The sequence below is a fragment of the Thunnus maccoyii genome, chromosome 14 (genome assembly GCF_910596095.1).
Source record: "Thunnus maccoyii chromosome 14, fThuMac1.1, whole genome shotgun sequence".
NCBI lineage: Eukaryota > Metazoa > Chordata > Actinopteri > Scombriformes > Scombridae > Thunnus > Thunnus maccoyii.
The window spans coordinates 6,578,340-6,687,106 of NC_056546.1; the positions used below are offsets into that span (position 1 = coordinate 6,578,340).

Below are 108,767 nucleotides of genomic sequence, written 5' to 3' on the forward strand. Positions count from 1 at the left end.
CTATGTAGAAAGAAAGATATACACTATATAAACCCAAGTCTGACAGAGGGATAAATCATTTGTATCTTTGCAAAAATGCAAAAAAATAACATGTTTCTTGAAGCAAGAATGATTGGAAAGTTTGTGATACCACATGTCACACTGAAGCAACACCCAGGGAAGACATTGGTCTTGTGTTTACAGATCTGTTAGCAATGGACACTACTTTCCTGTAGCACGTGTGTATGAACACCAAAGCTGTCCACATCATCCAGCCCTCTAATCAATGTATTCTGCTCCTCATAATCACAACAACACATTAACAAAATAAAGAAAATGAAGGAATGAACAAAGACATGAAAAAGCAGTAGATTCTCTAGTGTCCACTGTATTAACATGCAGAGGTTCTAGTTGTTTTCCATATTTAAGCCAAGCTAGTTGCATCTTTTTTAAAATGATGTATTTTGTGATTGAAGGGATGACACGAGTATCCCAGGACAATTCACAGCTAAGAACATGTGGTTTTGTATGTGCCTTATCCAATAAATCAAGAAAGGAAACCTATGGAAGCAGTTCAGACACATTTGTAAGCATTAATGCCAAAGAATAAATACAGATGTTAATACAGGAGTACTTCCATGCCAGATAGTAGGCAGTCAATTTTGAATGAATTCCAACTAACAAGTAATTTGTTAAAATTAATTCAAAATCAACCCATATAACATAATGTGTCAGAGACAGGCAATTCGCTGTGACTGTCATAACTATTTACGACCAGCGATAAACATCCGTCAGCGGTCAGAGAGAGTGTCTTAATGTTCAGTATGGTCTTTATATTTTCCTGTGTGGTGTCATACAGCTGCACTATGGGTCTTGACGTAGCACTGTGTCAGACAAAGTTGTGGAGTTGACATTGTTCCTCTCGTTTGATGCCTCCACTGCAACTCTTGTGTGGTAAACTAGCTGCCGAGTCCTCAGATTTGTTGCCGTTGTAGAGTGAGTCAGCTGCTTCTTACAGAGTTGGCAAACAGCCTGATCTTTGTTGGTAATTTTGCCATCTGTGGTGTCGCCCCCAAAATACTTCCACAACCTGCTTCTCAGATGCTTTGGTGTTATTTGATCAGCATGGCTTTGCCTGCTACTGTCCTTCTCCATTTTTATCTGTTAGCTTAGTTTACTGGCAGGTCAAAGAGCGTGCAATAGGTCAAGTTGAGAGTGAATTTTAAGGACGCCCTCTGCTCGGTCACAAAGCAAACTACCTCAAACGGTCTGTTGCACTGATAGACTGTAAGTTTTGTATTTGAACAGGTCATTACAGTTCGAATATTTAATTTTAACCAGGTATATATCTGATGTGAATACATCAATTCTAGTGAACTGTGAATGTTGTAGTCATAATTCAGTGACGCTGTCTTCCAACACAGAGAAGTGAGAGGTCAGAAACAGCAGAATAGTATTTTTGGAAAGACAGAAACTCAAAATTTTGCTCGAAGACACTACAGCATGCTGACTGCTTTTGATGACAGCGGTCTCCAGTTGATCAGTAGTCTTTCTCTGCTCATTTCACTCCCTGCCACGCACAATTTCCTCCTGCTCTCAGCATAAGTCCACTCTGCTGAAGTGTCCTTCAGCAAGACATTGTTCGCTCTCAGATTTCTCCTGGCTTCATAGATGCTGCTCCGTGTCCGACCATAGCTTAAATCTTTGTTCTCTATTGTACTATACTTTGAACATTCAATAGTAATAAAGACATCCACATATTTTCCTTTCTTTACAAATAACTATCCTCTTGGGGCAGTGCTGATATTACACAAAATCATTTGTTACACAAAGCCGCATTTACTTTAAAGACTATAACAGGAGGAAATTGATTTTTTGTGCTTGGTAAGGACACTTTCAATTCTCCTGATGATGTCTCACAACAAAGACCTTTTACAAAACTCCTTGAAATAGATTTAATTCTGAAAGTCTCTGGCTACACTCGGCCTGAAGGCTTGTTCTGGTTTAGGATCTATCTGGCGCCTGTCCCTTTCTTCCTCTCTCTTCCTACTTTCCCTGTCTGTTATTAACTTTCCATATTCATAGGATTATCGATTCCAGACATATATGACCAATCTACATCACTTTAATTTATCATCAAGTGCCTCAAACTGTGACAATGTTCATTCAACATATGTTGAACATATTTCCGTCTGGTCTTTTCAGATTCCAACCACTGGAATGTGAGCTCTTCACCAGACATCTTTCAGCCAGCTGGAGATTTCTGCTCCTTCTAATCATCTAAGCATTCAGAGTTTATCTCAGAGCATCTTGCAAGGGTGAAATATTACACAAACCTCGAGGCCAGTGCTCCAGTCTGGGTTTATTCAACAGCTGTGGGAACATCAACACCTCTTGAGAAAACGGTACATTTAACAAATATATGTATCTCTGTGTTATATTCCCCCAAAACAACAAACAAATTAGGAATCGGGGGTTTTAAATTAGTCCTTGGACAACATCCAGCCCTAAAATTGGCCTGAATTATAGCTTCAGGGGAAACACAGTACCTAAGGCCAGTTTTTGTATTTGCACTATAGCCAAAACATACAGACCAAGATAATAAGAGCAATTTGGAAAACCCAAGTAAGTAAGTTCAGTTAAGTAACTAAGTTGTCACAAACCTCAAGGCATATTCTGGCGTTATGACTTTACATATTGCAAAACTGTGTGACTGTATCGTATAACATTCAAACAAGAATTATGTGCAGCCCCAGTAAAAGTTAAAAAAAAAAAAAAATTACTTTGTTCCTTTTCTTGACAGTTAGCTGTATTTCTAAAGGATAAAAGTCAGTTCAGACTAGCAAAGGCTCATATTGCCAGTCTACTCTGTGAAGATCTGGACTTTTTTCATTACATTGTGGGATTTTTAAAGGCACTATATAGTGTATAGATTTACAAACTCAAAGAACAAAGAATTTATACACTCAAATAAAAAGACAGACCGTATCAAAAACAACCAAACTATAAAAAGTAGCTTTTGACAGAGTAAACTCTCCTTTTCCTTGTTGTTTGACCATTAAAACCCCCCTCCAGCGTATTTTGGCATATTTTTTGGCGTATTTCATAGTCATTTCCTGATTGATTAGCCACAATGTTCACCAATATTTTTGGACAAATAACTTAATTTTGTGCGCAAAGTTCAAAAAGCTGTTTGCTAAAACGGAACGATGACGTATGAAATATATAACGACGTATATAATAGAACACAGGTCATCCTCATAAAATCCCTTTGTTTTTGTGAGCATCACATAAGCTACTCATACACTAACAGGTGCCTGTGTTTCAAATTAAACACTTGCTGCAGACGTGCTGCAATAAACGGATTAATTCTTAAAATATAAATAATTTATTTCAGTTAGGGATGTCAACAGTCAGAGAATATTTTTGACCGGTTACACATGTCGGTCTACAGGTGAATTTGCACATACACTCCGCTAATGGCTAGACAATCGCATGTTCACAACATCAGAGATTCTTTTTTAATGGATGGAAGTAGCGGCGTAAAACCGACTCCTACATGGAGTGTTGAATTATGGTTTGTGTGTAGCCTTAATGTTGCTAGGCTAGCAAGTGTGTTAAAGTCTATTTACAGTGAGTATGTTAGAGTCAGTCAGCCCTAACAGTGTTTCGTTAGTCCAGTGTAACCTGCAGGAGATTCTCAAGGGTCGTGTAACATGTTTTTCTGCCACAAGGAAATAAAAGTCCAAAAGAAAAGAAACAAGAGTCCAAATCGTCTTCCAACATCTCTACTGCAGAAACGGAATATGTCGAGCCGCCAAATACCACTGTGACAGATGATAAGGAGCTCAAAGAGACAAACAGACAGTCATATAAATATTAACAGCTGGAGAAAATAATTTTTGGCCGCTTCCGAGAGCCTGGAAGGAGAGTGTGAGTATGTAACTATACTATGATGTAAGTTAGATTCAAGAAGTTCAAACATTATTTTTCCAAAACGGGGGGGGGGGGGCCTTATATTCAGGCCAATAAGGTACTAGCACTATGTTGGACCACATTAAGAAGAAGCACTCGGCTGCCATGTCAAAGGATGGCTAGCAGTTGCAGCCAAAGATCATTTCACTGACAGTCAGGGGGAGAAAGTGTGATGTGCGCCGATCCGAGGCTATCACCCAGTTGGTGTGCCGAATGATTATTTCATCTTTATTTAGTCGGGCAGTCTCATTGAGATTAAGATCTCTTTTCCAAGAGAGAAATGAGAAAAACATTCATAAGACAAGAACACAATCAGCAGACAGAAACAACACAACTACACAATAAAGAAGGAATTAATAAAAACAGTTATAAGAATCATAAAAACATCAGATAATAAGGTTTTAAAATGTCCAGTCCTGCCAACATTAATGCGTACCTGAGGGATATCTAAGGTTAAGTCGTTACTGGATCGTGTACTCTAGTTACTAGATTTAAATGAGAGAAGAGATGTGAGGTAGTTCAGAAGCTTCAACAGTAGAGCTTAATAGAAGAATGACATGAGATGGTTTTTGATAAAGCGTAATGCACTGTGATACACAGAGTTTAACTGCTGAAATGTTGATGGGCAGCATGACAATACCATTGTTTCCCCTATATTCATTCTGCAGCTGCACACCACCGCTGCTGCAGAATGAATATGCGTGGCTGAGCAAGTGGCAGAAAAGTGGCGGTGAATGTGAGCAGAGCAGAGGAAAAGATTAGCAGTAAGTTGTCACAGTATAGGCTATAGAGTCTCAGTTAATAAATGCTGCAGCTTCTCAAGACCAAGAAAACTCTTGTCTGTTGTTTTCCCAACTGCTGGAAAAGTAAAGGGGGTTAGTCCTGAAGTTAGCAACAATGAGTTAGCCTAACCTTATCAGGCTCACTTAAGGTGGACTGACTTTAAGGTGAACCAGCTATTCTCATGTTAGTGTCAGTCTCAGCTGCTCTTAAACAGAGAAAAGAGACATGCCTGGCTGCTGAATCTTTTTGCTCAACTGCCCCCCCACCCAAAGCAGTCAACCTAGGGGAAACACTGAAAACAGAATATCTCCATAGTCAAGGACAGACATGAAGTTTGACTGCACAATAGTTTTACAGCTGGAAGAAGACAGACATCCTTTAATTCTATACAAGAGGCCTAGTTTGATTCTTAATTTTTGAGTCAAATGTTGAATATGAAGCTCCAAAACACTACAGATTTCCAAAAGAATGGATGTTATTGGTGTTATTTTAGGAATTAAATATTTTTTTCTGGCCTCGCGGGGGTTCTCGTTGACCTTGCAGCCTGCCAGGCCTGTACAATTATAGGGGATACACTGAATCTTGAATAATAGTCTGCTGTCAAGCCAAAGTCCTAAGTATCTGTATGACTCAGCAAAAGTAATATGGGTGCCATTTAAAGTTTTAATCGCAGGATAGTCACTGGTGGAGGTGGAGAATACTATGTACTTGGTCTTTTTCAGCATTTAAATCTAGTCTGATTAAGGAGTGATAATTGGAAATCATCAAGGGCAGACTGAAGACGAGTCAGGGTCTAGGCTGGGGTGGAGCCTGGGGTATATAAAATTGTATCATCTGCAAAAAAGTGGACACTGAAGTATTGATTAGGGAGAATTGTGTTATTTATGTATAATGTAACCACATTTAACTGTGATTAATTTGGCAGAGCTGTCTCAGAGCTATGCGAGCAGTGATGTGACTGGCTGAGAGAGTATTTAATAATCACCACACCTGCTGATCTATGCTCACCTTCACTCAGCCCTTTCGCATGTTGCGCTGCTGCACATACATGAACCAAAACAGCAGGTGCGCATGGAGACGTCCACATAGTCCGTGCACCTGAAGACCTACCACGCTGGACTTGGCATTTATTATTCAAATGTTAACTGAGGGTGCAAAATATTGAACTGAGGGTTCACTGCATGCTTTTGCACCCTTGTAGAACCCGGCCTGGCCACTGAGGAGGAAAGTTTACAGACATTTATTGTAAAATAAGCAATGATCCATCAATAAAGAAGCCATCGTCTGATTTCACCTATAGTCTATATAGCTAATGCTGTAGTAAGTTAACAGTTTAGGCTATAATATCACTACCATTCTAACACATTGCCAGCGTGCTAGAATGGCAATCTGGACTATTAACCACACTCCCATTCTCTGTTTGAGAAAGAGCATTAACAGGAAGTAACTCTGGTTGGAGTGGGGCTTTTAAATCAAAGCAGTTCATCTCAGGACCACTCTTTGTGTAGTTTATACATCCAAATAAAATGTCTAAAAGTAGGTTTTCTTTAACTCTGCATAGAACAGCTTTGCTCTGACCCTCACAGAATGTACATGAGTTCACTAGCCTGACAACTTCCTCTCACAGCAAGAGTAAATTAATCCCTTGTGATACAATAACACTAACTTTTCAACTTCTCCCCAACCGACCGGCTGTGTCTGATTCTCTAATTCAATAAGCCTCCAGTCACATATTAAATTATGTCTGTTTTTTTGCAAGTTGGATTTAAAATGTGTCAGGTAAACACACACACATAAATCTGAAAACTGTCCCTCCACTAAATCAAAACACATAATTGCTGAATATCCAAGCTGTTGTCACTGGTTTGTTGCCAAGAAAACTTCCCTCTTCAACTGGATAACCTTTTCATCAACAAGGAAATGAATTTTCATTCTTAGAGATATCTGCCATTTCAAAGGGGCTGACATTTACTGTGAAGAAATTGATGTTTTTAAAAGTTCTTGATTGACAACACCTTTATGCACTGGATTACCTTCACAATATCTTAGACATACGGATGAACTTTGGCTAACAATTGTAGGCCACAGTGGGTTTGTATAAATGGAGAGAATTAAATTGAGATATCAGTTGTCTGTAAGACACTGACAAGTGGCTTTCATTACTCACTACTCATTACTCAACTTTCACATTCCATTCAAAGTGCAGAGCCCCAATTCTTAAACATATATAAGCCAGGAAAGAGGAGAAAAAAAACATCTGTGTGTTTCTCCTGAACAGGAACAGAGACGGAGAGACAGGCAGAAAAACAAGGCGAGACAGGTGAGAACAGTGAGACGGACAGAAAGGCAGAGAGAGAGAAACCCTAATATACAAACTGGCAGAGAGAAGCATACCTAGAGTGCCAGACAGGCAGAAGAATAGGCAAACAGACTAAAACACGCAGACACACACGCAGACACACAACCATATTTACACATCCAGCCAGTGTGGGCCATAATGTCATCAAGCCCTGTGCCTTGTGATGTGGTTTCTCAGTCTTGTACTGCCATCTAGTGGAGAGGATAGTTGATTCATTCAGGTTTGTGTTTATTTTATTCAAATAATTGCTGTGTGACTTACTACACACTAACCACATTATAAAATGTCAATGTCCTGTAATCTTTTAATCTTGTGAGCACAAGTTTAACCCTAATAAAGAACAAGTGACACATTGGTAAGCACTGTAAACAAGGAAAAGATGATTCTTATGACCAGCAGAAGGACCAGATTCCTAAGTCAGAAGGGCAGTGGGGTTTTTTTTGTTTTTTTTTGTTTTGTTTTTTACAGCTAAACGCAGATAAAACTGAGGTCCTTATCATTGCTTCCTATGTTGCTCAGTGTACTGGGTCCCTTTCTTCAGCTAATCTTACAAATCTTGGTGTTATATTTGATCACTTCGATCAACATATCAAATCATTTAACCTGTATATGTTTCTTTCATTTAAGAAACATTGTCAAACTCAGGTCTGTTGTATCACAACCTGAGCTAGAAATGGTTATTCACACTTTTGTATCATCCTGACAAGACTACTGCAATTCACCTGCCTCAGGAACTCATCCCTGGACCATCTACAAATGGTCCAGAACGCTGCTGCAAGGCTGTTGACCAGGCCCAGCAGGACAACTTACCAGTAGGTCACTTAGGTCTTCTGACCAGGACTTACTGGTTGTCCCTCGCTCTCAACTAAAAACAAAAAGTGACTGCAACTTTGAAGTTGTGGCTCCACCACTGTGGAACGCTCTTCCTATAGACATACAATCTGTGGTCTTGTCTCGTGCTGTCTAGTGTTTGTAATTCTGTGTGTTTTAAAGGTCTTTCTGTTGCTTATATTTTATTGTTTACTTTACTCCTTTTTATGGTCTTATTTTCAATATATTGTGCAAAATAAATAAACTTTACTGACACTATTTTCAGTTAAATGCCAAGGACAAAAACTTAGAGAAAGTTCAACAGACCTAGGGGGAAAGGAAGTCCACCCACACCAAGTGTTGTGTCATTAGTCATGATCTTTCATGGCTTTCTGGCCTGGGGTTTAGAAACAGGCAAATTCCCAGTTTCCCTTGAATGCAGCAGAATATAAGGGCATATTACTGCTCTCATTGGTTTCACTCTATTAACCAGAAAAGAAAATCAACCCGCAGGCCCAGTCTGTCATAATATTTGTTGCTGGTTTGATGCTCTGGGCTGAGCTTCCTAAATTGCTTCCTGCCATCCAGTGGATGAAAAGCAATATAACAACCTCAACCTAGTTACCATCATGTGACAGTTCCGAGTTCAAAGCTGCCCTTTTATTATTATTGACAGAATTGAAAAAAAAAATTGCAATATTGGAGTTTTTCATAATCAAAGTGTAATTTTCAGTTTGATTTAATTTGAATGTAATTAACCTTACTTGGCTTGCCGAATTTGATCTAGGATCGCTGGTTAGACCAACCGACAAATTCACTATTAACCCCTTGACTGTTCTTTTGATGAACCAAAATAAAATCAGGGATGCACTAATGATTGCTTTCATAATCAATTAATCTGTCAATTATTTTCTTGATTAGTTGTTTCATCTATAAAATGTCAGAAAACGGTGAAAAATGACAGTCACACATCCTTAAATATGTTGTTTTGTCCCAGCCAACAGTACACAAACCAAAGATATTCAGTTTATTATCATAGAGGACTAAAGAAACCGGAAAATATTCACAGTTGAGAAGTTGGAATCATAGAATTTGAGAATTTTCTTCTTAAAAAATGCCCAAAACAATGAATCAATTATTAAAATAGTTGGTGATTAATTTAATAGTTGGCAACTACTCAATTATTCTATTTATTGTTGCAGCTTCATATAAAATATCAAAGACGATGACAAATGTGCATCACAAGCTATGAGAGCCAGAAGTATTGTAAGAATTTGTGCTTTGGAAAAGTTATTTCTCAACTGCATAGCCACACCAACAGCTAAAGTTTACAATTTGTAATCATATAATTGAGAAAAGCAGCATTTGTGGAGCTAACACCATGAAAAATTTACCATTTAACATTAATGTAAATCACTTAGCAAAATTGGAATAATGCTAAGTTTAGCTACATAAAATAGCACCTTAAGACACAGCGAAACTTTAAACCTTTGTTGTCTTTTGGAGATGTATTACTGTTCAGTTGGTCAGTCTGACACCCATACTGGTGAGTTTCCTGTCATGGCATGCATGTTGGCAGGTGGTGGGTGTGGGTGCATGTGTGTGTGTGCGTGTGTGTGTTACGGGGTAGCAGCAGCATTTGTGGACATGCTTCTCATTCCATCAGTGACAGCTCTCAGCTGTCCTCCTGTCTGCCTCCCTGTCTCTGTGTCTCCTCATGTCCCCTCATGTCTGTCTGTCTGTCCGTCCGTCTCCTTCCTTTCCCCTGCAATGTCTGTCTTTTTGTGTCTCGCTGTCCTCTGCTTCTCTGTCTCCCTCATATTAGATGCTATGCTGGAATCATTCCCGTAAGAAAAGCTGAACATCCACATGTATGAGAAATGATGACAGTGTTGATTTGTGTTTATTACACATACACACACACACACACACACACACACACTAACTCCCAGCTGTCTCCAGTGCCTTGAAGTCTGCTGAGAGGTTGGGATGTTGTTGGGTGGGGGAGGGGGAACGGAGTTTGCCATGAGAAACCAGAGCTCAGAGTTCACTTGCCAATCCAGCGACCCACAACACATTTTAACTCCAAACTGACTGCTACAGCTTTAGTGCATATGGCTGCTTCTGTGTAACATCGTTGATAGGTTAGCTTGCAACTTGCTAACTGGCTGACAAAACATTATTAAACTGATGCTGTAGATTTCAGGGCTTTTGTACAAACGTCTGGTGGAGATATGAACCTTCCAAAGGTCCAGATCTTGCTGGCATGGACTCTCTGTGTATTTGCTGGTGAGTCCTCTTGTGTGTGCATGTGTGTGTGAGCCTTAATATTTCAACCCTCTTGGTTATGTTTTTGGTCCAGCTGTTACAGTGAAGGTCCTGAAAATTTCTTGGCAAACAGGTAAATATAGTCTCGTTCCCTTGGACCAAAGATAGATACAACTAACTAAAGCTAAAACATGTTTTTAAGCTATTTATTTCCACTATTTAGAAGACAACTCACAGCTGTCCTTTTATGAAAACTGTTAGTATGTTACATTTTCAGTGAAGCTTGTATGTGTCAAATTTAAGACAAATTTAAGCAAAATGCTTTTCTATGTTGCTAAATTCATGTTCTCTGTAGAGTACTCATCTCTCCAGAGACTGTACTAATGTATCAAGTGGCCATGCTCAGAAACAAGAGAAAGCTTCCTGAAACATGGCCTGCAACCAAAAAATGCACACTAGGGTTAGGCAATATGAATAAAATCCTCTATCAAGGTACATGTAATTTTATATATTTTTGTATAGAAATAGTTTATGGATAAAATGACGAATCAAAGTACTTCATTACATTGATGCAAATTTGTAAAAATCCAATACTGCCATAAACCAGACCTGCTCTTTGATTTGCAACATTTCCCACATTGGCCTAATACAACCAGAGATATTAAAGGGGTAGCTAGCACAGTATAAAAGATATTAGCAGTGGGGGGAAAGAAGAATCATGATTCTTGTCTGATATGATTCTGAATCATATACAATATATACCATCATATTAGCCACAACGTTTCCTCACATCATTAAACAACAGTTTACAACTGGATCTTTGAAATTCAGCCTGTTGCCAAGTGTGCTAGCATTTGTCCTTCAGGTACCCTAAAAGAGGCAGCTCAGCATTGTTAGCATCCCTCACTGCATTCATATTTAAGGCATTTACTGTAGCTGATGTCCTCTCAGGACACTCTCCCAGAGTGATTTATAATCAGTGAAAAGTTATGGATTAGAGTCTTTATCCAAGGACACCAGGACAGGACACATGCTTGTTGATGCACATTCTGTCTCTTGGAGGAATTCATTCTGTGACCTTACAAATACTGGACAGTCTAACAACTAGGGTGGGTGAAAAAATGGATTCACATAAGTATCTCGATCAGAATCTCCTACGATTCTGATCGATTCCTTATAGTTCATCTTCAAAAACAGCAACAGTTGCAAGCAGTTTTTGATTTAATGACAAAATAATTACCTTTGCAAGACGAATGTGAAGTATATTGTGAACTTTCTACACCATCACTCAGAGACTAACGTTAGCAGAGTGGAGCAGCGATCAGCAGTAACAAACAAGATCAGCTGAACAACACACACTGCAGCACTTAAACAACTTCAACCAACTCTGGTGCAAAGAAAATAACTTGGCACTCAGTCTGTTTGACCTCAAAAACCCTGCACCCACTCAGTGTCTTAACAATGTCAACGATGTCTTTCCCTGGAACTAAAGGTGCAGCAGAGAGGCTGCTCTCTACTGCTGGAGACATGAAGTTAATAATAACACAGCGGAGCACTCTGCCTCCCCCTCATTTTGTTATTCTCATACAGGCAGGAGGCTGTAAGATGCTTTCAAATTGTACACGAAGGACGACCCACTGATGATCCTGAGCAGTAGCAGCCTGAAACCCGCCGTCACTAACTCATAAGGGGAAGATCTAAACTAAAAATCTAATGTTAAAGATCAAAGTAAGCACTCTACAGATAGAGAGTCATCTGCGAATATCTTACCTTGTATAATATCCAGTGTAACCGGTAACACCATTGTTGTCACGGGTTTATTAACCGGTGGGAAAATTTCCTCACTGTGGCATCCCTACTAACAACCATGCCTAGTCTGCCTCCCCTAAACATGGAGCACTTTGCAGATGTGTCATGTATATTTCTGTGTTTCATAATCTTCTTTTTGATGATTTTCTATATCATTTAAACAAATGTTTTGCTCATGATGTTAACTGTATGCTTAACCTTGTCCACTGATCCCTACAAATTATTACACTACACGTTCATTAAATGCTCATACCCATGTATTCTATGGACTGCTGTGAAACGAAGCCAGTAATTATAACACAATGTGACCAGTTTATCCGGTAAGCCGTGAAAAGCAAATGAGGAGACCATGACTTAAATTACTAAAAACATCTACTTAACATCAAATTACATGATCCACTCATACCTCTGTGAAGCACTGGGGGTTTCGGCAGTATCTCAAAGAGAAAATATGATTAAAGATCAATTATAAATAAAATTAGGCAGAAGGAAAAAGAGCAGGAACATTTCCCAGTGTTCTCTGTATTGATCATACAGTCATACACTTGAGATTTAAAGTAAAACTTAGGAAGCTTATATTTACAAAGATATTATATACACACATAAGCAAGATTAATAACTGAAATGGCTTAAATACAGTTCAGGATGCAGAGTTGGAATGAACTCACCCTCATATACAGTATCATGCAGTTTAATCTAAAATGGCAAGGAAAGACTTTTGTTTACATTAAGTCAGTACTTTATGAATACAATATATTTTATGCTCCACACAGCAGCCAATAATTTGTTTTCATTTAAATGGTTTATCAGTAGCATACCTGATTTTACCTGATTTTTGATTATCATGCACTGAATCAATCTCTTTTTTCTGTCTATACGAGCATTCAGTCTTCAGAGAGATTCAGATAATCTATTATTTTATTATTGTATTTTACTTTTATTTATCCATTCAGTGATTTGGGCACTGGCACATTTTATGAAACACCAATGACAAATTGATTTGATGGCCAGATAGAGCTGGTGTGTCAGGATGAATGGATGCAGCCTGTAAGCCACCAGTGGGACATTATCTGCATCACTGCAGATGTGCAATAAAAAAATGCTGCTAAGTAAATCATCTGAAGGGCTTTATTCCCGGATGCTACATGTCCACTTTGAAAAATATTTACTAGCTGGAGCTTATGTGTCAGAATACCAAACAGATTATTCCAGTCTCAAAACATGATTGTTTTGTATCAGGTTAAATCAATAAAGATCTTCAGATGACATAACTTTAAAAGTAAACCATACTGTGGCCTTTCATGCTACTGTTTTGTAAGAGTAAGCGCCACAAATTAGTAATTGTGGTAGTAATGTGGTCAGGGCAGCTTATCTTGTCATTGCACCGACATTTATCTGGAGTCTAAAAAGCAAAAGTAAGAGTGCAGTTTAAAATTAGTAAACTGAATCAAACACTCTTCTGAAAATACATTTTAGTATCACAGCAATTGCATCTGTGCAGCCTGTTTCTCTATGAAGGCCTATAAAGGAATATGGTGAATATTTATGATCCTATAAAGTCACTCACTAGTGTTTTATAATAACCATCATCATCATCCTCATTCTGTTTATGTGCTGTATGTATAAAATCAATCTGTTGTACAAATGAGGCCATTCGAAGTGCTTCACAAACAAGAAAGAATTAACGGCTGCCGAGAAAAGGTGCGATATGAAATGGCGTAATGAAATCGACATCTTCAGTTCCCTTTAGTCTCTGGAACAACCAGAATAAAACAACTCAAAGCATGTGAAAAGATCCTAGATCTGGCTGCACTGGTTTAATTTCATTTTAGGTTGTGTTTACTTGAACATTATTATCATTATTATTATTATTATTATTATTATTATTATTATCAGAAACGCAAAAACCAAAGATATTCAGTTTACTGTCACAGAAGACCAAAGAAACCAGAAAATATTCACATTTGAAAACCTGGAATCAGAGAATTTGGAAATGTTCTTCTTAACTAATTGATTAATCGACTAATCTTTGCAGCTCTACATATTGTACATAAGAACTTCCTCAACGAAGAGAAAGAGTTCATTTATCCACTGAAAATAACCTTCATAGAAAAGAATGCAATATAACCAGAGATATGTTATAATGGTGTGGTTCACTTTCCAGCCTGTTGAAGGAGAATAATTATACGCACATCACGTAGCTGCCAGGCTATCAGACAACAGCATCAATGACAAAAGCTAACGCCTGCACACTTATTCCAAGCCACAAAAGTGTAATAATGACAACCTTTCAATCCTACTTGGATCTTCGTCAGATCAGAATATTTAAATAATGGAAACCACAACCATATAGACTGACAAGCTCTATGATGGCAGGTGTGGTTAACCATCCAAACCACCAAGGGTAATACATCCAAACACAATTAACAATTCAATAAAGTACATATCACTTTCCCTGCCTGTCAAGTGACATTTGGTCAAAAGCTAGCTTCATGCTCACTACATCATCACGGACTCAAACGCAACTCTGCAACTCAAAATAGTCTCCACACCTACTCTTTTGTTACTTTTCAGCTAGAAAGTGGCAGAAAATTGAAAGAACCTTAGCTGCTTTATTTTGCCGTGACAGTTCAGTATTGTGCGGAAATAGGAGTTAAGAGTAGGCAATGACTGACAGCTCCAAGTGGCTCGTCTGTCCCGCCTCCCTTCTATTTTTGTCTGTGGCCAGATCAAAGCGTGCTAGCAGGACAACAGACAGGGAGCAGGCAGACAGCGACAGTCAGACAGAGACAACGGCAGACAGCCAGGGAAACGAACATCAGCACTGTACACAACAACACCAAGAGAAAGATCCCAAAAGAAGCTTTGAAAGGAAACCAAAAGACAACAAACAGCTTGTGGGAGTATGTGTGTGTGTGTGTGTGTGTGTGTGAGAGAGAGAGTGTGCGCTCTGCTCTTCCTGGTTAAATGAAACAAGATCTTGAGAGCCTGCTCAGTTCGGGCTGCGTGTGGATAGCCAGCAGATTCCAGAAATAACATGCAACGGATGTAACGGGTCACAACACAGTTAGCAGCACTGTGCTAATCTGCTGGGTCATATTAAAACAAAAGTGCATGACATGTTTACTGTGATTACATGAACAAAGATGATGCAATAGGTCACCTGTAGTACGAAGTTTAGTGGCACATAGGCCACACAACAAAGATGACGAAAGCTTAAGTTTTCACTGTCATAGTACATCAAACTTTAAATGATGTTTCACAAGATTACTGTAGATAACAAAATGTGTCTTCAAATCCCAATAAATATGGCCTTGTAACATCTAGTGCAGCCCACACAAGTATCCCTTCCAGAGTTTCAGCCTGTTTGATCATAACCATGCTAATAAAACAACAGTGCATTCATTCACACATTAATGCAGGCCACTAGGATAACCTTTTAATTACATATCGAGTCCTGCAACGCAGAACCAAGTGGCAACTTCCAGGGCTCAAAAATGAAGCCAATGTGGAAGTGCCAAAAACTGCAGTTCCTTGAATGACCACTTGAGGTTGGCTCTAAAAGCGAATCAATCTCCATAGATCCCCATGTTAAAATGCCCAACTTTACAGAAGAAATAAACATGTTTACAGCCTGGTACAAAAAACAGTTTTAGCTAATTTCTCCTTTCATGACAACTGTGCAGGGGTGAATTTTGACATCATGGTGGCTACGTCCATATTTTTTACAGTGTATGTGCAGAACAAACGTTGTGATATAATGCAGAACATACATACATTTCCAAAAATTAGTCATGTTTGCCAAATGAGCGTTAACATAAAGTTGGCGTAGCAATGTTAGCCCTCACGTATAGTTGAAAAAAATGACATCTATCCACAGACACAATCCTAAAACAAGCAGTTAAGCATTTAAAAGCAGTATATAAACATTTCATAAATGTGTATAACACACTATAACATAGTTATTAGCTGATGTAAGAACATTTTGAAGTGGTTATTTGTCAACAATTATAACATCTCCTATGAAGATAATATTGATATATATTACAACTATGTTTTAGTATATTGTCATTTATTATCTGTTCATACACCAGCCTTCACTTATAGGACACCACAGGAGCAGTGAAGCTGGTCTAGGCTGTTAGTGGGCCGCAGTATATTTTCACTGCATGTCTCATAGGCATAGATTAATTTATGGGCTCACTAAGGCATGGTCTAAGAGCAACTGTGAGTCTGTTGGCTGGAAACACCCACCTTGTATGAAGAGGTGTTAAATGCAGGTTAAATGTTCTGAACTCTAACTGATCCAGACTTAATGTCAAGTGAGTTGGCCAGGGCTCGTTTTCCCAAAGACCCTCTGAGCACTCAGATTAGCCTTGCTCCAAGGACTTATACAGAAACAGACTTGATTGCAGACAGCTCATGGGACACTCGGTGCGGAGACTTTTTACCAATGTGGAATTCCAGTCACTTGACTGCTGTTGCTGTTGATCCGTCTGTATCAGCCTGTTGCCCCCTGTCTGTCATCTGATAATGTCTCTCTCTTCCTGTCTTTCTACCTTCCTATCCATTCACTCTCTCTTTCACATTGAAAGGTTTCATGTTGCCGGTAAGCTCGGGAAATGTTTGGTGTGTGAATCACAGTTAAATGCAATCTGCTGGCTTCCCTGTCACGTCGGTTGTGATTTCAATTCCGGTATGAAAATATTTGTGGGCACATGGTCATCAGCTGGCTATGACAATATGTCATACTCACTGTGTACCTCAGCCAGAGAGCCCAGAATAACATTTGCAATGAATGTGTGAACCAGAGTTTGTGTACAGCATAAATATCACATTGCTGGGATTAGTTTAAGTTTAATTTGAAGTATTTAAAGTTTAATTCCAAACTTCCACAGTTAGAAACTGTCTTTCCTCAAAAAAAAAAAGAAACCTATTGGCACATAAAAAAAAGATCTGTAGATGACGTAGAAAATGACTGATGAACACACGATGAAGTGTAAAAATATTTTCGGTTCATTATGAAACTGGCAGGCTGCCACCGTCTGGGTAATTAATAGGAAACACTGCACTGCCTGACTGATCTCTGACCTCCATGTACGATGTGTTCAGAAGATGAGACTCATCAAATAACGGTAAAGGCTGACTTAATATTTTTTAGATCATTTTAATGGCATTTATGTCTTTATTAGACAGTGGGCAGTGAAGAGGCAGACAGGGAACATGGGGAGGGAGAGATGGGTATGACATGCAATAAAGGTCCATGGCTGGAATTAAACCAGGGACGTTTCAGCTATGTTGCATGCATGGTAACTATTCAGCTATGCCTGACTTAATTTTTGTGTATGTCTGTGTGTTCTAGGTCCAGTATTCTGCTCAGAAGATGAGACTCGTCTGGTGAAAAACCTGTTTACTGGTTACAACAAGGTGGTTCGCCCAGTAAACCACTTCAGTGAAGCTGTAGTGGTCACCGTGGGACTGCAGTTAATACAGCTTATCAGTGTGGTAAGGAAGAGGGAGAGAGGTACTAACTGAACATTTAGGAATCAGATTTGATGGTGTTTTGACCATTAAAGCATTCATATTCAATTCTAGAAAGAAAACAATATGTGACAGATCTCACCTTTCATTTATATTCAGATTATTCAGAGACCTGCTGCCAGCATTTCAAAACTGTAATATGGCCAATTTTACTTTGCGTGATACTGCAATTTTGTACTGGAACAAGAAGAAATTACATGGTTGATTCTGCATTTTAGCATCTCAAACAATTCAAGTAATTAAAGTGACATGACATTATGCTTGCAAAAATTTTCACTTGATGCTTTCAGGCTTCCTCCAAAGACTTAGCAGTCTTGTTTGTGAAAACCATTTGTGACTCAGTTTCTGTGTTTTACATAAACAAGTAAATGAATGACTGTCATCACTGCAACTTTGCAGCTCTTTCTTGTCTTTGCACTAAGAATGCACTACCATCTGTAATTCAAGACTCACTAGGCAGACTTGTAATCATTGTACTCTACTGTCTCTATGAATGTATAAGGATAGTCTATGCGTTTGCTTTGAACCGCTTCTTCCTCGTAAGTATCTACTGTGGAGAGCATCACTGCTGCAACTCAGAGTAACAAGAGCTATTAACTTTTGCTGGAGTCATTTTCATAAGCAATATTACTTCTCCTGGCATGATATTTAAATCGAGCAAAAAATACTGCTTCAGTTATTAATATTGTAGTAATTTCAAGCCCTGTGTGCACTGCAGGGTTTTAAACCATTGCTTTCAAAACAAAAACACAAATCTCAATAATTTACTAACTTACAGAAATGTTCTCATTGTATTACATGGCCAAACACAGGGCATCCTGTTAACAACATGTCAAAAGTGAAAAATGGGATCAATCGAATTCATTTATGGCAAATAACATCATCAAAATATAAGAAAACAGTTCCTTTGATGAGAGAAAAAGTCACAGCAACCTATGGATCGCAAAAAGTAGAGCTATGCCTCTGTCTGAGGTAACTCACTGGAATAAACAAGGCAGGTCTGAAAACCCAGTCAGTCAAAAAGGTGAAGATGAAATCGTATGCAAAGGCCTAGTGATGTGAAATAAGCAACAACAGAAACTGTTATGTAACACCTCTAGCATTTCTTTCCAGCTACATAATCTCCAATACCCTCAAGAAGCAAGGTTGACTGTCACATACAGAAGCTGAAAGAACTTTTACACCATGTGAAGTCATGGCAGCCAAAATAATGCAAACATAATGCAATGAATTTGCAAGGTTTATGTGTACTGCACAGACCAAGACTGCTAACATGCACACATCCAGCCGTACTCTATTAATGAGAACACTATGCACCTAAGTTAGATGACTAGATCAGCTCAAAGTTATGCCCTAATTTAATAGGCTCGGCGACCTGCCATCCATAACAGGGTCACAACAAGCATAAAGCTGGTGGCAACAAAACACAAGCACCAAGTTAGTTTCACCAGTCTGTGAAGGGCTGATATCCGTCGTTGAGACAAGTCCTTCATCACCATTTATTTACATACTGCTTTTTAAAAATTTAAAAGGCTCTCATATTCTTCTGTCTTCAGGTTGCAGTATCCAGCTCTCCCACAAGCTGTGGCTAGTGGACAATTAACTGTCAGTGTCTCCAAAGCACACTTTCTTGCTGCTAGCAAAACCTGTCAGTTTCCAACAAATGGACATTTAACATTAGCTAGCATGAACTAGTTTTAACGGTAACGTTAAGCTAATAGCAATGTGGCTGTCTTCATCTCCAAAACATTTGTTTTTGCCTTTAAAATTTGGTGTTAATTTAATTAAATTTTACAACAACAAAGCTAGCCCATCGTCCTCTGTAGCGAGACAACAAAGGAAAAATGACATTAATGACCAAAAGTCACCTGTAGCTTGACTGTTAATATTTAACTGTGGGTGTAAAGAGCGCATGCACAACCACTGAGAGTTCAAGTTGAAGTGGAGGGAAAATTTAGCACCTGATTTTTTTTTTAAATCTATCCTTTTTTATCTTTTTTATCAGTCTAAAATAATTAAAATGACACGGAGAGCCCATAAAAGCATAAAATAAATTGTTATAAGCAAGCATACAAATTCTATTTAGTCATAAAAACTTAAAAATAATACTTGCTACTACATGGCTGTTTTCTGACTGTTTTCTGTCATTTTTCTGCATCTCTCTCAGGATGAAGTTAACCAGATTGTGACCAGTAATGTCCGTCTCAAACAGGTAAATATGACCACAGTTCATTACAACAAAATAATGCTTTAGCTGGTGAATTTATCACACAAATTATCTCACAAATGAGTGATCTTTATTATTTTTTTCATAAGGAGGAGGCTGTTGATAAGATCTATGAATATAAATAAGGAATGATTTGTGGCAGGGTGGCTGCGGGAGCTAACAAGATTTGTATTTGTTCTGCTGTTTTGTAAATTACTACTTGTATTTTCACAATGTAGGAAGTGAATATGTTTTTTTTTTTCAAATAATGCTCAAATGGGAATAAAACTATAATGAGCTTTGTCAGTACATTAGTGGATAAAATGGTAAAAGGTTTTTGCGTTTCCACCCCAGCAATGGGTAGATGTGAACCTGAAGTGGAATCCAGATGATTACGGAGGAATCAAGAAGATCAGAATCCCTTCAACAGACATCTGGAAACCTGACCTGGTGTTATACAACAAGTAAACATACAAACACACATTCTCTTTTTATTTTTGTGTATGAAAACTGCACCTATGTACAGTACCTCTCTCTTCCCCTCTCACACTCTTCCTCCCCTCTCTCCCTGTCGTCCAGTGCTGACGGTGACTTTGCCATCATCCATGAAACTAAAGGCCTGCTGGAGCACACTGGGTTGATAACATGGAACCCTCCGGCCATCTTTAAGAGCTACTGTGAGATTATTGTCCTCCATTTCCCGTTCGACCTGCAGAACTGTAGCATGAAACTGGGCACCTGGACATACGATGGACTGCTGGTCGTCATCAACCCAGTGAGTGTAACTCATACATTTATAGGGTTGATAGAAGCATTTACACATTCTGCAAGATGAGTCAAGACAGATAAGTATGAAAGGTTGTGATGAAATGAATTGTCTTTTGTTTCAAATGTACTACAGATGTAGTAACAATCCATCTTAAAAAATGATTAACCATCCTATCACTGCTGTCATCACACTCTAGTTGATCAAAAGCGCACGGTCTGAAGTGCATGGCACAAGTGCATTTAGAGTGTGTCCAAATCCACTTCTGCTAGTTTAACAGCAGAAAAAATGGTTGCAGCGCCAGGCGCATGGTTCAAAAGGGTTGTACTTAATCTCTTGAGTAATCATGGGTGTGTTTTGGGCGTCACATGCAATAAACCAAACACAGTGTCATCTCCCATTCCCTTTAAAAGCCAGGTGTGCTTGTACTTTGGCAGATTGCTATTGTAATGGCACATTTGCCAAGTAGTAAGAAGGCACGCTTCTCTGCCGAGGAAATGGATCTGCTCGTGCATGAAGTGAAAGCGCACGAGCAGATGGCTCTCCAAGGTGCTGATCCTGCTTCTGGCAGCAGCTAGAAGCTGTGCAGATGTATTTCCTTCTTTAGTTTAATCATTGTTTTCACCTCATTTATTTCCCCATGTTTATGTCCTCATGTATTGATGTAGCAGGAAAGTCGGTCTGTGTCTGATCTGTTGTTGATATCCGTTAACTGGGTCTTGACAGACACCCTCAACCTGACGGGTCTGTTTAAATACATACATGTATTGCCATGATTTGGTCAAATAATGAGACAATTTCATCCAATTAGTTAATTCTGATAAATATTATGACTAACCATAATGACATGTATTTTTTAAAATATGTTGATGTACACAATAATAATCTTTCACGTTGTGATTCTTTTATTTGTAATCTTTTGCATGTCTGTGCGCTGCTGTGCGTCCTGTGTGTGTGTGTGTGTGTAACAAGCAGAGTGTATGTTGTGCACCCGCCTATGTAGGTGCATATTACTATTTTGATGATGCGCCCTTAAAATAACACTGTGCCATTGACTTCAGACCAGGTTTTTGTTGGTGTAGCGCAATCGCTCCCTGCTGCCTCAAGATAGCAATGTGCCAACAATGCGCCTGACCACACCTCATTTTAAGACCAACACACCCATAGGTGCTCTGATGGGCGCAAGTGAATTTGCTATTTAAACAAAGTGGGCGCTGGACCGGAAAATGACAACCGCGTCGGTCTTAAACTAACAAAGACACTTGCATCACGCTTGGCGCCACTTAACGCCAGGTGTAAGATAGGGCTCTAAAACTTCCAAAAATAGTGCATGAATAAGAAGACTGCAAGCATGTTTTGCAAAATTAATTACATATTAATCCATAATCACTAGTTATTAAAAAGCTGAATATGAAAACACCAGAGTTTAACATACATTATTTCCCTTTCTTCTGTCTTTTAGGACAATGATCGGCCAGACCTCAGTAACTTTATGGAGTCTGGTGAATGGGTGTTGAAGGACTACAGGAGCTGGAAACACTGGGTGTACTACACCTGCTGCCCCGATACACCATACCTGGACATCACCTACCATTTCCTGATGCTGCGGCTGCCTCTCTATTTCATCGTCAACGTCATCATTCCCTGCATGCTGTTCTCTTTTCTCACCGGACTGGTCTTCTACCTGCCTACTGACTCTGGTATGTAGATTTTGGAGTGTATACATGATCGCCATGTGGAGTAGCAGGAACAAACCCAAATGCAGAGACCGAAACACAGGCTTGAAGAAAACCTTCTTTATTCTTGGGACTTGGCAGGCAAAACAGAAGCTGGCTGAGCGGCTCAACAGGACAAGACAGAACAATGATCCAACAAAACTCAACTGAAATCAGACCTTAAATACAAACTATAAACTAATCAGACAATGAGGAACCGGTGACAAGACACAGGGGCAGGCTTGGAGCTGATAGGCTGGGAAGACACTGGGAGCAGGGCAGGGCTGACGAGATTGATACAGGGCAGGTGTGAAGGTGACAGCAGACTGGGGAAGAACACTGAGACAAGGGCAGGGCTAACAAGGACGAATGCAGGGCAGGTGTAAGGAGGAGCACATGAACACACAAAGGAAACACAGAGTAACAGAAAACCAAAACCCAGAAAACACAAACCAAATCAAACTGTCCCAGAATTACATAAACTTAAGCACACAACACTACAAGCTACTAATAATGCAGTCCTCTAAACCCATCACTCAAATCATAACAAGCAAATCATGCAGGTGCAATCAAGTGTAAGATAAATGTAAGCGTGGATTCAAAAAAATCAGACAAAGCATCATAACCTACAGTCTAAAAGTAAACTGTCTTATGTGTTGATCTGTCTCCAGGTGAAAAGATGACTCTCTCCATCTCTGTCTTGCTGTCTCTGACTGTGTTCCTGCTGGTTATTGTGGAGCTGATCCCCTCCACCTCCAGTGCCGTTCCTCTCATAGGGAAATACATGCTGTTCACTATGGTATTTGTCATCGCCTCCATCATCATCACTGTCATCGTCATCAACACACATCACCGATCGCCCAGCACGCACACCATGCCCGTGTGGATCCGCAAGGTTCATGTTTTGTTTTACTTGAGATAATGTGAGAAATGCTGTTGTTGTAATATGTTACTCATAAAAAAAAACAGTTTGAAAGAAGTGAAATCAATGTCTGCATCCGTGTGTCACTCAGGTCTTCATCGAAACAATTCCCAACATGATGTTCTTCTCGACTATGAAGCGTCCCAGTCAGGAGATCCGACAGAAAAGGTTGTTCCCTACTGACATGGACATCTCTGACATCTCAGGCAAGGCTACAACTACATGACAGATCACACAAAATAATTTGACAGATAAGCGGTACTTTACATGTTCTGGACAGAAAGACAGATTTGTATATGGTGTACATGTTATGCTATTCAGGTGTGAGCGTCCGTGGAAATGTTTTAGTTAATGCCAACAGACTCCAGATGTGGAGAAACTGATTAAAACATGAAAAATCTTTCTGTGTGTCCCCACAACTACAACCTGCAGGTAACCCCGCCCCCACCAGTGTCACCTACCAGTCTCCCATCATTAAAAACCCTGATGTCCGCAGCGCCATTGAAGGGGTGAAGTACATCGCTGAGACAATGAAATCAGACGAGGAATCTAACAACGTAAGACAACACCTGCGTGAATAATGGATACAAGTGTATCAATCCACACAAGTTTATGAAATTCATAAAACAGCCTTGAATTCAGTTAAAAGCCTCTACCAAGGCTGCAAAATCCTCAAAATGTTTAGAACCTTTTATCAGCATCCTGATCTGCATCTGCATCCAAATATAGTGAGAGACTATCATGGGTTAAATGTGCCTTTTTTAAAAAAAAAAAAAAATAGTGAAAATTACAAACAAATCAAAAACATAACCTCTTTGACAGAAACACATGGAGAACCCTCTAACCAGTGATGTGGCAAAAATTAGCAATTTTCTGAATACCACTTATTATTATTGCTTTCAGCAACCGGTCTTTAAATAATTTACCACATTGACAAGTCTCTTGTGTGTCTGTAAATCAAACATTAAAACATAAAGCAGCAAAATTCCCACAGAGCATCAACCACACTGACCTCATCGATGTGAACAGAGACAAAGCCAAACCGTCTATATCACTGGTGCAAAATGACCTATGACATCATCAGAGTGTCACTTACTCATTAGTAAATACCCAAATTATGGATATTCAAAGTCAGAAATCCCTGAGCATGATTTCCACTCATCCTCATCTTGTTTTGTTCCAGGCGGCAGAGGAGTGGAAGTTCGTTGCCATGGTTTTGGATCACATCCTGCTCTGTGTGTTCATGGCCGTGTGTATCATCGGGACGCTTGCCGTCTTTGCTGGGAGACTCATCGAGCTCAACGTGCTGTAGAGGCCTGACCGATAGAGGAGTTGTGTGTGTGTGTGTGTGTGTGTGTGTGTGTGTGTGTGTGTCAGTGTGTGTGTGTGTGTGTGTGTGAATGTGTGTGAGATCAGAATAGATGTCATACTTGGAGATACAGCTGAAAAGTGTTTGTCACTGGACTGTTCGGGGTGTGTCTGTCTCTTTTAGACACAAACAGACACAGTGTGAGTTGATTTTAAAATGCTGTAATGTGTTGTTATTCTTGTGTCACCTTTGAATGTGTACTGAATATTTACTGACATTGAGGAAACTGCAGTAAAAGGCAAATCCAGACATCTCAGAGGCTTGAGTCTTATGATCTAGGTGGGTCATATTTGAAGCCATTCTTGTCATTAACAGTTTTCCTCTTTTTTTTCTACAATGTTTATTGCTGCCACTCAGTCTGACAGGCTTGATGATTGTATTTTATGACTGTTAACAAACGATAGTAATCAGTTTGTTTGTTTTTTTGTGGTTTAAATAGAAAAAAAGGCTTTTAACATGAATTTTCATATTCACTATAATTAGCACATAAGAATAGATGTGATATTCTGTCTCCATTAGTCAGTCAAGAGCTGAGACAATCAGTTTAGAGTAAAGGTCTATGTAGAAACATCACTTGTTCAGCTAGTTCCAAACAGAGCTAATTTCATTGTAATTCAGTCCAATGTTATTGCCAGTTTTATAGACTGATATTAGATGCTATGCTGGAGTCATTCCCGTAAGAAAAGTGTAGGGGAGAAAAGGGTAAACGGAGCCAGTGGGTAAAATGAGCCATCCCCTTTATCTAAGTAACCATAAACAAAAGTAATCATGTGACCACAAATTAAGAAAGTATAGTTCACATTACTCAATCCATCTTGGACTCAAGCACATGGAGAGAGTGGTAAGCAAAAAAAAAGCAACAAAAAAAAAGATTTTTGTCATGCCAAGTGAATTCATCATGTTACTAAAGTTATCAGTCTTGTATCTTAATTAAAATAGATAAGTTTTGGACATTATTACATGTCATAAACTTAAGATAATTGTGGATCTGAACTACTTTGTGAAACAGTTTTGTCAAAACGGAGGTTGTGGGGTAAAACCTGCCAGTGATGTTGGGTCTTAGTAAGGTGTTGGGCTAACTGCCGCCAGAACAGCTTCAATACACCTTGACATTGATCCTATAAGTCTGTGAACTCTACTGGAGGCATGAACACTGTTCCTCCAAAAGATGTTCCCTCATTTGGTGTTTTGATGATGGTCAGTACAAAATCTCCCATAGGTTGTTCAGCTGGGTTGAGATCTGGTGACTGCGAAGGTCATAGCATATGATTCACATCATTTTCATACTCATCAAACCATTCAGTGACCCCTCGTGTCCTATGGATGGGGGCACTGTCATCCTGGAAGAGACCACTCCCATCAGGCAAGAAATGTTTCATCATAGGATGACGGTGATGACTCAGAACAACTTTGTATTGATTTGCAGTGACCCTTCCCTCTAAGGGTACAAGTGAACCCAAACCATACCAGCAAAATGCCCCCCACAGCATAACAGAGCCACCGGATCCCCTCACTGTAGGGGTCAAGCATTCAGACCTGTACTAGTTTTTAATCTGTCACCTGTCTGTATACACAAAAGCACATTTACACTCACATTCTTTCTGTAGTTAACACACAAAGATCACAGTTTAATCTTTACTGAAAATGTTTCGGTAACATGTTGAACAACCAGACACAAACATATTATTTTACTTAAAAGTATGAGTTTTTTCCTTTGTTAAATTGATGGCATTAATAAAGTTCAAAATTATCTCAAAATTGTTTGAATTTGTGTCATTTTTATATCAGTATTTAATAGTAGCAGAATTTACCTGTAGATCGTCATTTTACCCCTACCTTGGGGTAAGTTGTGCTGTAGGACTAACTTTTTTTGATGGGTCATTGTTCTAAAACCATAATGATTAGATAACTTGTTCTAATTTCCATGGGTACATAACAACCTGAGGTATATATATACACACACCCACACACACACACACACTCCAAGCTGTCACCGATGCCTTGAAGTGGTGGGATGAGAGGTTGGGATGTCGTTGGGTGGGGCAGGTGGAACAGAGTTTTTCATGAGAAACCAGTGCTCAGAATCCACCGTCCCACAACACATTTTAACTCCAAACTGACTGCTACAGCTTTAGTGCATATGGCTGCTTCTGTGTAACATCGTTGATAGGTTAGCTTGCAACTTGCTAACTGGCTAACAAAACATTATTAAACTGATGCTGTAGATTTCAGGGCTTTTGTACAAACATCTGGTGGAGATATGAGCCTTCCAAAGGTCCAGATCTTGCTGGCATGGACTCTCTGTGTATTTGCTGGTGAGTCTTCCTGTGTGTGCATGTGTGTGTGAGCCTTAATATTTCAACCCTCTTGGTTATGTTTTTTGGTCCAGCTGTCACAGTGAAGGTCCTGAAAATTTCTCGGAAAACGGGTAAATATAGTCTTGTTCCCTTGGACCAAAGATAGATACAACTAACCACAGCTAAAACATGTTTTTAAGCTATTTATTTCCTCTCTCTCTCCAGAGACTGTACTAATGTATCAAGTGGCCATGCTCAGAAACAAGAGAAAGCTTCCTGACACATGAAAAAATGCACACTAGGGGTAGGCAATATGAATAAAATCCTCTATAATGGTACATGTAACTTTTTATATTTTTTTGTACAGAAATAGTTTATGGATAAAATAACGCATCAAAGTGCTTCATTACATTGATGCAAATTGTAAAAATCCAATACTGCCATAAACCAGACCTGCTCTTTGATTTGCAACATTTCCCACACTGGCCTAATACAACCAGAGGTATTAAAGGGGTAGCTAGCACAGTATAAAAGATATTAGCAGTGGGGGAAAGAGGAATCATCATTCTTATCTGATATGATTCTGAGTCGTATATAATATCATATGACATCATATTAGCCACAACTTTTCCTCACATCGTTAAACAACAGTTTACAACTGGATCTTTGAATTTGAAATTCAGCCTGTTGCTTTCTGTGCGAGTATGCTAGCATTTGTCCTTCAGGTACCCTAAAAGAGGCAGCTCAGCATTGTTAGCATCCCTCACTGCATTCATATCTAAGGCATTTACTGTGGCTGATGTCCTCTCAGGACTCTCTCCCAGAGTGATTTATAGTCAGTGAAAAGTTATGGATTAGAGTCTTTATTCAAGGACACCAGGACAGGACACATGCTTGTTGATGCACACACCGTCTCTTGGAGGAATTCATTCTGTGACCTTACAAGTACATCGATTACATTACTTGCGCACCACCCCCACCATCATTTTGCTTTTTTTAATAGGAATAAAACCCATTTAATTCATTTTCGTATATCAGTGCCCACGTTCATCAAATTTAAAAAAACTCTAATTTGTAAAATACTAAGCGTTTTATTAATACTTAGTCAGATGATGGACACAACAATTATAAACTCAAAGTATCTGCTCTGTGACCATCCGCAGCAGCAGATTCGCAGCACAGAGTAGCAGAGTGAGACATCTGTCCTCCCTCCAGCTCTCTGCTGTAAACACACGTAGCTGTTAGCGAGCAGCTGCTCTCATGTTTCCCGGGTCTCGGTGCTTGTTTTCAACAGAAACTCTCCCCCTCTCTGCCTGCTCTTGGTGTGTCTTTCTGCAGATGGCAAGTGGGTTGCTCCAGTTCTAGTTCTAAGCGGCGGTTCTGGCTCATCCCAGCGTCTGTGTGCGCCGCAGCCCAGCTGTACATGAAGGACAACCTGCTGATGATCCTGAGCAGTAGCAGCCTGAAACCCGCTGTCACTAACTCATAAGTAAGGGGAAGATCTAAACTAAAAATTTTAAGTTAAAGATCAAAGTAAGCACTCAATAGATACTGAGTGCCATCGACAAATACCTTACCTTGTATAATGTCTGGTGTAAGCAGTAACACCGGTGATGTCACAGGTTTATTAACCGGTGGGAAAATTTCCTCACCAATTTCCTGCCTTCCCTAAACGTGGAGCACTTTGCAGATGTGTCATGCATATTTCTGCATTATATTTCTACTATAACATGCAGTTTAATCTAAAATGGCAAAGAAAGACTTTTTTAAATTAAGTCAGTGCTTCATGAATAAAATATCTTTTATGCTCCACACAACTGTGAGTAATTTGTTTTCATTTAAAAGGTTTATCAGTAGCATACCTGATTTTACCAGATTTTTGATTATCATGCACTGAATCAATCTCTTTTTTCTGTCTATACGAGCATTCAGTCTTCAGAGAGATTCAGATAATCTATTATTTTATTATTGTATTTTACTTTTATTTATCCATTCAAATTCAGTGATTTGGGCACTGGCACATTTTATGAAACACCAATGACAAATTGATTTGATGGCCAGATAGAGCTGGTGTGTCAGGATGAATGGATGCAGCCTGTAAGCCACCAGTGGGACATTATCTGCATCACTGCAGATGTGCAATAAAAAATGCTGCTGAGTAAATCATCTGAAGGGCTTTATTCCCGGATGCTACATGTCCACTTTGAAAAATATTTACTAGCTGAAGCTTTTAATTATAACATCTCCTATGAAGACATTATTTGATATCATTACAACTATGTTTTACTATATTGTCATTTTTCATCTGTTCATACACCAGCCTTCACTTATAGGAAGCCGCAGGACCAGTGAAGCTGGTCTAGGCTGTTAGTGGGCCGCAGTATATTTTCACTGCATAGGCATAGATTAATTTATGGGCTCACTAAGGCATGGTCTAAGAGCAACTGTGAGTCTGTTGGCTGGAAACACCCACCTTGTATGAAGAGGTGTTAAATGCAGGTTAAATGTTCTGAACTCTAACTGATCCAGACTTAATGTCAAGTGAGATGGCCAGGGCTCGTTTTCCCAAAGACCCTCTGATCACTCAGATTAACCTTGCTCCAAGGACTTATACAGAAACAGACTTGATTGCAGACAGCTCATAGGACATTCAGTACAGAGACTTTTTACCAATGTGGAATTCCAGTCACTTGACTGCTGTTGCTGTTGATCCGTCTGTATCAGCCTGTTGCCCCCTGTCTGTCATCTGATAATGTCTCTCTCTTCCTGTCTTTCTACCTTCCTGTCCATTCACTGTCTCTTTCACATTGAAGGGTTTCAGGTTGGTAAGCTCGGGAAATGTTTGGTGTGTGAATCACAGTTAAATGCAATCTGCTGGCTTCCCTGTCACGTCGAGTTGTGATTTCAATTCCGGTATGAAAATATATGTGGGCACATGGTCATCAGCTGGCTATGACAATATGTCATACTCACTGTGTACCTCAGCCAGAGAGCCCAGAATAACATTTGCAATGAATGTGTGAACCAGAGTTTCTGTACAGCATAAATATCACATTGTTAAATTTGAAGTATTTAAAGTTTAATTCCAAACTTTCGCAGTCAGAAACTGTCTTTCCTCTCCTTATTGATCAGTGTGACCAAAAAAAAAGAAACCTATTTGCACATAAAAAACAAAAAAGATCTGTAGATGACTTAGTAAATGACTGATAAACACACATAGAAGTGTGAAAATATTTTTGGTTCATTATGAAACTGGCGGACTGCCACTGTGGTAATTAGCGGGAAACGCTGCACTGCCTGATTGATCTCTGACTTCCATCAAATAAAGAAGTAAAGACTGACTTAATATTTTTTTAGATTATTTTTATGGCATTTATGCCTTAATTAGACAGTGGGCAGTGAAGAGGCAGAAAGGGAACATGGTGAGAGAGAGATGGGTATGACATGCAACAAAGGTCCATGGCAGGAATCAAACCAAGGACGCTGCAGTTATGTGGTATGCACAGTAACCATTCAGCTATGCCTGACTTAATTTTTGTGTATGTCTGTTTGTTCTAGGTCCAGTATTCTGCTCAGAAGATGAGACTCGTCTGGTGAAAAACCTGTTTACTGGTTACAACAAGGTGGTTCGCCCTGTAAACCACTTCAGTGAAGCTGTAGTGGTCACCGTGGGACTGCAGTTAATACAGCTTATCAGTGTGGGAAGGAAGAGGAAAGAGGTACTAACTGAAGACTTAGGAATGAGATTTGATGGTGTTTTGACCATTAGAGCATTCATATTCAATTCTAGAAAGAAAACAATATGTGACAGATCTCACATTGAATTTATATTCAGGTTATTCGGAGACCTGCTGCCAGCATTTCAAAACTGTAGCAGTGTTTCCTCTATAATTTTACAGGCCCAGTGGGCCACCGGGCCAACGAGACCCCCTACCAGGCCAAAAAAATGTTTTTTTGAATGCCAAAAATAATGCCAAATACCCATTCATTCAGAAATCAACAATCAATAGCATTTGGGAGCCTCTGTGCAACACTGTTCTGAAACATGAGTCAACGTCTGTGTCGTTGCCTGGGATGTGATGCGAGTGCCACTGCTATCAGAATCCCTTTAAATTACTGCAGAGAGCGAGCGCATATGGGATGCAGGTTAGCTGATGTGAGCATGGCACCACCTAAAAAGAAAAAAAGCTCTTACGAGGGTGACGGACAAACAAATATATCAACGTTTTTCTCCAAAACTCTGGAGTCAAGCAAAAATACAGATGGGGAGAGGGGCAGCTTATTTTTATGCAATAAATACAGCTTATTAAGTCATCCTCTCCTTGTGACCACTTTGCTTTAAGTCTTGAATATACCAAGCAAACAAAAATTTGAATGCAAATATAAATTTCACCTGACCGAGGATGACCACGTGAATATGCCATCCCGTGTGCCTCGTCCATTTGGGGTTTTTTCGGGCTTGAAAAAAATTCTAGGGGTTACACTGCACATGCACTGCAACCCTGAAGGTATCCGGACATTACCTGAAGGAGCTGTATATGTGAACGCAAATGTCTGAATCAGTCAGACCGGTCATTAAATGGACTTTAAATTAAATGGACCTGCCAGCTTCCTAGTACAAAGTCTGTGTAATGTCCGATTGAGCCCATGTGTGAATACAGCACTGAATTCACAGCGAGGAAGCGGGTTACAACTGGTCGCTGCTGTAAGTGCAACAAAATCCAACAGTAAGGGAGACGGTACACGCAATTTATCAAACAACTATTGAATATGCAGAACATCAACTTAAATATGACGTCTTTGACTTATAGCAGTCAACTCCCCTCTCATCCACAGCCACTACTTTACGCATGTGACTGGTGCTTGACAAACGCAACAGGCCAGCTACGCTGCATTGTTTTGACTGGGCCTTAACACGCTAATGGAAGGGAAGACTTCCTGTGATTTGTCGTAAAATAAAAGCCGTTTTTATTTCTGACAAAAAGCTTAAAAACACTGAATTACAACCGCAGCGTACTTTTCATCAGCATCATGTCCTGCTTCCTACACCCCTTGTCTAAACCAAGGGTAGGTGAGAACGAGTCTGACATGGACAATCTCCTATTGTACGCTACATGTCTGAAAGATATCCGAAACTGATTCTTCGGATATTGTCCGGAGTTCATATTTGAAAATGGCTATAGTTAAATCTGTGTTGATAAGCAAAAGGTTTTTAGGATACTGTACCTGTATGGCATTTGGAAGCAAAACTGGATCAGTGATTTGTCTATGAAGCTGTCAACAAAATAGCCATCTGCTTTCAGCTGGTTGAAATGGTCCATCCAAAACTGGGTGCATTCATTTTGCGAGGTGCATCACCAGCATTAGATCCTTGGATTGCCAGTACTTGGACCTAAAGTGACGCACTCAGTACCATTCCCATCTTCACTGTTGTGCAGAAACTTTTGCATCACTGCAATGTGGGTATTCTCCGTCCCATGATCCAGTGCCATTGAAGGAGTGAGGTACATCTCTGAGACAATGAAATCAGACGAGTAATCTAACAACGTAAGACAACACCTGCATGAATTATGGATACAAGTTCATCAATCCACTCAAGTTCATAAAATTCATAAAACAGCCTTGAATTCGGTTAAAAGCCTCTACCAAGGCTGCAAAATCCTCAAAATGTTAAAAACTTTTTATCTGCATCTGCATCCAAATGTAGTGACAGACTATCATGGGTTAAATGTGGGTTTTTTTTGCAATAATAATGAAAAATAAATGAAATTTCACAGTGACTTCCTGAATTCATGTCACCATGAGGTTGCCAGGTAACAGTGTAGACTCAAGGAAGTCACTCGGCCTAGCCAAAAAGTAGTCCAGCGCATGATTTCCACTCATCCTCGTCTTGTTTTGTTCCAGGGGGCAGAGGAGTGGAAGTTTGTTGCCATGGTTTTTGACCACATCCTGCTCTGTGTGTTCATAGCCATGTGCATCATCGGGATGTTTGCCTTCTATTGCTGGGAGACTCATCAAGCTCAACTTGCTGTAGAGGCCTGACCCATAGTAGATTTTTTCTACAGTGTTTATTTCTGCCACTCAGGCTTGATGATTGTATTTTATTACCGTTAACAAATGGTAGTAATCAGTTTTGTGGTTTAAATAGAAAAAAAGGCTTTTAACATGAATTTTCATTTTAACTATAATGAGCACATGAGAATAGATGTGATATTCTGTCTCCATTAGTTCTAAGGTCTATGAAGAAACATCACTTGTTCGGCTAGTTCCAAACAGAGCTAATTTCATTGCATTTCAGTCCAATTTTATTGCCAGTTTTATAGACTGAGTCTGGTTGATGACATTACCTTGGTCTATGAGTGCAGGCGAGATATTTTCCAGTCTGGAAATTTTATTGTTTTGTTTTGCTTGACATTCAATTGACTTCCTAACTTCTCATTCATATTTATGTGTTGTTGAAGGTTGTGAGTTGTGCAAAAATTCTGGTCTTTTCTTCTTCAAATATTCATGGGTTAGTGGCGAGGTTTGTTTTGTCACTGACTGTTGTACAGTTTAATGGCTCATTAGTTTCCAGTATTGTTTTTCGTTACATGATTTTTCAACCACAAACTGAAAATCTGCCTGTTTTTCAGTGAATATCTGTAAAAAAACAAAAACAATGGGCCTGAAGTCTATTGTAGGTTAGTAGTGAATGTACAGCCAACAAAAGCTGAAGTCTATAAGTTGTGAGTGATTTTCCACCAGTGACCAAAGTGATAATGACGTATCAGTATTTTTTTGTTTTAGGGGGAAAGGGATCAAAGCTGATTTGTGTGTTTTGTGCAGATGTAATTGTGCCAAAGTAACCAATAAAAACTGTGGCATTGAAAAGGAAGGTTGTTTAGCAATGGATGTGAAAAAATTCATAAATTTAAAATGTCATTGCTGCAGTGTTGTTGCCCGTTTCAACAGCAACTTGATTTATTTTGCAGCTGTTTCCTTTGGACAAGAGACAAGAAGACCTTCCTTTTAGTTTGATGATACAGCAAAGTTGTTGATTTTTTTATATATTTGCAGTTGTGTAATAGTTGTGAAGTCCTATTAGCATTTTTCATATTCATATTTCATATTATAGTGGTAGTGTTATCCAAATCTCAGACTTCTTAGATAATATATTGTATCATTGAAGCTTACATTTTTATATAACTATCTTCTAACTTAAAAACAACACTGTAGCTTCTGATTGGGATTCATGGGATGCCCCACATGGGTTATGGGTGGGTGCAGTGGGCGGTGACTGACCTTGAAGACAGTTACATTTGGGGCAGAAACTAAATTAATCTGTGAAATGGATGGGGACAGCATTTCAGAACCACAACAGAATAACAATTGCCTTCCTTTGTCGTTGAAAAACTTTTATTAGGCGTGCCATGCGCACACTTAATGACAACCAGCGTTGGCAGAAATGTGCCCGATAAATCTATCAGAGCAAAACAAACCTACAAATACAAAAAAATAAACAGATATTACATGTCAGTATGTGAGATATCTTGTTGAGAATTATAGATTTTTTTATAATATCAAAGTGGCAGCTTTATATTTTGAACTTTCACCACATTTTCATTACCAGCACACATTATGGAGAAAGCTTGTTAACACTGACAGCATTCAGCTGACCGCAAGTCAGTGAGCTGGTACAGGCATAATGATGCAACGGCTGTCTGGTGAAGATAAATAACAGGACTAAAACAAAATGTCAAGCTGTGGTCGATTGGAGGCTTTCAATTCATTATGCGCTCCCCTAAACATTCAGCAAAGCTTAGTCCAAAAACATTTAAGCTCCCATGTATAGATTCAGCAGGCCGGCCCAAACCATTATGAGCAGCTTCTGCAAAATAATTCTGGGTTGCTACAAGGTTTCGAGGAGGTCAACAACTAATTAGAAACATACAGAAACAGTCTGAAAATCAGAAACTGAACTCATTCAAGTACACACTTTAAATAGAATTTAATGTGTTGACTGTCTACCCCACAAGAACTGATTGTGTTTCTGGGACCACACCTGTACAACACAGGTGATGAGACATATTAATATTTGCATAGAGACTTACTTTTTTTTTTTGGCTCTGTTTAATAACTGAATAAAAGTGGTTATCATCAAAAACACTAAGTGCCAGTGCTGGCTAAATGAACCATAAACCTCCTTAATTTGATGTTGCTATAGTGGCTACACATAGAGCAGATTACACTGTAAACCAATGAAAATAACAGCAGCAACCAAGGCAGACATTAGAAGAAAACAATTTCAATTTTAAAACACATGCTTATCTGCAGCACCATGAAAGCTACAGAACCCCAAACCAGGGAAGTACCTTTAAATAGATGTGACAGTAGCAAGGCAAGTATAGATTTAGTTCTAAATGTCTACAATCAAACAGTGCAGCGATACCTGAACTATAGATTAAAACATAATATGGCCAAATAAATACTAAGAAAATAAACAGTGCAAATGAAGTCAGGAAATACAGATAAAACACCAGAGCGTTTGGCAAATAATAATACTAGTAAGAACTACAATTGGCAATAACTAGATAGGGATAAATCGGCAGTTTTAGCTCCGGTTTCTTCACCTGCCAAATGTTCAGAGGTTAAGTTTAATCAGACTGCTTCTGTCTAAGTATTGTTAGCTCAGGTTGACAAGCTGCATGTCAAAGAAAAATCTTCATAAAACCAACACGACAACAAAAGCTTGATGAGGAAGTCAAATTATTTCTGTGAAGTCTGACTGATTTTGCAGACCTGATGAGTCTACGTCGTCTTTCTTTCATCATTCAGTATAACCTACGAGAGTCAGTTCATACTTCAGATTTAGAAAAGCTTGCAAACAAACACATGCATCTGCTAAAAAACACAGAGTTCATTTATTGGCTGCTACACACTCTTCTGTTCTGGGTAGCTGCAGTAATAAGTGGGTCATTTAACATTACTGGAAATAATTTGCTGTTGTCAAAAAAGTTACTCGGCATTTAACTTCCCTCACCGACAAATAGGAAAAAAAAAAAAAGGCATGAATGGTCAACAACAGTCCATGTATACGACCTCTGCTCCTAGTGAGGAGAATATTAGCTGTGTTCTGGGTAACTGCTCCCAGATACACCTTGTCTGGAATAAGCTGCTAAAACATCATGAAAAAAAAAAAACAGTTAAAAAACCCAGCATGATATAATGCGTACATGCATCAGTGTTTGGTAAAAATGTGAGTATAACAAAGTTATCCAAGATTTTTAATCATTAGGCTAGAAGAGCCTGTATGGGGGATTAAAAATAGGAGACAAAAAAGTCATAGCAGTACTCTCGTAACTTACCAGTACACTTGTATGCATATTCTGTAAACACGATCGATGACGTCCTGATTCACAACAGGTTTGTCTTAAAGGTGCAGTGTGTAGAATTTAGTAGACTTGGCAGAAATGAAACATGATATTCATATGTATGTTTTCATTAATGAATAATCACCTGAAAATAAGGATCACTGTGTTTTCGTTACCTTAGAATGAGACCTTTATATCTACATAGAGTCCCCTTCCAGGGTGGCCGCCATGTTGCACCACCATGTTTCTTCAGTAGCCCAGAACGGACAAACCAAACACCGGCTCTAGAGAGGGCCTTTTGTGTTTTTCGAGGCCACCGTAGGTTCTTCTACATGCTTGGAAGGGGAGGATGAGGGGTATTCAGCTGCTTGCAATCTGCCAACTCACCACTAGATGTCACTAAATCCAACACACTGGTCCTTTAAAATGCACTTTGTTGGATTTTATGATCTCTCGAGAACTTAAGTGAAGAATTCTGTACATTACCCAACAAAAACAATAAATAACATGTATGTGCTACACTTAATATTTCCATTATGAGTAACTGTGACATTAAGCAAAATATACACAAACCAAACTGAGTGAAAAAATAAATTACCGAAATAAGAGTTAATAAAGGAATTTAGATTTAAGTATGTTTGTGTTATTGCCGCATCTGAAGACAAACCATTTGTGAACCAGCAGTTATATCTAAAATCATAACACTTTTCATTAATAAAATCATACAGTGGCCAACTACTTAAAAAGAACCTTACATTATAAATTATAAACTATTGACCTATGACAGCTTGTCAGTCACCACATAAGGAGCACTATCAGCAGCCAACTACTCTATCAGGAAACAGCTTTCGGATTAAAACTACAATCATCAATCTAACACCTTCCCAGTCAACCAATCAAACTGTTAAAAGGCCATGATATGTCGGCATCATTTTTAGGCAATACGGTTAGGCAATTTTAACATAAACAATTTCATAAATAAGAATTTTGATCCTCATACTGCATTATGTTCTTCATTAAGAATATGTTGCATTTATTTAATCAGCATCATCACCGTCCATACCTGCTTCATCTCAGTATGACGGCTTTTGACTTTGAGAGTCAGGAAATTGCATCTACAATTGAACAGTTGAATTTAGGCACACACGAAAAAAATGGAAACTAAACGCTTCAAACTGAAATACAAATGAGATTGATTGAGTTTTTGGTTGCAGGGAAGAAATATATCAAACTACTATTAATGGCAATCCTTGCTCTGCCATATTGCTTTAAAATGCCACCTGTCTATCATGGCCAATACCAACACCTTTAGTCTGGACAGAATAATCAGTCCTTCCTGGTCCTCCTCTGGACTCTGTGCAACTATGATGGCTGAGATTCTGTCTCACAGGGGGCGCTGTGACTTTGTTCTGATTCCACCTTTTCCTGCTCCTCCTCCTCCTCCTCCTCCTGAACCACTTCTTCTTCTTCTCCTTCCTCCTCCTCCTCCTCCTCTTGCTTCTGCTGCTGCTGCTGCTGCTGCTGCTGTGGCTGCGGCTCCTCTGATTGGATCTCACTCTCTATTTCTTTGGTGGGTCTTTCCTCTTCCCCAATCTCTTTCTCATCTGAGGAGAAGAAGTGCAAGTCAGACATGTAAATAACCAGCAAGAGAAGAGACAGAAGGGTGAGAGAAAAGGTGGAGGTAAGAGAGAAAGAGTGAGCGTTTAAGATTATGTGAATACATCAAACGATTGGTTGTTGGGAGTTAAAAACAGTGATAAATCAAAGGAAATTAGCGGCATTCCTTTTGTTAAGATAAACATCAGTTAAACAAGAGTTGACTGACAACGGAGTTCAACAACAAAGCCTCATGAGGGTAATTAAAACTGAGAAATATCTGTCAGCGTCAACAACAACAGAGGCTCTGCTGTTTCAGATACACATATGTCAGGAATATAATTACATTGTTAGAATCATTGCAATTTAATAAAATGATTAGCATGTTTCACTGTGGATCTAAAAAATCAAATGAGATTCATCGACATGCACCATTATTTGCATACTTGAAGATTCATTCCGTTAAATAGAAAGTAATCTGTCCAGCCTGTGGCGTAAAGGAAGACTTGTTGAGTCCTGTTTGGAAAGGATTAATATTCCAGGAGGAGATAGGCAATAAAATATTTGCTCTGTTCTTCTACTAAACTCATTGCTCTGGATCACACAGTCCAATTACAGATGGCGGTTTGTGATAATCGAGGATATTCTGAGGGAAAAATCACATGACGCACGTCACCTGCTGAACTAAAAATAAATGGAAACAGAGGTGTGGATGCATGAAATCTCAGACATATGCTGACTTAAATGGGACTTAAAATTTCAGGATGAACAACATGTTCACCTAATCGGAGGTATTTGACACTGTAATTAAAACTGGGATCAAGAGAAAATGTGTTAAGATAACTAATCAGCGCTCTTAAATTAAAATCACTCAAGCTCCCCTCAGGAAATATATCCCATCCAAATGGGGATTAAACACAAAAATGACACTTTGTGCACGAAATATTAGACACTGATGTTTTTTTTTTTTTACATGAAGTGACTCAAACAGACACAACTCCAATCTGTTTTTGACCAAATGTAGGCGTAGAAGAGGACCAGAGGTGGTTTCTTGAGACAATTTAGACATAAATATAGTAAATTGATCAATTACAAAGTTGGTCTAAATATTTTGTACACTCAGTGAAGACCAAATCTGGGTCAAAGAAGTATTTTATTTCATGTGGCACCAAATATTTAGAGCTGATCCACCAATCCTTCATCAGATTTCAGTTAAAGCATTTACAATTGTGATTTTTTTGAACTTGAAATTGCAAATCTCCAAAGCGGATTTGCACTTGTAAAAACTATTTGACCAAAGTCTGGTGTAGTCATCCAGGAACTGCTAAAACCCATTATTGCTTTAGTGTTACCAGAAGTAGCGATTTGTGATAGGCATAGACTGTGCTCTATAATGTTATGGATAGGATTCTATAGCCAAGAAAAGTGACTCATTTGGGAGCTAAACAAATCAATTAATCAGTTCAAATTAAGCCAGATCAGACAGTGCAGGGAGAGGAGGAGAGTCTGGGGAACCTGGACTCTGCAGAGGTCGGTTCTGAGGGTTCTTTGGACTGTGCTGGATCTGGAAACTGTGGACCATATTCCACGGAGCCGGAGCCTTGGCTAGAGGCAAGATCACACTGTTAAACCCACTGGTCACTGTAATGCTGCACAGTTAAGTGTGCTCACAGGTCTGACAAAGGAAATGTACAGTGATACTAACGGATACAGGCTGTTGAGACGGCTGAAATGCATGCTTGATCGCTGCTGTTTCTACTGTGCACTAACGAAGAATCAGTTTCCAAACTGATACTGACTAACAGGTATGACTCACACTCTTTAACCAGTATGCCACTCAAAGACATTTGTTTGCATTTTCCCTCCAACTGGTTTGATTATGTTGCACCACCATGACGACAAACAAGAAAGTCGTCCTCATCTGGCAAGAACCAGGTCTGCAAGAGCATAAACTTTTCTACTGATCTCTGTATTTCAGACACTGAGAGATCACTTTGAAGGAGATGACAGGTATTCTATATCTCATGTATTTCTCAGTTTTAAAACTACAATCACAAAAACACTCTGTAGATTCCTGTAGCAGAGAAGATGATGATATTTGAAGGTGGTGCTGTCTCACCTCCGCTGGCTCCCTGCTCACTAACAACTACAAAAGGATAAAAGTTGGCATCATTAAAAGATGGGAAAAGAATCAAACACAAACTAAAGAAAAAATTCAACTGGAGCGCTACACTAAGAAGCATTTGACACGGGTGGTTAGGACACGGAGTAAGTTACATAAAAAACAGTGTATGAGTGTGTGTGTGTGTGCGTATGCAGGTCTCTCTCAGGAGTGTAGTAAACATTTTCAAAGTCTCAACCAATTTTCTCAGTTGCCTTTCTTTTTGTCTGATCTCAGATATTTATTTCAGTCCATCTCTGATTGTTCCTCCAGTGTGTAGAACCTTTTATTTTTCTACAATTTCAGCATCAGTCTTAATTAGGACTTCCCTTTAGCATTGCTCTTGACTTTAACACACTTAAACACATTTTTTCGCTTTTTTTTCCCAGACCTGAGGAGACCTGGTCTTGATTGGTCTTGCTTGCTGATTGTGTCTGTTTGTCTGTGTATGTGTGTTCTTCTGTACCTCCAGAAGGGGGCGTGCTCTCCTCTGTGTCTGTCCCAGAACGTGGTGTTGGTCCAGGGGAACGTGATTCTGCACGCAGCCTCCTCTCATAGCTAAACTCTGGAAGCCTGGGAGCCTGGGGGCGGGTTTTCCTAGCTGGATTCAGGAAGTAGCAATATGCGCAACGAAAGGCTGGGGAGAGGAGAATAAAGAGAGAGAGAAGGAGAAAGAAAACAAGAGAGAGCGAGCGAAACAGAAAGAGGCGGTATTAGAGAGGAGATTGCATCAGTTTACCCAGTAGGACAAAGCCCAAGTATCAAGATTCCCCTGGTTACTAATTCCAGTTTGCCTTACAATGATCTCCTGAAGTTTGTAATCTCAAAAACTTCATTTGCATTACGTTCTCTCTTGATGGTCCTTCTCACTAAATGTGGTAGTGTGTTTCTGTCTCTCTTACCTAGATATTCAAACTCTTCTTTCAGAGCCATGCCGTTATGAGAGAAACACTGTTGGCAGATCAATGCGTATCTGTAGGAAAGAAGAAAGATCAGAAGGAGAGAGACTGCTTGAGATCATAAATCTGTGATGTTCGGTGTATTCCAGGAGTTCTTTCACAATAGTTAACCTCTATTTATCTGCCCCTACGTCAGTCAGTGATTACCTGTTTTCCCAGAAGACGTGTACCTCTGTGCTTTACTTTTCAATGCAAATATGGTCAAATATGTACAAGCTAAATAGAAAAGTATGGGGTCTATCTGTGATCGAGGGTTCTACCCAACCCTCGTAGGAAAAGTTATGGAAGCAGTAGATCTGCAGACATGTCGCTGTGTGCCATCTGCAGGAAAGGACATTAAAAGCTTCTGCAATTATAACACTAACAATGAGCTGCAGCTTTTTTTTCCTTTTCACAGTAGTTGTAGTTATTAGTTATTTTTCCAGTAGGAAGCAACATAAACATGTCTTCATCTACAGGTCTAAACTAATACAATTTGATAGTGATCCAATACTATAGATGGGGCAGGTTAGCATGTATAGAGGTAGTCTGACAACGACTAAACACCACTCCCTTGTGGAGAATCTGCAGACTGCTAAATGAGGACATGACTTTGGTATGTTACGAGCTACTGCCATGAGGTGCTTCAGATCTAAAAAAAAACAAAAAACACTGTCTTTACCTGTTCTGTGGTCCATCCCCTACCAGGTACTCAACGACTCGGTCCACAGCTCCTCTGTCTTTGGGCAGAATGGGTCTTGCTAATGGAGGACCTGGAGGATGCATGCCTGCAATAACACACACAGGGAGATTATTGTACACACACACACAGAAAATGCATTGCTCTTTTTAATTCAGGAATAATTTAGTGTGTGTATTTCGATGGTTTAAGAGGTTTATATTTAATTCTACAGACTTCTGATGTGTACTGCCATTCTGGTGGGGCCTAAACCAGGTAATTGGATCCAACAAACCCCAAATTTAAATCACAGAATACAGCTACAGCTGATAATTCTTCTTTCATACATAAATACACACTGTTATACAAGGATGTACTCCATTTCAACGTACCGACACCAGGTATAGGGGAGCAGGGGGTCCTAGGTACTGCCCCCTGGAGGACAGACGCAGACAGTGCAGATCTCTCTGGTGGTCCTCCTGGAGCTGAGAGAGGGACAGGTTCTGGAGGGAGAGCAACATGTAATAAAGACAGAGACTGATGTCTAAAAGAACTGAGTCAAAGGCAACTGGTCTTGCCGTTTATTCCAGTTGCCTTTGACTTCGCCCATAGCCTGGTCGACTGAGAGTCTGCAGGGACCGGCAAGAGATGTGACTTGTAATGTTCCTCGGTGAAACATCACAACTGACAAGCTCCCGGTGTCTGTGATCCTGCAACATACTTCATTAAGTATCTCTGTTTGTCCCCTTACCCACAGGTGTGCCCCCTGGTCCCAATGGGGTCTGTGCTCCACGTTGGGGAGTCATTACCATGGCAGCTGGGGTGCCCATTGGCATGGGTCTCATTGCCACCCCCCTCTGCCGAATCTCTGAGGAGAGGAAAGGAATTCATTAAGAAAAATGTGTTCTTTTGTGGAGAAAATAATTTAATGTGTATCCTTTTGTTGTATTTCAGTAACAAGGAATCGTTGGCCTGAGTTTCATCAAACACCACACATTAAATTTGAAATGTCACGCTTTTATCTTTTGGTTGTGTATTTCTGCATGTGTTGTACCTTGTCCTGGTCTGGGAGTCATCTGAGGACGCACCGGAGTCGACTCCAGCTCCTGCAACATAGCAACAGTGAACAAAACCGACAAATGTCAAACAAAACAAAAATAAAATACAAGGTACAATTAAGAAACTTTCAGATAAAACAAAAAAAACTAGACAACAGCACTCACAGCTTTCTTCTTAGCTTCGGGATCAAAGCGTTCCAGGATGAGTTTGGCGTTTTTGTACGTCTCCGTTTCCATCACTTCCTCAAGCTGGAAGCATAAAGCAGGGAAACTTTAGTTCTAACTTGCAGACTGAATTGTGGTCTCTTGGTTAAAACACAAAGGAGAATCAGGGCAAACCTCAGACAGAGTCATTCATCTGATGTCGGGCAAAGCCTGAATGAATATATATAAGATAATAGGCCCAAAAAAAAAGGTTTTGACATGAGTCATCAGTGAAAAAAAACAAAAAAACCCAACAGAAAGCAGCTGTAATGACCAGCTTGTTTGATAAATCATCATGCTGATGACAAGAAACACTATTTTACATATGAAATAAAGATCAAAATGTTGCTTTTTCACCTCAAAAGGTGAAGAATAGAAGAGTCACACTCCTGCATCCCATAACATCCCAACTCTCTTTAAACAAGTCAGTAAAAGACACAACTGTGAAGGATTTGACACTTACAATCTTTTTTTTGGCAACCTTTAAATCTTCTAGTTTATCATCTAAAAAAGAAGCAGAAACAACTTTAGTTAATTAAAAAAAAAACATCTAAAATCAATTTCATTTCCATTCACTTCTGCTCTGAAATGCAATATGTCAAATATATTCAGAAATGGTGTATTCTTAATACAAGTTAATGAGTTTGTATTACAAAGTGATTGATTTTTGATGTTTAGAACACAAAAGCTGTTTGTCTTTATAGGGCAGACTATAAAATCAATGTAATCACTGTAAGGAATGTGTAACAGTTACTGTAAGTACGACAACAGTAACAGTGTGGTGAGTCGTGAGTCCGTCATGGGGTTTGTCTTGAGATTAACAAAAGCCTGAAAAGGAAATAGGAGGTTTTAACTGAATGAAGGGACTGACAGACAACTTACTGTTTCTCTCAGTGCGTTTGGAAAAGATAAAAATCAACAACTTCCTGATGAACCACACCCTGGTGAAGAGAAAGATAAAGACAGTCCAAGAGAGAAGTAGTTATTCCTCATTATCAACATCCGATTAAAACTTGTCAACTAACACAAGAACAAACAAAAGATATATTTGTATTTGCTCACTGTAGAGCATAGAAAATTCAAGGACTTAAAAACCAGATTTAAAATTACACATCTGTGCTTTGCAGAGGATTGTAAAACATCTTGGAGAACAGCACAGACACTCACAGCACTGGGTATATGAAGAAAGGCAGGGCCATGGCTAGTCTCTCCAACCATTGTTCAGGTAGGTAGAGACAGTAGACGATCAGAGAGACCAGCAGGTAAAGAACCGACGAGTAGAAAAGCAACCAGCCGACCCACAGCTGCAGAAAGATGCACATAAATACGTTGATGAGGAAAAGGAAACCAAACAATCCGAGAACGTCACTGTCCATATTTTGCTGAATTTACCTTTTGCAGACGCTGATTTTTAGCTCTAAACTCCTCCAGCTCTTTAATCTCCTACAAGAGATAGATGGAGGTTAAAGGTTATTTAAACACTGACAGATAATCAATCTTCAATAATCAAATGTTACGTAGAGTTCACAGTCTTTCGGTTTCCGGGAGAGGGATTTGCTTTTTGTGCTTTCTCATTTCATTTGGGATACTCGTTTATGAGTTATGGTTTCAGCTCGGTGCCGCATCCCTTCTTCATTAAACAAGTGACCTTTCTCATGACTCAGGATCAATAAAAGTTAACTCAGTAACTATGCTGACTAAAACATGGAATTTCTGCCTCATGTTCAGTTACGTTCATCCCCTTTTTTCAATAATCCAGGCCACAGCTGACTGTATAACCCCATTAAGAAAAAGGTCATTTGCAAACTTGTAGGTATACATCTTCTATGCTAAAAGAAATGTGTGAACACATAAAATCAGACACAATATTCAGTCAGTACCTTGTCCAAGTTCTCCAGCTGCTCAACTGTTGTTGGCTTTGTCTGGATGGAGGGTAAAGATCAGAAAAACATCATTAGAACAATGAACACTGAGCTTCTCAGTGTCACTTCCAACCAACACATTCAGAACTGATTAATTCATCAGTAAACAATCAAACCTGTTCCTGTAAACCCAACGCTAGCTAGTGACTTATCAAAGAGTCATTTCCTGGTTCATGGAAATATTTCGACCTCAAGGACAGTAAATAAAAGCAGATGTGATGTACAAAAGTATGTGTTTTCCCTTGTTTTCTCTCTGTCTTAGAGCTCGACCGACACTGGATTTTTTTTGGCCGATGCCGATATGCAAGAGTAAAAAAATTCCAATATCGATATATCTGCCAATATTTTATATCTATATTTATATATCACATTTTTTTGCAATGATCCCTCAAATATCAAACACTTGTGACAAAGATATGCAATGGAGGCAGGATATATTACAGTTTAACGATAAAATAAATGATCCAAAATGACATCAGTGCACTGGAAGAGTAAACTTCACTGGGAATTTAATAATTATAAATAACTATAAGTTAAAAAAGACACAAATAGAATATATATAAGATTATATATTAAGGTCAAATATACATAAAATGCTGCCTATATGACTTTAAAAAATAAAAAACATCGGTGCATATCTGACAACATATACGCTGATATCAATATACAACAATATATCTGGGATAGGCCAATATCGTCCGAAAATATCCTCCAACAGATATATCGGTCGGGCTCCACTCTGTCTCTCTTCTTCTATTTCCCTTTGGCTTCTCTAGTATGTCTAAAAATAGTGAGTGAATTTAATCCAGCTCGAGCAGAGGGTTCTGTGAGGTGACGACTATCACCACCAAATTGTCTCAAATACTGTCATCACACACAGGAGGAACACAAGACAAAACTCTATTATCAATCCGTGTTCAGACATAACTTTTTGTTTAAAGCCTGTCAAGTTAAATAATTCAACTGTCAAAATAAAAGATAGAATTTATGTGAGTCTTTCAACACATTCAGGCGCTGTGTGTTTATCGAAATGTTCAATTGTGTAGACACAGTGGAACAAAACTAGAATTAATGATGAAGTGCATCAGATTTCAAGACTTTTGTTGCAAATTTTGAGAAAACTGCCAAAGAAAATGAATGAATAAAACTAAAAAACTCAAATGTTACTGTTTCAACAACTTGGCTGACCAGGGTAGAGGGTCAGTCAGTAGAGGGTCAGTCTTATTGATTTCTGTCTATCTGCAATTGTTGCCTGTATATTTTGGAGCTTATTTAAAGATTTTACTGTTACTGGTTGAGGTACTGCATGATTTGTCCCCACTTTATTGATCAACCCTTGTAAATCCTTGTGATGCAAGATAACCTTTTAAATGTCAGTGCCAGGACTTTTAACGCTTCCTTTTCTTTCATCTACTTACCTTCCATCGGGATATCAGAGCTCCCATATCTGTAAATTACAGTAGTTTCCTCTTTGATTCCTTTGGTTCACTGTGAAACAGAAAGTCTCTGTTAAACGGGTAAACAAAGCACATAATTATTGCTGTTAAAGTTGCATAACTTATGCTGCTAATGTTTAACACCACATTTAAACCTTTCTATGACTTTTGCACTTACATCATCACAGGATTTAGCAAGCTGCCTATAGAATAACTGGGCACAGTGACGGCTATTGTTGTTGAGGATTTACTGAGAAAATCTTTGCAAAGGGCCCTTTATATAAATTCAGGAGTAACATAACATAAGGCTGTACAGTACTGACAGATAATCTACTGCGAAGTTGGACTTTGCTTAAAAGTGTCTGACATATGAGGTGGTTCACGTGGAATATCATGTGCTTTGTACGAGGCAAAAATCAACCTACTATGAGCGGCTCTAGTTTTGTCTCACTGTATAAAAGGGCAACACCGGTCTCACCGGTGACGACTACAGCTGCAACGATTAATCGATTAGTTACCGACTATTACATTAATCGCCAAACTATTTTGATGATCGATTAATCATTTTGAGCCATTTTTTTTAGAAGAAAATTTCCACATTCTCTGATTCCAGCTTCTTAAAACTGAATATTTTCTTATTTCTTTAGTCCTTTAAGATAGCAAACTGAATATCTTCGGGTTGTGGACTGTTGGTCAGGACAAAACTAGAGATTTGGGAAACAATGATTGCCATTTTATAGACAAAAACACTAATTGATTAATCGTGAAAATAATCGACAGATTAATCAATAGTGAAAGTAATCGTTAGGTGCTAGTTATGTCAACAACTAGGACTCTTAAACAGGATGTTATGTATCCTGCAGGACATGACTCAGTCATTTATACTGTGGCCTAAAGGCTGCTGTTGTGTTGTCTTTAGTGGGGAAACCAGTAAGAAAAGTTCAGTGCTTATCATAATATGAGTGAGCCAAAAAAAACAAAAACAAAAACTGTATGTCTTGCAAAGCCTACTAGCAAAATGTTCATGTTCTAATTTTACTGGTTTGCACCCTTGGCAATAACACTTTTTCCCCAAGTAAATAACTTGAAGTCATGCTAAACTAATGACCTCGTAAAAAATGTTTAGAAGTCAACTTTTGTAATCCAAGAGGGTATATTAACTAAAATCCCTCGGGTTATAGTACCAGGGTGGTCACCAGACATAAATGTTTGTAATGTTACAACATCAGCTAGCTTTTGTCCTTAAGACTCTCCATTCATAACTTAAACGGTTTGCAGGTAAATAAGTCGGTTTCTTGTTTAGCATTGTCCTGTTACATGAGAACAATAAACAATAATATAATTTCACCTTAGCAACTGGCTAACGTTAACTGCTCCATAACACTGGACATTTCAAACCGCTGCTAGCAAGCTACAGTAACGTAATCTAACCATCATTATAGCAGGTAGAGAGGCTATTCACCTGAATTTAACTTCACAAATACCTTTTGTGTGAATTAAGCAAAAATATAGCTTACATGTTTGAACGCTGATGTAGTCAACTAGCTAGCTACAACAATAATAACAGACTAGTAACGTTACGGAGGTCCCCAGCAGGCATGCTGTCGGTTAGACTGGTCATCATTAATAGGACTTTAATTTAAATAAGTACTTACGTTAGGTGATGTTTCTATGTTTCTGTTAGCGGGTCATTTAGTCACGTTAGCGCAGAAACAAGCAAACTGTAGACTTTAGCGCTCAGTTCTGCTCTGTGACCTAAACTGACATCTCTAATGCAAAGAGAGAGTTGGCGCGGCGTGTTGTCGACGTAACTGACGTAACCCGGGAGCAGAGGTTGGTTTGTTTCCCAGAGTCCTTTGCGTTGTAGTCTTTTTCTGCCCTTCGCTGTTTTGATATGCAGACTGCCCTCCGTTTTCACAATGTTAGGAGGGTTTAGGCTCAGGATGAAGACTGCATTCAATAACTACTTATGACTACTATTATATCAACTAATAGCTAAATTTTAAAAATTATATATTCATTAGTTGATTTTAATTTGTCCTAAATATCACCGTCTTTCAAAAACTGGAGACAGAGACACATGAGCCACACGCACTTATGTGATTCATTTATTTTATAAATTTTTGCATTTAATAATTCATTACATATATGATGAAAGGATCATATAAATCATATAATGATGAAAACTCAAACTGAAGTAATAAATGACCACAGCAGTTACTGAGCAGATCATCAAATAATTAATATTCACAACAATGAATATCCAAACATCAAATTATGATATTCAGTCATTTAAAAAACAAACAAAAAAACCCCATTACAATTAGATAGGTCAACTAATGAAAGGTAAGTCACTAAATAATCAATATAAAGGTAGAATAATAGCCTATAAAGTCAGTCATCCACAATGAATAGAGTCCAAAAAAGAACCTCAACACACATTCAATACTGTTAAATACCGCAGATTATAGCTTCATGTTTGTTTGTTTGTTTGTTTTTTAAAGATGTAGGTCAGAATCTCGCCACTAGCTGTCGCAATTTCATTAGGCTTTCATGAGGGCTGTCACTCATCATTGGATATGTTGGTTTGTTATTTGAAAAGGATGAAAATAAAAGTGCTCCTGGTAGCCTATTGCTCATTATTTTGTCTTAATACGTCATATGTTTGACTCAGTAAATCAATTATTCTAAAAAGATGATAGTCTCATTGTAAATATTCATTATTTATGTAGCCATTCATTACTAGGGGCATTTGTTATTTCATCAGTTTGAGTTTCATCATTCTGATCATTACTTCATAAAAAATGACTTCAAAGATGACAAAAAACAAAACTTAAATCCTACTGACACCTGCATGACCAGGTGATTTCTGCTCCGTTCGCACCATAACAGTGCATCCATTATGTCTCTCATTGCAGTCTCTATTATTTTTCCAATATAAATAAGGATAGCAGGCATGCAACAGATGACCTTTTATCAACATCTGCATAGGCTATTGCTTACACAATTACACAATAATAACAGAGCTCAGTATAAAACCATAACACATATTCTGTCCACCACTGAGGAAGAGTAGCTGGCCTGCTGTATGTCTAATGTACTCAAGGGAGCGCTAGGAACCTCTCTTTTTTCCCATCTGACATTAAGATCAAGATAATATCCCATGCAATAATGCTATCATTGTTCTTTACAATAATGGCTCAGTAGACATCTTTATCATAATTTACAACATATAACTGCAAACAAGCAAATCGATTCACAAGGTTTTTAAGCCACAAACTGGAAACTCTTCAGAGCAGTTACCTTATAATGTGTACAATTTAAACTAGAAGTCACTCTTGCTGCTGCTAACTGTTTTGACATGTGCTTTTAGAGTTTCAAGTCATCAAATGAGACAGCTCCATAATTACTCTAAAAATATTGATAAGTCTTGAATATCATCGATCAAATCCTACATTTCAAAGTTTGCATAATGTTCAGTTTGCATAGACTAATGCCTTGCATGGCAACATTAGTGTACTAAATGTCTGCCCATCATCCTTGCTCTGAACAATTCAGTTGAATGTTTAAAGGACACTGTGTGCCCTTTGTCAGAAATCTTTCACATGTACTGGAAGTCACATGAACTGTAAGTGTAACCATAGATTTCCTTGAATGTAAATATGGGTAACAAATTCATAGTGACTTCTTCTTAAAGGAAATTCCCCCTTTCAGTGTCTCAGTTTCACTGCATTCTGGGAGTTGTTTAGTGTTGATCTGGACAGAAACACACAGACATATACACACACACACTCAATGTATGTTTTCATAGTGGTCCACTGTTGTGAAGTCGTGGAATCTCCCAAATATTTAGAAGCATTCTCGCAACTCCCAGCTGAGCTGTTTCAGATTAAGCTGCGGTGTGCAGAGATTTGGCCTTCAGCTTTAATGCTCACAGCTTCCTCTGGAGTCTGAAGAGTTATGGGCCTAATAAAACCCTCTTTTTTTCTCCCGCTCTCTCTCTCTCTCTCTCTCTCTCTCTCTCTCTCTCTCTCTCTCTCTCTCTCTCTCTCCCTCTCTCTCGCTCTCTTTCTCACATAAACACAAATACACACACACACAAACACACACACACACACACACACACACACACACACACACACACAAACACACACACACACACACACGTACACACACACACACTGGCAGTTGATGTATATTATAACTGATGAGTATTCCTGACCCCGATGTTATTTCCGTTTCATTAACCCATAATAAATTAAATACCCAGAATGAAAATGAACAACAGGGACTTTTCCAACTCACCAGTATACCCCACTTAAACAAAGTACACACACACACACACACACACACACACACACACACTAATTGCATTATGGAACAAATGGATGGTTGCAAAGTCACTGAACACCACAGGAGTAATCACATCACGTGTCTGCACAGTATATCTGGCAAAGTAAAAACGCAATAAAATAAATAAAATGGTCACTCATGTTAGTATTCGTTTGAAACTGGCGTGCATTAAAGGGAACAGATCAATGTGTATTTTCATCTCTGCGTGATTTGCAAGACAGTCTAGAGATTTACTGATGTACTTACTTTAGTTTAGAAGATTTATTTTTAATAAGCATCTAAGATGAGACTGATCTGAGAATAAATATAATTGTAATGCCAGAAAGATGTCCTGTTGCACATTGTGGCTTTCTTGTTCGTTGTGGGTTTTCCTATTTCTGTATTTGGATTTTTTTTTTTTTTGACATGCTTGTCTTAAAAGTAAAATTGGACACAAATTTTTAGATGTCATCTCCAGCTACGTGGCACCTTCTATCTATTCCTTATCTGTCTATGAATTTCAGGCTGAATTAGAATAAAATCTTTATCTTTTTGTGCGTTTTTCCTGCGCAGTCGTACCCTTTCCTTATTAAAAAAAACTCTCACATGCATTAGCAAATATTCATATGCTGTTCGATTGTAGACCTCAATGAGTATCATTTGATATTATGACATGAGCATCAATGTCGTCTCCCTCCATATGTCTAGAATCCTTTATGCAGGTCTCTCCGGTGAGGAGGAAAGGCTTTTTTGCATGACACCATTTGCCTGCCTGGCTCACTTTTATTGACTGCACAGTTCGAGTGGACGGCACATGGTTCAAAGACACTTAAGTTTAGGGCGGTAGACCATTTATTGGACTTGGCAATCAGTGTGAGTCTGTCAAAAAAACAGGGAGACACCTGCTTTAGGACAGATGTCCATGCCGACGCTTGGACGTGAGTTTGGTCTGGATTTGCTGCTGTTAGGGCCTTTCATCCACCTACAACAAGGTAAGCCTCCTTTATCCTGCTGAAAATCAAAAGGAGATTGTATGAATGAATGAATGAATGTATGAATGAATGAATGAACTTTATTCATATAGCACCATTCATGCACAGGATGCAGCTCAAAGTGATTTACAAATCAGCAGCAAAAACAGTTTAAAACCATACACATGCACAAGATCAGTGATAGCAGTAACATCAATAAGCTTTAATAAAACTAAGTCAAGGGTGTGTCTGCTCGTTGGTCTTTTAATATGTTGGATAAAATCAAAAGAGTCAATGAGATTTAAACACTCTGAGGCCTTTGAGTCTTCGCGTTGATCCAACATATAAGTTAAAATCTCCAATGAGATTTAAATCGTCAAAATTGGTAGAAATACGGGATAAAAATTCGGAGAATTCAGATAGAAAGTTTGCATTGTGTTTGAGAGGACGGTAGATGGTGACGGGAAGTGCTGGAGTATCATTTGGCCTCCGGAGTGATACAGTTACATCTTCAAAGGAGGAGAAAAGACCGAGCTCGCACAGCTTTTTCCCACTTTTTTTAAAAAAAAAATTCACATTCAATCCTTTATTTAACTATTTTCATTCATTAATATTTAGGTTTTAGCCATTATATTCCTTTGTGCTCTTTATTGTTTACTCACCCTGAAACGCTCTGTCGACTAACTTTAATCTTCCAGTAAATTTCCTCTACTTTTTAACCTGCATCTGAACTGAATGAACCGCAGCGCCTTGATATTTCAAACAGAAAATGCCTAATAGGCTAAAAAAGTTTGATTCGTTTGCTGAAAATAAAGTAAAAAAATAACTGTGGCCTACAAACGATTGCAGTTATTATAATAATTATTATTATAAAGGCCTATAGTCCACTATAGGAGCAGGCCCTTAACAACTGTTAAAGTGGAAAATAACACAGGACTAAATAGTCTCAGTTTACGTGACAGGTATAATTTCTCGACCTAGTTACATAATTCAAATCATTCATTTCAAATCTATACTTTATAGTGCTAAGTGATAACAGGTAATTGATGTTAATAAACGACTACTACTAACAATAATAACCATTTGAATATAAAAAAAATAATAAATAAGTCCAGCCAAGCCTTTAATAATCTTCCAGGCTGCACGGAAAATATTTTAATGGCCTATTTTGGTTTCAAGATCAGCCAACTACAGACCCACTCTTTTATTACACTTAATTTATCTGGGCTTTTTTTTTTTTTTCGGAAGGGGTTTAATGGTTTGGGCCTATATTTTAAATGAATTGAGGCCTTCGTCTACATTTCTCGTTTCACGTTTCAAACGTTATAAGCCAGAAATGAGACAGCCTGAACAGTCATAAAATCTCAGATCTAAATCCGGTGTGTTCATCTATTTGATACTAAAATGACGTCAACACTGTGGCGCAACAACAATACAGAAGAGAAGCCACGTTATTTCACTTTTTAAAGCTTCGTTTATTCATTCGCTCTCTGTCGGCTGTAGTTGCCGTTCGTTGACCCTAAATTGGTGTAACTGAACATAAAAGCATAAAGCTAAAGTGAGAATAATTCATTAGCTGTTTTTACACTTTTAAAGGCGTTTTATACAGACACACACAACCTGACGTAACACACAACACAGGCGCATTCACATCCAGAAGCATGCAGCATGTTTACTAGAGGTCATCACATGTTTTCTGGGTTGTTAACTATTAGAGCAACTGTGATGTGGTCCAGTAATTAACCATTTAACATGTTCAGTATATAATCAGATCAAAAACGGGAAGAAGTTGTAAAAAAAAAAAAAAAAAAAAGAACAGACAGGCCCTAATGGAAGGGTTTTCCATACGCATGTCCCTGTGCTGAGCATTCAGGTCTTTTCATTAGATATAAATATTTACTGTTCAACAAACGGGAAAAAATCCCCAAACACTACAAAGGTATTTATACTGCACTCCTTTTTCTTCAGGGGTTTCTGGTGGAGCCATTTTCAGCTGATTTAATGACTTACATCTGCCTATGATTTGTGATGACCTAAATATAGCCATCATGCACATTTCAGGTCTGCATCTGGTTTGTTCATTTGACTTGAGTTTTAGCACCAAAAAGGACTTTAATGCTACAAAGTAGAGTTCGCACCAAATCACCCGCGCTTATGAGATGTAACCGGGATCACAAACACCGAGCTAAGAGTGAGTTGATGTACAGAATCTATATATCAGTTACCTGGAGTCACTCTAGTTCTGTGAGTGTAGCCTAAGGGTGTCACTGTTTTCACTAATAAGCCACGACTACCAGGCCAAACTAGTGATGGAGATGTTTCCTACTGTGATGTGTCTAAATGTCTCCTGTTCATACTGATCATTAGAAGATCCCTTCATGATGCACTAACAATCTAAGTGATGGGTGGATACTCCTTGTTTTGTGCAAAAATGTATTTAAAAGTTTATCTGAAGCTAATATGAAGCTTCAGCCGCCACAATTAGCCAAATCAAGTAGATATCTTTCAACGTTACAGTCTTTTTAGTGCCAAAGTCCCTCTTTTTGTTACTATACTTCCACCACAGCTCAACAGGAAATCACAAAGAGAGAATTTGATGCTAAAAAGACTGTAAATGTGGCAGATATCCACTTGATATGACTAAGTCAGACTGCTGAAGCCTCATATAAGCTTCAGAAAATACATTTTTGCCCAAAACCGAGGCCTGTAGATTTTGTCGCCCATCACTTAAACATAAAGCACATTTGAAGGAGATCTTTTAACAGTCAGTATGAACAGGAGGAATGATTACAGCAAGGAAAACCTCTTTTCAGTGTTAATATATTGTTTTAAAACAGACTTAAAAAATTGTGAACCATCCTTTAACTATCATGTATTATTGTTCTTATTCTTATTCTTATTCTTATTCTTATTCTTATTCTTATTCTTATTCTTATTCTTATTCTTATTCTTAAAATGGGGTGCTTGAGGGTGTTCCAGGGCATCCCCAGCAAAAAATATCTACAAGCAAAAACCTTATCAGATGGGGGTCCATGGTCTAATATGTATCAGTTTAGGGGTCCTAGATGTGATAAAGTCTTAATCAACTTCAATGTCACATTATATTTTTTCTGACAGTCATCTTAGTTCACACACATCTTTATCCAACAACACTTTCATGGAGTCAGCAGAGCCTATGGGCTCATCAAAGGCCGTATCAGAATCGCACACATTATATGGTCCGCATACATCGAGGAGATCAAAAAGATGATTCCGGGTATGAAGTGTCAGTGACTATTCCATAAGGACAACACACTTTTGTCTCTCAGCGAGATGTCCTCATGGTGAGTGAATGCATGAAATAGGAAATGTCTTTTGATTAGACACATATTTATTAAGCAATAAATGGGAAAATCCCCCACCACAAGGTTTTCCTTTAACATAGATCATACATCATGAGGACATGACTAAGATGTAACCTGAGGACAACTGCTACAGTATAACTAACCACCTCTGCTAAGATACTGACTAACACTACTGCTGCTGCTGCTGCTCCCAATAGCTTATATTATATTACTGTTAATACTGGACTAATACTGTTACTGCTGCTGGCCAGCTTGTCTGCTAGTAGCATTGGTTTGAATTTTAGACTATTCTCAAATTTGTGCCGAGTTTATAAAACTTTAAATGGTTTGGCCCCTCCTGTGTACACTTGCTCAGTAAGTTCTATTAGATCCTCCAAAATATCCTCTATACGAGATTGTACCAGACCATTTCATCAGTCAGCTTTCTCTGTCAAAGCCACAACTCAGTGGAATGTCCAACCCGATGATATGAAGAGCTGCATTTCCATCAGCACGTTCAAAACTAAATTAAAATTATCTGCTAAAAACTACTCAGCACTGTAACCGCTGACTCTAAATTCCATCTCATGGTCTTCTCATGAATGCAGATAATCTTGCTGTTGTGTATAGCTTTGTATTTTGTATTATGTGTCCTGTGTGTTTTTTTTGCTTTCTGCTGTTATATGTTTGAATTGTGATCTGCTGAAGGGACTGCAGATGAAAATTAGCTATAAGCTAACTCTGGTACAATACATCAAATGGTAACATTTACGTTTAACACTCTATATGATCCCAATAAATACAATACAACACTGCTGCTACTAGTACTACTACTCCAACAAATACTACTACTTGTACTGCTACTAGTCACCAGCAAGTATTTACTGCATTCACAGAGACTGATGGGCCACAACTTTTCACTGCTGCTGTGAGTATATGACTAGCGACTGCTTCTACAACCATTACTACTATCACAACTGTAGTATTACAACAAGGCTGCTATTGCCAGTAATAACATTGATAATTTTGCAAACAATGTATGTAGAAGATTTTTTTTTAAAATATATTTTTATCTATATGACGTATGTCAAACAACGGTCTGAAGACAGAGAGTTGGAAAGATCAACTTCCAAACAGTATATATTATATTAAGATTTAACAAAAACCTAGTTTGTAATTGCTGTGATTCATAAAATCCACCAATAAAAGAAACATAAATGAACTGGTCGGCAAAATAATGGGCTGATAATTGAATTTCACTACATGTTTGCATCAAGTTTTAACATGAAAGCAACTTTGCAAGATTTCTCACAATGCTAAAAACAAAATTCAGCTGTTTTGGTGTGCAAATCAACAAAACTAAAGATGCTGAATACTGTCATAAAACACAGTTATCAGCAAAGTATCAGAGTCAATATTTGTCCCTTAAAAATCAGGAAAGTTAGAATTATTATTTTCTCCTAAACAAGTCATATTTCACATAAATTTTGACCCTAAATACCTTGTTGTCACTGGAGTACAGGACTGTATTCTACAGATAAATCAGAGTTTGCTCCGGCCCTAAATTATACTTTACAACAAGCCAATTGATTTATTTTTGTCTCTCAAGCTACAATAAAAAAGTATGAAAGGAAGCAAAAACAGACCCCAAACAGCTTTCACTCTCCTGAGCTGAACAGATGAGATGTTTATTGGACTCTGCCCAAAGGCACATGAGACGAGATGGATGATTTCTGAGTATAAAAACTTCTAAAAGGACTAAGTACATTTAGCCCCAAACTAAGCCTTCCTCATAAATGTTCAGAATGAGCTTTGAAATTGAAATTCCTTTGAGACTTGTTTGTTCTCCTTCCATTTCCAAGAAAATTCAAAGAAATTTGCTTTGGACGTCAGGTGTGGTTTTACAGGTCAGAAATATCCAGGAAAATCTTGTGATGTTCACACACCCGTAGAGAATCAATCTGCATGCAGAGGAGTGTTTTTCTTTGTGCCTGAAAAACACACTGTTATTATACATACAGTATACAGAACACTCTTATGACTTCTGTCTGTTTTCCCTGTAAGATTTGTTTTATTACCACAATCTATTTGTATTATAGCATGTCATAAAGTCAGACTTAGTAGTTTTTGCTTGTGTGTGTGTGTGTGTGTGTGTGTGTGTGTGTGTGTGTGTGTGTGTGTGTGTGTGTGTGTGTGTGTGTGTGTGTGTGTGTGTGTGTGTTTGGGGCTGGCCAGGCTTGGATTTGACATGGCCTAAGTGCAAAAACATGCAGCCCTGCAAACATGGTTTCGTTAATTGTACTCAGCAGACCCAGTGTGGGCAGGCTCAAGGTCAAAGACTCTGTTCTCCTCACTTTCCGGAGGACATTGAGAGATGTTTCATTGTGGTTGAAGAGATGTGTAGATAGGCTTATTATTCATATCCTATGTAGCCTATGTCTCTTGTTTTAGCTCTCAAGGCTTTGATCACAATGCAGAGATAGATTATATTGATTATAATTGCTGTATTTGAGGCAATAACAACTCATTTGCTGCGCCCCATGTGAAAATAGAGGAGGAGAAAAACGTCTTATGACACTTTCTAGGCTACTGGACAAACCACAGCCATTTAAAATTTAAAATACCAAAAATTATCCATGTATTTACCAAGCTGCACATATCCGTCAAAGTCTGACTTTGGCTCCATCACTTCGCCGTTTTTAATGGAGAACGGCACAGCTTTGCTGGATCATAGCACCCCCTCTGCGATAAGGCTGTCGGAGTACCGGGGCTACTGCTACCATGAGCCGCGGCAGCAGCATCCTCCTCCGGAGAAATGGACCCTCTTCCAGGCGAGGCGCTCCATCACCTCTCCGCCGCCTGCCTGCTTCAACTTACCGGGGGAAGCTGTTTATCACGAACACCAGCGCACTCCATCCCCGCTGGAAACGATATTCAACACCAGTAAGGACTGTTTCCTACACGGCGGGGCGGTTTACGGTGCATCTAGTTCGCGTCTTCACGCACAGGCGTTTGCCGGAGACCCGTTGAGTCTCCCCGGTAGATACGCGGCGTTCAATCCGGACTCACATCTCTTCTTCCAGGCAGGTCGTAACAGAATCCTGCCGCCGGATTTCGACCGGTTTTTCGTGCAGGCGGAGGAAGGAGTGGACGCGAAAGCGGAGATTTCACCTGCGAGCAAACAAGGAAAAAAGTCGAAGAAAGCCGCGTGGACGAGCTGTCACAGCGGGGAGAGCAGCGAGGTGAGGGCGGGGTCAGGGTCACCCGAGGCTGGGAAGGAGGACGAGGAGGATGCGCCGTTATCCAGCGGCAGTGGAGGAGACTGTAGTCAGGCCCCGAGTAAGTCAAGTCTTTCAATACTTTCATTTTAATGACAGAATATTTAATAGTTTAATACCTAAACGAGACGAGAAGACCTTTAAAAATAAAACCTGACGTCATTCGTGACTCCCTCAGACCTGATACAGATCTATTAACTTTAACTATCTACCTGTTTTAGTAAAAAATATTAAGCATTATATTTTATGTATATTTCAAGGTCTTCTTCTATGTTTTGATATAACAGCCTGACTGCTGGGGTCATACAGTCTAGGCCAGTTTAGGCCCAAACGGGGCCGCCAGGCAAGTCATTTATAGGCCTTCGTCTGGAACAATTGTTAACTCTTGTATGTATTGATTTATTCATTGTAGCTTGATTCTTTCTGTTTATTCAGTCTAATATATTTTTTTTTTATTAAATCAGGTTCTTCTTTTCAATAAAGCGTATTGGGATACAGGACTGAATATTACGCTGTAACATACCTACTAACATTTAAAGATGGCGTGTGTACCCTAAAGCATAAAGAATTTAATGATACATAATCTCCACAATAACAGATGTTCACTTATTCTATATTCTGAATATGAACTATTACCTTCAGCTACGTTACAGAGCCGGCAAATGTAAAAACAAGCGCTTTACGCTTTCTTTCCTCCCATCTAACAAACAACCTGATCAATCCTTACGTGCCTCGGAAGTATGAAAGCATTGTTGCTTTTACTTTAACATATTATGAATTTTGTTTGTATGGTTTCCATGATTTCATTCCTCGTTTTATGATGTTTAGGTAATTATATCTTTTGCCTCTCTGGGCACGTGCAATATTTACATAATACTTTCTACTCCTAAATTATTATTGTGACTTGATTTTGATTTGATAAACTTTATTTCGAAACATGTATAAAACAAACAAACAAACACGAATAAAAACAAAACATAAACAATAATAACCAATCGTAATATTTAACATAAGCAACTACAGTAACTCTCAGTAAACAAACCTAAAAATACAACATGTCCGAAAAGGAGCAGGAGGAAGTTAATACTTATAATTTCCTGCCCCCTCTCTAATACTTCTCTTATAGACGTACATAATATAATATACTGTACATAATATACTTAGTGTTTCTCACACATCTGGAAACATTTATCTGATGATCAGCAGTAACAAACACAACAATAAGAGCATCCAGCGTGAGTATTACAGTCATGGGAGAAGCTACGCCCCCTCCTCATCCCTGAACCTCTCAAAAACATTTTTTTTGTGTGTGTGTGTGTGTGTGTGTGCCTCTTTTTGACCTGATTTATACTTCTGCTTTCCTTAAGTTCTTCTTCCAACCCATTCAACAAATTCACCCCACGTTTGAATACACATGCTTTTCAAAGTGTCTGAGAACAGTTTTTATATGTTGCCAGGAAGTAGATTTTTTTTTCTTGCTTTATGCAACATTTGTGCAGCTTTAAATTCTACCAGGTCCATGAACTTCATAGCCTGTGAATTTAAAAAGAGTTTGTTAATGTGTTCATGATATCCAACGTTGTTTACTAGTCTTATAGCTCTTCTATGTAGTATGCATAATGATTGTAAGGGCCTTTTGTAGGTGTTTCCCCATATCTCCACACAGTAATTCAAATATGGCAGAACAAGTGATTAGATATAAGTCTTTTATGTGCCACTGTACTGTTTGTTGGTCACATATTATATTTAGGTTGATTGCAGCTGCATGTAGCACTACTGCCCAAGTCAAATATCCCCTCAGGGACAATAAAACATATTTTATCTTATCTTATCTTGGATGTGTACACAGCGTACATAGATAAGCTCTGATTTTTACATTTTAAAATAGTACTTTTCATATTAAAATTGTATTCATGTGAATGAGGCCTACAGCTGGATTAACACGCTTTTAGTGGTAAATGTGAAATTTTATCCATTTACGACATAATTAAGTTAGTTCACGTTCCAATTTTCTCCCTGTTTGCTGCCTCTGACAGTGGCTGGCTGTTGAAATAAGAAACAGTCACGTGGGCACAACGGGCCGTGTATGTGGGCCTGGATAAACACGGTTCTGTCTATAGCTTAAAAATTGCAGCATACCCGAATAACCCCATGTGAACCCTTTTTTAATAACAGCATTAATTTGAAGCTGGTTTCACTAAAACAGCTACACAGCAGCATGAAGGTCATGTTAAGTGTTTTGACTCAGACCTTGGCATTCACCTTAAATTCAGTCACAATTCAATTCACATGAGCTTCATCTTTTTGCCAAATAAGTCATTTACTAAATTTGACTAAAAGTGCCAAAACAGATGTTATTACCTTCTACGTGGCGCCTTGGAACTGGAAAGATGTGAAGAGTTTATTTTTTTACTGTTAATTATTTCAAATTGATGGTAATTTTTTCCAGTAATTGTCCTTTTAACTATCTACCTACTTATCTTTACCGGCCTTTCTCATGTTTCACGTCGTATCATTTCTGTCTTTCTCTCCAGCAGAGCCTCGTGTGAAGAGGAAGAAGCGTTGTCCTTACTCCAAGCAGCAGCTCAGAGAGCTGGAGAGAGAGTTCCTATTCAACGTTTACATCAACAGGGACAGACGCATGCAGCTGTCCCACCTTCTGTGCCTGACAGATCGGTGCGTGCACGTCGGAATATTTTCTTAATTGAGTTTTATTTAATGGAAAGTCATATATCGCGCTATAAAACAATTAGGCTCGGACCCTAGTTCTGATTGACTGACTCTTGCTTCTGAAAAAAGCTGTGAAATGGGATGCAGGAGCACAGTTATACACTTATGAAGGAGAGCACATCTAAATCTGAATCGGTTGGGGTTAAATCAGAGTGAATTAGGGTCATAAGATGATATTTGTTACTGCACTCACCAGGTGTTATTCGGCACTTTAATTAAATACTGCACAGTCTGCAGTGTAGCAAAACAGGAATTACTAGCAAAGTGCTTGCTTAAACATTTCATGGTAACCTTGAATGGTAAGTCTGTTTTGAATCTGCGAGGGGAAAACATTTCTAATATGGCTGAAATTTAATAATCTTATAGTCAACATTGAAAAACTCAACAACATTAGCAATGAGGCCTTTAACCAGACCACTACTGGATGTTTGAGGCTGACACTGATATCAATATTCCTGAATTTATTTTTTAATATAAACGCATAATGTTAACAAACGATCCCTTAGATTTTTACATTTAAAAAAAAAAAAAGACCAAGATCCACACTGAGCAGGACATTTTACAGTAGAAAAATAAACTTAGTGCTCATTGATGGAAGAAAATATGTAAAGGTGACACGGCCTGTATACACTTTGATACCAATATAGCTGCAATAATCTTATATAGTCTGATATATAGATATTGGTGTAGCTCTATTAATAATTAATGTTCAGTGTGATGTTCATACAGTGAAAAATATCCACCTGGCTTTAAAACTTAATACTGATATTTACTGATGATGTTTCTATGACTTTAACCAGATTGTTTTAGTTGCATAAACTTGACCTTAATCATATTTGTTTAGTATGAACAGATATTGCAGGCATAACCAATCAATAATATTGAGGTGAACATTGTGCAGATAAGCCACATATGAACATTCTGTCTTCTACGTTGAAGAAAAATAACATTATTATGTTTTATTGTGTCTCTGCATGCTTCTGTTTTAAAATAAACTCAGCTAGAGCACAAAGAAAATCAAAGTTTCTATTGTTCTGTGCTGTTCCAGACAGGTGAAGATCTGGTTCCAGAACAGAAGAATGAAAGAGAAGAAACTGAAGAGAGAGAGACTGCAGTACTACACGGGTTATCACCTGTTCTGACTGACGGACGGACGGATGAAGGTGAAGGAAGTGAGAGACAAGTCTTTCGTCGCAATGAACGTCACGTACAAACTCTGACAACTGTGCAAACATCAGCACGGCACTACATCGTTCCAATCATCATAACACGGTCATAAATAAAAGATAAAACAAACAGTCCAACGCATAAATAAATCCTGTTGATCCCAGAGCTCGTGTTTAGGGCCTCCGAAAACAGCAACATATTCTTTCCTCTCTCCTGATCTTCTTAACGTTTAATCAAGAACACATTCACAATGGCCCTCTTGCCTTATTTGAACCCAAAGTCTCTCTGAAGTCATGTGGCTTAGTGTGAAGACAGTAAACCTCTCTCTGCCTCAGGCCCCCAAGTCCTATAAATACTAAGGAATGTGTATATATATATATATACTTTATCCTTTTCACTTCAAAAGACTAAATTTAGAGAAACATCAAATATATGACATGCACGTCTGTCATATTTTGGGCTTCATATCTCAGAGATTGTTGTTTATTTTTTGTTGTTTGGATGGTGACGTGCACTGCTGACAATCTAACGGCGTGTGTGTGTTTGCGTTAATGAGGTTTCGAGCTTTTACGGCATAACAAACATCCGAGCAGATGGCGACACTTCACGTGAATTTGTTCATAACCGACGTGCCTGCTCCAAAGTTAATAACTCATGTCAGTAATATATACCTCATAAAATCAAATTTAACCATCTAGATAGCTTATGAATATCATAATTATAGTCGAGCGAAGACAATCTACAGTAGAATGTTCTGATATTTGTATTGTTACCATTTTGCATCTGTGTTTGGAGGCAAAATATTGTAAAGATTGAATAAGAAAGTGTCACATTTCTTGGTTTTACTTTGATTTAAAATGAAGTACTTAATGATAATTAAATGTGATTAAACGTTGAATTGCATACCATTATCAGCGAGTCATTACTTATATATATTATAAAGAAGTATATATTATATTTCAGTAGAAAAGAGTATATATTATATTTCAATATATAGTATGTTGTACATTTAAAAAGATGCATTCATGGATTTGACAGCGTGGTGCAGTATCTTTATGAAACAGTTTGTTTTGAAAAAGGCTTTAAGGGAATTTGAGCAACTGGAGTTTGATATGTAAAGTCTCCCTTCCATTCAAAAATGTGTTTTGCTTATTGTTCATTAATTTGGATGTTTGATCTTCACTGTGCAGAAGTTGAACCCTAGAAATCTGTTTTCAGATTCATCTGCTGAAAGTGGAAAGTTTCTCTGTGCTCGTCAAAAAAATCTGACATCACAACTAGTTTGGAGCCGTCGTAAACACGACCATACTAATTAAAAATCTTATTAAACAGCTTATTAAACAAGTTATTATGGCCCCCCGGTTACAATACTATAAAATGTAACATCCATGAGTGAAAAGTGTCAAATAAAAGAAAAAAAATAAGCATCAGTGTCTGTCTCATGTGTATTCTCTCCTGTTTCCAATCTGGGGGTCCAGGACCCGGACTTTGAACAACAACGGGACCAGACAACAGAAACACCACAGCGAGTCCAAGGCTGCTAATAAACCTTGAACCGCAAAGCCACCACCACACCACCACACCGTCACAACCACCATTTCCTCAACTTAATGACTTTTATTGGGGCAATTCAGACAGTCTGCTGCCTCTCTCTCTGTCTTTGTCTCACACATCCACTCAGTCTGTGTGTGACTTGGACTGTGCATGAGTGTGTATTTGTGTGTGTGTGTGTGTGTGTGTGTGTGTGTGTGTGACATAAAGAGAAAGACAAGGAGATGAAAGGAGAGATTGTGCTTCCTGGTTGGAAATAAAGTCATTTTACCTAATGGCCTACAATAAACTGGACCACAAGCTGGCTGAGCCTTTCTCTCCCCCCCCCAACAACACAGACACTTTTCTAACTGTTTTATATATTTCTTATTATTGCTCAGTGTGTTTGAACTTTATTTTTTTAAGTGTTAAATAACTGGGTAGTAATTGTCAAGTAGCAGAAAGTAGGTCTAGTAATAGAACAGGAAGTAGAGGTAGAATATATGATTGTAGTGCAAACAGCAGTGGTGGAAAGTACATTTACTCAAGTAAAGTACAATTTTGAGGTACTTGTACTTTACATTTCTTCCACTTCACTACATTTCAAAGGGAAATATCGTACTTACTCCACTACAGCTTTAGATACCTTTCACTTCTTAAATAATGATCCACAGGACCAGATCTGGTGTAGAAATAAGAAATATCTGGACCGTCTTTCATGATTACGTTTGGGAAGCTTTCATCCAGCCAGCAGATGGCGCTAAGAAAGCACAGACAGAGACAACGATCAAGGTCTGTGGCGGAAGGTTGTTACAGGTTTTTTTCTTTCTTTCTTGAAAACACATACATTTCGTTGGGTTGAGTAAGCCACGCCACCATCCTGCGTGTCATCCTGTTCTCCAGCCAATTGAATTTCACTTTCACACACAAACACTGACAGGAAGATGGAGAACGTTGAATTAATTAGACCAAGTATGTTGATATCTAATTGGAAGCAGCAGTACTATTCTTTTCTCTTCTAGCCTTATGATTTTACCCATCTGCCTTAAAGACTTCATCCCAGATTGACAGATACACACACACACACACACACACACACACACACACACACACACACACACACGCACGCACGCACGCACGCACGCACGCACGCACGCACACACACACACACACACACACACACACACACACACCGATATCATATCAACACAACACGCAACAACTAACATCAACTTGTTTCCTGACTGTTTTTGTCTTCCTCGTGGAGTTCTTAGTGTTTTTGTCTTTTGTGTTGCAATAAAGAAAAAAAAGAAGAAAAAACAAAACAACAACAAAAAAAAACCTAATAGCATCCTTAATATGTTTATTGTTGCTTAAAATATTCTACCAACTTTATTGATAGACAGACAGAATTTTTCAGACGGATCTAATCTGGTTTTAAATGATTTTATTTAGCTTCAGATTTAATCACAGGAGCACCTTCAGTTTATCTAAAAAAACATCGTTTTCAACACAACAAAATATCACAAGACAAATAAAAACAAAGGAAAAAAAAAACTTTCTTGAAATATAAAAAATCCATGTAGCCTTGCCTAATAAATATAATTGTATTTACTTATAAATATAATTTTATTTATTAGGCAAGGAATTAATTCATAGGCTAAGACCCTGAGTAAGTTGATAAGTAAGTGAACACGTGACATTTTATTAATTATTTAACAAACCCCCCCCCCCAAAAAACCAAACATAAATTGAATCAGAAGAGCAGAGATCAAACGATCTGACAGGAACTAATCCAGTGGCAGAAATCCATTGACGATAATAAATCTGGATAATAAGCAACAGAAAGCGCGCCGTACGTCATGTATTTCAAATGAATGTTTTTGTTTTAATTTTCCAAGAAATACACAGTAAATACACAGTAGTTATGATGAGTGTAAAGCTAATTATTAGCTGGAAAGATGAAGAAAATCGCTCTGACGCAGAGACAAAGAATCTCTGTTAATCTCTGTTAATCTCTGTTAATCTCAATCCAGATGATGAGACATTATTGCCACTAATTAGAAATACACTCAGCCATTCACTTTGCTCTAAGAAAGTGGTTTGGCAGAATGAAAGTTGGCCTATATAAATTCTCAAACCTGACACACACACACACACACACACACACACACACACACACACACACACACTTCAAATAGGCTTGTAAACGGCTCCCTGCTACTTTTTATTCAGCTTGTAAAACGGTGGTTCAAGTCCAGAGTTTTAAAAACCTACATGCTATCTTTCCTACAGTCAGCGACATCTGGCAGTAGGCTAGTAGGCTTACTATCACATTTCTGAGCACAAAAGAATGATTTGATTTATATCCTACATTGGGTAAATACAGTCTAACCATGTGATTCACAGAGTAACCAATAGGCAGCCGAGAAGAAGGTAAGGGCAGGAAAAAATTACTACCATTTTAGGGTAGGATGTAAGCCACTATACCAGCCCATCTAACGTTTTACAGTCGCACTTAAGTGTCTTTTTATTGAAATAATAAAATAAACATGTCGCTAACGAATTATTATTCCATGATGGGGCTCCAGACCGAGGAGCCGTACGGTGCACATTTCATCCCGGGAGGCTTGCAGAGTTCGACGGCCGGCTGCGCAAAGCCAGCCCGGGGAACCGAGGAGGAGGGGACCCCCGGCTCACACATTCCGGATTTTTCACATTTCTCCAACAAACAAACCAGCTTAAATGGCTTCTCTCCTTGGACAAACACCCCAACATCCTCCTCGTCTTCTTCTCCGCAGCTGCAGCCCGCCCCCGGCGCCTCCATCCCCGGGCTTTTCCATCCACACCACCTCCTGAGCCACCACCAGCCCTACTACGGCCCGCAGACGCAGACCCACGCCGAACACCTCGCATCCGCGGCCGCCTCGGAGAGTAGGTTCGTCCGCTGTTGGGAGGGGGCGGCCCCCACCCCGGAGTCCACTCTGTCTCAAGCTTCCTCCGGTTTCCCCGGGTGTCTCCCAGCTCAGGGTGACCTCTCTAATCCGAGCCCGAGGTTTGAGGCTGTTAAACCCGAGAGTTCACCGCCCTCACACGGCAGCCCCGGGGATTCCAGCTTCGCGAGCCCGACTGAGGTGGTTCTCGAGCGGCTGGGGACCGTGGAGGAGCTGGGAGGGAAGCCGGAGCCTAAGAAAGAGGACGAGGAGAGGAAAACACAGCAGCAGCAGCCTGAACCGGGTAAAGACAGATGTATACAAAACTCAGGAATGTTTATTAGCTTTTAAGAAGTGGTAATACACAGGTGTGTGTGTGTGTGTGTGTGAGAGAGAGAGAGAGAGAGAGAGAGGGAGTGAGAGAGGGAGAATGTGGCCTATGTAAGTAAGTGTGTGTGACTTTTATAGCCCAATAAATGTCTTGTAAACGGTCAAATATAAAACTTTATTGTCCATTAAAATAATTAAGGTGCTATTGCTGTTATTTAGCAATTTGTCACTATAGGGAAAACACAGGTAGGCTTATACTGTATTTCTATGATCACATATATGCAGGAAGTGCACGGATGAGTGTGCATTAATAACTTTTAGGCCCTAAATGTACTGTTTCCACCGCTGCACAAAAATAACTTTATCATGCAGCATGCCTCATACAGAAACAAATAAACCTGTATTATTATTGATATTTTTACCTACAATCCACAAAAGGTTTTTTTTTAAAAAAAAAGTTAGAATCACAATAAACAAGTGTTGCACAGCGAGAAGCGACAGAGGAAACACAGCGAATGTGAGTCAAAACAAAGAGTGAATGGGCTTAAAAATATAATAATGTTATTCATGTTTTTTCTGTAATTAGAGGTTAATGTGAGATATTTTGCTATTTCTCCTGCTGTAAATGTTTTGGCTTATCTTTAGGAGATAATAAAAGATTATAAACAGCTTTTTTATGTCAGAAGTAGCTTGGATTCAATTAAGAGGTCTACCTACTTTAAAATGAAGGTCTTTAAATGAACTTTTAGCCCAGTGAATCAAATAAATAGTTTTATAAAAATAGAAGCAAAGATGCCCTCTGTGCTGCAAAGTGATGTGAACCCAAGCCAAATACTTGTTGCTCTCTTGCTGGCTGCCTGTCTGTCTAATAACTGTGATTTCACAGTACTTTCTGGCTGCTTTACTTTTTCAAGCGCTCAATAAATAAAACATTTCACGTCAGTCAAAAAACTCTAAATATCCCCTCACCAACTGCAGTTTAATAATTCTAAAAAATGAGGCTTAGTTTGGCAACTTATCAACGCTGCCTGACTTTTAGAGATTTAGTTGATCTTTATTGGGTGTATTTATTGCTGCTTGCTGTCCTTCCAAAAACATTTTCATCTTAAGAGGTCTATAGATACATCAGGAACTGTGGACATAATTTTACATTATGTCACATTAAGTTAAAGTATTGAAATGAAGGAGGGGTAAAATGAGTTCAACCTGAAGGATAAAACTCTGCTGTTGTTTCAGACATAAGGAGCTACAGTAAAAAATAAATGAGAATAAACATTGTCTTTATGTGGAGCTGTTTTTTAAGTATGTAGTATTGTTTCTTTTTCTAATGAGCCAAAAGTCACTGGCTCATAAACTTTGCTCCTGGTAATATTTTCTTTGATTTTTATGTTAGTCTTTGAACTTCTGACACTAGCAGAGACCAACTAGAAGAAGAGTCTAGTTGGTTAAAGTAAAAAATCTATCCCATTCTGTCTTTTCTCCAACAGATAATCCATCAGCTAGTTGGATCTCCGCCAAATCGACCCGGAAGAAGAGGTGTCCATACACCAAACACCAGACCCTGGAGCTGGAGAAGGAGTTTCTCTACAACATGTACCTGACCAGGGACCGGCGCCTGGAGGTGGCGGGACTCTTAAACCTGACAGAGAGACAGGTCAAAATCTGGTTCCAGAACAGACGGATGAAGATGAAGAAGCTGATGATCCGGGAGAGGAGGAACATGAATGAATGATGGATTTGGAGTGGAGGCTGGGGGGTTTGGTCTTTTTCCCAGGATAGGTGAGGAGGAGGTGAGGTTATTAGCTGTTAAAATAAATGCCCTGTGATGCCCAACTTCTTTAACATCAGCTGGCAGGATTGTAGAGTTAACTGCAGCAATGGTGAAACTCTGCAGGGGAGACCAGGGTGTGTTGTAACACTTTCCAAAAAAAAAAAAATTCCCATCAGCATCTTTTGGCCTTTTCATGTTTGATCTTTTGGAGTAAAAGTCTTCCATCTGCATGTTACAAAACAAAGAGACACCGCCGTCCAGCTCGAAACTGAGCTAGTTGTAAATAACGGTCAGAATAAAACATTTAAAGGAAGATTCATAAATTGAATAAAAAAACATACTATTTGATATGAATGGCTCCTTTTTAAAAACACATCTGTTTTTGATTAGGTTGTATATCTCACATGTCCAAAACTGAAACTACTTGACACATACTTGACTTCACATAAAATGCCTGCGGCTGAATGCGAATCATGTTTTATGATTCAATGCTAAAACCATCATCCCCATAAAACTATTCTCAGTGTGCCATGGGAGACTGTACTACAAGGAAACTATCAATCCCATGAGTGATCTCATGACTGAGCACCTGTCTGACATGACCTGAAAAATAGTTGCAGAGGGTTTATTTGGAATTAATCAGACCTACTTGTGGAAAAGAAACCAAAACAAACAGAAGTCTGACATTTAGGAACATAAAGGGCTAAAAGGAGCAGTGGATGTACTTTAATACTTCTGTTAGCTTTGAATAGATGCTGAAATCTGTAAATATTAGTGGTTTAAAATATTGTAACTTTATATAATTTGCATGGCAGAGTGTTATTAGACCTTAAGACATGTAGGCACATTTACTGTGGCTGGACTGATTGTTCATATTCTGCTACTCTCATTTCTCATTGTAGTGGACGATGCCATTTAGCCTTACTGAGAGAGCACATGTGTGAAATTCATGTTTTCTCATCTAAAATATTGCATTTCATATGTCAAATATGATATTTCACATGTAAAATAGGACATTTTTACATGTGAAATGTCTGCGTCATGTACAGATTGTGATTATATGTGAATTTATCACATGAAATCGTCGTTTTCACATGTGATATCCTGCAATTCACAGGTGAAATATCCGCAATTCACAGGTGAAATATCCACAATTTACAGGTGAAATATTCGCAATTTACAGGTGAAATATCCGCAATTCACATCTTACCTTCAGCATGTGAGTGTCTGAAATGCATTTGGTGCCATAAACGTGTGAAAAGTTTCACCTGTGATGAACTCACTTGTGCTTTTTTTTTTTTTTTTTTTTTTTGTAAAGGAAAGTTTGTTCAAACCAGAGCTGTCACAGAATAAGTGTCATAACCAAACATTACTCCAGACTTCTTTTTAAGGTGTAAAATTAAACCTTGTGTTACTTTAATGAAAAAATTCATCTCTGCAGTGAAATACAGTTTATCAAAGATCTTCTCTGTTCAGTTGACGACATGTTAATTCCCCCAGATACCGCTCATAAAACAACAGGGGGAGAAATTACAAGTAATGCTCTGCCATTTTATCTGTAGTTTGACCATAATTTAAATGATCTCATGCAGCTGTAGAGGACGACAACCTGAGAGGAGTATTCTTAAGTATTTTCCAGGATTGTGGATAAATATATAGAAAAATGTGTAGCTCATAACTGCTTGAAAACCTTGAGGCAAGTTTGCTATTGTAGCCTCACAGTGTTAAATTAGCATAAAGTAAGGTTTGTGCAGGAAGGTTTGTGATGTTTTCAAATACAATTTACAAAATTAGAATCATTAAATACATTTTTAAACTTTAATAAACAAGAAAAAGGTTAAATAAATTGAAGATACCACAGTTTCGGTGATTTCCAGTGTATTTCAGGTGTTTCCAGGTGAGTAATGCAGCAGTGAGAGGCAGATACACAGATAATCATGTGATTTTTTTTTTTTTATCATGCATCTGATTGGTTCAATTATATGTGTTACAACCTACCCCTGTCTCCCCTAAAATATTCTTCAGAAAGGACTTTAAACATTGTGTTCATCAAAACAGAATAAGCCTCCTTGTTTTGTTTTTATAAACTGTGCATGTGGCCTCGTGGGCATATTTGTTGTTATTGTTGTTGTTGCTGTTGTCATTGTTACTACAGTATGTATATCTGTTGTTCTCATATGTCTATATTCTTCTACACACACACACACACACACACACACACACACACACACACACACACACACACACACACACACACACACCAGTCATTGCTAAGCTACGGTGTGTGTGACAGCAGTCTGATGGTTAATTTTTCTTTTCTGTTTCACTGTTACCTCCTGTTAGAATAAACAGCTACAGAAACGACGCACAACCTATGTTATTTTTTAGAATGTAAAGTATGATGATAAATGTTACGGGAATGTTATCGGGACGTTAAATAAATATATGTTAGTGTTTTTTTTGAGATGGACTCACGACACGTTCTCTCTGCGATGGGAGAAAAGGAGAAACAACAGGCTATGTTAGCCTAAAGCGGCAGGTCTGTGCTGTGATATAACTGGAGTCAACATGTGATGAAACAAGGCCTTCATCTGCTCATTTAGGCTAAATATGCTGCTCGTGGTGATTTTTTAAAGAAAAAAAAATGAAATAAAAGATGCATTACAACATCATTGTTAATTATGTGCTTACTGGGTTGTTTTCCTTTTTCTTTTCAGTGAATCTCGGCAGTTTTATGCAACGGATTGGGCGTTTAGGTACTGTTTTTAGGCTTTTATTTGACATAGAGCTGCAACAATCGTCAATCAATCGATTAGCTGCCTACTATTAAATGAATCGCCAACTATTTTTGACAACAAATCAAACGTCTTGAGTCATTTGTAAAGAAAAAAAGTCCAAATTCTCTGATTCCAGCTTCTCAAATTTGAGTATTTTCTGGTTTCTTGACTCCTCTGTGATAAACTGAAGATCTTTGTTGTTGTTGGACTGTTGGTCGGAACAAAAGAAGACATTTGACGGCGTAATCTTGAGATTTGGGAAACAGTGATGGACATTTTTCACCATTTTTCCCTTAAACAACTAATCGATTATCCAAGAAAATAATCGACAGATAATGAAAAAAATTATTAATTGCAGCTCTAATTTGACAGTAGCCAGTTGCAATAGTATATATATATTTTAACATTACTTGGACATCCATTATTATTATTATTCGTTGTAGTATTAATTACTATTATTATACTGAATGTGTAATCGTCGTAATAGATAATTACAGTAAAAATGTACTTATATTGTTATTGATGTAGCTTAATTTGTCTGTTTGTTAATTTAAATAGAAAAACATACAAAATGCCACTAATAAAATTAATATTAGCAACAATGATAATATTGGTCTCCTAATAGTATCATCCTATATTATTATTATTATGATATGATCCTACAATAGCCAAACAAGTAAACAGGAAAAGCAGTTTGTCATATTTGATGCTTCACTGGATTATAGGGCCAATAACGGGATTTACTATGTTTTTTATTATGGTTATAGTTACGTCAACGTCAAGGTGTTTCACTGCTTTCAGGTATGTAGGCTGAGTTTCAGTCCACAGAGAGACATTTGTGCCTCCTTGTTTTGTCAAAGTCAGTGCAGCGCCTCGTAGCTTCCCTCATTTATTGCGGCCATATAATCTGCTCAGCGCTCATCCTACTGCAGGGTCATAAACCAACAGCATGCATTTGGAGAATAAACGTGACTTTCCCCCCACTCAAGACACAGAGAGAGGTACCATAAAGTAATTTAGCCCAGACAGTCATCGTGACTATATGGTTTTATTAGACACCCTTTCCTGTCCTGGAGCCTGAACTGTCCTTCTAAATGTTAAAGTCATTGTCTGAAGATGAGACCAGACAGCCTCAATCACATTTCTACACACCATGAGACGAGCAAAACACAGGAAAAGGCGTGATACAGTGAATTAAAACGAGAGACAAAAAGTCCGGATTTGCTGTTATTGTTCTTTGTACTAAAAGTAGATGTCAGACTTGATCTGCAATCACTAATGTAGGAATGTAAAAAACAAAAAAACACACACAGATTATCATCTTGATTTTAGTCTGCAGACTATTAAAGACATGTGTAGTGGCTTATAAAACAAGAAACGGACCTAATTCCACACATGATTGAGGTTTTATTCAGTATTTTGCTTTTATAAATAGCAGATTTTTAAAAATTGAATTCTTGCTACAAATAGAAACGAGTGAAAAAGAGCACCCTACATTAAAATGTTGGTTCTTATTACGCCCGCAGTGTGTGAGTTATCTCCACATGGGCCTGCTGTGTTGATGGAGCATTCATATCATTATGTGGATAAATATACTGTAGTATTGAGAATCATTTGTCCCATGAATATAAATTCTTTTTTAATTGTTGGCATAACATAATAAAAAATCTGTTCTGCACCGTTTAACTCCAAACACACTTACATTAAATATGAAGCAAAACGGTTGTTAAATAAAGGCGAGAATGTAACTGAGAAATTACTTTTGCAAAATGCAAAATCAAACCAAACAAAAATAAATAAAAACGCTGGGAGATTCTGATGAAATGAAGCTGCGGGACGCAACTATTTTAGAGGCCGTCATAAAACAAAATGAACGACACCACCGCGTCAACAGTCAACTACAATAAACGGAATATTTATTGTGCTGCAGAAATGAAATAGGACGGCAAGTTATGCTCAAATTATTGCCTCCGATTAAACGCTGGTCCCAACACAGTCTCTGCTTTTAGATGAAATGAATCCACAGTGGTGTAGTAATAAAGAATTGTTAAAAAGGTAGGTTTACATACAAAATGATTGTTTAGAAAAAGCTAAAAGATGCATTTAGCAGCAGTAGTGCACTGTGTCAGTTGTTTGAGATAATATATAATTTGTTCTTCTTTAAGGAGATGCTGTTTAATTTAATGTTGAACCTACTGTGGAATAAATTCAGAAATCCATTTTTTTTTATCAATAAACTGATCTTGACTGTGTCGTCTCAAAGTTACACCTCTGGACTGAGACTTTTACAGATGTGAGCTGAGTTTAAACACTCAGAAACATTTAAAAACACACTATGAAGCAGCACTGCTGTGTGTGTGTGTGTGTGTGTGTGTGTGTGTGTGTGTGTGTGTGTGTGTGTAGTTACTCCTTCTGTCCGCTGGGTGGAGGTGTTGTATTTCATGACTTGGAGAAGTGGAGTAAATGGTTCTATGGTGTAATGGTTAGCACTCTGGACTCTGAATCCAGCGATCTGAGTTCAAATCTCAGTAGAACCTTGTTTATTTCAAATGTAATAATTTAAAACGGGACATGATTCATTCTTTGCAAGCAGCAGGTTATAGTTGAGTGTAAATTTGAGGCTTTTTCTCCACAGCATTCATCATAACCCTCCATCTTTATCTTATGGTTGTATAAGTTAAAGGAAAGGTTCACAATGTTTCTGACTGTTGTCTTAAAACAACAGTCAGGTGACCATGTGAGCAGTGAAAGAGGTTTTCCTCGCTGTAATCATTCCTCTTGTTCATACTGGCTATTAAAAGATCCCCCTCAAATGTGCTTTAAATGTAAGTGATGGGGACAAAATCCACGTGTGTCCACACAGTCATTTAAAAGTTGATGTGAAGTTTATATGAGGCTTCAGCAGTCTGAGTTAGTCATATCAAGTGGATATCTGACACATTTACAGTCTTTTTAGCATCAAATTTCCTCTTTATGTTTCTCTGTTGAGCTGTGGTGGAAGTATAGTAACAAAAAAAGTGACTTTGGCACTAAAAGACTGTAACGTTGTGAGAAATCTACTTGATTTGACTCATTTGGTTGACTGACGCTTCATATTAGTTTCAGATAAATTTTAAATATATGTTTACATTGTAAGTGCATTATGAAGAGAAGAAATGAACAATTATGGCAAGAAAAACGTCTTTCAGTGTTCATTTGGGCACTTGACTGTTTGTTTTAAGAAAATTGTGAACTTGTCCTTTAAGATTTTACATTCCTGAGGAGATATACATAGAAAATATCTGTTGTTAGGTAAGAATTTTGTTCTCTGAACTGTGAAATGGGTTTCAGCTCACTTTCCACTCACTTTAAAAAAAAAAAAACAATTTGAGGAATACATTATCTCAACCTGTAAAGTTCCATAATTTGTAGATGAGATTTTTAACCTCTACTGTGGCACCATAAAGGGATCAAGTCAGTCAGTAATATTTTATGGAGTATACTTCAGTCAGAGGTATACTGTCATGGTGCTTCCACTTTCCTCTTCAACATAAAACTTTCAACCAGTAGCTTTGCCAGGTCTCTGCCTGCAGTTAATCACATCCCGATTAACAGACAAAATCGACACATCTCTGTAAAACTGAGCAGAAAAACATTGTTACTCCTTCATCTTCATGCAATGTGTGATAGCTCTTTACTTTTAGCTGAGAAAGCAGAAAATTGCAAATATCTCATAAGAAGATTAGAAATATTACAACCAAGTATTGTAAAAAAAAAAAAAAAAAAAAGTAATATAATGCAGAAAATGCATATAGACTCTTGTTTTCTCTTTCACCACAGATAAGTATGGTTTCACATAAATGTAGATATTAAAATGTTGTCAACACATATTTCTGCTCAAATATAAAACAAACCATCAGTTACAGACCTATAAACATAATAAGAGAAGATACCTGGTAGAATTAAACTCTGAAACATTCAGTAATAGCAGTTTTTTTTTTTTTTTTTTTTTTTTTTTTTTTTTTTTTACGTGCAATACTGTCGTTTTGGACGGTTGCATTTTAATGGTCAATAATATTTTTCCCAGTAAACTAAAATGGTCGTAATATACAAGTGTCTATTGCAAACTGTGGTTTCTGCTTTAACTACCTACACATAAGATGGCTGCCATTGTCATGAAAATGGAAATGAGTAGGAACTTGAACGTTGGTAACCATGGTAACAGTATTTTTTCTTATGGCGGCCAATTTCATTTGTAAACGGAAGATACAGAAAAAAAGACTATTTGGAAAGATGGAATAATAACTTACCTGGTGACAGAAAGATTGTTTACATCAGACTAAAGACTCAGTGTGTTCAATAAAATGAGTTTAATTTTCTGAACATGTTTTAATTATTACACGCTGAGTTTATTTATAATTCCCGTTGGTTGATATGAACTAAAAATCTTGTTATTTGCACATCTGTAAACCCATCAACATCTGACATGACGCCTCACATTAACGCAAACTCTGTATTATTATTTGCATAATTGCATTTGCTCTTTATACTATGAACATTTGTACATTACTGGTTTATTTTTTGTACATTCATGCCCTTCATTTTAAACTGTGCAACAGCTCTTTCACTGTAGAATATATTTTACAAATTTTACATAGTAAATTTCTATTTCGTATTGTTTATGATCACTTGACGTGTTTGCATTTTCTCTTACTTTGTATATTTTGGTCGTTACGCACAACAAAGCAAATTCCTTGTATGTACAAACCCACTCAGCAATAAACCTGATTCTGATTGAAACAGTCGTTTGTTCATTAATTGCATTGACTGTTGCAGACTGAAGAAGGCAAAGCTGTCTGTGCGTTTTTCCCCTGTGCTCCTACATAAAAGGAACAATCTGACTGATTTGAGTGTGTGAACTCTCTGTTGTGCTTTAAGCTTTGGCTTTGGTTGCGGGCACCTCAGTACACAGTTTTTGTTTTGGGTTGAGCTCGATGTTCTTTCCTTATTAACTGCATGTCAAACGACTGAAATGGTCTTTTAAGGAATCCTCTGTTCTTCACTTCTAAGCAGGTCTGCCATCAGCTGTTTAATATCCAGTGAAATGATAAAAGGAAATGCATAAAACCTTTAAGTGCAACAGAGTAGCTGTCTTTATTACGGCAGCCATCTTCCCTTCACAGAAACAGAATAAGAAATGTATTAACAAGTGATAAGAAATAAGAAATGTAGATACTGTAAGTAAGAGAATATATATATTTTTTAATCTGTTGGGGAAAACAATTAATTTCTGGCGTCTTTAAAGAGTAAATATGATGAAAAGAACAGCTGGAGAGGTGAGAATAGACTGAGCCACTGAGCCTAAATGTTCCACTGTGGTATAAAATATCAAATACAGAGCATTTACGTATATATGAATAATAACAGGACTATTGAATAAACACATATTAATATTACACCTCCATCAGATGCTCCAAATAAAAAGACATGTGATCTAATCAGCCCAGTGTTGACAAACCACTGTTTGTATTTATTGCTACAAAGCAGAATTACCACTGGGGACAGACAAAGGGTATAAAGTCAAAAAATAAATAAAAAAATAAAAAAAATAAGATTTTAAAAAAAAAGCAGTGTAATAATATTCACAACAACCGAATACAAGAGAATAAAATTTCATATCCTAAATGAACAAGAAGCTACGTTAATTGTGACATTTAGCTCATGTAAGATACTGAAACATTTAAGGTGAATCTGAAAACAAAAGCAAACAAAAAGAGAAGCGGGAGATATTCTGTAACAAAGTGTAATTGTTTTATACTTTTATTGAACCCTCATTTAGTCTCATTCATGTCCCAGAAACACCTTCCAGCAGGAGCACGAGACTCCATCAGCTGCGGGTTAAATGTGTAAATGAGGCAGCAGACGAAGCTTATTGATGATTCTTCAGAAAAATAAAAAAAAATGTTTATACTTTTTAATAATATGTATCTGTATTTTAGTGAGAATAAAATCGCAGCCTCATATCAAGTAATAATAATATTAACATCAGAAGAGATGAGCTCAAACAGTCGTAATAACTGGAGCAAATGTTCAAAAATAACTACTTTAATTAAATACATTAACTGGTTAAAGATTTCAAATTCTCTCCATGTTTTATTTTTTATTTATTTTTATTTTTTGGTTTCGACGAGTCCCTTCTTTCATAATCTTAATTTTTGTATTTTTAGACATCGCCTTTATGCTGATATCAGTGTGACACGACAAACAGTTGAAGCTGAAAATCATTAATGTGGTGCAAAAAAAAATCAAAGAATTTATTTCTTTGTTTTTTTCTTTTTTATTATTCTCTATAAAATGTAATGGCCCTGTTTTCGTCATATTACATACATTTGTATTTTCGTTTAAATAACGGCTGCGATCTTGAGGTGAAATGTCTTTGTCTGGATTTATATTTCTGTATATTTATTTAGTGCAGAAATGTTTCTTTACCATGTTTCCCTCCTCAGGTTTATGGGAGTCGAGTTAGATCTGATTGTTTTAGGGTTTAGTAGCTTATAGAAGCCATCCTGGTCAAAATGATTTTATTTTCTCTACTGTGAGAGAGTAACAGTGGTCTCTGTCTTCAGATCTATATCAGATACAAATGACAGGACATTTTTATACAAATAATCTAAAATAAAATAAATCTTTGTCTACAAAACAGGCACCAAACAACAACTAAACTACAGCAGAACTGCACAGTAAACTGTTTAAAGGCCTTTATTCAAAATGTGTTTCAGGCTGGATTTACCAAGGTTGATGCATGTACAGGCTATCATATGGGTGTGTGTGTGTGTGCGTGTGTGTGTGTGTGTGTGTGTGTGTGTGTGTGTGTGTGTGTGTGTGTGTGTGTGTGTGTGTGTGTTATTTATTAGGAAATGCAGCTTTCTCTTGGGCGCAGCTGCCACAAATTCCCTTTTCTGTCTGCAAGATTTACACGCACACACACACACAGACACACACACACATGAGTTGAAGAAAGCGTTTTTTTTACGAGCCGACCCAGCCCGCCATTGGCCGCTTACGGTCATGTGTGCGCGTGCGGTGCATACCCTTACTGGCAGCATCATCTTCGCGCGCTCTCGGTTAGCCCAGAGCTGCTCCTCGACACCCGCGCGCCTCAATGGACGGTAAACTATTTCCATTCTCTGCATGTTTTTGTGTGTGTGTGTGTTTAATTTATTCCTTAAAAGCTTTAATGTGAAAGTAGAAACTCAACATGTTTGAACACGTCAGACGTAAAATTACGTTTATTACGTAGAAGCTATGAAAAAAAACAGGTGAAAATAAATGCGTACGTTTCTTTTTTTGCATGTTTTGTCTCCTGTTTTGACTGTTTAGCTCAACTCTTCCAAAACTTTTGTGGACAAATACAACTCCTGCTTCTTTTACGTGCTTTTCTAATTCGGTGTCTGTTCTGTTCTGCTCATGTCAGGATGCTGCAGAGGAAAATGGAGTCTGCTCTCATCAGGTACGCACACTGAGCTTTGACATTTGAACCTTCCATTTAACACTTATGATGATGTCAGAATGAATTGATATCCAATCATTGCTCTGCTAGTTGCCTGCGAGTGTGGCTTTGATACAGTAATAATCTTCTGGTGGGACTTTTTATGCTATTAAAGTCCATAAATCAACATATTATGTCGCACAGCAGATTGGCTCATGGTCTGTACTGTTATTGCAGCACATTACTGGATCTCTGCACTTGTAATCGTATTGATACATCAAACTCTATTTCGTCTGCACACTGAAACCAGCACATCAAACTTATAATTAGGCTTTAGTAGCATGAGAACATAATTTCTAGACTGCATACAGTGTTTGGATCCACATGAAACGGGCCTGCAAATGGTTGATTCAGTGTCTAATGAACCACAATAAGAGGACTCATGTCTAACTGCTCCCGCTGCTTCTCTAAGAGCTCGTATGACGTCATGAGGCTGCTGGAAGGGGTTCAGATGAAATAGAAGAGGCAACAGCATCATCCTCCATGATTTATTTAGCATGCATTTGGTTACAATTACTAAGCCTGATGCATAACACTTTAAAGTGTGTGTCTATGTGTGTGTGTGTGTGTGTTGTGAATTGCACTTATATGCATTCAAGGGGAACTAATATAACTAGAATATGACTAAATGTCTTAGGATGCATGATGCTGACATACAGGGACTGTTTCTTAAAGTGCAGCCTGAGCCCGTCTGCAGTCCTTGATGTGGTGATAAAGACTCATTTCACTGGTATTTTTTAAAAACACACATGCATGTGAATTTCTGTATTTGCATAGACAGCCAGCTGTTTAATCCACTGATAAACTGTGTGTCTCACAAAGTGGCTTTATGTGACCTTCAGCTGTAAAACAAAAAGGACAACCGGTTGGTTCTTTCAGTGCAAACAAAAAAACACATTTTCTCTCTTTCAACAGATTATCTGTCTAGACAGATGTTGAGATAATGTTTTCCGTTTATGTTTTAGCTCTTTACTCTTTCTCAGGCGTCTGTTTTTACATGAAATCTGTCGGAGCCAAAGAGAAACTGAGTTCTCTTTCCCCCTCAGTGAAATTTCTACTTGCACAGATGGACAGAACAAGACAGAAGGAATCCCTTCCTCCATGTTTTTGTTTTTGCTGACGTTCCTTTTTTTTATGAGGGCAGTTTGAGTGTCAGAGAGACAAAGAGACAGAGAGACAGTATTTTCTCCCCCTTTTTTTGAATGTTACATTTCCTTTTTTTCACGAGGGCAGGCAGGGTGTGAGAGATAGAGAGAAACAAAGACAGTATTTCACCGGTGCTGCTCGGTCGAGCTCAGCTGGCACTCAGTATTTACAACCTACTGCAATGCGGCAGGGAGTGTGTGTGTGTGTGTGTGTGTGTGTGTGTGCGTTTATGTGCTAATGTGTGTGAGAGAGAGAGAAACAAAGAGACAAAAGGATATATAGGGAAGACAGTGACGCAGAGAATGAGACAAACATTAAATTAAAGCTGTGAGACAGACAGGAGCTGAGACTGAGAGAGAGAGAGACAGTTAGAGATGTGTTTGTGTCCTCTCTCAGTATATTCAGTTTGTCTCTGTGTGTCTGTGCAGGACGGTGTAAAGACTTCAGATTCAGATGGACATTTACGAAGAAGAAAACAACCTGCAGGTTTGTCCTGAAAGCTTCTGCATTGAACAAACAGCACTTTGTTAGATTTATAACAACATCTTCAAATAAAGCACAGTAGAATTCAAGAATTAATAATGTGGGATGTGGAATTTTTTAGTAAAGAAAAAAGATGAGTGCTCTCTCTGTAATGGCTCATCTTTAACATAGACTTTGACATCTGTAGAAGCTGGTTCACATGCATTTAATTTATAACATGCTTCTTTTATTCTTTCTTTTTTTTTAGGATTGGCACAGCTGGTGAAGATTATTTAAATTGAAGCAGATGACCATTCTCATCTACAGGTAACTAAAAAAATAAATATGTATTGCAGCAGAAAAACAAAACTATTTAATGATTCTAATAGGGTTGATTTATCTCTTCTCACTTGATGTTTGTGCCATGAGGACCTATTTCATGTAGCAGTGGTGACTCTTTTTTTCCATTGAATTAAACATAACAAATATAAATGTGTGGGACAATAATTATGTTGCACCACATAAGGTCATTTTATCTGAATTGAAATTGGTGTTTTGGAAAAAAACAGTTGATGGATGTTTAGGTGTTTGCATCTGGTTTTAATGTTTTATTCCATGAGCCACCAGGGGGTGCTAACACTCAGTAAACGGATGATACACGGTGCAGTTGACACTGCAGGTGCTACTGAAGGATTAAAAAGGCACAAAGCTCCATCAAAGCTGCACAATCCTCTACATGTGTTATCTGGATAGTGAGGAATTTATTAAAAAGACTTTTTAACCTGCGTCTGAATTCAGATCATAATACTGACTGAAACAAATTCATTACAATATGGATCCACTTTTTGTTTTTAGTTCAGATTAATTGTTTAATTAATTGCTGACGTTGCTTTGGGAGGCTGCTACATCATCCTTGTGCATTTTAAAGTCATAAGTAGCGAAAAAAAAGCTGTAGGTTAGATCACTACTGCACAGTAGGCGAGAAAGAGCGCTGTTGTATATCTTATAATCACTAGATGGCGCTGCAGACTCGGGGATCATATTTCCTAAAACAGCAGCTTTTCCTCAACCCAGTGGTTCAGGTTAACAATATCTTCTCCTCACCGTCCAGTTCACTCAGCTCGGAGGTCATGAGAAGTCTCTTCTCCCAGTTACCGTGAATGCACCTCGAACAGAGCGACTCTTCTGTCCAGGGACAATTTTGTTTGGGTTGGATGTGATTTTATGTTACAGAAGCTAGGAGGCGTTATCAGGCAGGACGCCAGGTCAAGACGCTGTAAATCATGGATTCAAGTGGTTTGAGATTAAACAAAGCGGCGACGACACGTCGTTGATAAAAGCAAAGATAAAGAAAATGTTTTATTTTGCATTGCAGCTCTTCAACATTAAACATCTTGGCTACGAAGCTATATTCGCTTTAGCTTGTGCGTTATTAATAATTTAATAGACTGAACATTTTGGTGGATTTTGCAACATGTCAGAAAATAACACGGCAACAACAGAAAAACTGCTATCAATAGTATTATCATCATCAGGCTATTCTTATAATAACGAGATAAGTATTTGTTTATTTATTTATTTATTCATTGAGGTTTGTTTTTACATATAAAACTTTTGGATTCATGTATTGTTTTGACACTTAAATGTCCTCAGCAGCCGCAGAGCTACTAAACAAGCAAAGCTGGTGTCCAGTTTGACACACAACCACACACACACACAGAGCCGCGGTCTGTTTTCACAGCGCCTGTTTATGGTTTTATTGCTCCCCATTTACGGAAATCAAAGCAGGAAACAAATGCTCCAAACAGCATTCCAGAAACATCCGGAAAACTGCAAACAGCGTTTAGTCTCTGCTTGTTTTAAAGGAGTGCAAAACACTGAGGGGGGATCAGACGTCTCAACAGGGTGACGGCAAGCAGAAGGTCAGCTTTACGCACGAGAAATATACATTTTTACGCACGGATTTGACGCCATTCTCAAATATCAAACGCAATCTTTAAAGAAGCCGTGTTATCCTCCAGTATTATAGCAACAAAAAAGACCAAATTATATTTCAAAAAGGCAATTCATCTGACTACAAAACTACGCAAACAGTGATAAAATCATTTTTATTCGATATCTTCAAAAGTGAGATTTCTTTTCTTTTTCTTCAAACACTGAGAATAAAATTTAAAAGAAAAGAAAACAAAACCATCACACAAAAAACGGCCACAAAACGCATAATGTTTTAACCTCCAAGAGTACAAAGTTGTAAAGTTTTTCTTTCTTTGGCGCCATTATCGAATAAAGTGACTCTCTGTGCGGGGCCTAATAATTTATGAACCCGCGTGGGAGAAGCGAGAGAAAAAACTGAACACGTGACGGTAATAAAGTGTGTTTTATTGCCGGTGGTTTGACAAGCCCCAAAATATAACTCAGAGAGAATAGCCGACAGGCGGCCAGATGGGATTGGTAGCCGATATTTGTCCGAAATCAACAGAATGCTCTTTGTGTGGCAGAGAGAAACACCGGAGACGGTTCCAATAATCCGGTGTCGATCCGCTCTGACGGGATTTTACAGTAACGCGCGTCCGTGTTTTAACGCGAGATCAGGACAGAACAAGTAAGTGTGTCTTGTTTTCATATTTGGCACCGATAACAACTTATGACTGTAAGGGGGTAGGAGAGGGGGGGCAGATGGAGCTGCAGTAGAAGTGGAGGGGGTGGGGGTGGGGGTGGTGTTCTCCAAATTAAAGCGGTGGTCCGGGGACCCTCTAAGGAGCCTTGGTAAAGTGAGTGAGGGGGTCCAAAGATCCACCTGTAGTCTAATATATAATCTAATTATCTGACTCCAGAGGTTCTAGTTTGGGCTGAAAGTCTCGTGGACATCTGGACATCAAATTCAAAACCCCGTTTGGTGAAATTCAAGGCTTGTTCGGGTGGTAAGGTGTGATATTGTTCCAGGTCAGACTTTTTTTGTTATTATTGTTATTTTTTTAAATTTATTTTTGAGCTTTTAAAATTAAGAAATAATTGTTTAAACTGCTGCTACATCAACACAAATATTCAATCCCGGATAAAACTCTTATTACTCGATTTAATAAAATATTTTGTGCCATTTTTAAAACTCTAAAAATATCAGCCTGCATTTGAGATTATTTTTTTTATTTTTCAAACATATTTTAAAAAAATCTTTTTGATATTTCATTGTTTAAAAAAAAAAAAAGTCAAACATGTTCGAGGACTTTTAAGGCCCAATGGGAGCTGTGTTAGAAGCTGGACTGTTTACAGATTTAAGTGCAGAAAAGTAACAATAATAAACACCAAAAATCAGTTTATTCTCATTTTGCTCGGAGCAGATTTTTTTTTAAAGAGAAGATGACAATGATCTGTGTTTAAACCAGTTTTATAGAAAGTCCTGAACATGAAATAGTATGTGTGTGTGTGTGTGTGTGTGTGTGTGTGTGTGTGTGTGTGTGTGTGTGTGTGTGTGTGTGTGTGTGTGTTTCACAGCACGTGTGTTGAAGCCTATCTTTTACTCTCTGAAGCGGCAAAACCTTGTTCCACATGTTCAGGATTACCAGGCTTATGTAAAAGATTTTGACATCATAATCTTCTCTTGTGTGGGCAGAAAAACACAAATAACAGCATGAATAGCTTTCTAATAATACAAATAATAATAACACGCGAATTCTTCTTTAAAATAACACTTTAAACAAGACGATAGCGTCTCATCAAACATATTTAACGGCTACCTTTTGACTGCAGCAACTTTAGAAACATATACACCGGCTGCTCTGACAAACAGCCGCACTTAAAATGATTTAAAATTGTCCCTTTCTGCTCTTATCGGTGGGTGTTTGTGTGGATATGTAAACACAGTTTGAGTTATCAGGAGTTATGGCACTTTCATGACATGTTAAATTTTACAGCTATCTCTGCTGACACCGAGCATCACTCCTGTAAAAACCTGCAAACAGAAGAGAGAGAGGAAAGCTTTATACCAGCAGTTTATAACAGTCACAGCTGGGAACTCTTATTCCAAACCTGCATGACAGGGAAAAAATACACGACGACGGCGACATTAATCTTTTTAAACAATCTTAAATCAAAGAGGCTATAGTTCAGAGTTGTTGGACACTTTCGGTGCTCAAATGTCGCAGTGCGGGCTACTTTTCTCTAAGATATATGATCTGATTTGCCCGATTGTGCGTAAACGTAGATGAATGTTCGCTAAAAAGTGGAGTATTGTTTCAGATTTTCACCGCTGTGTTTAGAGCAAAAAGACAACCGTGTTTAGATAATAATCAAAAGAACTGCTGCAGCAGTTATGTATCGATACATCTGTAAATGATCTATATACAGAGCTCCAAATGGTTTTCAAATTCAAGACTAATTCAGGATAATTTACGGCTTTCAGTATATGTGTGTGCTTTATTGTTTATATGGATTGTGATGTGCATTTTTTTTAAATCTCGTTTAAATTATTATTTATTTTAATGTGTAATCTGTAATATTTAAATTATATAGGAAAAATAATAAATAAGATTACACATTTCTTAACTTGATTGTTATAATTTCACGATCAACAGTATTTTAGTCTCTGAAACAGATTTGGTTAATAACATATTTCGCGGTTATGTGACTGTGTTAATTCCTTTTTTAGTTTTAGAGCCGTTTAATTGATCTGATTCAACTGTAAACACGATTCACTCACGCTTATCAGTGATTCTCAAAGAGCGCGTGCTGCAGCTGGATGCAAAACAAATTTTTAAAAAAAACAAAATTTTAATTGTAATCAACCCGTACTCAGCATTTTCATCTGAATAATTTACAGTCAGAATTACGGGCTTCTGTACGCTGTTTCGCGCTGGTCAGTCCGAGACGGTTCAAGCGTTCCCAGGGCTGGAGGTCGCAGTTAATGTCTAAACCGGGTTAAAGCTGCTCTCAGCTCGGCTTTGACCCGGCAGAAGGCCGGGGGCGGAGGGGTGAGCCGGCGGTCAGCCTGTCTAAGATGAAAAAGTGAAACGACCCCAGAGAGAAAAGCACATCTGAATGGCTTTATATCACAGACCCAACTCTTTATTTAAGACTTGATCTAAAAGGCAATAAACGGTTTATATGAATAGCTGCTTATAGTGTCAGAACTGAGCGTTGAATTCAGACTTGGGAAGCGTGAGATACGTATGCAGTATTATGAATGAATAAAAATAAATTTAAAGGATAGATATTACGCTACTGTGTCTACAAAACAGGTGAATATTAGAGGGAAACTCGCCGTATAAGCTACAAGTTTGCAACCGAGCTAATCAACACTCAGAATATCCATAATAGAAACACGAAGGTTAACTAAACGGCTATATAAGATCTTATAATATACGACTAGTCAAAAATAGAAGTGACAATTAACACAAACTCATCTGAAGTCAAATGAACGGACTATATTTCAATCTATAAATAAACGGCTTCATTCTGTACTGGTAGCTGCACGTTCTCACACTTTGACCCCTTTAATTTCGCGCGAGCATTTGCCTTTGCACAACAATAATGTATCTACAACAGAGAGAGAAAAACCAGCGGAACAATGGGCTCGCGACTCCCGCAGGCCGCGTGAACTCTGGATGGTCCCCAGCTCGAGCCCCTGCGTGGCCCTGTCCAGCGCGAGGACTAATGAAACGGTGAACCAGCGGTCAACGATTCTGATTGACCCTCTCGCGACCTGACGGCAGCTAGGCTACATTCTTAAAGAAGAATGCTCTTTCAAAAACCGAAACATCACTCCGTTGTTGTTGCCTCTAAAAAAAAAGGAGTCCCTCCAAAGTTCAGAGCAGGGAATCCCTTTCAGAAGGTAAGCTAATGACTCCAGGTTTCAAACCCCTATTTAACAGGAGAAATTAGGCCGGGATGATTGTGAAAAATGAAAGTTTTAGGTCAAAGTCCTTTTTTTTTTAACTCAAGGCATGGATTAATAGTCTTTAACTGAATAGATTGGTGCTCTAAACGCTAAAAGTTTCATTATTCAACCAATCAGGAGTGTAAAGGATCAAAGTTTTGATAACCTTTCACACTGTTTCATATGAAACCAACGTTGCTTCACATAAAGTTTTGCTGGGTTTTTTTTCTTTCTCTCCATGCAACACAAGCTTTTTTGCTTTAGCAACATAGTAATTAAGACCAGAGTTTTCACCAGCCTCTCATTTAAACCATGGGAATTTTGTAAGTGTAAACAGCAGGAATGAGTGTCTGCCAGAGCACAGAAAATCACCCCCGAGGCAAGAAGTGGAAACCAAAGATCCCAATGGCTTCTTGTGAAAAATATATACAGTACATAGGCTACACATGCACAACACATTATTTATTATTTGTGGCTTTTTTGCAAGTAAATGTCAGCAATATTCTTAATTAACATACTCGAATAAACACGTAATATGTGGGAATGGAAGAAGATGAGGATAATGTTGCCTGCAGTGAAGCATGAGGATGAAAATCAATACATATCTAGTTTACCCTTTAATTATCCAAACAAAAACAGTAGGAGAGACAATAACAATAACAACAATACCAACTGTAATGTCTATGCCATCAGTCATATCCATGGTAATCTCGCCTCAGATTGCCTGATTATAATTTTTATTTGAACATCCCTGGTTATTGCCTGTGGCCAGCTCATAAACATCTGTAGGAGCTGTGGACCGTCATAAATGGATCTCAGAAGGATCTAAATGAGAAATATAGACTTGTCCTCAGGGCCGCGTTCTTTCAAGCATTCATTGTAATCCTCATGTTTAGCCCATTGCCATTAGCCACCATCCCAATGCTGGTCACGTTTGCACTGCGGCTGGTGGCTTGTTTACTTTGGCAAGTGACCAACTGTCATTGAGTCCAAATACTCAAAACCTACTGAAGGTGAAAGTGTGAAAGAGGTGGATTTAGGACTTCATGCATGGTTTCTGCCTTTAAAAGAGATCATTTCCTGCTGCATTTAAAATGATAGAATATACAACAAAATGAGGTCATCGGTAGCAATCAACAGATTCAGGTTAGTGACTCACTGCTTCAGATTTCACAGTTTTGACAATTGTATTTACACCTATGGCACTTTTTCCTATGTAATATAAGCATTAACAGCCTAACGAAAAGCCTTTAGGTGCACCAAGTTCATAAACTTAATTAAAAATGATCTAGAAGATCAGAATTCCCAAACAGATATCCACTCTGTCCACAGTGCACCATTGAGACTGACAGTCTTGCTTACAGCAATTACACTTATGTATTAGAATTAATGTGGGATGCCTTAATGAGTTATTGATGTCAAAAAGCTACATGCTACAGCACCATTAATGGTTTCAATCACTTATACAATGACACTGATACATCACATGTTGAACAACAGGAACATGATGTAAAAAAAAAATGAAGGGATGGTGTATTTAAGTACTGTCATTATTTTTAGGCAGACTTATAGTAAATATAATGCCCTTCTGTGGAAAAAAAAAGGAAAAATCTCAGCATGAGAAGGTACGAGTGTAAATCTCTGTCAGCGACCAAAAGAAGTCATCAGCAGCCAGGCGTGAAGTGAACCTTCGCCTATATATACCCTGTAGAACCGAATGTGTGTGGAGCTGCCTCGGTCACAGATTGGGTTCTAGGGGAGTCTATGGGCGACGACTAACCATCTATCAAAATCCATGGAAGAGAGGGAAAAACTGATGACTGCTTTCAATTCTCTTGCTTTGCTAAATGTACATGTATGTCTACAGCTCCACTCTTTAGGGAGCTATATGGCTTTTTTTTTTCTTTTTTTTTTTTTTTGCAGTTATATACACACCAAGCAGCTCCAGTGAGCTGATGGTGGGAAATGAAGTCGTCATGTCATCTTTTTGCTTTCTGCATCCAAACTGATCATCCAATAAAAATGATTTGCACATGTGGACTTTAAGATCTGTTCGGTGAAGTGTTGATTAAGAAGCTAAGACGCAGAAACTCAAAACGACTTACTGTTCATGCTGTCTTGCTGCCCCGATGACATCACCTCTGCAGCCCAGTAGCTAATGTTGCTGTAATTCCATCCATTTTTACACAGGAATGCCTTTGAAATGCTTTATCTTAGCTGATGCTTTAAAGGATAGGTACACGAGGTTTTCAAGTCTGTCTTAAAACAACAGTCAGTGAACACTAAAACAAAGGTTTTCCTCGCTGTAATCATTCCTCCTGTTCATACTTAAAAGACCCCCTTTAAATGTGCTTTCAATGTAATCGATGGGGGACAGAGTCCACGGTCCTTGTTTTAAGAAAAAATGTATTTAAAAGTTCATCTTAAGAAAATATGAAGCTTCAGCAGTTTGAGTTAATCAAATTAAGTTGATATCTTACGCAAGAATGTAACAAAAAGAGGGAATTTGGCACAAAAAAGACACTAACAATGAAAAACATCTTGATTTGACTCATTTGGACGTCTGAAGCTTCATATTAGCCTCAAATAAACTTTTAAACACATTTTTATGAGGAAGGAGGACTGTGGGTTTTGTCCCCCATCACTTATATTGTAAGTGCATTATAAAGGGATCTCTTAATGGCCAGTATGATTACAGCAAGGAAAACATGTGTCAATGCTTATTTAGGCACCTGACTAATTGTTTTAAGACAGACATGAAAAATGAAGGATCTATCCTTTAATGTTGCAAACTGTCTGATTGAAGTTAAAGCTTTAATTAATCTATAAACTGATGAAAATCCCACATTGGACAAAACGAATGGAAGTATTTTCCCTTCACAATATAAGGTGTAAGTGCCTTGCTCAAGGGTACGTAAGTGGAAGTTGTTAATTTGTTTTTTTCCATGTTGGAAGTCTTTGCCTATGAAGCTGTATGCCCCTGCCTGTGAGACAAATGGAAAATGGTTTAAACTGACAAAAGAACCCTGAGATTTATCCACTTTATCGCCTATCTGGTAGCTTATCAGTCATCTTCGGTCATTTATTATGAGCTATTCTGAAGCGAAATGACTCATTAGATCAGACAGATTAAAGCAATATAATCTTAGGTTCACTTGCACTCTGTCAGGCATGCCAAAATCTTCATACCCATTAAACCCTTCATATGAGCTGGCTTTTAATGCCAGAGCCAAGCAAAAACACTTTCTCCCTCACCTCTTTATTAGATTATTATTACAAGGTATATTAGGCAGAAGTAATAGTACATCGCAGGAGTTATTAAGAGGTTTTGGCTGAGCATCAGCACTTCACCCTCAGAGAGCAGCTGCAGCCAAAGAAGAAACCTTTAACGCGATCCTGGAGGGTTTCAAACGGATCTACCCCTCAGCGCATATATGATTTTTCATTTGTGGTTTAGCAGTTTGTAAAGAAACAACACAATTCACGGACTACTAGCACCCTCATTATACGACCTTTTCTTCGTGTGAGGGCTTTAATTTAACATATTCTCACTTATCTCTTTCACTTCTTTCGATTTTGCATCCAGCATAATTTGCCTTCATTTATTTTATTTTTTTTTAGCCCTGTCCCATTTTTCTCTCGTCCAGCTTGCTTTACAATCATTTTTTAAGCCAAGCAATGCATTTTTTTTCTGCCTTTAAAAGCCGAGTTGGTGGTGGTGAACGGGACACCTCGGGCTGACCCCGGCCTAACAAAGCCAACTACTAGTCACTGTCTGGGAACCTTTTATCCCATTCTTTTATTGGGGACCTTTCTGGCCGGCCACGTTTTGTTGTCCGTCTTTTGACCGGCCACAAGGCCAAATATGGCCCCGCCGTCCTTCAATATGGCCGAGATTAATTTTTCAGCTCCGGCCATCTGTGTGGGGGTTAAAGTCAGTCAGCTAAAAGTCATAAATCTACAGTCCGTGCGTTTCAATAGGTGCTGTGTAAGGGAGGTGGGGGGTGGGGAGTGATAGATAGATAGATAGATAGATAGATAGATAGATATCCAGATATGATATTTTGCTCCCCATATTATCGGATTATCATCTTTATTTTTCAAAATCTACAAACATCTCATCTTATCCATTTTTTCCCCACCAGCAAATCTTCATTAGTCCTATAATGAACATTTTTTTCCCCTTCAAATTATCCCATTACGTCTGACATAAACAACCCGAAGTGTCGCCTCTCATTGGCTGACCGCAGGGTCACGTGGCCCGCGCGGCCGTCTGTCTATTTGACAGCCGCAGGATGGCTTGATGCCAGAGGGGGAAAAAGAGACAGAGAGAGGGGAGAGAAAGAAAAATTAGTATTCTCCTACCAGCCTCGCTATAAATCAATCATGGAGTCCTACGTGGTGAGCTGTAAATATGCTGAGCCGCAGTTCCCGCCTTGTGAGGAAGATTACAGTAATTTTAGTGACCAAGGGGGGTATTACAGCAACCCCCAGGACAGTGGTAGTTATGGAAGGGGCTACCAGTCAATGCAGCCCCCTCCGCCTCCCTACACACCACAACAAACCGGCTATCAACACTCTTTGCAGGGGCATCACCGGGAGGATGGAGTGGACCACTCGCAGCCCCAAAGTGCGCCCTTCCCCGGACACAGAGACACAGATGCCCCTGGTAAGGAGAGGTTCTCCGTGGGTGACCTACAGTGCCAGGCCTGGATGACCTGTGCAAAACCCGCTCAGGTGCAGAGGAAAACGGCCTGCCAGGGTAAAGACAAGCCGCCTATTGTTGTCTACCCGTGGATGAAGAAAGTGCACATCGCTCAGGGTGAGATGACCTGGAGATTTTAATCTTTCTATCTCTGCTGCACGCTCCCTCCATTTAAATATCTAGTCCATTTCAGTCTGTCTCATTTCCTTGTTTCTGATTTTCTTAATCTGCAAGACTCTCTCTCTAGCTCTCCTCTCTTTCTTTCTTTCTTTCTTTCTTTCTTTCTTTTTTCTAGTGTTTTGTCCATTTGTGAGCATCGTTTTTGTTGTCGAGTTATTTATGATCTCAGTGAGAGTCAGAGAGAATTACAACCCCTATAAAGTTTTATGGCTCTGCCACAGTATGTGTGTGTGTGTGTATGTGTGTGTGTGTGTGTGTGTGTGTGTGTGTGTGTGTGTGTGTGTGTGTGTGTGTGTGTGTGTGTGTGTGAGAGAGAGAGAGAGAGAGAGAGAGAGAGAGAGAGAGAGTGAGTGTGTATGAGTGTGTGCAAGGTATTGTGTGTCTGTGTGTTGTGCAACGCTGCGGGTGAACAAAAAAATGTATTTTTAAAAAAAGTAAAATCGTTTCTTGGGCCGTTTCCCAGACAACCACAAATGAAGATTAACACTAAAAAAATTCCATATGATAGTCACTGTAATAATGTTAAAATAAGATTTTAAAATGTTATTCTTTCACACTAATTTCACTTTATTTAGGTTAATATAGAGACTGATGTTATACTACTTCTTTTATAGCTGAATATAAGATTAAATTGGAAAAAACGTGAAATGAAATCTAAATAAATAAAAAAAATAATTATTTATCTTTCTCTCTTTCTCCTTTCTTTTATTTATTTGTAACCAGTTAATCCGAACCACATGGGTCCTGAACCAAAGCGGCTGCGGACCGCTTACACGCGCCAGCAGGTTTTGGAGCTCGAGAAGGAGTTCCACTTCAGCCGCTATCTCACGCGCCGCCGCCGAGTCGAGGTGGCTCACGCGCTCTGCCTATCCGAGAGGCAGGTGAAGGTGTGGTTCCAGAACCGGCGCATGCGCTGGAAGAAAGACAACAAGCTTCCCAACACCAAAGGACGCAGCAAAAACAAGAAGGCAACGGACAACAACAATAACAACAACAACAACAATAATAACAACAGCAGTGAGAGTAGCATCAAGGCAGTGATCGCTGTCTGAAAACTTAATATGGGACGGCCGTGAGAGGCAGCCATGTTAGCACCTTCATACTCCAAAACATATGTTGCAAAATTGATCCAATGTGTACGGAAGAGGATTAGGGCCACATGTGAAACATTCATTTGAGTTTAAAGTCAGAATGCTGAGATTAAATTCTGACTTTAAACTCAAATGGATTTTTCCACATGTGTCCCTAATCCCCTTCCGTAAAGGTGTCTGCAGTCCTGAAACAATCCTAAACTGTTCATCCATCTGTGTGTTGAAAAGTCTTCAATGTAGCCTATTTTGTCTTATATTTTAATTCTTAGCCTGTTTCTGTTATATATAGAGAGAGTTTACATCCAATTTTAGTCTTCACATTTAATTCATTAATGAATGTCTTTGATTTCTGGTGAAATTGGGGGAATTGTTTCATATTTATAAAGCCGATTTTAAAATGCGTAAAAGCATGGTGCCTATTGGTTGCAGTGTTGCCAAACTCTCCCTGGAGAGATTGTGTCTCTTTTGGAGAAAACAGGGTTTTTATTTCTACAGGGTAAACATAATACAGGGTTGTTTTTTTTTATAATAGCTACCTAGAAGATGAAATAGCCTAACTTATGAATATGCACATTACCAAAATGTTGTTTCCACAAACTGGCGCTTAACAGGGAAAACAAAAACAACGAACTTCCTACGATACCTGACACACCAGAAACACCAAATTGCTCTGCGGCTGACCTGCAGGATGGTTGGACAACGAATGTAGCTTTTGTTTTGTACATACAGGAGCAGCCAAAAACAATGCATATTTAGTAGGATAAGTAGCCATATCGTGCTGAAATTCTCATCTCCAACGAGTGAATACATCTTTAATAATTTAGGGGGGAAAGTAAAAAGAAAATACGCACGGGGATATAAATAAATAAAGAATCGAAAATGCAAACAGCCAAATTGGAGGTAGAGGTTTCTAATGCACGACACTGACTTAAAATCCAACTTCTTTTCTCAGGGTTACAGGGTTTTAGCGAACATGACGTTTGTTATTTTATTCAGCACCAAGAGGTTTAAAATAATCCTCTCTGAAATAGCATAATGATGCATTTTCAAAGAATATGTTCTCTCTTTGATTCCAGTTTAATATGCTATTGATTTCTATTATAGCCTACGTCAGTACTTATTTTCATTTGTAGCCTGTTATTTAGAAGCATATTTTATTATCTGTAGCAAACATCATCTATGTTCTTTTGTACGTGATCTTTTTTTTTTTTTTTTTTTTTTGGAAAAAAAAGGAAAAATACCTTCGTGTAAGAATTTTATATGTGGAAATGTTTTGATAAAATACTAGATGATAAAAATTAAAAAAAAATGTTTCAAACTGCAAATATGTTTCCTCGTCTCTCTCTCTCTGTCTCTCTCTCTCTCTCACACACACACACACACACACACACACACACACACACACACACACACACACACACACACACACACACACACACACACACACACACATTTATGAATGAAAGACGAAACATAATCTTCATTTTTGGCTCAAACAAACAACCAGAACAATATTAAGAAAATCAATCTTCCTGTGCTGTCGATAAGCTTGTTTGATAGAGGAAAAAATAAGGACTTCTTAACACAAACTTGGCATTAAATACAAGTGAGAAATCTTCTGTACACGCTCTTTGTTAAAGTCATAATTTAACGGAGCGTTAAGTCACTTGAAGGGGAGCCAAGACAAATATCTTGTCCGTGATGTCTCAACTGAGAGGCTGAGGATTTTCTCCCGTGTGGGGGATTTTAAATGTGCTCCGAGCAGATACATGGTGATCCTCAACGTTTTTAATCATTATAGCGACAGTTTGCTCAAACACTGCCTGAGTAAAGACCGAGTGTTGGAGGCTGCGGCTTCAGTGCCATTGTTTTTGTGTCTCAGAGCTCAAAATAAGTCAGGCTGCCTCAACACTCTCTGTAGGAAAACTGCTGTCACGTTAAACGTTTAAAATGCTTCATATTTTCAAGTGAATGGCACTGTAAAACGTTAAAACATGACAGAGACCATCATAAATATTATAGGCTCTAGACAAAGTTGTTCTACGCTAAATTGTCTCTTAAGCGAGCTCAGTGTCTTGTAATTTTTATGCGCCTTTTACGCATCCTTTACGCACAGCTTACTTGGGATACAGGACACTTTTGATGAACACCCACTACTCTATTTTTGTGTGTGTGTGTGTGTGTGTGTGTGGTAGGATATAAGGGAAATGAGCGCCGAGAGCTCCTTCAATTGGTGGCTTCCGGTCGAGACGCGGTGAAATGTGTAGAAAGGGCACCGAGGAGCTGACACAGAGCAACCTGGAGCAGCTATCAAATACTGGACATCCACTACAAAGACGATCGGTCAGGCAAAAAAAAAATAAGCTCCACATATTTATACTTCTATGGCTCAACATGTCTGCAATTTAAGACAGGAGCCACAAGAGAACTAAGGGATACTTTACTTGTTTTGCTCTGCTGTGGGAAATAGAGTAAACCAATCAACTGCACACTGTAAATCTGGAAACTATGACACATCCCATTCTGTGTAGGCTATATACTTGGTTGATTATATATTTAGAGATAACCTATTTTGAAGGGAAACAGCAATATATTCCCCTTGTGAATGTAATATAAGCAATACGTTTATTGCCCTTTCTGGTACATTAAGAAACGTCTCTTAAACATCTATCCTGTCCATAAATAATGGTGCGTGAATCTGTATGTGCTGCGTGGACATGGTGCATATCTACTGTTTTGTCTCGTGTCTATCTCTCTTACCGACCTGCCTGGTAGCATCACTCCGGCTGTGATGAAGCAGTGACGCCCCCGTCTGGTACCACTGAGTATTGTAGTCTGGAAGAGAAATAAACCAAGATCATGTTATGTTAAAGAAGCTGGAATTCATTTTCAGGTAACGATCAGACCAATTTGAAATGTAGTCAGTTAGAGGAAACAAGCTATGTTAACAGGATGATTAGTTATAAAGTCCACTTTTACTGAACACTGACTTAGACCATAGAACAGTCACTGCCTTTATTACAAGACATGAGTTTTATGTGTTTAATTTCTATAACGAGTTTATGTGTTTACATCGTTATATCGATATATTTCTATCGTTTTTACATAGTTTTAATATTCAGTTTTACATGTTTTCAACTGAGTTTAATTTGATATGCTTTAATAATTATAATGAATATTATCCTCACATTAACGTTTTTATTTAATGACTTGAATTGTTCTTGCTACAATATTCTTTTCTTTTCTGTAAAACACTTTCAATTGTCCTGGGTGTGAAATGTACTTTATAAATAAAGCAAATAAACCAGAATACACACTAACTTTAGCAAAGCATACAGTATGGCGCTCTTGAGAGTATGTTAAAGCTTCAAAATTATGATAAAAGCTTTTAAGGCTAAATATCGCGATTGTGTTGTATTGGGATGCATTGTGAGGTGTTTCTATTATTATGTCCACCTTCTGGATATGTGACACACACACACTCACACACACACACACACACACACACACACACACACACACTGACCAACTACATCAGACTGTTGTTGTTTCCAGCGTAGAGCGGAACCAAATGATCGGAGTTACATTGTTTCCTCGGGACTTAAATCGCTGGCGGACCGGTCGATGACAGCAGAACAAGCACTTGCCCTTAAACTTGCATGTAGCCAAATTGACCTCAACTGTCATCTAAATCTTTAGTTAAACATAAAGGAAACAACAACAGCACCATGTCTCTTGCTGCAGATGCCTTCGTGACGCAGATAGCGGGTCAGTTAACGTGTCGACTTTCAAACGGCGTCTGTTATTATGTATTAAGCTAGCTTCAGCCAGCTAACGTCAGCTAACGTTTACTGTGATGTAGCTGTTTCCTAATATTAGTTAATTACATACAAATGGGCACTGTAGCTCAACTGTTCACGTATAACTGTAACGATGGTTGTCATCCTGCTCTGTTTCTTTAGCAGAGATTAGCTTGGTTAGAGCTCTGTGCGAGTCCTAGATGGCTAAATTAGTGTAAAAAAAACTTTATATACGCGCAACAGTGATGTGAAACCCCATGAACTGTTGCTGAGAAGTTTACCTGTCTTCTGAAGGGCTTTGTATTATCACCATTCATCCGGTTAACAGCTTTATTAACACTAACTGGCTAAAAAGGGCTTTTGCTAAACACATGGATGAGGGGCGTGTCTGTTAGCACACAGTTACATTTTAATTAACGTTACAATGATTCATTTGTGAATGTATTGCAGAGTTAAATAGAATAACGTTAATTGTTGAACTCAGAAGCAACATAACAGTTTGATAAACCAACTTATTACCTTGTAATTATATGTGTGTGTCTACTTACATGTCTTCTCATGACATTGACAGCTACAGAGCCTTGGCCTGAAAATGCAACCTTGTACCAACCGCTGAAGGGTAAGTCTGTGTTAGTCTGAAAGGGAGAAACAACATGAATTGTCACCATAGAGACGTAGCTATTAATGTAATTGTTTTCATTACTGTGTTGTTGTTTTTACAGAGGATCAAATTCTGCTGTCAGACTGCGCCTCCTCTCTTGCTGTTCAGGTGAAGTTCTGTTCGTTTTCAGTAAACTTGTCAGTATGAGTGCCGGCATATTTTGTGCAGATGTTAGTTTCTGCGTGCATGATTCCTCTCTGGGAAACTGATTTACTTCTCAGTTAAGGCTTTAACTGACCTTGTCTCGTTTCTCTCCTGTGCAGGCTTACCTCAGGATGTGCGGTCTGCCAGTGCAGGTGGTTTGCAGAGCGAATGCTGAATACATGTCGCCTTCTGGTTAGTACACATGTTTTCAGACCCAATACCTTGTATTCACATATAACCAGATTATGTTTAGATCCAGTTGAAACAGACGTCATCTTTGTACTTAAGTTTATTTGGTGCGTGTTGGCTAAGCTTTGCAACCTACATCACATGTAGGCTAAAATATCACTGTCTCTGGTCAACTATTCGGTGTCTTTTAACGTCTATGTATTTCTCAATATTTGTGGCACAGTCTATCCCAAAGCAAAATTGATCATGTTAATTTTGTGTCCATATTTCTTGGATCTTCTCACTGCTGAGCTCTGGGTCTGTCGGGTTTTGTGGTTATAAGTGTTGGGATTGTTCTTCAAAAGTGACTATAATGATCTTAATTGGTCTGCTTCTCTCACCTTTAGTGTGTATTAATGTTTCTCTCTGTAGGGAAAATTCCCTTCATCCACGTAGGAAACCAGGTGGTGTCAGAACTGGGGCCAATAGTGCAGTTCACCAAAGCTAAGGTGAGTAACACAAACGCTGCTTATTCTTCATATGTTTTATATTAAGAAGCATATTTTAAGAAATGTTCTAATCTAGATGTTCTCTAGAAATATCGCTCATTTTAGGAATTCACTCATGGTCTGTTAGTGTGTTTATCTGTTAGAAAAAATAGGATTCATCCAAGATGAGAAAACGAATGTTCTGTGTGTGTTTTGGGGTTTTAAGGGTCACTCTCTGAGCGATGGCTTAGATGACGTTCAAAGAGCTGAAATGAAAGCGTACATGGAGTTGGTCAACAACATGCTGCTGACTGCTGAGGTACACACACACACACACACACACACACACACACTACATCACATGGTTGGCATCACTTTGCTGCTCACTGCCAGGAAACAATATACTGGTAATTACAGCTTCAATGCAGTTACATACAATCATTATCAATATTCCCAAACATCTTCTCAGCTGTCTCTTCTTCTCTCCACAGCTGTACATCCAGTGGTGCGATGACGCCACAGCTACCGAGGTGTGTACTCTGTTTGTGCTTAGATTTCTAATCATAGATTTAGCAGTGATTTATTCATCCTTCCTCAACTGTGCCAGCTTAATTACTTGTCTTTGTTTTATGCAGATCTCTCGTCCCAGATACAGCAATCCTTACTCGTGGCCCCTCAGCAACATCCTCGCCTATCAGAAGCAGTGGGAGGTTCGCAGGAAGATGAACGCCATCGGCTGGGGAGGAAAAACCCTGGAGCAGGTTAGCAACCACCTGGCATCATCACATGCCTGCTGAATGTCTCATATTCATTTTGTATAGATATATTTATACACTAACATGAATTTTTACAAGGATCTTTTCAGTGCTTTTACATATTTCCTTTGTAGTCTCCCAAACTTTTTTCAGTCCCATAAAAACCTCACAAATACTGACAGAAGCATGATTATTGCCACTTTTTGTCCTCTCGTGTGTTTCAGGTCTATGAGGATGTGAGTCAGTGCTGCCAGGCTCTCTCTCAGAGGCTGGGAACACAACCGTTCTTCTTTAATAAACAGTATGTATCCTGTCTGTCTGTCTGTATGTATGTGAGTTTCTTTAACTGTCTGTGTCTTGTTTGTCTGTCTAAGCAGCTGAATGATTAAACATCAGTAGGATGGCATAGTGAGAAGTGATACTTCAGTACTTCAGCAATATGCTGAACCTGTCAGATTCGGCTCTGTAGCTGATCTTACAGGAGTCAAAGCCTAAAGGAAAAATATATCTGGAAGCATTTGACAGCATTTTCTTTAGTGCCACCTTGTGGTGTAATGTTGTAACGACACCCCTAACTTCCATGTCTGAAAGTGACACAGAGATTCTTTCTGTACTTCCTAAGAACCTTTAGAAATTGTCAGTGCCTTTAAATAAATGATTAAAACTGCAACCATATTTACTGTTTGTTCATGTCATGGCTTCTTCTAACCCTTCAGTTCAGATTTCTCATTTAAAGCTGAGTGAAAAAAGTGGAGGAAATAATTTACAGAGGGAAGAAAGTTTCTCTGTGTGAGCTGAGACGCTTTGGTGCATCACTGGTACAAGTTTTAACTGTAGGTGATACATTTTAAATTAAGGACCAGTATGTTGATTAGTTAACACTGATCCACACTGTGTCCTTAGAAATATTATTGCTGATGTATCATCAGCTGCAGCTGTGATCAGTAAATTAGTTGACTTACTACATAAAGAAAAGGGAAATAAAAATAATAAAAGAATGGTTCATCTCAGCAGTAACAAACACTAAGTGTCTGTCTGTGTGTGTTGCAGGCCTACAGAGTTGGATGCGTTAGTGTTCGGTCACCTCTTCACCATACTGACCACCAGGCTGACCAGCACTGAGCTAGCAGAGAGGATCAAGAGCTACAGCAACCTGCTTTCCTTCTGCAGGCGCATCGAACAGACCTACTTCGAAGACAAGAGCTCCTGAAGGACCCAAAACAACCCGACTGTCTCTCTGTATCATCTCATCCTTGTACATTCTGCCGTTCCTTCTTTCATTCCCTTGTTGTATTAAACAGAAGCTAAAACCTGCTACCTGTTCATATTCACATACTTGCCTGTTATTTAGCCTTCATTCACTCTTTTTGCTTCCTGCTTGTACATTGTTGCATGCTGCAGCTAGGAGCTTGCTCGCTTTAAGAATTAAGATGTAAGAGTTCTTAACTGTAATGACAAGTATGGCTTGCACCACATTACACAAGATCACAACACAGATCATTCTTAAGAGTATTACAGCACGCGTGTTTGAAGTGAAACACATTTCTAAGAATAAATTATGACATTTAGAACACGCAACACATATGCTATTCAAGTCTAATTTGCAAAACCATTTCAGCTGAACTGTTTAAAGAAGCCAGATGAGTCTTCAACAGACCTTTGCATGTTCAGCGTTATGAGAGTTAAGTAAAAATGTTAATATAATAATGCAACTCTTAGTGGATCCCAAAAAGAGCTCAAGCAGTACTTGAGCATGACAGCCGCTTTCCAACACAGAGACAAAGACTTATTTATTAGCACTTATTATTTTTCCATCGCTCTGATGCATCAGTGCATTTACAAACACCCACAGTCTCACCACAGATAGGTTGAGTGTGGATGTTATAGCTGTGTTACATGTAACTTAAGAAGCTTGTCAGAAATGTGAAGCAGAGTTGTCATTGCGTAGAAATACAGAGCTTGCTTTTCTGCTGTACAAAAATCAAAAACACATGAACATAATGATGAAGAGGATGTGATTTATTCCTTGGTTTTTCAACCGTTGTTTTCTTTGTGTGAATGGAAAGTGCCTACAAATAAAAGTCGTTGCATTTACCTGTGAGTTTGACTTGAGCATGAAAGTTCAGTCTTTGATGTTATTTCCCGTTTTGATTGTGGAAATCGTACTACACATTTTTAACAACTAAAACAACACATTTCATTCTGGTTTTTACTGTTTTTGTATGTGTAACAATATTCTATTGCTGAATGATATTTGAAATGCTGGAAGCATATGGTTGTCAGATAATAAAATCATCCTAAGCCTCACTTACAACGGACTTCTCACCATTGAAATATGTCCTTTAAACATGCACTTAATGCTACAAAACAAATAACAACAAACAGAAAAAAATGTGTTTATTAAAGGGAAGAGCAGCACAACTTCAGTCCTTGAGATCTATTTTTGGATGTTGATACATAGCTGGATTCACACACTTGGCTGTGTGTGTTTCTGCCTGCAGGTCTCAGACAAGCTCATTGTCTGATCACCTCTGATTGCCCTCCAGTTAAGCAGTTTATGTCTTTCAGGTTTCCTGTGAGGTCAGAGTGTGACCTCTGAGCTTCCAGGAGCTGTGACATCATGAGTGATGATGACACTGCACAGTTAGAGGTCACCAGTCAGACAGCAGATGCACAGACAGAAGGAAATAAACAGAAAGACAGAAATTACCATCTTACTGAAGATATCCGGTCGAGTCTACAGCCATTTGTGGATTTCAAGACCACATGATCTAAGACCACCAGTGAGCAGAAACCCCTGAGGTCATGTATTGATACACTTATAGAGTAATTGTGAGTTTGAACTGTCAATGTCTACAACACATAGTCGATCAGTAAGAAACATACTTGATCAGTAAACATCATATTCTAGGTGTGTGTATTTATTTGATTGTGTATGTGGAATAGTACAGCTACAATGAGTTTTAGTGTTAGTCCTTTACAATCAAGGAACTAGGGCTTCTGCCTACACTGTAAAAAAAAAAAAAAAAGTTATTTCACAGAAATTTACTGTATTATTTTACAGTTTTTTCTACATTAAGTGTAAATGCCATAAAAATACAGTAAATTATTTTTATTAAAAATATTCACCATAAAATAAAGGCTGTAATCTGTAAATTAATATAATGGAATAGTGTATGTTTAACAGGATTATTCAATTACTTCATGGTCTTGAATGTTAAATTACATTGAATTCTATGTAAAAATACAAAAAATACACATCCCATTACTGAATGTAAAATTAAGGCAACTGTCAGTTTTTTACAGCAAAACTTTAAATTTAATGTAAAAAAAAATGTAAAAAAAAAATAAATAAAAATAAAAAAAATGGTAAAAAGTCTGGCAGCAAAAGTTGCCAAACACTTACAATCAAATAACAGTAAAAACCTTTAGTTATTCTACAGAGATTTTTTTTTAAAATAATACAGATATTTACTGTAGACATTATCTGCATTTTTACAGTCCAACTGTTGTAAAATAAAAATGAAAAAATATATAAAATATTGCTAGAATGTTAACCAAATGTATAAATCTGCACAAAAAAAGAAAAACAATGAAGAAATACCTTAAAATTACCATATTTAAATAAAGGCTTGTTTTATACAGTATTCTTTTGTAAATTCATAGAATTATCCAATTTATCCTTAAGACTGCCCCATCAAAGCACAAATTTCTGGATGTAAAACGCAAAAAAATTATGTAAAATTATATTCAAATTATCCTCCCTTAACACCCATTACAGTAAATTCCTGGTAAATATTGGTTTTATATTATACAAAAAAATTGGATTATGCGAAAATGGCATACAAAAACATAATTTTGATAATCATTATCATATATAAACATTATTTGAAGGTAATTACAAGCAACTATCCAATATATCTACAGACTTTTCCAAGTAATGTATGAGACTTACTATATATAAACAGTATTTGACAGTAATTACAAACAACTATCCAATATATCCGTCTGACACTCTTCTTCAGAGGGATATTTTTTTATATTATGTGTACACTGCCATCATTCTTCAGAACCTGCCACTTATTGGCTATTTGAGGCTAAAGAGAGCTATTCTATTTTAGGTCTTGATGCACAGCATATTGGTGTTGGGGCTATATATCAAAACCAAATGGTCATAAAATGTGTGTTTATTGTATCCTATGTTCCATCCCGGTTGTTGAGACTGAAAGATCTCTTAATGATTGACATTGACAATTATGTCCCTTGCCTATTTGTAATTACGTAGACATGAATAAATCACAGATGTTGAGCCTCCAATTTACACTGATGTTGAACAATCCTACAGTAGAAATCCATCACAGAAGAATGTCTTCACCCACAGTAACCTCAGCAGACCAAAGACAATGAGGCTACTAGACATGATGAGTTATGACAAAGAGACTTTGGACCAATTAGTCATGGCTGCAACAACTCGTACAATGTATTGAGCACCACAGCATTAAAGACAGTATATCTAGTTATATTGTAAGACATGATGCATGTGCATGTGGCTGGGTTGAATAATGAAAGAGGAAAGAGTCATTTAGGATCCTTATAGAAATATTGTTGATAAGGAAATTTTAATACCTTGTGTTTTCCCTACGTACAGCTGTCACAACAGACCACATTTGATTTGTTATGAAAAATTACGAATAATTATTCATTTTTAACCAAAATAAGATTGAACTAAAGTGAAAACAATGTAAGAATGGCTGTTAACAACATCCGTGGACTGTGAGAATGTTGTAGCACCAAGTCAGCAGCTAGTCTGAGCAGTTTTCCCTAATGACCCTTGAATCTGCCCTCCTGCAAGAAAAAAAAACATGCGAAGAAGGGAAGTCTGTGTGCGGAAAGCTGTTATTGTCACCTAGTTCTCTGACCTTTCTGTTGTCTTTATCATGTAACTAAAACATTGTCTCGGCTTTCAGCGGCAGTGTTCTTAGTGCTCTTTCCAAACTCTTGTATTAATAAACCTCATTAAACTTTGATCAAGGCTGGATTACCAACTGGGGAATTGCTCTGGGGACTCAAGTCCTCAGGGGCCCAAAGGCTCCAAGTTAAGCATTTACATTTTGTCATTTGGAAGATGCTTGAATCCAAAGTGATTTACAAGCAAAGCAGGACAGTCAAGCATTAGACAGTGACTCAAAAGAGCTGTGATGCAAATTCTCAAGTAGCTGACAAGGTACAAGTGCAATGAGAATGAGAGCTAGACAGAAGTTTTTATTATTTATTTATTTAATTAAAGTAAGAAACAACTTGTAGCAATTAGTTTGTGTTAACTGAAATAATTGTAAATTGGACATTATAAACTGAGATGATTGGAGCTTTAGGTCAATTCCTGCATTATAACCTACTGTTGTAGAGGGTTCCTGAGTTATATAGTTGCATTTTACAAAATACATTTGTGCTGTTTCATTTGGGTTATGGGCCCCCTGGGATCCCCTAGTGGGTTAATCTGGATTTTAATAAATGATTATTATATTACATTAATATTTTACTATATTAATGAAGTTTTGTTATATTTGTTCATCACACATATTGTCTCAATAACTTATTTTTTAACACTGTTCTGATGGATGTTTGATCTATGCATGAGATCCACAGCTTGTAATGACAGACTTTTTCCAGGAGGGGGCAGCATGAGGATAGAAAAGGATCCTGCTGCTGTAGAGCCATGACAGTTTACTAATGGCAAAATTGTATTAGAATATATTTAGAAAACTGGAAAAATAAATGATAAACACTGGACACATTGTCTGAGACAGTGACTGTGTGCATTTCTCATTCAGGGTGTAATTTGCTGCTGTTCTTATCTGTTCCTTTTACAGAAAAAAAACACCTATCAGCATAGTTTAGTGCTCTTTTCTTTCTTTAAATACCACCTTTTGTATGAGAGCAATTATGTATGGTTGCATTTACATCTATGCTGTTATGCTATACAACACATAGCACAGCTGGTTGCACTTGTTATCATTCGGTTTCTTGATGCATGCTGGGCAATGATGCAACAAAATGCAAAAAACATTTAGGAATTTCATTGGGTGGAGGTGTACTCTGAATGCACTCAGAGTGATTTTTCTTTCAGTTTTTCTGCTGTGCATTTTATGTGATGGCATGTAGTACATACTGGCACAAACAAGGTTTCCATCGCTGCTGTAATTGCAATACAGTCTATCTATTTTACAGTTCAGACTTGACTATTACAGAGAAAATGAGGAATTAATCAAAATCATAATCATATAACATTCATTTTCCTTTTCAAGCACAAAATAAAATGATAATATACCATTAAATACCAGCAAACATTTCCAGTTATGAATTCTGACATAGATTTTAGTCTTGGGTTCAGAGTCAATTAAAGGTCTTCATAAAGTTACACATGTGATAAATGTGCATGTGTGTGTGAGAGAGAGTGAGTGAATGAGGGGTGAAGGTTTATTAAAATGTATAAAAAGAAGAGTTTTAGTGTGCTGTGATATGAAGTGTCAGATTAGACAATATGACCAGGGGCTGATAATTACACAGCTTGATTATCAGAGTGAGTCATGATATATAATCTGGACTTTCTGAGAGAGACAGAGTGTGTGTGTGTGAGCTGGTTCACGTATGTCTGTGCATATGGTGTATAATTTTTAATTTAATAAAACCGATGCAATAAGTCTTCTCTGAAGCGGTGACCCAGTATATCCCTTTAATCTCATTCACATAAACAGGATCAGCATGAGTTCTCAGGTGTCAGAGCACTGGGACAGTTTTAGGGATTTGGACTCTGCAGGCAGAGACTGATCTGAGAGCCTGCAGGACTGTGTGTAAGCTACGCACGCACAGAACATTTTTGCGGATACTTTTTTACATGACAAAATCATCCCACCCTAGAAAAAAACCATTTAATCAAGGTTGAACGGCTGACTTTGCATAATATGACATGACACAATACCCTACATTCATCGTGATTTACCACCACTTTGCCAAGGCTTGGTGCCATGACTGCACTGCAGGAAACCCTGCCCTTCTCTACCTCACATAACACAATCATGGCAAGAAACCAAAAACTATTTGCAGGCAGCTTTTTTTTTTCAGTGAACACAGCCAAATGAGCACTCACACTGAAGGCTTTTGAATGTTCACTAAATGCCCTTTAGCCAGTTAAAACAAATAAATGAATGAAGTTTATAAACTACTACATTTAGATTTTTTTGAAACTAAAGCCAAATGCAAATTCAATACAAAACTTTATGTCCTCACTAGAATAATTAGAGCATTAATCATTTGTTCAAACACTTAAAATGACCCATGTTTATGTTTTCCTGACAATCAATGTCTTGCTGTTGTGTGAATAATGACATCTTGTACGAGTACCAACAGCGAAGGTAGCCTAATGTCATTATAGTAATGCAAAAATCTTTCAAGTTGTGTTCAGACTGAATGTAAAGCAAGCTATATTTTTTTTGGATATGAAGTTAATACAAATTAATGGACGAATAAAAACGTAATTTCTCTGTATAGCTCAAATTGAAACAGTTTTTTTGATAGTACCTAGCAACAGCAAAACCCCCCAAAACACTCCAGTTATCAAATTTGTGTGAACGAATGTAGCAAGGCAAACATTCACTTCACCTTTAACCAGAACATCTTTGGGCTTGTGTCAATAAAACATAGGCTACTGACATATCTTTCCGTCTTCATGGCTAACCTTAGCTGTCACCTCGCGAGGCAGCTGGATTTGCGAGATCATGACATCACGAGAGAATCCGTGTAATCAGGCTTCAAGTTATGCGCCACCACCGATGGTTCAGACCAATCAGCGGAGGATTCTCATGTGATATCATGAATCCAGCTGCCTCGCAAGGCAATATGGTGATAGAAGGTGATAGACAGATGGTTCATCCAAGTTTTTTTTTTTTTAACGTGCCTGCTCTTTTCCAAATGGTTTCCAAGGACGACTTCTCAGATGGTTCTATGTAACAAACCATCTAGTGCATCAAGTTACTTTAGCCATACTAGTGTCATACTGTGCTGTCTCTCTTAAAGCAGACAGATTTGTCTTTAAGGGCTTTTACAAACCTACAGTTGGTTTGCTCTAGTCTGAATCAGTGGATGAGTCAGTAAACTTGTTATGTTTTCCAGTTGTTTCAGTTTCTTTTCATACAGAAAAAAAATCCAAGCAAACCAAAATGCATCATGAAAGCCACGAGATCGTCCGCTCCGCTCATTGGTCAGATGTGTCTGTGACGTGAGCAAGAGCATAAACAAAGGAAGAAAGTCCTGAAGAACGTCTATCTGCCCCAAATCTCAAGAATGTAATGTACTTTGTTGTACTAGTCCAGGTCTGATCTTGTTTTTTTCTCCATCTATGTCAAACTTGCAGAGTAGTAGTTGTGTTGGATCAAGGTCAAATCACATTCCCACCACAAACAAATCGCCCCAGAATTATTTTGAGACTGGATCGATACATCTTCCTCAGAGGATCTCGGTGTGGTTGTTTTGGTCCGCACTCGAGTACAATTGCTGTGCTCAGATCTGCCCAACTGCACATTACCAAGGACGACAACAAACAAAAGTCCAATTTTTATTGAGTCTAGTTTGAAAACATCTTTACAAAAAACTATGTTGACTAAGGAGCAAGCGAGGTACCACTAGAAAAAGAGAAATCTAAGGGGGAAGAGGCTACACTCATACATTTGTTGCAGCAGAGGTTTGCAAGCAGTCATCATCATCAGAGCAGAGGTGGAGCAGCTCAAAACACACAAGCCTCCCAATCTACAGTATGTTGGTGCATTTGTGTGTTTGTTTCTCTGCTTGTGTGGTCTGCTTTTGTGTGCATGTAACTACTTCTACCTGTAAACTTGAGCTTCCTCCACAATCTGCACACATCTGTCTACATCATGTGTGAAGATGATCATGTATACCCGTGTGTGTGTGTGTGTGGGTGTGTGTGTGTATAGTCACTTTAAGAGTATGAAGAAGTGTTTTTGTGTGTTGAGGTGATGTAGATTTGAGTGGAATAAAGAGATTAGCTGTGTGTCGATAATCCTCTCCTCTTCTCACAGTCCGTCCCCTCATGCTTACGCACACACACACACACACACACACACACACACACACACACACACACACACACACACACACACACACACACACACACACATGTTTTACGACTTCCCTCCTTCATGATTTACAGCCCTTGTTTAATTGACCGTGTTGTTTCCTTTTTTCTTTCAGCCTCATCCTTCACAGTTTACGCTGATAAACTTGCTTTGCTGCAGCAGACTTCATGTTGGAAAAGACACAATATGTTTCAGTCTCACATATTCTACTATTTTCCTACTGTATAATCATTCACAGCTTTACACAGCTACAAATCACCTAAAGTTTTATTCTCCTTCATCCATTTAAAACAGATACTAAATGTTCTTTGCTCCCCCACAAGCGGCCGTCGAGAAGAAGGTTTTATTATTATTCGAACTTAACATACATTATTGTGACAACCCAGTTGGTCAAGTCAGGTGTAGGAAGGGTTCGTATCAATGTCTGAGAGAGAGACAGAGCGAGAGTAAGGTACATGTGTAAATGTTTATGTACATTTTTCTTTCATAATGAGATTGTAAGACAATCCAGGCTGCACGTGCCAGCTCTCCCTTATAAAACATAAACGTGCGTGTGGAAATTAGGGACATACATCATGTTGGGTCCGAGCCCAGGGCCTGTGTTGGAAATCTTCCATAATAGCTGAAGGGCTTCATTCCAAAAGACTTAAAATCTATTTGTAAGTAAGAAGATGTTATGTGAAGATTTTCTGCCAATGTTTAAAAAACTATAATGTTACTGTTTTGTAAGCTGGTAAAAAAAAAAAAAAAAAAAAAAAAACTCCAGTGATTTATGAGGATTTTTGTGGTCAAAACGGCAATTATTTTGCTTGTTTCACTAGAGAATCTTGGTGTCATTTAGAGTCACTATGGCCCATTTAGTTCTGTCTGTGTCTAGTTTACAGTACAATCAGTAACTGAGCTGCAGAGTCTTGCATGTAAACCGAGATGAAAGCGGTGGATTTAGCCAAATTTTGTCAAAAAAAATGAGCGTTTATAAGATGCATCATATATGGAAGGATAGCGGAGAAGTGGATTATGCTACATTAGTGGTTTTGATAATGACTTCACCATGAAACTGGAGTCCATTGTAAACAATGCGATCCTAAAATGCCCTCAGTTTCAGTGAAGAAGCAGACTGCAAACTTTTTTTTACAGCTTTCTTTAAATGAAGATACAAAGACACAGTGTTTGAGTTGTTCTCAGAAAACAATGTAGGAAATATTTTAGTTTCACCCACTTGTGTCTGACTGCATACCATCAATTACTGATGAATTTTCTGTGCAGGATGCTTTTATTTCATCAGTCAGATCTTTCATTTATTTCTTCTCAAACAAGCCCAGAGGAGGCAGAT

The 108,767-nt window shown here is 38.3% G+C and overlaps 7 protein-coding genes, 1 long non-coding RNA gene and 1 other non-coding gene across 12 annotated transcripts; 7 read left to right on the plus strand and 2 right to left on the minus strand.

The window, feature by feature from the left end:
- Window positions 1-10,015: 10,015 nt before the first annotated feature.
- Window positions 10,016-24,753, plus strand: LOC121912251 (acetylcholine receptor subunit alpha). Its single transcript, XM_042434423.1, has 10 exons — window positions 10,016-10,195; window positions 17,346-17,488; window positions 19,692-19,736; window positions 20,085-20,194; window positions 20,310-20,505; window positions 21,959-22,196; window positions 22,883-23,106; window positions 23,225-23,339; window positions 23,566-23,690; window positions 24,317-24,753. The coding sequence occupies exons 1-10, from the start codon at window positions 10,141-10,143 to the stop codon at window positions 24,443-24,445; spliced, it is 1,380 nt and encodes a 459-aa protein (XP_042290357.1). The 5' UTR covers window positions 10,016-10,140; the 3' UTR covers window positions 24,446-24,753.
- A 1,913-nt stretch (window positions 24,754-26,666) lies between these two features.
- Window positions 26,667-33,022, plus strand: LOC121912252 (acetylcholine receptor subunit alpha-like). The gene is made up of 3 exons (XM_042434424.1): window positions 26,667-26,817; window positions 30,358-30,518; window positions 32,704-33,022. Exons 1-3 carry the CDS (start codon window positions 26,763-26,765, stop codon window positions 32,839-32,841), a joined length of 354 nt encoding a protein of 117 aa, XP_042290358.1. The 5' UTR covers window positions 26,667-26,762; the 3' UTR covers window positions 32,842-33,022.
- Window positions 33,023-36,423: 3,401 nt separating this feature from the next.
- lnpk (lunapark, ER junction formation factor) lies at window positions 36,424-47,953 on the minus strand. 4 transcript variants are annotated; one of them, XM_042434364.1, is made up of 16 exons: window positions 47,799-47,953; window positions 46,126-46,195; window positions 44,666-44,707; window positions 44,178-44,228; window positions 43,953-44,089; window positions 43,668-43,726; window positions 43,249-43,289; window positions 42,747-42,830; window positions 42,578-42,629; window positions 42,275-42,391; window positions 41,916-42,008; window positions 41,527-41,632; window positions 40,809-40,879; window positions 40,373-40,543; window positions 39,261-39,350; window positions 36,424-37,753 (listed from the first exon to the last, which is right to left on the minus strand). In XM_042434364.1, the coding sequence occupies exons 2-16, from the start codon at window positions 46,150-46,152 to the stop codon at window positions 37,512-37,514; spliced, it is 1,383 nt and encodes a 460-aa protein (XP_042290298.1). In that variant the 5' UTR covers window positions 46,153-46,195; window positions 47,799-47,953; the 3' UTR covers window positions 36,424-37,511. The 4 variants fall into 4 exon arrangements, with proteins under 4 accessions (XP_042290298.1, XP_042290297.1, XP_042290300.1 ...); XM_042434363.1 differs by having other exon boundaries at window positions 41,916-42,026; XM_042434366.1 differs by lacking the exon at window positions 39,261-39,350.
- Window positions 47,954-57,405: 9,452 nt separating this feature from the next.
- Window positions 57,406-63,293, plus strand: LOC121912128 (homeobox protein Hox-D11b-like). The gene is made up of 3 exons (XM_042434213.1): window positions 57,406-58,108; window positions 60,582-60,723; window positions 61,826-63,293. Exons 1-3 carry the CDS (start codon window positions 57,406-57,408, stop codon window positions 61,917-61,919), a joined length of 939 nt encoding a protein of 312 aa, XP_042290147.1. The 3' UTR covers window positions 61,920-63,293.
- A 2,366-nt stretch (window positions 63,294-65,659) lies between these two features.
- On the plus strand, window positions 65,660-70,694 carry LOC121911901 (homeobox protein Hox-D9b-like). The gene is made up of 2 exons (XM_042433840.1): window positions 65,660-66,711; window positions 68,225-70,694. The coding sequence occupies exons 1-2, from the start codon at window positions 66,027-66,029 to the stop codon at window positions 68,467-68,469; spliced, it is 930 nt and encodes a 309-aa protein (XP_042289774.1). The 5' UTR covers window positions 65,660-66,026; the 3' UTR covers window positions 68,470-70,694.
- Window positions 66,623-96,703, minus strand: LOC121911904. The gene is made up of 3 exons (XR_006099973.1): window positions 96,618-96,703; window positions 95,034-95,104; window positions 66,623-66,702 (listed from the first exon to the last, which is right to left on the minus strand). It is a non-coding gene; the product is annotated as an uncharacterized LOC121911904 (long non-coding RNA).
- Window positions 73,751-73,822, plus strand: trnaq-cug. The gene has a single exon. It is a non-coding gene; the product is annotated as a tRNA-Gln (tRNA).
- LOC121911903 (homeobox protein Hox-D4b-like) lies at window positions 90,680-93,459 on the plus strand. Its single transcript, XM_042433842.1, has 2 exons — window positions 90,680-91,115; window positions 91,902-93,459. Exons 1-2 carry the CDS (start codon window positions 90,680-90,682, stop codon window positions 92,228-92,230), a joined length of 765 nt encoding a protein of 254 aa, XP_042289776.1. The 3' UTR covers window positions 92,231-93,459.
- mtx2 (metaxin 2) lies at window positions 95,858-100,379 on the plus strand. Its single transcript, XM_042433841.1, has 10 exons — window positions 95,858-96,037; window positions 96,641-96,688; window positions 96,792-96,838; window positions 96,994-97,066; window positions 97,475-97,551; window positions 97,757-97,849; window positions 98,022-98,060; window positions 98,166-98,291; window positions 98,510-98,586; window positions 99,336-100,379. Exons 1-10 carry the CDS (start codon window positions 95,998-96,000, stop codon window positions 99,493-99,495), a joined length of 780 nt encoding a protein of 259 aa, XP_042289775.1. The 5' UTR covers window positions 95,858-95,997; the 3' UTR covers window positions 99,496-100,379.
- Window positions 100,380-108,767: the final 8,388 nt, after the last annotated feature.

Excerpts from the sequence above, each read along its gene's own strand:
- lnpk (XM_042434363.1), bottom strand. The coding sequence starts at position 46,152 with ATGGGAGCTCTGATATCCCGATGGAAG. Across the intron at positions 44,229-44,665 it reads AGCTGGAGAACTTGGACAAG|GAGATTAAAGAGCTGGAGGA; the intron begins GTACTGACTGAA and ends TATCTCTTGTAG. Across the intron at positions 42,027-42,274 it reads ACCAGGGGGCACACCTGTGG|AACCTGTCCCTCTCTCAGCT; the intron begins GTAAGGGGACAA and ends CTCTCCCTCCAG.
- LOC121911903 (XM_042433842.1), top strand. The coding sequence starts at position 90,680 with ATGGAGTCCTACGTGGTGAGCTGTAAATATGCTGAGCCGCAGTTCCCG. Across the intron at positions 91,116-91,901 it reads GAAAGTGCACATCGCTCAGG|TTAATCCGAACCACATGGGT; the intron begins GTGAGATGACCT and ends ATTTGTAACCAG.
- LOC121912251 (XM_042434423.1), top strand. The coding sequence starts at position 10,141 with ATGAACCTTCCAAAGGTCCAGATCTTGCTGGCATGGACTCTCTGTGTA. Across the intron at positions 17,489-19,691 it reads TAATACAGCTTATCAGTGTG|GATGAAGTTAACCAGATTGT; the intron begins GTAAGGAAGAGG and ends CATCTCTCTCAG. Across the intron at positions 23,107-23,224 it reads TGCCCGTGTGGATCCGCAAG|GTCTTCATCGAAACAATTCC; the intron begins GTTCATGTTTTG and ends TGTGTCACTCAG.
- mtx2 (XM_042433841.1), top strand. The coding sequence starts at position 95,998 with ATGTCTCTTGCTGCAGATGCCTTCGTGACGCAGATAGCGG. Across the intron at positions 97,067-97,474 it reads TGAATACATGTCGCCTTCTG|GGAAAATTCCCTTCATCCAC; the intron begins GTTAGTACACAT and ends TTCTCTCTGTAG. Across the intron at positions 98,292-98,509 it reads GAGGAAAAACCCTGGAGCAG|GTCTATGAGGATGTGAGTCA; the intron begins GTTAGCAACCAC and ends CGTGTGTTTCAG.
- LOC121912128 (XM_042434213.1), top strand. The coding sequence starts at position 57,406 with ATGTATTTACCAAGCTGCACATATCCGTCAAAGTCTGACTTTGGCTCC. Across the intron at positions 58,109-60,581 it reads AGACTGTAGTCAGGCCCCGA|CAGAGCCTCGTGTGAAGAGG; the intron begins GTAAGTCAAGTC and ends CTTTCTCTCCAG. Across the intron at positions 60,724-61,825 it reads CTTCTGTGCCTGACAGATCG|ACAGGTGAAGATCTGGTTCC; the intron begins GTGCGTGCACGT and ends GTGCTGTTCCAG.
- LOC121911901 (XM_042433840.1), top strand. The coding sequence starts at position 66,027 with ATGTCGCTAACGAATTATTATTCCATGATGGGGCTCCAGACCGAGGAG. Across the intron at positions 66,712-68,224 it reads GCAGCAGCAGCCTGAACCGG|ATAATCCATCAGCTAGTTGG; the intron begins GTAAAGACAGAT and ends TTTCTCCAACAG.
- LOC121912252 (XM_042434424.1), top strand. The coding sequence starts at position 26,763 with ATGAGCCTTCCAAAGGTCCAGATCTTGCTGGCATGGACTCTCTGTGTA. Across the intron at positions 26,818-30,357 it reads GACTCTCTGTGTATTTGCTG|GTCCAGTATTCTGCTCAGAA; the intron begins GTGAGTCTTCCT and ends TGTTTGTTCTAG. Across the intron at positions 30,519-32,703 it reads TGGGAAGGAAGAGGAAAGAG|GGGGCAGAGGAGTGGAAGTT; the intron begins GTACTAACTGAA and ends GTTTTGTTCCAG.